Genomic DNA, 124,896 nt, shown 5'->3' with positions numbered 1-124,896 from the left:
GAATTTATACCCTTGGGCGTACCTGAGAACCTGCACATGCACCCTTATGCCAGCCTTGATGCACATAGTGTTTTCTGATTTAGTTCAATAACCTCCTCAACATTGCCAGAAATTGTGAGTTTAGTACCCTTAGCCATTTGAGAGATATTACAGATATGCAGTTTCAGCAGCTTTGATGCGCAGTGAGTCTTTAAATTTAGATCAACATCCCCTGAAACGTTCCCTGGAAGTCTAAACATAATACACTTAGCTCTTCCTGAGATACTTCACCCACACACTTTTGACAACTTGGATACACATAGTGGCTCTTGATTTAGTTCAATATCCCCTCAACATGTTCTGAAAGTTTGAGATGGATGCCCTCAGCCGTTCCTGAGATATCGCATATACGCCCTTTTGTTAAACTGCATGCAGTTAGTATCTCTAGGTTTAGTTCAATATTCCCTTCAACATACGCTCAAAGTATAGAATTAATATACTTAGCCGTTCGTAAAGTATTTCTTCCATTATAGCCCTAGAAAAGGGATCAAACCAATGTTCTCGCAGAGCTATTCTATTATCACAATTGAATCTTATTTATAGGTTATTCGAACTGGCAACAACTTACCCTAAGTGGTTAAGTAATTGTTACCGTAAGTGGTTAATTTACGTTACGCTAAGCGTAACGTTTCACACCTAACAAGTTGTTATACACTAGGATAATGTCAAAAGGTCGGAAATCCGTCATAATCATCGTCAAAAATCATCTCAAAGCAAACTATTCGAAAATTAAAAATGTGGAATGGAGATTCAAGCTCTGATCAGGGACGTAGCTCCAGCATTCTTATTGGGGGAGGGGGCAAAAGGGTCCGCATCTGGGAAGTTATGGGGCATGGGCTATAGAATAATTTTTTCTCCAAATTATTGGAGAGGACAACTACCCCCCTCCCCCCCCGAAACGACGCCACTGGCTCTGGTCAACCGTGAAAGCCTTTCAAAAAATGTTTGCTAATTTAATTTCAAAACTTATTGCTCATCAAGAAATTCTATTTTATTACTGCTAGTGACATTCGTAACAGAACAGAAATTTATGAAACATAAGATTATAAATAGAGCACGAATCTAGCCTAATTAGTGCTGCCTATGTTACGAAAACAAATTGCTCTGTAAGATTAGAATATGTACCAAAGAGTATCGGTAACTTATAAGAGTGGAAACTGGCTCTAGCGTCGAGAAAAAAAACTATCAGTCATCTAGCATTTGGCGGCACTTTGTGTTTTTTCAAGCTCTGTAATCATGTTTCTGTCAGGAACTGAGATCAAACACTTAAAACTACCCTAGTCTTACCAATTATACCAATATAATTAATTATTCCGGTTATTACGCTGAAAAAACGCTAAGTGTCGCCAAGCGCTAGATGGTAATACTTTTTTTTGTCGACGCTATAAGTTACCCATACTCTTTGACGTGTACCGTAAGCAGGGTTGTCACCAAGGCCGTATCCGGGGGGGGGGGGGGTAACCGGTGTGTACCCCCCCCCCTCCTGAAATTTCTGACTGAGTTGAAAATTAGTCTAAAAAATACCTATAAAGACAAAACCTTACCAGAAAAAAAATATGCTCCCACACTAAATCCTTTTGCATTTTGTGGGTTAACGGTTCTGATCAGCTTACGCAATTAGGTAACCGTAGGTGACCCCATGTTCACCTGACCTTGCATAATAAATTAGGTTTGATAATATGCGCTCTGATCAGCTTACACAATTAGGTTACCCCATGTTCACCTGACCTTGCATAGTAAATTAGGATTAATGGGCGCTCGAGGTGTGGTATAAGAGAGTGCAAGATTGTCAGTTCAGTTCAGTTCAATTTCGGTTTTGGCTAAGAGAAGAGCGATTTACAACATGAAGAGGAAGTGTGACATTACGTCGTTTTTCGCGCCCAAGCGGACCAGGGATGTTTCTGACAGTGGCATTAGCGGGACGTCTTTGTCGTTGTTTGCAAATGACATCGGTCGTTTTGTCAACAAATCATCCAGTCTCGATTCAAATTCTAAACGTCGTTTGCTGAAGAGCCCTTGGACTCCAGATGTCTCCTACATTTTTCCAGTATCCGAAAAACAGAAGCCAAAGTTTCAGTTAACTTGACTCGCTCGTTTCAGTTGGTTGTCATACTTTCCGTCTGAGGACGCTGCTTTTTGCAGATTTTGCGTTCTGTTCTCGTCAGAGCCAGCTGGCAAAGGCTGCCACCAGCGCTTGGGGAATCTAGTCACCAAACCATTCACGAACTGGAAGGATGCGATAGAGTGCTTCACAGCTCACCAACAAGCACAGTTTCATAGAAACTGCATCGTATCGGCTGAAAACTTCATTTCTGTCTCGGAGACAGGCAGGACAATATCGTGCACCAACTAGACCCGGCGAGGAAAGCGCAGGTTCAAGAAAATCGCCAGAAGTTGCGACCAATTGTTGAGACGGTGATATTTTGTGGGCGGCAACAACTTACCCTTCGTGGTACCAACGATTCCGGCCCCATTTAGGTCTCGGATCCAGAACCTTCTCACAATCATGGCAACTTCCGAGCACTACTGCGGCTGAGGGCGAGACACGGTGACGATGTTCTGAAGAACCACCTTCTTTCTGCGGCCGGAAATGCCACATATCTTTCTCCCATCATCCAGAAGTGTATTATCGCCGCATCCGGGGAGCTTCTTCAGCAGTCTATTGTGGAAATAGTAAACGCAAGTCCATGCTTTTCGGTGCTTGCCGATGAAACGGCGGACCTTTCGAATACCGAGCAGCTGTCTGTTTGCGTCCGCTACACTTTCAAAGGGAGCTTGTATGAGGACTTCCTTGGTTTTACCCCAGTTTCTGATTTGACTGGGCAAGGTCTGGCTTCATCAATGCTGCAATTTCTCGAAAGCCATGGTCTTAATCTGGACAAGATGGTTGGTCAGGGATATGATGGTGCAGCAGCAATGAATGGGCATCTTAGGAGTTTTCAGGCTGTTATACATGAAAAGCATCCGAAGATGCTTTACATCTAATGTAGTGCGGACAGTCTAAACATGGTCATCTATTCTTTATACTCTATTCCGGCGTTTAAGAATTTCTTCGGTGTATTGTCACAAGTCTGCAGTTTTTACCATACTTCCCCACTCAAGACAAATAATTTAAAAGAGAAGATCACCGAAATACTACCGGATTTGAAGACACATACTTTAACCGGACTCTGCGAAACAATATAGGTGGAGCGCCACGATTCAGTCGTGCGTTTTCTTGAGCTGTACCGACCAATCCTGCGATCTCTGGAAGCTCATGAAGAGAACGGACATGCAGAAACTTCTGCAAAAGCGGCGTAGTTGCTGGACACGATGGACCAGTCGCAATTTGTTGTGTGTCTCCATGTGGTCAAAGAGTTTTTCTGCCTTACGCTTCCATTGTGCAAGACTCTTCAGTCAGTTGACTGTGATTTGGAAGCTGCATGCAGGCACGTGGAAACTGTCCTTTCAAAAACAAAGGAAATGCGAGGAAATGCTTCTACTGCTTTCACGTCTATTTTCGACGAAGCTCAGCGTTTTGCCAGCGACTTAGGACTGGAGATGACTCATCCAAGGACGAGAGGTAGCCGGAGTATGCAAGCAGACGATCCAGACCTTCTCAACCACTATAGAACCTCGCTCTTTATTCCTTTCCTGGACCACTTCACTTCCCAGCTGAAACAACGATTTGTGCTTCACCAGAAACTTCCAAATCTGTTAAATCTCAGCGTCCTTTCTCCTGCCAAAATTGTTTCTGTCGATCTGAAGGCATTAAACCTGGAGTCATTGGTTGAATTGTATGGCGATATTCTTCCCGAGCCAGACTGTCTGAAGCAAGAAATTGAGCTATGACGCATCAAATGGGAGATGAGTTTGGTATTAGATAGACCTACTTGTGCAGTGTGTTTGTTTCAGGCATTCGCTACTACTCTGTGTTCAAATGAGTTTCGTCTTCTGATTGTTCTTACAACGTTATTAATTAGCTTTGCTACCCTATAAAGAAATTTCTCAACGCTCAGAAGGCTCAAAACCTGGCTGAGAAATTCAACAGGAGAAGAACGATTGAGTGGCTTAGCCCTCCTTGCAGTCCATAGGGACGTTGACATCTGCCCTGGCAAGGTCATCGACATTTTTGCAGGAAAGAAAGATCTTCGCCTGGATTTCGTTTTTATAGATATTCGCCCTTACTTTTAGCTAAAAAAAAAAACTAAAAAATATATAGACTACTTCTAGCCTACTATTTGGCTTCTTTTTGTGCAAAACAAAATAGCTTGTAGTATTTAACTTTATGTAAATACTTGTCTTGTTTTTGGGTTAATAAAAAAAAAAAAAAAAAAAAAAAAAATGCCCCTTATAGATACGAAAGTATGCCTAGTGGACGCGTCCTCGTTCGCAAGGGGCGGACTAACGGTCTCGAGCTAACGTAATGTTGCTCGAGGATGTTAGACAAAGTCCACGGAAAAAAATCGGGTAAACCCCCCCCTCTCCCTCCCCGAACAAAAATCCTGGATACGACCCTGGTTGTCACCTATAGATCGAAAGTTTAATTTTAGCACTACTTTAGCACTATTACAGTCAATTTTTGGACTAAAGCACCGAAAATCACCGTGTAGCACGCAAGTTAGGGCAATTGTAGCATTTTAGGAACTGACTGAGTGATGCGTAAATGACGTAAATGATGACGCACTTTGTTTATCATCTAGTTTAACAAGAACAAGTAAGATCCCGCTGTAACCTTCATGCTTAAACTGGTTATGGACAAACAACCACACCACTCGTGTTTAAAAAGGAATGTTAAGGGCAAGGACATTATATTGTAGCCTAGCGGTATTTTGAAAGGTGACAGCTGTAACTGTTATAAGTTTTTGCGCTAACTTCTTTAGCATTATTAAGTCATGATGTATCTGACGTATTAAAGGTCGTATCTGACATTTTAACACTTCTGAAACAACCAGAGGCGGTTTTAGGGGGACAGAGGGGGGCATTTGCCCCGGGCACAGAAATTTCAGAGACACAAAATTTGAAATAAATAATCTAACAGTTATAATCATTTTGTAATTTATTAATTTTTATTGCAATTAAGTAGAGAACGCAGTTAATAAAAGAAAATAGTAAATAAATTATTAATTAATTAATAAAATAAAAATAAATTGAAAATAAAATAATTAAATGGTAGTAATTAAAATAGTTACACTAGAATAATTAGTAATATTTAAGTAATTGAATAATTCAAATAATAAATTGAAAAATAATTAAAAAATAAATTATTAATTAATTAATAAATAAAAAAAATTTCTAAAAGTTGGCCCAAATATTTTGTGGGAAATGGGTAGGGAGTGCTAATCAAGATTTTGTCCCGGGCACAAGAGAGGCTAGAACCGCCACTGGAGACAACTTTTAAAAACCTTTTGCTAAGCTGTTCTCAAAGGGAGGATCAGTTGGGCGATGTCGATGAGAAGAATCAAAGTGTAATTGAATGCACTACTTTGTATCGTGCAAATATATCCGTGTATTTTTTTTATGTCAAACTATTTTTCTCCTTTTCTGAAGTTGTATCCTGTTTTGCTTTGTTTTATTTTATAAATGTGCGTTTTTTTCCATTTTTGGCTCTATAGTGTGAACACCACCCACCAGGGCTTGTGATACACAATTTTTTTAAAATAGATATCTTATCAAGGGTGTATCCAGAATCTTCTTTCGGGCGGGGGTATTTTTGTCGGAGTGGATTTTACAAGAAGAAACTTTTAAAAATGCATCAAAATTTGTTTATTTGCATTTTTGTTACATTTTTACGAGTCGGATAAAAAATACAGGGGAGGAGCAGACTCGACCCCCTCCCCTCCGTATACGATCTTGTATCTAATACATTTCCCTGCTGATCATCTCTTTAAGAACAGCTTAGCAAACGATTTAAAAAATTATCACAGCACTGTGAAAGTTTCAAATGCAAATCAAAGCCAGCCGAAAATTTCGGAGGGGAGAGGGGTTCAACCCCGGTCCCCACCTGGTTACAGCCTTGTATATTATACATTTCCCTACATATCCTCCCATTAAGTACAGCTTAGCAAACAAGTTTTAGAAATTGTCTCAGAATTATGAAAATGTCAAATATGTGACAATAGGTTTAGTGGCGGTCCCCACAGCCCTTTGCTTTAATTCCTCAGAAAAAGTTTTAAACCCATTTGGTAATCTCAAAATTTTTTCGGCTGTGTTTTGGAGCTACTCGACAGAAAAAAAATAACAGTTTTGCAGCACAAAATGTCCAAAATTGTGTCTCGCAATAGGCCAAGCACAATCTCTGAAAAGGAAAACAATCTCCGCTGTCTTCCTCCAAAAAATATGAAGTTCCATATTTCGTTAGATCTTCATATTTCTGTAGTTTCATGTTTTATATGTTTGTAGATCTTCGTTTTTTGGTGGCGTTACACAAGAAGTCCCCCTTCTTTCTAAGATTATGCTAATTCTTTTTTTTGAGGAGTGTTGATACTTGATATTTTATATGGAATTATCATAAATATTATGTTTTTTCATGTGTTTTCTTTTAGAGAGATTTTAATCTGTGGTTGTTAAATATCAAGTTGACATTTTCTTTTCTGGCCCGTCCCCTATATTGTCGTCGTAAGTTTCTTTACCTCCCAATTTTGGTAAAATTCACCTGTGTCAGCTGCTGTAATTGCGGTGTAGAGACTATCTGCTGAAATCCGTTTCGGCTCGTGCACAATTGTGTTATTGATATATGCTAAGAAACTATTCATCGTTTGACTTCGGAAGTTGAGAATTGTTGCTGTTTGCATCGTCAAAGATTCCAAGTTCCAGCTCCATTTTCGGTTTCGGGTTCCAGTTCCAGATTCCAGTTTTAGAAAAAAAAGTGAAGAACGTTGAAGGACAATTTACAAAAGTAAGTCATTCATTTTAAGTTCGCACGCGAGTAGGAAATCTGTTAGGAGTGTTTAGTAACGATTTTGCCTTGTTTTTACAGCTTTGACTTTAATAATTTGTTTTACGATTGCCATAAAATCGTATCGATCGAGCTATGGCGGTTTAGTAGGTTTTTTTCTGATAGTATAGGCCAGGATTGTTTTATTGAAGGCTCGAGGCTAAATATTAAGAGATATTTATTAGAACATCAGGATGATTAGATGAGGCTGGTGAAGCGGCGGACTGCGTTAGACCAAGGGACCAGGTGTTGGTAACGGATTCAGAGGATCCTGGGAAAGGAAGGTCTGAGCTCCCATGGGCAAAGAGAGAGGTAGGCGGTGGAGCACCGAACCTTGAAAAGCCTGCAGGTTTCGTGTCATGGACATTAAAAGATGACAGGGAGGAAAAGAGTTCCGTGCCGGGGAGAATAATAGACGACAGGGCGGAAAAGAGTCCCGTGCGAGGAAAAATAATAGATGACAGGGCAGAAAAGAGTTCCATGCCAGGGAAAATAATTGACAACAGGACGGAAAAGAGTTCCGTGCCAGGGAAACTTTTAGACGAAAGGGCGGAAAAGGGTTCCGTGCCAAGAAAATGAGAGAGAATGACACGGGGAGTGAGAGAGATTCGTGTCTAAAAAAAAAGTAATCTTGCGTCTTGGCTGTTAAATATTTTTGTTAAACATGAATCTCTCTCTCCCCGTGTCATTCTCTCTCATTTTCGTGGCACGGAACTCTTTTCCGCCCTGTCATCTCTTAATGTCCATGGCACGAAACCTGCAGGCTTATCGAGGTTCGGTGCTCCACCGCCTACCTCACTCTTCGCCCATGGGAGCTCAGACATTCCTTTCCCAGGATCTTCTGAACCTGTTAACAACACCTGGTCCCTCGGTCGACCGCAGTCCGCCCCTGCACCAGCCTCATCTCTCTCGACACAACGCCTCTCCACGTCAGTGCCTAATAGACTATCAGTCATCTGGTCCCTCAATCAACCGTAGTTTGCCCCTTCACCAGCCTCATCTCTCTCGACGCAACACCTAAGTACGTCAGTGCCTTATAATAAATTTCTCATCTTTCTTGACACTAGACCTCTCTAGCTCAGTGCCTTATAATAAATTCTCAATTTCTCATCATAATTTTTTAAATAGGAAACAGCAATTTCCAAATTTCGTGTTTAGATCAAAGCTTCCATTTTTTCCAAGGGTTAGTTACAGCAAATAGACAATACCAGGACATGCTTCTGTTCCTAGCATTGCGAATGTTTTCCCTGATCCTGTTGCTCCGTAGGCGAAAACAGGATTTGTACCCATCAAGAACTGTTTGAACAAGATGTTTGACATAAGCTTCAAATATTTCTAAATTTGTCGAATCTTCGCAAAACACTTTATCGAATTCAAAACTTGCATTTCTCTTCTGTTTTTGGTCAAATCCCAGAATCCATTTTGCTTTGCTCCATGAGAGTTAATTCCTTCTTCTTCTTCTTGGGGTCAACCACAAGCTGAGATGCACTAATAGGTCTGACATCAGTAGAGTAGTACATTATACTTCTAAGAGAGCTATAGGAATCACTGTGCTATTCTAAGAGAGCTATAGGAATTACCATGCTATTCTACGGGACCTATACACCTTTTCAAAGAGAGTAAGTATCCTCTCACAATGTCGTATGGATTCCACGACGCTATGTTCCTTCCCATGCTATTCTTAAGCACTATGTTTCTTCCCGTGCCATTCTACGACTTTATGTTCCTTACTGTGCTATTCTACGGGACCTCTACACCTTTTCAAAGAGAGTGAGTATCCCTAGGTTTTTGGACAATTGCCTTTAGTCAAGACTAGTTTGTTAGGAATGCGTCGCTGCTAATTAAAGAATACAATGCTACGCTCAAAATTGATTGATTGACATATGGTGTTTACCAAAAAATAACTCTAATTGCAAAAAAGGGTATAGCATTTGCGAATTGGACTCTACAAACGATATTAATTTTTCATTGAATAATAAGGATGTGAATGATCCTAATTAGTGATCGGATTGTATGAAGGTTGTAAAAAAAGGACTAAACTGATTATCAGTCAAGGTAACCCCTCGGGCTTGTTAACTCATAGCTTATTTATTATAAATTTGGAATACCATCAATCTATGAAATTGGTTAACAATGATAAAATTACAAATCAAGTAGAGAGGTGTTTATGAGTATGAACCGTCAAGGATCATAAGCACCAGGCAGGACAATATCGTGCACCAACTAGACCCGGCGAGGAAAGCGCAGGTTCAAGAAAATCGCCAGAAGTTGCGACCAATTGTTGAGACGGTGATATTTTGTGGGCGGCAACAACTTACCCTTCGTGGTACCAACGATTCCGGCCCCATTTAGGTCTCGGATCCAGAACCTTCTCACAATGATGGCAACTTCCGAGCACTACTGCGGCTGAGGGCGAGACACGGTGACGATGTTCTGAAGAACCACCTTCTTTCTGCGGCCGGAAATGCCACATATCTTTCTCCCATCATCCAGAATTGTATTATCGCCGCATCCGGGGAGCTTCTTCAGCAGTCTATTGTAGAAATAGTAAACGCAAGTCCATGCTTTTCGGTGCTTGCCGATGAAACGGCGGACGTTTCGAATACCGAGCAGCTGTCTGTTTGCGTCCGCTACACTTTCAAAGGGACCTTGCATGAGGACTTCCTTGGTTTTACCCCAGTTTCTGATTTGACTGGGCAAGGTCTGGCTTCATCAATCCTGCGATTTCTCGAAAGCCTTGGTCTTAATCTGAACAAGATGGTTGGTCAGGGATATGACGGTGCAGCAGCGATGAGTGGGCATCTTAGGGGTGTCCAGACTGTTATACGTGAAAAGTATCCGAAGGCGCTTTAGGTCCATTGTAGTGCGCAGAGTCTCAACTTGGTCATCTCTTCTGTATGCTCTATTCTGGCGTTTAAGCATTTCTTCGGTGTCTTGTCACAAGTCTGCAGTTTTTACCATACTTCCCCACTCAGGACAAAGAATTTAAAAGAGAAGATCACCGAAATACTACCGGATTTGAAGAAACATACTTTAACCGGACTCTGCGAAACAATATAGGTGGAGCGCCACGATTCAGTCGTGCGTTTTCTTGAGCTGTACCGACCAATCCTGCGATCTCTGGAAGCTCATGAAGAGAACGGACTTGCAGAAACTTCTGCAAAAGTGGCGCAGTTGCTGGACACAATGAATCAGTCGTAATTTGTTGTGTGTCTCCATGTGGTCAAAGAGCTTTTCTGCCTTACGCTGCCACTGTGCAAGACTCTTCAGTCAGTTGACTGTGATTTGGCAGCTGCATGCAGGCACGTGGAAACTGTCCTTTCAAAAAACAAAGGAAATGCGAGAAATGCTGCTACTGCTTTCACGTCTATTTTCGACGAAGCTCAGCGTTTTGCCAGCGACTTAGGGCTGGAGATGACTCGTCAAAGGACGAGAGGTGGCCGGAGTATGCAAGCAGACGATCCAGACCTTCTCAACCACTATAGAACCTCGCTCTTTATTCCTTTCCTGGACCACTTCACTTCCGAGCTGAAACAACGATTTGTGCTTTACCACAAACTTCCAAATCTGTCAAATCTCAGCGCCCTTTCTCCTGCCAAAATTGTCTCTGTCGATCTGAAGGCATTAAACCCGGATTCATTGGTTGAATTGTATGGCGATATTCTTCCCGAGCCAGACTGCCTGAAGTAAGAAATTAAACTATGACGCATCAAGTGGGAGAATGTTCTGGTATCAGAGAGGCCTACTTGTGCTGTGTCTTCACTTCAGGCATGTGACGCTACCTTTTTCCATATGTTTTTCTTCCTCTGGCTGTTCTTGTGACGTTACTTGTTAGTACTACTACTCCGGAAAGGAGTTTCTCAACGCTTAGAAGGCTCAAAACCTAACTGAGAAATTCAACAGGAGAAGAAAGATTGAGTGGCTTAGCCCTCCTTGCAGTCCATAGGGACGTTGACATCTGCCCTGACAAGGTCATCGAAATTTTTGTAGGGAAGAAAAATCGTCGCCTGGATTTCGTTTTATAGATATTCGCCCTTACTTTTAGCTAAAAAAAAAAACTAAAAAATATATAGACTACTTCTAGCATACTATTTGGATTTTTTCTGTGAAAAACAAAATATCTTTCAGTATTTAACTTTATTTAAATAATTTTCTTGTTTTTGGGTTACTAAAAAAAAAAAAAAAAAAAAAAAAAAATGCCCCTTAGATATACGAAAGTATGCCTAGTGGCCGTGTCCTCGTTCGCACGGGGCGGATTAACGGTCTCGAGCTAACGTAATGTTGCTCGAGGATGTTATACAAAGTCCACGGAAAAAAATCGGGTAAACCCCCCCCCCCCCCCCGAACAAAAATCCTGGATACGACCCTGGTTGTCACCTATAGATCGAAAGTTTAATTTTAGCACTACTTTAGCACTATTACAGTCAATTTTTGGACTAAAGCACCGAAAATCACCGTGTAGCACGCAAGTTAGGGCAATTGTAGCATTTTAGGAACTGACTGAGTGATGCGTAAATGACGTAAATGATGACGCACTTTGTTTATCATCTAGTTTAACAAGAACAAGTAAGATCCCGCTGTAACCTTCATGCTTAAACTGGTTATGGACAAACAACCACACCACTCGTGTTTAAAAAGGAATGTTAAGGGCAAGGACATTATATTGTAGCCTAGCGGTATTTTGAAAGGTGACAGCTGTAACTGTTATAAGTTTTTGCGCTAACTTCTTTAGCATTATTAAGTCATGACGTATCTGACGTATTAAAGGTCGTATCTGACATTTTAACACTTCTGAAACAACCAGAGGCGGTTTTAGGGGGACAGAGGGGGGCATTTGCCCCGGGCACAGAAATTTCAGAGACACAAAATTTGAAATAAATAATTTAACAGTTATAATCATTTTGTAATTTATTAATTTTTATTGCAATTAAGTAGAGAACGCAGTTAATAAAAGAAAATAGTAAATAAATTATTAATTAATTAATAAAATAAAAATAAATTGAAAATAAAATAATTAAATGGTAGTAATTAAAATAGTTACACTAAAATAATTAGTAATATTTAAGTAATTGAATAATTCAAATAATAAATTGAAAAATAATTAAAAAATAAATTATTAATTAATTAATAAATAAAAAAATTTTCTAAAAGTTGGCCCAAATATTTTGTGGGAAATGGGTAGGGAGTGCTAATCAAGATTTTGTCCCGGGCACAAGAGAGGCTAGAACCGCCACTGGAGACAACTTTTAAAAACCTTTTGCTAAGCTGTTCTCAAAGGGAGGATCAGTTGGGCGATGTAGATGAGAAGAATCAAAGTGTAATTGAATGCACTACTTTGTATCGTGCAAATATATCCGTGTATTTTTTTTATGTCAAACTATTTTTCTCCTTTTCTGAAGTTGTATCCTGTTTTGCTTTGTTTTATTTTATAAATGTGCGTTTTTTTCCATTTTTGGCTTTATAGTGTGAACACCACCCACCAGGGCTTGTGATACACAATTTTTTTAAAATAGATATCTTATCAAGGGTGTATCCAGGATCTTCTTTCGGGCGGGGGTATTTTTGTCGGAGTGGATTTTACAAGAAGAAACTTTTAAAAATGCATCAAAATTTGTTTATTTGCATTTTTGTTACATTTTTACGAGTCGGATAAAAAATACAGGGGAGGAGCAGACTCGACCCCCTCCCCTCCGTATACGATCTTGTATCTAATACATTTCCCTGCTGATCATCTCTTTAAGAACAGCTTAGCAAACGATTTAAAAAATTATCACAGCACTGTGAAAGTTTCAAATGCAAATCAAAGCCAGCCAAAAATTTCGGAGGGGAGAGGGGTTCAACCCCGGTCCCCACCTGGTTACAGCCTTGTATATTATACATTTCCCTACATATCCTCCCATTAAGTACAGCTTAGCAAACAAGTTTTAGAAATTGTCTCAGAATTATGAAAATGTCAAATATGTGACAATAGGTTTAGTGGCGGTCTCCACACCCCTTTGCTTTAATTCCTCAGAAAAAGTTTTAAACCCATTTGGTAATCTCAAAATTTTTTCGGCTGTGTTTTGGAGCTACTCGACAGAAAAAAAAATAACAGTTTAAAAAAAATGTACACAAATATACCTATTGTGCAATTTTGTTTAAATTAGTCCTTTTAACTTGTGCCCAACACAAAGCAAAGGTAAAAAAATGGATATTTTTTTGCCCAACACAAAGCAAACGCATACACAAATAAATTATTAATTAATTAATAAATAAATAATTTCTCTAAAATTCGGCCCAAATATTTTGTGGGAAATGGGTAGGGAGTGCTAATCAAGATTTTGTCCCGGGCGCAAGAGAGGCTAGAACCGCCACTGGAGACAACTTTTAAAAACCTTTTGCTAAGCTGTTCTCAAAGGGAGGATGAGTTGGGTGATGTAGATGAGAAGAATCAAAGTGTAATTGAATGCACTACTTTGTATCGTGCAAATATATCCGTGTATTTTTTTTATGTCAAATTATTTTTCTCCTTTTCTGAAGTTGTATCCTGTTTTGCTTTGTTTTATTTTATAAATGTGCGTTTTTTTTCCATTTTTGGCTTTATAGTGTGAACACCACCCACCAGGGCTTGTGATACACAATTTTTTTAAAATAGATATCTTATCAAGGGTGTATCCAGGATCTTCTTTCGGGCGGGGGTATTTTTGTCGGAGTGGATTTTACAAGAAGAAACTTTTAAAAATGCATCAAAATTTGTTTATTTGCATTTTTTTACATTTTTACGAGTCGGATAAAAAATACAGGGGAGGAGCAGACTTGACCCCCTTCCCTCCGTATACGATTTTGTATCTAATACATTTCCCTGCTGATCATCTCTTTAAGAACAGCTTAGCAAACGATTAAAAAAATTATCGCAGCCCTGTGAAAGTTTCAAATGCAAATCAAAGCCAGCCAAAAATTTCGGAGGGGAGAGGGGTTCAACCCCGGTCCCCACCTGGTTACAGCCTTGTATATTATACATTTCCCGGCATATCCTCCCATTGAGTACAGCTTAGCAAACAATTTTTAGAAATTGTCTCAGAATTATGAAAATGTCAAATATGTGACAATAGGTTTAGTGGCGGTCTCCACACCCCTATGCTTTAATTCCTCAGAAAAAGTTTTAAACCCATTTGGTAATCTCAAAATTTTTTCGGCTGTGTTTTGGAGCTACTCGACAGAAAAAAAATAACAGTTTTGCAGCACAAAATGTCCAAAATTGTGTCTCGCAATAGGCCAAGCACAATCTCTGAAAAGGAAAACAATCTCCGCTGTCTTCCTCCAAAAAATATGAAGTTCCATATTTCGTTAGATCTTCATATTTCTGTAGTTTCATGTTTTATATGTTTGTAGATCTTCGTTTTTTGGTGGCGTTACACAAGAAGTCCCCCTTCTTTCTAAGATTATGCTAATTCTTTTTTTTGAGGAGTGTTGATACTTGATATTTTATATGGAATTATCATAAATATTATGTTTTTTCATGTGTTTTCTTTTAGAGAGATTTTAATCTGTGGTTGTTAAATATCAAGTTGACATTTTCTTTTCTGGCCCGTCCCCTATATTGTCGTCGTAAGTTTCTTTACCTCCCAATTTTGGTAAAATTCACCTGTGTCAGCTGCTGTAATTGCGGTGTAGAGACTATCTGCTGAAATCCGTTTCGGCTCGTGCACAATTGTGTTATTGATATATGCTAAGAAACTATTCATCGTTTGACTTCGGAAGTTGAGAATTGTTGCTGTTTGCATCGTCAAAGATTCCAAGTTCCAGCTCCATTTTCGGTTTCGGGTTCCAGTTCCAGATTCCAGTTTTAGAAAAAAAAGTGAAGAACGTTGAAGGACAATTTACAAAAGTAAGTCATTCATTTTAAGTTCGCACGCGAGTAGGAAATCTGTTAGGAGTGTTTAGTAACGATTTTGCCTTGTTTTTACAGCTTTGACTTTAATAATTTGTTTTACGATTGCCATAAAATCGTATCGATCGGGCTATGGCGGTTTAGTAGGTTTTTTTCTGATAGTATAGGCCAGGATTGTTTTATTGAAGGCTCGAGGCTAAATATTAAGAGATATTTATTAGAACATCAGGATGATTAGATGAGGCTGGTGAAGCGGCGGACTGCGTTAGACCAAGGGACCAGGTGTTGGTAACGGATTCAGAGGATCCTGGGAAAGGAAGGTCTGAGCTCCCATGGGCGAAGAGAGAGGTAGGCGGTGGAGCACCGAACCTCGAAAAGCCTGCAGGTTTCGTGTCATGGACATTAAAAGATGACAGGGAGGAAAAGAGTTCCGTGCCGGGGAGAATAATAGACGACAGGGCGGAAAAGAGTCCCGTGCGAGGAAAAATAATAGATGACAGGGCAGAAAAGAGTTCCATGCCAGGGAAAATAATTGACAACAGGACGGAAAAGAGTTCCGTGCCAGGGAAACTTTTAGACGAAAGGGCGGAAAAGGGTTCCGTGCCAAGAAAATGAGAGAGAATGACACAGGGAGAGAGAGAGATTTGTGTCTAAAAAAAAGTAATCTTGCGTCTTGGCTGTTAAATATTTTTGTTAAAAATGAATCTCTCTCTCCCCGTGTCATTCGCTCTCATTTTCGTGGCACGGAACTCTTTTCCGCCCTGTCATCTCTTAATGTCCATGGCACGAAACCTGCAGGCTTATCGAGGTTCGGTGCTCCACCGCCTACCTCACTCTTCGCCCATGGGAGCTCAGACATTCCTTTCCCAGGATCTTCTGAACCTGTTAACAACACCTGGTCCCTCGGTCGACCGCAGTCCGCCCCTGCACCAGCCTCATCTCTCTCGACACAACGCCTCTCCACGTCAGTGCCTAATAGACTATCAGTCATCTGGTCCCTCAATCAACCGTAGTTTGCCCCTTCACCAGCCTCATCTCTCTCGACGCAACACCTAAGTACGTCAGTGCCTTATAATAAATTTCTCATCTTTCTTGACACTAGACCTCTCTAGCTCAGTGCCTTATAATAAATTCTCAATTTCTCATCCTAATTTTTTAAATAGGAAACAGCAATTTCCAAATTTCGTGTTTAGATCAAAGCTTCCATTTTTTCCAAGGGTTAGTTACAGCAAATAGACAATACCAGGACATGCTTCTGTTCCTAGCATTGCGAATGTTTTCCCTGATCCTGTTGCTCCGTAGGCGAAAACAGGATTTGTACCCATCAAGAACTGTTTGAACAAGATGTTTGACATAAGCTTCAAATATTTCTAAATTTGTCGAATCTTCGCAAAACACTTTATCGAATTCAAAACTTGCATTTCTCTTCTGTTTTTGGTCAAATCCCAGAATCCATTTTGCTTTGCTCCATGAGAGTTAATTCCTTCTTCTTCTTCTTGGGGTCAACCACAAGCTGAGATGCACTAATAGGTCTGACATCAGTAGAGTAGTACATTATACTTCTAAGAGAGCTATAGGAATCACTGTGCTATTCTAAGAGAGCTATAGGAATTACCATGCTATTCTACGGGACCTATACACCTTTTCAAAGAGAGTAAGTATCCCCTCACAATGTCGTATGGATTCCACGACGCTATGTTCCTTCCCATGCTATTCTTAAGCACTATGTTTCTTCCCGTGCTATTCTACGACTTTATGTTCCTTACTGTGCTATTCTACGGGACCTCTACACCTTTTCAAAGAGAGTGAGTATCCCTAGGTTTTTGGACAATTGCCTTTAGTCAAGACTAGTTTGTTAGGAATGCGTCGCTGCTAATTAAAGAATAGAATGCTATGCTCAAAATTGATTGATTGACATATGGTGTTTACCAAAAAATAACTCTAATTACAAAAAAGGGTATAGCATTTGCGAATTGGACTCTATGAACGATATTAATTTTTGATTGAATAATAGGGATGTGAATGATCCTAATTAGTGATCGGATTGTATGAAGGTTGTAAAAAAAGGACTAAACTGATTATCAGTCAAGGTAACCCCTCGGGCTTGTTAACTCATAGCTTATTTATTATAAATTTGGAATACCATCAATCTATGAAATTGGTTAACAATGATAAAATTACAAATCAAGTAGAGAGGTGTTTATGAGTATGAACAGTCAAGGATCATAAGCACCAATGACCCTAACCACCAAGGACCTCAACCCCCAAAGGTCTCCTATCAACAACCTCCAAGGGGGCCCCCTTCCCCAATTTTTTTTAAAAAAATTTTAACTGTTTTTTTAACATGATATATTTTTTCAACTTTTTTTTACATCTCTTAGAATGAGATGTAACATACTTAAAACATAATACTTAAACATAAGAAAATCACATTTAATATTTTCCAAATTCAAAATGAGAATGATATAAAAATGTTAGTCATGATCTTTACTATTTGAAAAATAATGTTCGTAGTAGCACTTTTTTTATTGGACTAAAATTTGTTTTGGACTTAGAAATTATTCAACTTTTTTTCATTTTTTTTATTTTTTAACATAGTATTTTTTTCAACCTTTTTTTACATCTCTAAATCATATCAGAAAAATAGAATGACACTTTTGATATAAATTTTAAAACATATTCTTGTGCATACCCATACTCCTATTGGTGAGAACTGATGGTTCTCATTCAGTATTTTGTCATGAAAAATAAAATATTTTTTTGAATAATTTTTTTTGGAACTCAAAATTGTTTAATTTTTTTTTACATATCTAAACAATATCAGAAGAATAGAATGAAGCTTTTGATTTAAACTTTAAAACATATTCTTGTGAATACCCATGCTCCTATTGATGAGGACTGATGGTTCTAATTCAATTTTTTTCATGAAAAACAAACTAGTTTTTTTAATTATATATTTTTAGACATCGAAATTATTCAACTTTTTTTTTAACATGGTATTTTTTCAACTTTTTTTTTACATCTCTTAGAATGACATGAAACATACTTAAAACATAAAAAATTCACTTTTAATTGGAATAAGCAAAAACCTGCCCAGACACACCGGCAAAAAGAGTGAGAGAGAGAAAAACCCATACAAATAGAGGAAATCTAAGTATCAGAGTGAATAAATTCTTTATCAATGTCTTTTTGACAGACATGTTTGATACAACTGACCAAATCTAAGTATCAGAGTGAATAAATTCCATATAAACATGCTTTGTATGATGTGATCGATAAAACAAAGAAAATCAAAGTATCGGAACGAATCAATTCTGTATCAAGATCTTTTGAAAGATATATTTTATAACACTGACAAACATTAACCGTCAAGTTGAACATATTCTTTATTAAAATTCTTTATCGATATGTTTTGTCAGATGCGTCAAATAACGTTGACAAAATCTATGTATTGGAATGAATAAATTCTTTATCATCATCCGTTCTTGGATATGTCATCATGAAAAAATTGTAAGTAAGTAAGTAACAACTCTTTCTTGAATTCACTTCTCGGATACACAATACAGAAATTTAATTCAGGAAATTATGAAAAAATTGAACAAATTCTTTATTAACATTTTTTATCGATTGAATTAGCTTTCTAGACAGACAATACATCAATTTCACAAAATCTAAGTATCAGAGTGATTAAATTCTATATCAACATCCATTTCTCGAATTAATGGGATACAATTGACAAAAGCTAAGTGTCAGAGTGAATAATTTTCTTATCAATATCTTTTGTCAGATAAAACGAATATAATTGACAAAATCTAAGTTTCAGAGTTAATACATTTTTTTATCATCATCCTTTGTCAGATACGTCGGATAAATTGACAAAATCTAAGGACTAGAGTGAATAAATGCTTTATCAACATCCTTTGTCGGATAAAATTGACAAAATATAAGTATCAGAGTGAATAAATGCTTTATCAACATCCTTTGTCGGATATCTAGGATAAAATCTAAGTATCAGAGTGAATAAATTCTATATCAACATCCCTTTCTCGGATACATGGGATAAAATTGACAAAATCTAAGTATCAGAGTGAATAATTTTTTTATCAACATCTTTTATCAGTTACAACGAATATAATTGACAAAATCTAGATATCAGAGTGAATAAATGCTTTAACAACATCCTTTATCGGATATGTTGGATAAAATTGACAAGATCTAAGTATCAGAGTGATTAAATTCTATATCAACATCCTTTTCTCGAATACATAGGATAAAATTGACAAAATCTAAGTGTTAGAGTGAATACATTTTTTTTATCTACATCCTTTGCCAGATATATCGGATAAAATTGACAAAACCTAAGTGTCAGAGTGAATAATTTTTTTTATTATCAACATTCTTTGTCAGATACATCGAATAAAATTGACAAAATGTAAATATCAGAGTGAATAAATACTTTATCAACATCCTTTATCGGATATGTCGGACAAAATTGAGAAAAGCATAGTGCAGAGTAACTAATTTTTTTTATCAAATTTTTTTGTCCGATGAAACGAAAATAACTGACACACTCTAAAAATCAGAGTGATTTAACACTTCATCAATATCCGGTGTTAAATATGGCGGATAAAATTGACGAAATGTAAGTATCAGAGTGAATAATTTTTTTTATCAACATCTTTTGTCAGATGCATCAAACTTAATTGACAGAAGCTAAGTATCAGAGTGAATAAATGCTTTATCAGCATCCGCTGTCTGGTATTTCGGATAAAATCTCAGCATCAGATTGATTAAAATCTATATAAAATCTCTTTCACGGATACATAGGATTAAATTGACAAAATCTTAGTAGCCGAGTCAATAATTTTTTTTTATCAGCAACTTTTATCAGTTACAACGAATATAATTGACAAAATCAAAATCTAAATATTATGAAAAAATTGTAAGTAAGTAAGTAACAAACTGTTTATTGAATTCACCTCTTGGATACACAATACAGAAATTTAATTCAGAAAATTATGAAAAAATTGAACAAATTCTTTATTAACATTCTTTATCGATTGAATTCGCTTCCATCTATATTCTTTGTCAGATACATCAAATAAAATTGAAAAAATATAAATATCAGAGTGAATAAATACTTTATCAGATCCTTTATCGGATATGTCGGATAAAATTGACAAAATCTAAGTATCAGAGTGATTAAAATCTAAGTATATGAGTGACTAAATTCCATATCAACATCCCTTTCTCGGATATATGGGATAAAATTGACAAAATCTAAGTATCAGAGTGAATAAATGCTTTATCAACATCATTTGTCGGGTATATCGGATAAAATTGACAAAATCTAAGCATCAGATTGATTAGATTCTATATCAACATCCATTTCTCGAATACATGGGATAAAATTGACAAAAGCTATGTGTCAGAGTGAATATTTTTTTTTAATCAACATCTTTTGTCAGATACAACAAATATAATTGACAAAATCTAAATATCAGACTGAATAAATGCTTTATCAGCATCCTTTGTCAGATATGTTGGCATAATCTAAGTGTCAGAGTGAATACATTTTTTTTATTAACATCTTTTGTCAGATACAAAGAATATAAGGGAAAAAATACAAACATTGGAGTGATTAAATGCTTTATCAGCATCCTCTGTTCGGTATTTCGGATAAAATCTCAGCATCAGAGTGATTAAATCCCATATAAGTATCTCTTTCTTGGATACCTGGGATAAAATTGACAAAATCTAAGTATCAGAGTTAATAAATGCATTTCCAGCATCCTTTGTCGGCCATATAAGATAAAATTGACAAAATCTAAGCGTCATATTGATTAAATTATATATCAGCATCCATGTCTGGAATACATGGGGTAAAATTGAAAAATCTAAGCTACAGAACGAATATATTTTCTATCAATATGCATTGTCAAATACAGCGAATTTAATTGGCAAAATCTAAGTATCAGAGTGAATAAGTACTTTATCATCCTCTTTTGTCAGATATGTTGGATAAAACTGACATAATATAAGTGTCAGAGTGAACAAATTTTTTTTTATCAACATCTTTTGTCAGATACATCAAATATATTTGACAAAATCTAAGTATCAGAGTGAATAAATGCTTTATCAGCATCCTTTGTCGGATATCTCGGATAAAATCTAAGAATCAGAGTGATTAAAATCCATATAAGCATCCCTTTCTTGGATACATGGGATAAAATTGACAAAATCTAAGTATCCGATTGAATAAATACTTTATCAACATCGTTTGTCGGATATGTCAGACAAAATTGACAAAATCTAAGCATCAGAGTGATTAAATTCTATATCAACATCCCTTTCTCGAATAAATGGAGTACAATTGACTAAATCTAAGCGTCAGAGTGAATAATTTTTTTTATCAACATCTTTTGTCAGATACAACGAATATAATTTAAAAAATCTAAATATCAGAGTGAATAAATGCTTTATGAGCATCTTTTGTCCGATATGTTGGCATAATCTAAGTGTCAGAAGGAATTAATTTTTTTTATCAACATCTTTTGTCAGATACATAAAATATAATGGACAAAAGCTAAGTATCGGAGTGAATAAATTCTTTATCAGCATCCTTTGTCTGATATTTCGGATAAAATCTAAGTATCAGAGTGATTAAATTGTATATCAGCATCCCTTTCTCGGATACCGGGGATAAAATTGACAGAATTTAAGTATCAGAGTGAATAAATGCATTATCAACATCATTTGTCGGGTATATTGGATAAAATTGACAAAATCTAAGTGTCAGATTGATTAAATTCTATATCAACATCCATTTCTGGAATGCATGGGATAAAATTTACAACAGCTACGGGTCAGAGCGAATACTACTTTTTATCAACACGTTTTATCAGATTCACTGAATATAATTGGCAAAATCTAAATATCAGAGTGAATAAATGCTTTATCAACATCCTTTGTCAGATATGTCGGATACAATTGACAAAATCTAAGTGTTAGTGTAAAAAATTTTTTTATCAACATCTTTCGTCAGATACATCAAACATAATTGACAAAATCTAAGTATCAGAGTGAATAAATGCTTTATCAGCATCCTAGGTCGGATATCTCGGATAAAATCTAAGTATCAGAGTGATTAAATTCTATATCAACATCCTTTTCTCGGATACATGGGATAAAATTGACAAAATCTAAGTATCAGAGTGAATAATTTTTTTTATTAACAACTTTTATCACTTACAACGAATATAATTGACAAAATCTAAATATGACAGTGAATAAATGCTTTATCAGCATCCTTTGTCGGATATGTCGATAAAATTGACAAAATTTAAGTGTTAGAGTGAATAAATTTTTTTTTACTAGCATCCTCTGTCAGATATATCGGATAAAATTGACAAAATCTAAGTACCAGATTGAATAAATGCTTTATCCACTTCATTTGTCAAATACGTAAGATAAAATTGACAAAATCTAAGTATCAGATTGAAAAAATGCTTCATCAACGTCCCTTTCTCGGTTACATGGGATAAAATTGACACAATCTAAATACCAGAGTGAATAAATTCATTATCAACATCCTTTGTTAGATATGTCGGATAAAATTGACAAAATATAAGTATCAGAATGATTAAATTCCATATCAACACCCCTTTCTCGGATACATAGGATAAAATCTAACTAGAAGAGTGAATAAATGCTATATCAACATCCTTTAAATGCATTATCAACATCATTTGTCGGGTATATCGGATAAAATTGAAAAAATAAAAATATCAGATTGATTAAATTCTAAATCAACACCCCTTTCTCGAAGATATGGAATAAAATTGACTAAATCTAAGTCTCAGAGTGAATAATTGTTTTTTACAAACACGCTCTGTCAGATACATCAGATAAAATTGACCAAATATAAGTATCAGATTGAATAAATGCTTTATAAATATCATTTGTCAGATAGCTCAGATAATATTGACCAAAACTACGTATTAAAGTGAAATAATTAATTATCAACATCCTTTGTCGGATACGTCGGATAAATTGACAAAATATAAGTATCAGAGTGATTAAATTCTATATCAACATCCCTTTCTCAGAACATGGGATAAAATTGACAAAATCTAAGTATCGGACGGAAAAAATGAGATATTAATATCCTTAGAATGCTTTATCAACATCATATGTCAGATACATAGAATACAATTGACAAAACATAAGTATCAGAATGAATAAATCTGTTTTCAAAGTTTTTATCGGATACATCAGATAACAAGTCATAAAATCCAAGTTCTAGTCATTTTGACTTCATGCGTCGTTACGTTGAATTTAGATTAGACCGGTTATAGATGGCAGCACACCCGAGCAGACACACAATCATAGTGAGAGAGATATGCAAAAAGTTAGGTTAATTCAGTGTCACTTAGAGTGGTGCCACTCTAAGTGAACCTGAAATATTAAATCCGATTTTTTTATGTTTTAAGTATGTTACATGTCATTCTAAGAGATGTAAAAAAAAGTTGAAAAAATATATCATGTTAAAAAAAAATTAAAAAAAAATTCTACAAAAAAAAAAGGGGGGGAGGGAGCCAAAAGTGGGAGGGGAGGGGGCCCCCTTGGAGTTTAGGGATAGGGAACCTTTGGGGGTTGAGGTTCCTGGTGGTTAGGGTCATTGGTGCTAATGATCCTTGACGGTTCGTACTCATAAACACTTCACTACTTAATTTGTAAGGATTTATAAGGGTTGTTCTGAATTTCCTTATTAAAATTATTTTCTTGCCATCTACATCTCTCTTAGTATCAACTTTATAGTATACTATAACGTTAGACTCTTTTTTAAATTGACAACACTGTTCAAACGCCCCTTGTGTATTATACAGAACACATCGAAGAAGTAAAGCTAGGTCAAGTCACAAGACCATTTTATCATTGTTAACTATTTTCATAAATTGATGGTATACCAAATTTATAACAAATTACCTATGAGTTAACAAACCCGAGGGGTTACCTTAACTGATAATCAGTTTAGCGCCTTTTTTTACCACCTTCATACAATGCAATCACTAATTAGGATCATTCATATCCCTATTATTCAATTAATATCGTTCATAGAGTCCAATTCGCAAATTCTATACCCTTTTTTGTAATTAGAGTTATTTTTTGGTAAACACCATATGTCAATCAATCAATTTTGAGCATAGCATTCTATTCTTTAATTAGCAGCGACGCATTCCTAACAAACTAGTCTTGACTAAAGCCAATTGTCCAAAAACCTAGGGATAGTCACTCTCTTTGAAAAGGTGTAGAGGTCCCGTAGAATAGCATGGTAATTCCTATAGCTCTCTTAGAATAGCACAGTGATTCCTATAGCTCTCTTAGAAGTATAATGTGCTACTCGACTGACAATTTACACCCCGCAGCCCCTGGGGAAAGGATTAGATCCACAATTTGCTCATTTTATATATATAGGATTTGCTATTGGGAAACATATGGATTTATTTGTGGGGGGGGGGGATTTTCTGCTTGAGAGTTATCAATGGGGGAATTTTTCATGACGGGGAAAGTTTTCGGAGACAGTTTCCCAGGGGAAATCTTACACAGGAAAGGGAAGGGGATTTCCTGGCATGATTTGAAAAACAGTCAGAAATTGATTAAAAAACAGGATATTTCAACTGAAAGTCAGGAGTAACATTAAAACATAAAACGAACAGAAATCATTCCGTATATTAGAGAGGCTGTTCTTTCCTCAACCCTGTCTCTTTATGCTAAAGTCTCGATTGTTGTCATAATTTTTTAAGAGAGACTGATCAAACATAAGGGTCGTTGGCTTTAGCGGGAAGAGCAAGGTTTGAGGAAGGGCCAGCCCCCTCATATATAGAATAAGTTCTGTTCATTTTAATTTTTAGTGCTACTCCTTACTTTCAGTTGAAAATAACTTATTTTATTCAATTTTATTATAAGAATTGTGTTGTTGCCCCTATCTTCAGAAAAAAATAAGCTTATATGTTAAGACAAAAACATAATTATTGCAAAGACATAAATCAAGAAACAGCGTTATTAGAGTTACGGAGGGGGGGCGACTGTAGAAGTTAGTAACGGTATTTATACCACCAATCTTAGAGCACATTCAAAAGAAGATCCAATCACAAGAATACACACAGACTATTAAAGGAGGGTTTTAGGCCGAGAGGTGAACGCAGCAAAACGAAAGTAAGCCAACGAACAATAAATTATAGTGTTGTAGGAAAGTTGAAACGTGAACATTTTTTTGATTTTTTTTTAGACATGAACAGTTTTTGGAGACATGAACATTTTTTGATTAGTTTATCAGGGATTGATTGGCTAACATTTGTAACCCTTGCGGAGAAGTAACCTAAAAGCTGAATGCGCTGGGATTCACTTTAAACTTTTGTACAGTTACCATCCAACAATAGTTTTTCCCCAAATGTTTCACCAGCGACCTTTACAGTTCAGGTACCAGTTTCCAAGTTTCATAATTCAAAATTTTTTAACTTTTTCCTCCGACTTAAAAAGGTAGTGTTCAAAAATTTCTTGGAGTAGGGAGAGGGATTAACTTCAGCTATGTGTTAATTGAATTTCAGGCTAATCCAGGCACTTTGCTTTAGAATTTGTGTAGTATTTCAAAGTGGCAGAGAGGGGCACCGATAATACAGACTGAAAATCCTTGTATGATTTCTATTCAAACAAGGCGCCATATGCCTACCTTGCTTGAAATTCTGCAGTGGGGAGTTGCAGCTCAAACATCATGATGCTCAAACAACCTTTTTACTAAACAATTGACGGGACTTAAGGCTAATGGATGACCAAATACTCCACTTTGGTTCTCTAATCATGCCGGTTGAACATTTGTGTGTAATTTTGGTTCAATTTATTTTTGTGTAATTGCGTGAATTTGATTGAATTTTGGTTCTTTTTGTGTACAAAAAAATCGCAAAGAAGAGAAAAACGAGGACAATAAAAGCCAGGTAAAAACAGAAGAAAAAAGCATGCAAATACTAATAAAATTAACTTAATCGCAAATGCGTCCTTATGACAAGCTTGGATGGATATGTTGTCTTTTTGATTCAGTTAAACCATTCATATAACATGCTTTGAAAGTTCAAACGTAACACCCCTAGCTGTTACTGTGATACTGTAAATACGCCCCTTTGACATGCGAAACACACAGTACCTTTCTATTTAGGTTTAAGTACCCTCAACTTTCCCTGAAAAATAAAAATTAATACCTTATTCTGCTTCTGAGACACTTTTTCTGTGTCATTTTGAAAACCTGGATGTATTTAAAGGCTTTTTGATTTAGTTCAATAGCAGTATCAGCAGTAGTAGGTCTAGTAACCTGAAAGTTTCAACTCAATATCCTCAGCCGTTCTTGAGTTATTTATGATACGTACTATTGACAACAAGCCTGTACATAATGTCATAAAGTTTCTATAATTTATGCCTTATTTCAATTCTTACATATTCCACCTACGCCATTTTGACAACCTGAATGCTCTTAAGCTATTTTGATTTAGCTTGATAGAAGAAAAAACAGTAGAAATATTAGTAGCCCTGAAAGTTTTAGCTTAATACCACATGGTAAGGCTGGGATATTGCTGATGCACCCTCTGATAACCCTCATATGCATAGTGATTTTGTTCAACATTCCCCTCAAAATGCCCTATAAACTTCATTTTAATTCTCTAAACTATCCCTTAGATAGTGCTGACACGCCCTTTTAACAAATTGTTTGTACATTAGTGTGTTTTGATTTAGTTCAACACCGCTCTCACCATTCCCTGAAATTTTTACTTTAATAGCCTTAGCAATAGTAGAAGTGGTTGTAGCACTACTAATAGTAAAAACATTGGGAGTAGTAGTAGTAATGGTAATAGTTGTATTAGTAGAAGTAGCAGTAGTAGTTTTTAGATAGCATCTTTTTGGTTAGTTCACTGAATTTGCCCTGACACTTTCTACTTAATACTTTAAGCCGTTTCTGATATATTACTGATACGCCCTTTTGATAACCTAAATCCACATAGTGTTTTGATTTATTCCAACACCCCCTCAACAATCCCTAAAAAATTCACCTTAACACCATTAGTGTTAGCAATAGTAGTACTAATAGCAGTAGCAGTTAGTAGTAGTAGTAGTAATAATATACATATATTGCCTTTTTACTAGTTCAACAATCCCTTGAAAATTCTCTGAAAGTTTCAACTTAATCCTCTAAGACGCTCCTTAAATATTGCTGATACGCCCTTTTGGCAAAATGCATGCATATAATGTGTTTTGATTTAGCTCAAAGTCCCCCTAAACATTCTCTGAAAGTTCACGTAATACCATTAGCCTCAGTAGTAGCAGTAATATTAGCAACAGTAGTAGCAGTAGTAGTATGCACTTGGTCCCTTTTGGTGAGTTTAACATTCCACTCAACATACCCTAAAGAAAATACTTTCCAGGAACAGTTGAAAACTAAACTTAAGAGTTTAGAATTTGATAATGTCGAAGATGGTTGGAAGAATTTTTGAAAAATAATTTGTGAAGTTGCTGAAGGTATCTTAGGGAAGAAAGCTAGAACTGCAGATAAGAATATTAGTGAAAAAGCTTTATGTTTAGTAGAAAGGAGAAAGGACATGTACAAGAATTATCTGAGTGATAGATCATATGAAAACAAAAGGAATGTAAAGAAAGTGGAGAAAGTATTAAAATATCAGCTAAGGAGGTGTGAAGTGGATGCCATGGATAAAATTGCCGAGGTTAAGGAAGATTCAGCTAGACAACGTAATAGTAAAATATTGTACTGGCATGTCAATAAATTGAGAGGGAGGAGTCAATCCGGACTTAGCCCAGTTAAAGATAGGAATGGGACCCCAATTAGCGATAAGGAAAGAACTAAAGAGAGACGGGCCGAACATTTTGAGAATTTACTTAACCGAGATAGTTGCAGGAAAAGATATAGAGGAAAATGAAAAAGTTTGTGATACCTTGGATGTGAAGGAAGATTTGTTTTGTGAGGAGGAATTAGCGACAATACTAAAAGGACTAAATAAGGCTCCAGGCGCTGATAGGGTGGTAAATGAGTTTCTTAAATATGGTTGTTCTGAGGTTAGGAATAATTTGCTGAAGATTATGAATATGATTTTTGAAAAGGGGGAGGTATCAAACGATTTTAGGAAAACCTCAGTTAAGCCACTTTATTAGAAAGGTGATAAGTGAGTGCGGTAATTATCGAGGCATTAGTCTGGTATCTGTAGGTAGTATATTATTTAGTAACATGATACTTTTTAGAGTGAGAGATGCCGTAAACAAAGTTTTAAGAGAAGAACAGTGCGGTTTTAGAAGAGGTAGAGTATGTGTCGACTAAATTTAAACTCTTAGGCTAATAATTGAGAGGTGCCTGAGTTTGCAAACACCTTTGGTCCTCAGTTTTATAGATTATGAGCAAGCGTTCGATTCTGTTGATAGAAGAGCTTTAGTAAAGGTTTTATCTTTGTGTGGTATACCACACAATTACATAAAAGAGATTAGATCTCTGTACGAAAATACAACTGCTGCGGTTAAGGTAGGAAATAAGGTTAGCAGCTGCTTTTATATTAAATCAGGAGTTAAGCAGGGTTGTGTTCTATCCCCTTTTATATTGATGGACTTTGTTTTAAGGAGCACAAGAAAGGCAATGGGAGACCACGCAATCAAATGGGGAGGTAAAAGTCTCCTGGACTTGGAATATGCTGATGATTTAAGCATCCTAGATGAAAGTGTGTTTTAGAGGTTTTGCGAGTTCAGGGTGCTAGAATTGGTTTGAAAATTAATGTTAGGAAGACTAAGTCACTAAGGCTAGGAATAAATGAAGATGAAAAGGTGACGTTGGGTAATGAAAATATTGATCAGGTGGGTAGCTTCGCTTACCTTTTGGTAGTATTATTAGTAAAGATGGTTGGAGCAGTGAAGATGTTAAAAGTAAAATAGCCAAGGCTCAGTGTGTTTTTTCACAGTTAAAAAAGTTTGGAAGAATAGGAAGATAAGTCTGCAAACCAAGATTAGAATATTAGAATCTAAAGGGATGACAGTGGTAACATATGGCTCTTAAGCATGGACGCTCCGAAAAGCAGATGAAGATTTGCTAGATGTTTTCCAGAGAAATTGCTTATGGATTGTTCTGGGTACCCGGCTGACTGATCCTATTTCAAATAATTTGCTGTACGAAAAATGTTGTTCAATACCGCTCACTAGGGCTATAATGAAAGAAAGGTTGAGGTGGCTAGGGCACGTTGTGAGGATGAAGGATGACAGATTGCCGAAGATTGTTCTTTTCGGCCAACCCTCTAGGGCAAAACGGAAGGCAGGTTGTCCCCGTCTGGGGTGGGAGGACGTCATAAAGAAAGATTTAAAGGAAATGGGAACTTCGTGGGCGGGTGTAAAAAGGGAGGCTTTGAATAGATTGGGGCGGAGGAGGAGCGTGCGTAGCTGTGTTGGCCTCAGGCGGCTTGGTGCTACGGTGAGTTGTTAGTAGTAGTAGTACCCTAAAGATTCCAACCTAACGTTCTAAGCCGTTCCTGAGATATTGTTGATACACCCTTTGACAGTCACATAGTGTGTTCTGATTTAGTTCAACATTCTCTGAAAACTTCATCTTCTTAGCCTCAGCAGTAGCAGCAGTAGTAGTATGCACATAGCGCCGTTTGTTCTTTTCAAAATTCCCCTCGACATACTCTGTAAGTACAAAATCAAAACCCTTCCTGGGATATAGCTGATGCGACCTTTTGGCAGCCTGCATGCACATAGTGTGTTTTGATTTAGTTCGAATTCCCCTCAACATTTCCGGAAAATTTCTCTTTAATACCCTTAGCCTTGTTGTAGTAGTAGTATTGATAGTAGTATTAGAAGTCGTAGCAGTAGCGTACACATATTGCCTTTCGGCCGATTGGTTGATAATCCCCCTCCTCATTCCAGAAAAGTTCCAACTTAATACCTTAAGCCATTCCTGAGATGCATCCTTCTGACAACCTGCATGTACTTAATGTGTTTTGATTTAGTTCAACACTCCCCCCAACATTCCCTCAAAGCTACACCTGAATGCCCAGGGCTTTTTTGGACACCAAGGGTCAAACACGCCCCCTTCTCGATAACAAATACTATATGTAAATAATATGTGAATCACACGGCTTACAGCTATTGTCCCAAGGGCTGTGGTGGGAGACGGAGGTTGTCACCCCCAGAGGCATAGCTTTTGGACCTTTCAACTATGCTGAATAAAATGTCTATCTGAAATAATATAATAAATCAAAAATGGGATTCTGTTCTGATCTCATTCTTTCCCAGATCGTTTTCTTCAGACGAATTCAGTCGTTGCGGCATGGCCAATAACAAAAAATTAAACATGTCTCTCAAACCGTGACTAATCAGCTTTTTTTTTACTTCAAAATTGTGTCACCTAAGTACGGGAATTTTACGAGGAAATATTTATGAGTGATTTGAAAACTTCGGTCAAATTTGTTGTCCGTAAATTATTTTCTTGCAAATCAAAGTTACTATCAAGAAGTTATTTTCTTGAAAATCCAAGTAACTATCATCGCATTTCAAAAATAGCAAAAAGTAGAATTATATTTTACAAAGTTTAATTGCAGAAAAATAATACTACAACACGTTCCACCCATAAAAAATCACAATAATCTGAGATATACGAAAAATTGAACAAGAATTTATAAATATGTGATCACAGCTAGCTCAGTTAGATAAAAAAAAAAAAAAATTACATTTTAATTTCCATACGAAGGTAATTTGCCTTGTCAATCTATGGAGTGCAAATTCACAAGAGTAGGCTACATGGAGGAGAGCTGGATGATATATTTTTTTTTCAAATTTAGGAAGGGGCATTTTCGTTGTTTTTCAATTCCAATCAATTAAAATATAAAAATAAGTTTTTAATGACAATACCAAAAACGGTTTTTTACCAAATTCAGGGGAGGAGGGGTAAAATATATAAAGAGAGGCAGCTGGTCTCCCTCAACTGGTGCTCCCGGGTTAATCACTTTCCTTTATACCAGGTCTGTAGTTCCGTATAACCTAGTTTCACAAGTCATACGTCTTTGACGTTTCCTATTCTGTATTGTTTCAGTTAAGAAGGTACATGGTATTGGCTTCAAACAGAAATCCACATAAAATCCCATTATGATGTTCTATTTTTTTTCTTTGGTACATTTACAATAATAGTATGGAGATGGTATATTTATAGCGAAAAATCATTAAGTGCTTTTATTTTTGAGATAGTTGGAAAAAAGCTGATGATTGGCAGGAAAGGCTGCACCTGTTCCACCACTCTTGGCACGCTTAAGCCAAACCACACCGTTCAACCCGTATTTTGAGCCACGCCTGGCACTTTCAGTGCTTTAAATGGTACGCTTTCACTACTTACTGTTCTCTTCAGCCATGTGTGACACGCACGTTCTGGTACTTTTGATTTTAGAAGTGAGTAGCCTCTAACATCGGCTAAAGCCTGTAGCAAAAATCAGACGAAACAATTTAAATTTTTATATCTAAGGAGAAACTAGTGTATTACCACAAAACTAAAAACTTCCCTCGAGCTAAATCACAGAGTGTACACAAAGGGTGCTACAAATATATTCATTCTTTGACATCATTTGTTTGTTTTACGAAAAAGTTAAATCACAACTGAAGGACTTAACATGACCTTATCTGAATTTCTTATAAAACAAAATATAGAAAAAGATCATATCGATTCAAAAACGAAACACTACCAAAAAAAAAAAAAAAAAAAAAAAAAAAAAAAAAAAACCTTATTCATCTTCCATGGCTAAATAGATTAAAAGATTATATCGTATATCCGTCGTATATCACAATACGACGGTGGCGAAGGTTTGTGTACAATTTACAGGGCAAATATAGGGATCCGTTTTCTTTTTTTAAATGAAGACATAAAGGTATTTTCAAAAATCTAGGGAGAAAATCTAAAAAAATCTATTTTTCTTTTTTTTAATTTTAGAACAAAAATAGTATATTTAATTTAAACGGGGAAGTTCTATTTTTGTTAGTTTTAATGGGAAAAACGGTATTTTTCAACGACAGCCCCCCTCCATTTCTGTCAATCCCCTCAACCAGAAATCATCACTTCCATATAAGACAAATCTAAATTAATCGAGAATGCATACTGTTTGAAAAAGGCTTTGCTTGACATAACTTAACAACTAAATGTGTTTCAAGTTTTGATTGTATTTATGGTCCAATTGTTTGCATAACAACTGGTTGTTGTTGTATATCAACTGGTTATTATGGTTGTTTAAGTTTTTTAAGGCATCCACGACAAAATCTTATTTGATACCAAATGGTCCACTTTTCAACTATTTATTAGAACAGAAATTTGGATATAACACCTTATGGAAAATAGCGCATATCTCAAAAGGAAATAGGATATTGATAAAACAAACTAAGCCAAATGGATAGAGCTAACTTATATTCAGAGTAATCCAAGTTTTACAAAACAACAACTCAATGTGGCATTTTGTGGCACTCAAACTAAATTAATGAGAAGAGTTTACTTAGATTCAGAGTAAATATAAATTTTACAAAACCCCCACTCAATGTGGTAGTTTTTGGTACTCAAACTAAACCAGCGGATAGACCTTAATTATATTCAGGGGACCTCTAAGTTTTACAAAAATGCCACTCAATGTGGTATTTTGTGGCAATCGAACTAAACCAACTGATAGAGCTTACTGAAATTCAGAGTAGATCTATGTTTGACAAAACTGCCACTCAATGTGGCGTTATGTGACACTCAAACTAAACCAAAGGATTGAGCTTACTTAGATTCAGAGTAGATCTAAATTTTACAAAACTGCCACTCAATGTGGCCTTTTGTGTGACACTCAAACGAAACCAGTGGAGCATGTCAGATTGGTCCAGGTCAGTGAGTACTTCTTTAACGTTTTCAGTTATTCACACGGTTATATGAGTTGTTTAAACAGAAATGAGGCAAATCAGATCCCAGACCAATGATGTCAAAAAGTAATTGAAATGCTAAAAAAAACAAAAAAAAAACAGTGGAATATCTTTAAAATCGTTCAGTTGCGGAAATTACCCGATTGTGAAGTTCGAATAATCAAGCGCAACTACCCTGAGCTTATTTGCAACAAGCGTTGAAAGGGGCCGTGTCGTCATACTTCCAGCTGCACTTTGAATTGTTTTTAGTTTTTTCGGCGCGTAAAATTTTTTTGATTAAAACGGAAGTTTAACTGCAGTCATTCTACGAACTATCAGGAAGCCTTAGAATGGAAAGTCATTCTAAGACCCATCATGAAGGGTCGTGTGCATAAATTTAAGAACATCCCATATAAGTATATACGTACACTCTGTAGGTACGTATACTTAACTGTACGTTAACTCTATAAACTCGGACAACACAGAAAAACACTGACGCGAGTACGATACATTAGGAATACAGTTTTTATTTGCTACTCTACTACGGTATGTCTACTTTACGACAGCTGTTTGACTAGTGGTCTATTCAGGATTGCCACCCATAGTGATTTATCACTATTTCTAGTGATTTTTTATATTGCCAAAACAAAAAAAATCATTAAATCAGCACATTAATCACTAAATTATTGAAGAAAATCTCTAAATCAACAACAACAAAAAAAAATATGAAAATCTAGTAATTTTCTTTTCACCGGCTGGCAACCCAAGGGATTTAATAAATTAAAGATATTTTATTTATTTTTTAAGCTATGAATTAAGGTAACAAAAGCAATAAAAAATTTTAATATTCGTTATTGAGACACACAAGGAAGTTCAATAGTTAGCATCAGCGAAAACACACAAAACTTGGGGAAGGTCAGCTCTATTGCATCCTTGACTTTTTCTTCACACACATCTTGCGACATACATTGCCTGACTTGTTTGACATAGACGTAAATCAAGGAGTTTGCAGTTGACATACGAAAATGTAAAATCGCAAAAAACTATTCCTGCACTTCTCGCGCTTGGGACTGTACAGTAAAAGAAAAAAGAATAACAAATAATCATCAAACACCCATGTAACCCCACAGTATCAAAGTAACCCCATCAGTAACCCCACAGTATCCATGTAACCCCATCAAACATCCATGCAGAAGAAGAAGGAATATTAGAGCCCTTTGTTGAAATACGGCATTGGACTTTAAAGTCCTTACCAGCGGTGCTAATCCCCATTTCATGGCTCTTCGGCCAAGAAGTGAATTGGGGGGATAGGAGTGTCATCCTATGCTTTCGCACATCCCTCCTGTTTACCTTCCCCAGGTTTCTCCAGGTACCCATTTGGAGCTCAGTTGAGTTTGGCTGAGCTGACATAGTCACGCCATTGAAGCCTGTTTCAAACCATATAACCATAATCTTGCTTTCTCCAATATCTCAAAATTTTTATAATAATAAAATTTTAATAAGAACCATACGTTTTTTTAATTACCAGTTTTTATAAGGGATAGTGTATAAAAAATCCCCCCCTCCCAGAAAAAAAAATCTGTATAGATCATGCTATTGTCTTCAAAATCTATATTATGAACTAAGCAAACAAACGTTTTCAAACATTTTCATTTAGGCTTTCATAATTTTTTTAACATAACACTAACGCAAAGATAACGTTTTAAGATAACGCTAAATGGTATTGGTATTTTTTTTCTGAACTTCTGTTCCTCTCAGCTATTTCCCATACTCTTCGAGCTATTCCAATAAGATCTACAGATGGATTTCAAAATTGAACTATTTCCAAAATATTAAATTATCAAAACACAAATGGTTTAAATACAGCCACAGTAACGCATCAAGATCAATTTTCATAGTTGATATAATCCAACAAAATATGCCAAAAATACTAAAAACTTATATTTTCTACCTGTTAGTGACGTAAGAAGTGGGGTCAGGGTCCACTGTCCCCGAAAACTCGCCAGTTTCCTTTGTTTGTCAGGTAATACGTCTGTTTTATTCTTTTTTTAGATACCCCCCCCTTGCAAATAAACTCCTTCTTATGAGCTTGGTATTGATATGATGAGTGCCCAAATGACACTAAAATATAGGCAATAACATCTCATCTATTGATACCTTTCTTTAGACCGGTAATTTCGTTACTCATAACTCTAAATACAATAACATTTTAATTAGAAATATTTTCTGATATTCTCTTTCATATATTATCTCATAATTTCACATACCTCTATTAACTGGTAATGCTTTTTAATAATTAACCAACTAAAGTACTTTTATATTTCAATTCTAAACACTCATATTCTCTTTTATCTCTTAATTTCTCGTTTTTCTCTCTACACTGGTAAGGCTGTGTAATAATTACTCAATAGTTCTACATATATTTTAATATTTTCAAATATTATCTCCTGCCCCTTAATTTCCCATTTATCTCTAGACTGCTGAGACTGTTCAATAATTGCTCAATAACTAAAAAATACCGCTATATTTTAGTTATAAATATTTCCTCGGATTGTCTCTTATCTCTTAAATTCTCGTTTCTCTCTCTAGACTACTAAAGTAGTATAACACTACTATGTTCAGATCTAAATATTGCATCAAAACTAATTACAAATGAAATATAGGTGGGAGCATCAATTGGAAGGAGGGCATATGCTCTCTTGATTTCTACCCCCGCCCCCCCCCCCACTCCATAGATTTTAAAGAAAACACTTCTTTTGTATTCTCATTGAAAAATAACTTTTTTGTCCTTTTCACTGAAAAAAAGAAACAAGATTGCCTACCTCTAAATTTTTGAAAATAGATTTATCCCCCCCCCCGCCCATATTTCCTTCAATTAACGCAACTGAACATAGACTCCATTGGCTATGCTTGAACAATAGAATGAAACCAATTAAAAGCTAATCTTATTTGATAGGGTCTTCTGAAAACTAGGAGATATTTAATAAGTTTATTTGATACACAAGGATATCATTTCCTAAAACTCTGGGCACGGTCGTATCAAGGATTTTTTTTTCGGGGGGGGGGGTTACAAAAAACTTTAGAAAGGTATTAGAATTTGTTTATATTCATCTTTGTTACGTTTTTACGAGTCTACCAAACATTTCATTGGGTTCAAATCCCCTACTCTCCCCCCTTGGATACGGGCTTCACTCCGGGTGTATTTTCAATATGCTAGAGTCATCTAATTTTTGGATAGCACAGTATTTCATGTTTTTTTTTCTGAATTGAGGGAGAGTTGTGATTCGTGTTTTGAAGCAAAATCATGAGCCGTGTCGTACAGCCGCGCACGCAAGAGTTGTTTTGTTTTATTTGGTAACTTGAATAAGAAATGCCCAGAAATGTGAGAAAATTTACAATTTCAGGCGAAATAGCTCCGACACCCCCCCTCCCCCTTCCTCCCATAAGACTCTTAAACGTCTTTTGACTTGATTTTTATTAAATTTTATTTAATGACTTTTCATTGAATGAGACTTAGTGACTTAATGAATTATTGACTTTTATTTAATGTGACCTCTGTTTAAGATTAGAGACTATTATACTTTAGAACTATCTAGTAAGCTCCAAACAAATGAAAAAAAATTAAATAAAACCAAATAAATCAATTTGTTAGAAAATAAATTAAGTGCGAAATAGTTTTGCACTAGTTAGTTTAGCACGAATTAGTTTTGGCGAAACAGGGGGTGGTGTTCAAATTTTCCATGAAGTTCTTTCCAGGGGATAATTCTAGTAAGAATTTGGCTGCTACAGAATATATCCAAGTTCTTTTTTAGGTTCTTTGGTCACTTAAAAAAAAAAAAATGTGAATTTTTTTTCTTTCTGTCTCTCTTGTAATTTTCTCTTGATCAAAGAGCAATGTTGTCATCACTGTTTTCTACATTTCAAAAGGAACTAATGGGGAATTGGAGGTACTGATAGCATTATAAAACACTTTTTAATTCATTTTCACACATTTTTTAGCATAAAGTTTAACAATTTTCAAATTCTGCGGTTTGTCCGTTTTCTAACCACCCGATTATTTCAGTTCTCTTTGCTCTCACTTGAAAATTATAAATATTTTCTACATTTAAAAAAGATCAATCTTACAATACTTATTATAAAACTTTAAAAAAGAAGACTCGATAATTAAGCGCTGTTATTTCGTAATCTAAACACAAGCTCAAAATCCGAAATTAGCATATAAATAAATGAAAAGTCACAGCTGATGGGACTACGTTGTGTAGGCTGGACTTCTACATATTGGACAAAAATGTTGTTCTCGATTTAGCCACGAAGAAATACAGTCTCTGTGATAGTGGTGGCCACAAGGAAGACCACAGAGTAAAACTTTTGCCCGATATTCTTCCAAGCAGATGGCACAGGAAGAATCTGGTATTATCCATTGAGGATGGTGGGTTAAAAAATTGCCTTCATAAATATTTTCAATATGAAATCGTCCGCAAAGCCACCGAAATATTTTTCTGGCAATTAAGCCTAGTTTTGTCATAGAACTGATTGAGGGGGGACCACTTCTTCGCCTTTGTCTTCTTTTCCAGCCTCTGTGTTTCCACACAGGTAAATATTTGATATAATCATTTGGTAAAGAAGGAGTGAGCCACAAATTGGGTAGTGTCTCTATATACTGTTCGTCAGTATCATCAGCACGTCTGGCAACAAGTCGTTCAGCTGTTTCTACCGAAACAGGCCGTGCACAGAGCAACAACACTTCCCAAACACTGATATCAGGATTGAAACTCAGCAGCTGTATCACAAATTTAAAAATATAAAATGCAGCAACTAGTATAGGAATTGGCAAAAGACCAAAATAGCTCAAGAACTTGGATGTGCTCATCGTTACTGCAGCTGGAAGGTAATCACTAATCAGAAACTGTGAATGTAAATACTGCACTTGTATCACAATTCCTGTGATTATTGACGTGATTCCCCAGAAAAGGACTAAGGTGATATTGGTCCAAAATAGCTTCAGTGACACGGATACCAAATGACGGGTAATTTTTTCGTCACGTACAATCAAAAAGTCAGCTATCCCAATGACATTTATAAGCAGGAAACTCCAGCATACATAATCGATCATGTTTTCGTCTTCTACTTTGTTTTGTATGCTATTTCCACCACTTGTCCATCTGAAAAAAAAAATTTAAGTTAATTATCAAAAAAATGCTTAGAAAACTAGTTTCATAATAAAGTTCAAAATTAAAGGATTCACGGAATCAAAGACAGAATTTCTTGAATTTTCAATACAGAATGAGGTACTTGCGTGATATATCCACTACCGCTCAAGTTGTTCTTCCATTGAGGCACTGTAAATTCGTTAGTTTCTTTCAGAAAAGACAAAGAGAAGAGACAGAACAGCTGTAAAATATATAGTTTGGGCTATATACTTGCATATTAGCGGGGTGCGGGTGCAGTATTTCGACAGTCTGAAGTCCAAGGCCGTATCCAGGGGGGGGGGGGGGGGGGGGTACCCGGTTTGACCCCCCCCCCCCGAAATTTTTGACCGAGTCAAAAATAAGTCGAAAATTAGTAAAACATAGGTAAAAATCAGTAAAATTAGTCGAAAACTGAGTCAAAAATTAGTAACCCCCCCCCCAAAAAAAAAATCCTGGATCCGCCCTTGGTGAAGTCAGAAAACAATTCTTACTTCATAATATGCAGAATAATTGCACATAACAAATTTTGCATGCAGACCCGCTTTGCTTTACCCCCCCTCCCCTAATGTGCAAATATATAGCCTAAATCTGTTTCTAAAGTACTATATTTTGATCATACTTATGTATTTTATAAGGATTAACCTAACTTCACTTTTTGAGTGGTAGTGGGTATTTCATACAAGTACCTCCAATGAACTTAAACTGCATCTCTCCAGCACTCTTTACTGATATTGGTATGCCTATGGGCCACAAACCAGTGATAAAGTTTATTTTTAGATTGTGCGAACACTGAATATACATTACTGAATTATCAACGACGGATCTATGCACATCTTCTGACGTTAGTTTGCTCCGAAATACAAATTAAGGTACTTGAGGGAATATTTATTTCTTCAGTTACATAATAAAGGTTCTAACACGTGTTTTTCAGAAAAACTTGTAATGGAAAACCTAACTATGGTAAAAGTTAGACTCAAAACGAGCAGAAATTAATATAGGTTGGGCGCAAAACCCCTATGCCTTCCCAGGCCCAGAACAAAATTTGTACTTTACTGAAAAAATACAAATGAATGTGCTGTCAGTTTAATATACATATACTGATATTTAGTAATCAAAATGTTAAAATTATTTGATTTATTAAAGTTATAAAAGTAAAAACATGTATATTTTTTCAGTAAAGGGCAAATTTTATTCTGGCCTTGGGAAGGCATAGGGGATTTGCGCCCAACTTATGTTAATTTCTGCTCGTTTTGAGCTTGACTCGGTTAATTATTGTAATTTCTGTTCGTTTTGGGTTTCATTTATTTTTCGATGCCGATTTGTGGTAGTTTCAAGCTTGGTAGATTATTTGATTTTATTTTGGCTCATTTTTTGTTTAATGAAGTTCTTTACTATTCTTTGAAAAACTTGTTTTGTGGAAAAGGTTTTTTAATTTATTTTTGTTTGTTTTATATTGAAATAGTCTTTTCAGGGAAAAAGAAAATAATACTTTAAATCTTTTCATTTTTTTAAGAATTTATAGTTTGGCCTGCTATTTGTATAACTGTTTAACTTACTTTCATACCTCCTGTAGTTGACCTGAAATGTAAAACTTGATACCATTCGTAAAAATCTGTTTACTTTTTTTTATACACTTACACTATTTTGATTTGGTTAAATTTTAAGAGCAGAAGTAGCCTCGAAAGTTTGAACATAATACCCTCAGTCGTTCTTGGGATACTGCTGATATGCCTTTTGGGTAATTAGAATTATAACTGTGCATTTTTATTTAATATTATGGCAAAATTTAGTTTTTAAAAATATGGGGAAATTGGGAGGGTGGGAGCGGAAGGGGAATTAGTTGCCCTTCAATCACTTTCGACTATTAAAAAGGGCATCAGCCCTTTCTATTTTCAATCGAGTGAGCCCCTTTCGAAGTTCCCACGACAACTCCTTCGATACGAAGTGCCCTGGTCTAAACAACAACAACAAAAAATATTACTAATCACTTTCGACTATTAAAAAGGGCACTAGTTCTTTGAATTTCCAATCGAATTAGCCCTTTTCTGAAGTTTCTACAACGTCTTCTATAAAAACCTTATATGGCCCCCAGGGCATAATTTAAAACCAATACTCTGAGGGCTGTGGCGGAGTATCCTCGTCAAAAACATATTTTCTATTTGTAAATCAACTACGCTGAACAAAATGGCTATCTCTAAATTTTTATTGGATGTGTTTGGGGGAATGCGAGGCGTGGGGGGGAGGCTAGTTACCCTCTAATCGCTTTTAACAATTAAAAAGGGCCCTAGCCATTTCAATCTACAATTAAATGAGCTTTTTTGAAGTTTCTACAACAACGCCTTCTATAAAAACATCTTATGCCCCTTGGGCATAACTTAAACCCCTTGCCCTGAGGGTTGTGGGAGAGTTTCCTCCTAAAAATATATTCTCTATCGGGAAGTCAACTACGTTGAACAAAATCACTGTATCAAATTTTTAGTTGGATTTTTTTGGGTGAAAGATGTACGTGGGTGAGGGGCTAGATTCCTTCCAATAACTTTCGACTATTAAAAAGGGAACTAGCTCTTTTAATTTCCAATCGAATGAGCCTGTTTTGAATTTTCTACGACAACGCCTTCTTATAAAAACCTTATATGCCCCCAGGGTATAACTTAAAACCCTTGCTCTGAGGGTTGTGGGGGAGTGTCCTCCTAAAAAACATATTTTCTATCTTGAAATCAACTAGCCTACGCTGAATAAAATGGCTATCTCAAATTTCTGATTGGATGTGATTGGGGGAATGATGGGCGTGGGGGGCTAGTTGCCCTTCTATCACTTTCTACTATTAAAAAGGGCACTAGCCCTTTGAATTCCCAATCGAATGAGCCTGCTTTGAAGTTTCTACGACAACGCCTTCTATAAAAACCTTATATGCCCCCAGGGCATAACTTAAAACCTTTGCCCTGAGGGTTTTTTCAAAAACATATTTTCTATCTGGAAATCAACTACGCTGAACAAAACGGCTCTCAAATTTTTATTGGATGTGTTTGGGGGGATGATGTGCGTTGGGGGGGGGGGGCTAGTTACCCTCCAATCACTTTCGTTTTCAATCGAATGAGCCTGTTTTGAAGTTTCTACGACAGCGCCTTCTATAAAAACCTTATATGCCCCCAGGGCAAAACTTAAAACGTTTGCCCTGAGGGTTGCGGGGGAGTGTCCTCCTCGAAAACATATTTTCTATCTGGAAATCAACTAGTCTACGCTAAAAAAAATGGCTATCTCAAGATTTTGATTGGATGTGTTTTGGGGAATGATGGGCGTGGGGGGGGGCGCTTTGTGCCCTCCAATCATTTTCGACTCTTAAAAAGGGCACAAGCCCTTTGAATTTCCAATACAATGAGCCTATTTTGAAGTTTCTACGACAACACCTTCTATAAAAACCTTATATGCCCCCAGGACATAACTTAAAACCCTTGCCCTGAAGGTTGTGGGGAAGTGTCGTCCTCAAAAACATATTTTTTACCTGGAAATCAACTACGTTGAACAAAATGGCTATCTCACAATTTTGATTGCATTATTTGGGGGGAAAGATGGGCATGGGGGGGGGGGCTAGTTGCCCTCCAATTACTTTTGACTATTAAAAAGAGCACTAGCCCTTTGAATTTCCAATCTAATGAGCCTGTTTTGAAGTTTCTACGACAAAGCCTTCAATAAAAACCTTATATGCCCCCAGGGCATAAATTAAAACCCTTTCCTTGAGGGTTGCGGAGGAGTGTCCTCCTCGAAAACATATTTACTATATGGAAATCAACTACGCTGAACAAAATAGCTATTTCACAATTTTGATTGGATGTGCGCTGGTGAATGATGGGCGTTGGGAGGGGGGGGCTAGTTGCCCTCCAATCCCTTTCGACTATTAAAAAGGGCACTAGCCCTTTGAATTTCCAATCGAATGAGCCTGTTTTGAAGTTTCTACGACAACACCTTCTATAAAAACCTTATATGCCCCCAGAGCATAACTTGAAACCCTTGCCCTGAGGGTTCTGGGGGAGTGTCCTCCTAAAAAAAAACATTTTCTATCAGGAAATCAACTACGCTGCACAAAGTGGCTATCTCAAAATTTCGATTGGATGTATTTAGGTGAATGATTGGCGTGAGAAGGGGGGGGGCTAGTTGCTCTCCAATCACTTTCGACCATTAAAAAGGGTACTAGAACTCGCGATTTCCAATCGAATGAGCCCCTTTTTAAGTCTCTACGACGCCCCTTCTATATGAAGTGCCCTGCTTTAAAGAAATAAAAAAAAATAAACTTTACATTGTGTCAACATTCATCTTATATGCCCTCAGGGCATAACTTAAAACCCTTGCCCCGAGGGTTGTGGGGGAGTGTCCTCCTCAAAAAGATATTTTCTATCTGAAATCAACTACGCTGAACAAAATGGTTATCTCAAAATTTTGATTTGATGTATTTGGGGGAATGATGGGCGTGGAGGGAGGGCTAGTTGCCCTCCAATCACTTTTGACTATTAAAAAGGGCACTAGCCACTCCAATTTCCAATCGAATGAGCCCTCTTCGAAGTTTCTACGACAACTCCTTTGATACGAAGTGCCCGGGTATGGAGAAAATAAAACAACCAAACACATTGTGCCCACATCGTTCTTTACTTAGGCAGCGCTAACGCGCTGCCTATGATAATGAGAGAAAGCTTGAGATGGCTAGGGCACGTTCTGCTGATGAAGGATGACATATTGCCGAAAATTGTCCTTTTCGGCCAACCGTCTAGGGCTAAACGGAAAGCAGGCCGTCCTCGTCTGGGGTAGGAGAATGTCATAAATAAAGATTTAAAGGAAATGGGAGCTTCATGGGAGAGTGTAAACAGGGATGCTTTGAATAGATTGGGATGGAGAAGAAGCGTGCGTAGCTGTGTTGGCCTCAGGGGGCTTGCTGCTGCGGTGAGTTGTTAGTAGCAGTAAGGAAAATTTAATTCTGAATATACTTAATATAAAGAGACAGCGTTTGATTTTATAGCATATGTCAGGTGAATATACAGGGTAATTTTGGGTTCCATGTCCCTCTAAAGTATCAATATTTTACATTTTCCCCCTGTGATTTCTTTAATCTTCCATATCCTTTGCCTACTTTTTTTTATTTTTTTTTAATTGTCCAAATTGCTTTGGAGACACCCCCCCTCCAACGGAAACATTATTTCACCAATTAATACTTAGTGATTTAGACTCCCCCCTCACATCAGGTCTAAGGAGTCTAGAAAAAATTCTTGACATGTAGATAGCAGAAAGCATAACACATTTCTAGCAGTAAGCAAATTTTAAGGAATTACAGTTTGAATTTATGCGGTTTTGTAAATTCATCAAATTCAAATAAAATAAAGTAAAATATCTAGTTCTAATAACGACGAAAAAATATCGAATAGTTTCCTATGTCCTACTATCTTTCCATCTATAAATAAGACCAAATAAAAATATTTAGATAACTTTTAAACTTAAAGACCCAAAAAACGAAAATTTACAAGTGTTATAAATGATAATTCGTTGGAAGAAAAAGAACTTTTTGTCCCACCACCTGAACAATTAACAATGTACAACCTAGACCATCATGTAAGACTAAACAAGTAAGGGCAGCTAAGGCAAAGGGCATTGTCATTAAATTCACAATGGGTGAAAATCAACAACCTGGACCATCAAGTGAGACAAAACCAAAAAAAACAAAATTTACAAATGTTACAAATGATAGTCCGTTTGAAGAAAAAGAAGTTTTTGTCTCACCACCCGAACAAAACTAAAATCTGGAACAAGGGCAGCGAAAGCAAAGGGCATTGACAAATTTTCTGAATTAATTATAATTAAAAATGAAGCAGAAAAGACACGCGACAATGAGAATCCATATATAGAACCCTGCCGCGTGCTAAGTGCCGGGGCTGCCGCGTACCCTGCCGCGTGCTAAGAAGCCGCCAGGCTCCCGATACTATTTGACTCAAACATCTAGGGGGCAAATTCCCCTCCCAGATCGCGGTTTGCCCCCTCCCCAACCCCAGTTGGCCACCCAGTTGAAATTTAGCTTCTTCAAAAATCTCTTCAAAACTAAGATAAACCTGCATAATTCAAGCATCCACAGAAGTTGTTTCAGACAAATTTCAATGGAGAGACTTAGCCCCGTTGTCCTTCGTATTATCTTTATGATACTCTATGGCTCATTTTTCAGTTTTAACTGTCATTCCTACTTGATTTGGGAAAATTGGCTTCAAATTTGCACCTCCCCTGGATTTTGACGTCACAATGCGCTGTCACAATGCGCTGTCACAGTACGCATTGGTTCAGGGTGGCTATGGCAACTGAGTAGCTTCAGTTGGAATAATTGATTCAGGATGTGATGCCTGACTTCATTTAGATTATCCTGTCCAAACGTGGCATTGACCCTGACGAAATAGACGAGATCTATACCAGTGCCAGAGAATTCCGCAAAGCAGTGGCCCTTCAAATGAAGAATTGCTTTGTGTTTGGTGATCCTGCTCATGAAATGTTGTTTGTATACACCTCGGCACTGGATCCGGAATTTTGGAAAGGGGGGAGGGGTTAGAGTTTTTTTCTTTGCTAATTACGACTTAAGGGGTAGAACTCAAAGTTAGTTTTGCAACTATAAAATGGGCGGGCATTTTGATGGGTTTTTTTTTTTACTCCACGTATACATGTAAATGTAAGTGAGCTTTGCAAGAAGGTAAACTGCATCCATAGTAGAGGGAGGGGGTCTCTTAACCCAGAATCCACCACTAAAACATTTTTATCGCGAGTCTTTTATATGCATCTACACTTATTGGACATTATGTACACACAGCTTTGTAGCTAAGCTTACTCGCAAAGCAGACAGAAACTGATGTGCGATAGGCTATATGCGTTATGCATGTGTTATACATGTGTTATGGAGGAACTTAAGAAGGAAAGCTTGGGCCAAAAAAAGTGGTGGCACGAATTGGGGGGGGGGGTAGCTAAAGGCATCCCCTAGATTTATTTTGTCCCCCTGAATTTTCGAAAAATACCTTTTTTCCACCAAAGTTAGTATGAAAGGTTTTTTAAAATCACTAATCACAAAAATGAGCCTACAATTACAGTATGAGTGTCCAAAGGCAAAACAAAGCAGGTATGCTATACATACTTGTGTCCTATTAAAATCGCAGAGACAGGTTGGTCTTTATCAAAGTTACAATTTAAGGATTCTTTAAATCATTAATCATAATAACGAGGATACAATTTGCAATGTGAGAGTCGAAAAGAAGAATAAAGCCATAATATTATTGCCATAATAGGTACGAGTCTCAAGCAAGCCATGCATGCTATGTATCTCTTAACGATATCCTATTTCTCACAGAGCCAGAGATCAAGGGCTTATGACCTTGTGGACCTTCTCGCTGTGGTTCTCCGTCCCTATCTTCCCTCACTTAATGATAACCACGGATCCTGTTCAAATAAGGTAGTAATAACAATATTTTCATTCTTAAAAAAAATTCATGGCATTGAACAGTAAATAGCACTCTTAGCACCTCTTATCAAATACGGTAGGTACGGACTCGTTAATGATGTTTGATTTCTACAAATCTTGACAGTGAATGAGTTCTGAGGTGCACCAATCACAAATATGAAAGTAGCCTAATACTCTAATATAATCGTCTTAAGACAAAACGGCTTCAAGTCCACCATATTTTGTGTTCAAGCATTTTAGTTTTTATACTACACGGTAAATATTATAATATAAAAGTCAAAGTCAAAATAAAGCTAGTACGCATCTCCTGTGGGGTGTTTGATTTTTCTTAAACTTAACATATTTTATTTGAAGGAGTTTTTAAGTCACTGATCACAAACATGAGACTAATATTTCGAATTTCTATCACATTTTGTGCTCAACGACTTTTGACTTTGTGTATTACATGGTAAATATCATAATATAAATCAAAGCCAAAACACGAAAAGTGTGGTACTATTTGATGTACCGACCTTTTCGAGGGGTTGCCAACTTTCAAAAATCACGAACAGGATTGGCCCCTGCCGGGGGTAAAAAGTGTATCATGCGTTGTAGGGACTATGCCAAGCGTGGTGTAAGCGTATCACATGTGGCGGAACTGTGTAGCACATGTAGCGCTCCGAGATGTATGCCAGGTGGGTTAAAGGGGGCTACCCCTTAGACCTTTTATATGGTATTTGAGTTTTATTAAACTCAGCCATGATGAAATTTTAAATGACTTATCACAAAACGATGCTATTATGATAATACGGCCATACTAAACAAATCGTAGTATTTTGGCTATTTTTTTTCACTTTAGCTCCAAATTTTCATCACATATTACAACCAAACTCAGATGGGCTAATTCACAAAAAGGACTTTTCTCCCAATTGCGTGGATAAAGATACAAGAAAAGGGTATTCTTCAAAATCTAGGTGGGTTCGTATTAATGGAAAAAAAAAACAAGGCTCCGTATTTCATAAATTGGTGTTCCTGACGGATTCCCTCAGGTCATCCTTTTGAACCAAACAACAATTCCTGAAAATTTTGAGCCAATTATTTTCCCAATATTAAGCAATCCCAACTTTCCATTATGAAAACTATCTTTAAACAGTTAACAATTCTTATTATTTCCTACCCTTGCCCTAAGGTCTGTGGGAGTCATGTTATTCCTGGAAGCATATTTACTTATTATTTTGAAGAATAGAGGTCACACTATTGAATTACAGGTAGCCTTATTATCTTCAAGTCCTAGAGCACAACATATTATTCTCCTTATTAAAACTTTACATATATTTCAAAGGTGCTTTAGAAGCAGGGTTGCCACCCTAGTGATTTATCTGCCATTTCTAGTGATTTTTTACATTGTGTAAATAAAAAATCACGAGATTATTGGCGAAAATCACTAAATCAATCAGAAATCACTAAAGTCTATGAGTTCTTATTATAGTTCAACAATTCTTATTATTTCCTACCCTTGCCCTAGGGGCTGTGGGAGTCATGTTATTCCTGGATGCATATTTATTTATTATTTTGAAGAATAGAGGTCACACTATTGAATTACAGGTAGCCTATTATCTTCAAGTCCTAGAGCACAACAAATTATTCTCCTGATTAAAAATTTACATATATTTCAAAGGTACTTTACTAGCAGGGTTGCCATCCCTAGTGATTTATCACTGTTTCTTGTGATTTTTTACGTTGCCTAAACTCAAAATCACGAGATTATTGACGAAAATCACTAAATCAATCAGAAATCACTAAAATCTAACAATTCTTATTATTTCCTACCCTTGCCCTAGGGACTGTGGGATTCATATTATTCTGGGAGGCATAATTAGTTATTATTTTGAAAAATAGAGGTCACACTATTGAATTACAGGTAGCCTTATTATCTTCAAGTCCTAGAGCACAACAAATTATTCTCCTTGTTGAAAATTTATACATATTTCAAAGGTGCTTTACAGTAGGGTTGCCACACCTAGTAATCTATCACTATTTCTAGTAATTTTTTACATTGCCTAAACAAAAAATCACGAGATTATTGACAAAAATCACTAAATCAACAAGAAAATCATTAAAATCTAGTGATTGTTTTTGTCACTGGGTGGCAACCCTGTTTACATGTGCTTAGACTAGTGTTTACTTTTCGCTAAAGTAAAAACTATTTCAAGTGCTGCTAGTACGTGTGTTGATCATCAGCCATAAGGCTTTTTCCATCAAACATTACACTAAACAGTGTTTACCTCAGTAAACACATTTACCTCAGTTAATTTATGTTTAATACATTTTTGTTAATACCAGAGTTTTTATGCTTATGCTGCAACTGGGCAAAAGCTGAATTTGTTCCCCATATTAGAAAATATTTCCTGGTTTGAAAACTGTATATAAATGTTTTTACCTTTAGGAAGGATCACCGCTAGAACCACAAATGCGCATCTACCATTAAGGATATACCCACCTACGTACCCACCATAATCTACCTACCTAGCACGCTCGTACACACTAACCATGGATGGTATATAGTAGTGTACAGAAATAAATATCTGTCAGGCTACAAATTTTGACCTAAAATGCAACATCATCATAAGTCATGGGCGGAACCAGGTTTTTTTTTCGGGGGGGGGGGGGTGTACTAATTTTTGACTTTTTCGGGGGGGGGGGGGTTACTAATTTTTTACTCAGTTTTCGACTAATTATACTGATTTTTACCTAGATTTTACTCATTTTCGACTTATTTTCGACTCGGTCAAAAATTTCGGGGGGGGGGGGGGTTAAAACCGGGTAACCCCCCCCCCCCTGGATACGGCCTTGTCATTTGTACACACAAACTCTAGCGTTGGGGAGAGGGTATGGACGGAATTTTCTATGGGGCAGCGGGGCCCTAGTTCCCAGTTGCCATTTACCCCTAGGCCCCAGTTTGCCCTTCAGACCCCTATTTGCCTCCCAGCTGAAATTTGGTTTCTTCAAAAATCCTGCAAAAGTAAGATAAACCGGCATAATTCAAGCATCCAGAGAAACGGTAAAGATTTAGTATATCTTGCCTTTATAGTACTATACGGCTCATTTGGTAAAGTTAGCTCCAACTCCCCCCCCCCTATTATCTCAGGATTTTGACGAAAATATGCCACTGGGAGAGGGGGCAAATTCAGAGAACTTTCTTTCCGAGGGAGACAAGGGTTGAAAATAGGAAGAAAAAAGACTTAGGTGGAACTGCAGTTTAGCGGCTCTTCTGAAAGAAATTTAAAAACGGAAGTGTTTTTTATGCTCTTTCCAAATACCATGGTCAAGTAACAGAGTTCTCCTTTATTTGGTATCTCGTGATATATAATACTCTCTTTTTTAACCACTTTTCTCGCATTCTTGACTCAATGAATTTTAGTGTCAATTGATTTATGGATTACAATATTGGATAAAAACCTTATTTAAAAACGTGCATAACAACGGAAAGAAATATAATGCATACTATAAAACAAGAATTTCATTGATTTACTGTTTTCTTTAAGTTTTGTATATATCTTAGGGTTCTACCTGGGACCAAATGGGGGTGGGTGCATAGTCAGAAAAACGAACTGAACATTAGGAAATAGCATAAAAAAGGAAACAAATGGAAATACTGTTTTTTCAATAGGTTTTCTTCAGAAGAGCCGCTAAACTGCATTTTACCGACTTAAAGGATCTTAAAGAAGAGTTCTTTCCTTGACAACTAACAGGTCTGGAGTCCCCCTCTCTTTGATCAAACTATGGAGGCAGTAATTTTGATCAGGGTTATCACTGAATATCGTATAATATCCCAAGATTCATTCATGAAAATCTAAAGGCAAAATAAACCCAGATATATTATGTAATATTTATACTTTATATTGCATTAAAGCAACATTCATTATAAATGCTATTCCCATGCTCAAGCCTAAAGCCCTGATTTGGATATACTCAGGGTTGCCACACCATCCGGTGATAAAAAAAACAACCCTACATTTCAGTGATTTTCTGGTTGATTTAGTGATTTGCTTCAATAAGCTAGTGATTTATGTACAAATTTAGTGACTTTTGTTTAGGCAACTTGAAAATCACTAGAAATAGTGATAAATAACTAGAGGTGGAAACCCTGAATATACTCGCTACGGTACAAAATTCAGCAGCCTGGTCTATTGGCAGTGGCAGAGGCGTAGTTAGGGTTTTTAGCGCCGCAAGTACAATGTCAGTTTATTCACCTCCCCCTTGTAGCATCACTACCACAACATAAGTAAACAAAAAGGTGCTCGGGGACAGCCACCACCCTAGCTATGCCACTGGTACTTTAAAACTGCAAGTAACATCTCATCATATTCCTTCTCTAAGAGAATTAATACTTGCTTTATATTACGAAACATATCCGTTTGCCAACAGAGTAACCAAGTCACTAAGACTAACTATGTCAAGCCGTTCTTAATTTAAGATCAAAGCTGCTGTTACGGTATAGTATGCATAGTTATAGGTCCAACGACCTGTTTATAAGAATCAGCATGCTGATCTTTATCACGTGTCATCATAACAGTGGCTTATTAATCCCTCATCACGTAGCAGGTTCCTTTCAGACTAAGTGGCTATCAGCTGATACCGCTTCATGCAACCAGAGTGACTCTTCCGACAGCAGAGGTTTCCGACATAATGTGTTACCCTATTTATCTAACTTTTCTTCGTCTTTTTGCATTTTTTCTGTTTTCTTCTATTTCGATATCTTTATTTGTTTGGTACTTGATCATTGAGACTGATTTCATTTATGTCCGGTGTTGGTTTTTCATAATTCCTTGGAGCTTTCCTCTCTGCTTGGAAAATTGTTTTTTTCAGGTGTATTTCAAAATATGTGTCTTTTGGGTCGTATCTTTTATTTCGATGTATTTTTTGTTTGTGTTCTAATAGATTTGAAAGTTACATTCTAATAACTCATTTTTCAAAAAACTGTCTATAACAATTTTTTTTTACTTTTCGTCATTTTTTAAAAACTATTTTCCTCTATTACGTATTTTCAGAAGAAATATTTTTGCTTAATTTTATAAATCGTTATTTTATTATTTATTAATTTATAAATTATTATTGTATTATTTATTATTTTATAAATTATTACTTATTTTATAAATTATTTTTATTATTTTTATCTTATCCACTTGACTATGTAGGCACGCATGTAGAATGGAGGTTTTCTGGCCCATCCCCTTCCTTTCCCAAATCAAATTGAGATTTTTATAAATTTTCTCATACTTGCTGTATGTTTTTTCCACTTATTTGTGTACTTTTGATGAACCTGCCCTCCGCCGAAAACAAAAGTTTATGTATCCCCCCCCCACACTTGTTGCAAAGCGTCTTCGTCAACATTCATTGACGAAGAATCATCAGAAGAGTTTGAGCGATTCAAAAACGTCCGCTGTAATATTATTATTTGTACAACACGCTCGCGGGTTATTAGAAAAAAAATCTCGGAGCGGGCGTTTTTTTTTTTTTTTTTTTTTTTTTAAATAATCAGAAAATCAACTGGTTGAATTTTTAGACTCAGAAACTAGAGCATTATCTTTTAGACGGACATTAACTATATAGGTCATATTTAAATTTTAGAGTTATTGGGCATTTCTCTGAAAATAATACAGGTTCTGTCATTTCCTTGTTTTTTTATTTACTCAATGCGGAAACTTCTTTCCAAGCTGATCGTATCAAATCGATGACTTCGAAAATGTTTGTCTTAGGAATCATTTTTTAGCATCAAAAGAGACCATACCTAAACAAAATATTTTTTCTACATTTTGTCTTAAATATGAAACAGTTGCGTCAATTGGTTGGAGGGGCGTTGGCCCATCCAAGATTTTCTTCCCTCCTCCAAATTAAAAAAAACTTTTATGCTATTTTCGTCGAAAATGGCATTTTCGAGTCCTTTAATTGAAAAACGACAAAATTGCCCGCCCATCCCCTAGTACTGATAAATACACCCCCCCCTAATTTCCTCGGATTGACTTCCCTGAAGGACGAGCTGGTCATTAGGCAAAAACAATTAGAAAACGAATTGGTTAAAAACCTATTTGTTTTAGGCGATAGATTATTTCGTACTTAGACAGATCATTATGCAGTTTTTAATTTACTTATCCTAAAACAAAATAATAATAACTGAGAAAATATTTATTAAAAAGTTTTTGATATAAAAGTAAAGAGCAACATTACAACTCAATACGTGCCAAGATGAACCTATATTTGAAGGCATCTACCATACCCTTCAAGCCCACACTACACAAAAGTTTAACTTATGCTCAACTGAAAGCTTAATATAATCCAACATCAATAGGCAGTCATTAATCATAAACATGTTTTTATAGACCATAGGTCAACGGCATATCCAGGATTTTGTTCGGGGGGGGGGAGTAGAAAAATAAAAAACAAACCAAAAATCTGTCTGTACTGTTTTTTGTTACGTTTTACGGCAAGGGCAAAAATTTCGGGGGGGGTCAAACCTTGCATCCTACTCCCTTGATACGGCCTTGCCATGGGCTCAAACAGGGGAACTGTACAAAAGATATGGAAGCGCAACAAAAAAATTCCTAAGAAGATTAGGTTATCGGAGGGTGTAGGGGGTTCACGGGCCCGATGATTTTCTCTTTGATTATAAGCTAAATTTGGCAACTGTCATTTCTTTTATCGCCAAGAGAATGTAATCAGTAGTCATAAATAAAACAAGCTTAGGAAAACCCAAAAGAAAAACACAAAGATGAAATTGTCTGCTTTGTGGAAATTTTGTTAATTAACATGTTTTAAAAAATGACAATTCCTAAAGTACAATGACTTTGCGGCCGTCCAATTGTTTTGGGGCGTGTGTTTAAACTCGTAACCTGCAAGAATATTTGGAAAAAATAAAGGGAAATCCAGATATATATATATATATATATATATATATATATATATATATATATATATATATATATATATATATATATATATATATATATATATATATATATTGTGGCCGTACAATTGTTTTGGGGTGTGTGTTTAAACTCGTAGCCTGCAAGGATATTTGGCAAAAATAAAGGGAAATCCAGATATATATATATATATTATATATATATATATATATATATATATATATATATATATATATATATATAATCATTTTGTTTCCTTTTGCATCTTTTTCCATTTTAAATTTCATATTCAGGTTAATCCTATTTTTAATTTCATATTCAGGGAAATTCTAAATGTTAGAGAAGCCCCCACCCCTCAGCCTCATATTTTACTTGCTCTTAAGAAAGCTCCCAATTCTCCCTTAAAAAGGGACACCCCACAAAAAGAAATTATCGGGGGGGGGGGAGTGGGATCGGAAAAAAAAGTTTTGTTCCGCCTATAATTTTAAATGTGTCATTTTCAAATGAAGGTCCAAGTCCTCCTCTATATTGATCTGGTGTACCTATCACGAAAACTGGAACCTTCAAAAAGGTTCACTAGTCTTCTCTCTTTGTAGCTGGAGTGCAACTATGCAAACGGTATAGCTGTTAGCAAGGGCTAGTCTAGGATTTTTGTTCGAGGGTAGGGGTTGCAAAAAGAACTTTTAAAACGCATCGAAAACTTTTTTCTATGCATTTTAGTTACGTTTCAACCAGTCACTAAAAATGAGTCCTGTTCAAACCAAAAATCTTCTTTTCTTTTACAACAATGAAAATTTCGAGAAAAATTTACTCATGTACTATGGTTAGAAACTATGAAAACTAAGAAATCTCCTTTTAATGACTGAACACATAGGGATTTCACTCCTTGAGGTTTCCCCCTAAATATTCGGATTTCATTTCTGAGTTAGAGATCTTAGGAAAAGCATTTATATTAAACATAGCCCTTAGAAAACATATTAAAACATATTTTTTTTTCAGACCAACGTATTTTTCGCAAGTGAATTTTGGGATATTGTCAAATTTTCAGTGCCAACCCTGCATAAACAAATGTCTTGTCTTATTGAAACTCCTCAGCATCGGCCTATTTGGCTTAGGTGGACATCAATTAATTTTTTATTGATAAAAAGAACAACTGTTTTACGCAACAAAAATGTTTTCAAAATTACTTCAACCAGCCTTTTAACCCCCTCCCCCCTCATTTATGGACAATATTCTGAACTTCAGCATCATTTGCAACTCGCGGACTGACTCGACTCTAAAATCACCGGCAAAACGAATTATTTCTTGGCATTCACGTGTCTGGGTATGAAAAGAAAACCATACCTGAATTTCTAGTAAGACTTGGTTGCTTATTAGTATGTCTCGAACCGGTTTCTAAGCTACAGATCATAGATGAAATGCAGATGAGCATAACCCCATTTATCATTGTCGTTGAGCAATAACTATTTTTGTCTTAATTTCTTAGTAAGAAATTTTTAAATTTTAGTTATATGAGTAAGAAAGGTTGAGATAGCTAGGACGCGTTCTGCGGATGAATGATGACAGGTTGCCTAGCTTCTTTCTCGACGCAGCTTGCCCAGCACACTGTTCGCTGGTACTGCCACCTCCTTCGTCTGCAGCATGATGCCCGAGCACGGGTTGTGTTCAATTTTGACCTCACCCTGCAAGGATAAAAACGTCCCAGACGACGCCCCTGCCGCTAGGTGGAGAGACAAAGCCAACAAACCCCATGCCAAAGCCCACGCCCCAGTGCAAGAAGCCGCGAGCCTGACAAGTGATAGGTCAACATGGAGGTGCCTGGTCTTATCGTTCTCTACGCCGTCGTAACAAGAGCTGTAAGTCAAGTTCGTTTCGGCCAACCATCTCGGGCCCAACGAAAAGCAGGCCATCCCGAATGGGGCGGGAGAAGATCGTAAGAAAGTATTTAAAGGAAATAGGAACTTACCGAGAGGGTGTTTAGAGGGAGGCTTTGAATAGATTGGGATGAAGGAGTGTGCGCAGTTGTGTTTGCCTCAGGTGGCTTGGTGGTGCAGTGAGCTGTTAATAGTAATATTAAGTAAATGTTAAGGTTTGATACAAAATTAAGAAATGCACACATTTTCAAAGACCTATTATATGTGTTATTCATTTTCATTTTCAATGTAGTATTTCGCTTAAAAAGGAACTTTTTCAAAATCTTCAACTTGACGGCAAATTTAAATCAAACCCAGCTAATGAGTCAAATCAAAATTCTATGGATCATCAGCTGCATTTTATAAGAAATATTAAAATATGTTTTTTTATTTTACACTAAGATTTTCCTATTGATTTTGAACAATTTCAGAATCGTCAGATTAGTTCAGATCACCTTCCCCCCCCCATCGTACCGCCATTTTTTTTGCCTCAATCACCAGGAATTAAAAATCATGTGACAAAAAAGGTTTAATTAAATAGACATTAACGCAAGTTAAGCAAACTGACCGAACATATTTAGAAACTTTTATAAATCCATCCCCAAAATCACAAGCGTTACTCACCTTTTCCTACATTCTGTCCTCCTGCGCAGATTTGGACAATTCTCCTCAACCAGCAGTTAAGTCTTCTGAAACATCCGCCTCCCCCATCCCCCTCCAAAGGCACCGAACTTTGATGAACTGGACAAACCTTCATATATCATACACTTCTATGTCCAAAGACCCTTGGAGCACGCAGAGAGGGGGGGGGTTAACATGGTAAAGATCCATAAGGATATAGTTGATAAATAAACCTACCATCCGCTACTCTAAGCATAATAATCACCTTTGTCACAAATTTCGAAGGTAAGTTTGATTAAAAGCGATTTTCTCTGATAGAAATAGCCAAAAAATCGCTTACTCTAATAAATCTCTTTGCAGGTGCCAAGGGAAAACAAATCACTTTCCAGACAAGATTCCTTTAATATTAAAAAAGACGAACCCAGAAAGTTCCTTCTTCCAGAAAGTTCTGTTCACCTGACTACTACTTTCTTTAAAAATAGAAAAAAGTTCGTTTAAAACGGAAATATTTAAATAGGGGACAGAAATTTACGAATGGAAGTAGTAATGCATCTATATATTCTGGACGTGATTGCGTAATATGTCTTACCACGGGCCAGTGACCTATTACTATGAACCCTACATGGCTTGGCAGACAGGTTTTCTAATGTGACACCCATTTTTTGTGTGTCAATCGATTAGAGAAAGCTTGGTGCTCACTCCATATGATAACTTGATTGGTCGGTTTTTTAAAAAACTTGCCAAGCTATAATGTACTCAATTAAAAAACCCGGGATACATGTTTATTTTTTTATTTTTTTTAAACTGGTATTTTTTCAATGACGCCCATAACACTTTGCAGAAACCCGTGAATGTAGGACTGAAAGTCCGTTCGTAGTATATCTGAACCCAATTACTAATCAAGTTAGTGTGACCGCCATTTTTTGATCTGGTTAGGTGGGTATAATCTGGTTTGGTTCGTTATTGTGAAAGAGTTACTCAATTTACATCTTTGTGTTAACTGGGCGATGACTTAGTCTAATTGCGTAGGTACTAAAGGAACATTGAATATTTTTTCTGATTTTGTGTTTTCGCAAGAAAATAGCTGGTCTTTAGCAAACTTAGCCATAGCTAGTTGAAACTCTGCATAAATATATTCATTTTTAATCTAATTGCGTAGGTACTAAAGGAACATTGAATATTTTTTCTGATTTTGTGTGTTTTCGCAAGAAAATAACTGATCTTTTAGCAAACTTAGCCTTAGCTAGTTGATACTCTGCATAAATATCTTCATTTTTAATCTAATTGCGTAGGTACTAAAGGAACATTGAACATTTTTTCTGATTTTGTGTGACCACCCGGCGCCCCAAAGACTCCTGAGCCTCCATTATAATACTTTTTAAGGCTTTATTATATCTTTTCAGAACAAATTATTATTTTAGGGAATTATTTCGGTAAAACAGTTAGAGACATTTTAAAAGAGGATTTTAGAAGAGGATTTGAGAGTGAAACTCTTTGGTCGTTATAATTCACAACTTCCATTTGATCAGTGTTGTGAGGTCCCTTACCACAACCCCAAAGGACTCCGATCCCCCACCCCAACCCCGAAGGAAGCCCCCGGTCCTCAAAGGTTCTCTGGGCTCCCAAAGGGCCCCCGGCGCGCCAATGGCTCCTGAGTCCCCCATTATAATACTTTTAAAGGCTTTATTATATCTTTTCAGAACAAATTATTATTTTAGGGAATTATTTCGGTGAAACAGTTAGAGACATTTTAAAGATGATTTAAAAGATGATTTTAGAAGAGGACTTGAGGGTGAAACTCTGTGGTCGTTATAATACACAAGTTCCATTTGAACAGTGTTGTGAGGTCCCTTACCACAACCCCAAGATGATTTTAGAAGAGGATTTGAGGGTGAAACTCGGTGGTCGTTATAATACACAAGTTCCATTTGAACAGTGTTGTGAGGTCCCCTACCACAACCCCAAAGGGCTCCGATCCCCCCCCACCCCAACCCCAAAGGAAGCCACCGGTCCTCAAAGGTCCTCCAAGCTCCCAAATCAACTGAAAGTAAGGAGCAACATCAAAACTTAAAAACGGACAGAAAATAGATTTTGACGTGAAAACAACTTCAACAGTGCCCAGCCCCCGGGATCAGAAATTAAATTATAAAAAAGTTTCTTCAACTGAAAGTAAGGAGCAACATCAAAACTTAAAAACGGACAGAAAATATATTTTTACGTGAAAACAACTTCAACAGTACCCAACCCCCCCACCGCGATCAGAAATTAAATTATACAAAAAAGTTTCTTCAACTGAAAGTAAGGAGCAACATCAAAACTTAAAAACGGACAGAAAATAGAGGCTGTGTGTTTTTTTTTCTGAACTTTCTGAGGGAGGAGAGGGTAACTATTTATTTTAAGAAATTAGTTTACGAGTAGAAAAATGCTTCACTACAGATAAAGCTACTGTGTTTTTTTGTTTTTTTTTTCTGAACTTTCTGACGGAGGAGGACGGGGTAACTATTTAGTTTAAGAAATTAGTTTACGAGTAGAAAAATGCTTCACGTATTTTTAAGTGAAAACAACTTTAACCGAGCCAAGCTCCCCGCGATCAGAAATTAAATTATAAAAAAAAGTTTCTTCAATTGAAAGTAAGGAGCAACATCAAAACTTAAAAACGGAAAGAAAATAGATTTTTACATGAAAACAACTTCAACCGTGCCCAACCCCCCGCGATCAGAAATTAAACTATAAAAAAGTTTCTTCACCTCTTGAATACACAATACCGAAATTTCATTCAACTTTCATGTAAGAAAAAAGTTAGCATATCAAACGTTTAGAATGTCTATTAAAACATTGGAGATGTATGAAAAGGAATTTACATACATCTATTTTCATACACATGGTATAACATTTTTATATAAACGGTTAATAATAAAAAAAATAGTTTGGGAAAAGAGAAAAAAAAAAAAACCTAAAATAATGTCTCGAAGTCATTTTAAAAACTAATATCAGTGGGCGGTTAATTTTGTGTGTGTGTGTTTAATTTTTTTTGGGTGTGTTCGTTTTTTGGTTTGTGTAATTGTGTTTGTGTGTGTGTTAGTTTGTGTGTGTGTGTGTGTGAGTGTAAGTTTTTATGTGTGTGTGTAAGTTTCTGTGTGTGTGTGTGTGTATTGTATTTGACCATAAACTCTAGTTTCCTATAAGAAAATTATGGAAAATACAATTCTATCGTTCAAATGTGAAACTTAGTTCCATTCTCTGGTTCAAATGTAGAAAAACCCGTGTCAGTAACGATTCTATTTGAACTTTCTCCAAGTTGATCAATCAAATGTTAAACTTAGGTCCATTCTCTGGTTCAAATGTAGAAAAAACCGTGTGGGTGAGTTGAAATAAAATTTTTTTTTAACAAGAAATGACTGGGAAGTGTTTTGGGGGAGATGGCTTGATTAACAGAAGGATGTATTAGTGAAGTTACACTGGAGACCGACAATTTCTTCAAAGTCAAGGCTATAAGAAAAAAAAAGTTCCGAATATTTTTGTCGGTTTGTAGCTTACGCACTAATATCAATATCAGTAATGATTCTATTTGAACTTTCTCCAAGTTGATCAAATTGGTCTCTAAATGGTTCATGATAAAAAATAGTTTGAGACAAGAAAAAAAATTAAAATAATGTCATGAAATCACTTTCAACACTCAGAGAAGTGTTTTCTTTGTGTAATTTTTTGTGTGTGTTTTTGTAAGTGTGTGTGTGTCTGTGTTTAAGTTTTTTTTTGTGTGTTTAAGTATTTCGTGTTTTTTTAATTTTTTTTTTTTTTTTGTGCGTGAGTTTTTATGTGTGTGTAAGTTTTTTTGTGTGTGTGTGTAAGTTTTTGTTTGTGTGTGTGTAAGTTTTTGTTTGTGTGTGTAAGTTTTTGTGTGTGTGTAAGTTTTTGTGTGTGTGTAAGTTTTTGTGTGTGTGTAAGTTTTTGTGGGTGTGTATATTTTTGTGTTTGTGTAGGTTTTTGTGTGTGTGTGTAAGTTTGTGTTTGTATGTAAGTTCTTATGTGTGTGTAAGTTTCTGTGTGTGTGTGTGTGTGGAGTTTTTGAATGTGTGTATTAAAAATATTTTTGTTCTATCGACCTAGTGGTACCAAAATATCCTAAGAGGGCTCATTTGACTGGAAATTAAAAGTTCTAGTGCCATTTTTAAGCGACCAAAAAGATTGGTTGGTAACTACGCCTCCTCTCACGCCTCTTTTTTCCGTAATAGAGCAGACAAAATTTGACACAACACACAAACAGAGTCATAGTGAGAGATATCCAAAAAGTTGGGTTGATCTAGGTTCACTTAGAGTGGCGCGCCCCTCTCAGTGAACCTAGATCAACCCAACTTTTTGGATATCTCTCTCACTATGACTTTGTTTGTGTGTCGTGTCAAATTTTGTCTGCTCGATTACGGAAAAAAGAGGTGTGAGAGGTGGCGTAGTTACCATCCAATATTTTTGGTCACTTAAAAATGGCACTAGAACTTTTAATTTCCAGTCAAATGAGCCCTCTTAGGATATTTTGGTACCACTAGGTTGATAGACCCAAAATATTTTGAATACACACACTCAAAAACTCACACACACAAACACAAACAGAAACTTACACACACATAAAAAATTACACACACACACACACACACACACACACAAACTAACACATACACACAAAAACTTACACAAAACAACAAACTTACACACCCAAAAAAACTTACACACACACAAAAATTAACACACACACAAAAACTAACACACACACAAAAACTAACACACACACACAAAACTTACACAGACACACACAAAAAAACTAACACACACACAAAAAAAAAATTACAAAAAAAAAAAAACTCAAAAACAAAAAAAAAAAAATATAAAACAAAAAAAAAAACTTACAAAAACAAAAAAAACTTACACACACACACACACAACTAACAAAACCCCCCACAAAAAATAAAAAAAAAAAACGAAAACACTTCTCTGAGTGTTGAAAGTGATTTCATGACATTATTTTAATTTTTTTTCTTGTCTCAAACTATTTTTTATCATGAACCATTTAGAGACCAATTTGATCAACTTGGAGAAAGTTCAAATAGAATCATTACTGATATTGATATTAGTGCGTAAGCTACAAACCGACAAAAATATTCGGAACTTTTTTTTTCTTATAGCCTTGACTTTGAATACATTGTCGCCCTCCACTATAACTTCGCTAATACATCCTTCTGTCAATCAAGCCATCTCCTCCAAAACACTTTTCAGTCATTTCTTGTTAAAAAAAATTTTTTATTTCAACTCACTCACACGGGTTTTTCTACATTTGAACCAGAGAATGGACCTAAGTTTCACATTTGATTGATCAACTTGGAGAAAGTTCAAATAGAATCGTTACTGACACGGGTTTTTCTACATTTGAACCAGAGAATGGAACTAAGTTTCACATTTGAACGATAGAATTGTATTTTCCATAATTTTCTTATAGGAAACTAGAGTTTATGGTCAAAAACCATACACACACACACACACAGAAACTTACACACGCACACATAAAAACTCACACGCACACACAAACACAAACTTATACACACACACACAAAACTTACACACACACAAAAACGTACACACACACAAAAAATTACACACACACACACACAAATTTACCCGCCCACATATATGAATTTTGAATTGATTTCAAGACATTTTTTTTGGTTTTTTTGTTTTTTTTTCTTGTCCCAAACTATTTTTTTTATTATGAAACTTTAATATAACAATGTTATCCCATGTGTCTGACAATAGATGTATGCGAATTCCTTTTCATACATCTCCAATGTTTTAATAGACATTCTAAACGTTTGATATGCTAACTATTTTCTTACATGAAAGTTGAATGAAATTTTGGTATCGTCTATTCAAGAGGCGAAGAAACTTTTTTATAGTTTAATTTCTGATCACAGGGGGCTGGGCTCGGTTGAAGTTGTTTTCACGCAAAAATCAATTTTCTTTAATTTTTTTACTTTTAATGTTGCGCCTTACTTTCACTTGAAGAAACTTGTTTTTATAATTTAATTTCTGATCGCGGGGAGCTGGGCACGGTTGAAGTTGTTTTTACGTAAAAATACGTGAAGCATTTTTCTACTCGTAAACTAATTTCTTAAACTAAATAGTTACCCCGTCCTCCTCCGTTAGAAAGTGCAGAAAAAAAAACAAAAAAACACAATAGCCTTATCTGTAGTTAATCATTTTTCTACTCGTAAACTAATTTATTAAAATAAATAGTTACCCTCTCCTCCCACAGAAAGTTCAGAAAAAAAAACACACAGCCTCTATTTTCTGTCCATTTTTAAGTTTTGATGTTGCTCCTTACTTTCACTTGAAGAAACTTTTTTTATAATTTAATTTCTGATCGCGGTGGGGGTTGGGCACTGTTGAAGTTGTTTTCACGTAAAAATCTATTTTCTGTCCGTTTTTAAGTTTTGATGTTGCTCCTTACTTTCAGTTGAAGAAACTTTTTCATAATTTAATTTCTGAGCGCGGGGGGCTGGGCACTGTTGAAGTTGTTTTCACGTACAAATCTATTTTCTGTCCGTTTTTAAGTTTTGATGTTGCTCCTTACTTTCAGTTGATTTGGGAGCTTGGAGGACCTTTGAGGACCGGTGGCTTCCTTCGGGGTTGGGGTGGGGGGGGGGGGTCGGAGCCCTTTGGGGTTGAGGTAGGGGACCTCACAACACTGTTCAAATGGAACTTGTGTATTATAAGGACCACCGAGTTTCACCCTCAAATCCTCTTCTAAAATCATCTTGGGGTTGTGGTAAGGGACCTCACAACACTGTTCAAATGGAACGTGTGTATTATAACGACCACAGAGTTTCACCCTCAAGTCCTCTTCTAAAATCATCTTTTAAATCATCTTTTAAAATGTCTCTAACTGTTTCACCGAAATAATTCCCTAAAATAATAATTTGTTCTGAAAAGATATAATAAAGCCTTTAAAAGTATTATAATGGGGAATTCAGGAGCCATTGGCGCGCCGGGGGCCCTTTGGGAGCCCAGAGAACCTTTAAGGACCGGGGGCTTCCTTCTGTGTTGGGGTGGGGGATCGGAGCCCTGTGGGGTTGTGGTAAGGGACCTCACAACACTGTTCAAATGGAAGTTGTGTATTATAACGACCAAAGAGTTTCACTCTCAAATCCTCTTCTAAAATCATCTTTTAAAATGTCTCTAACTGTTTTACCGAAATAATTCCCTAAAATAATAATTTGTTCTGAAAAGATATAATAAAGCCTTAAAAAGTATTATAATGGAGGCTTAGGAGTCTTTGGGGCACCGGGTGGTCACACAAAATCAGAAAAAATGTTCAATGTTCCATTAGTACCTACGCAATAAGATTAAAAATGAAGATATTTATGCAGAGTTTCAACTAGCTATGGCTAAGTTTGCTAAAAGATCAGTTATTTTCTTGCGAAAACACACAAAATCAGAAAAAATATTCAATGTTCCTTTAGTACCTACGCAATTAGATTAAAAATGAAGATATTTATGCAGAGTTTCAACCAGCTATGGCTAAGTTTGCTAAAGACCAGCTATTTTCTTGCGAAAACACACAAAATCAGAAAAAATATTCAATGTTCCTTTAGTACCTACGCAATTAGACTAAGTCATCGCCCAGTTAACACTAAGATGTAAATTGAGTAACCCTCTCACAATAACGAACCAAACCAGATTATACCCACCTAACCAGATCAAAAAATGGCGCTCACACTAACTTGATTAGTAATTGGATTCAGATATACTACGAACGGACTTTCAGTCCTACATTCACGGGTTTCTGCAAAGTGTTATGGGCTTCATTGAAAAAATACCAGTTTAAAAAAAAATAATAAACATGTATCCCGGGTTTTTTAATTGAGTACATTATAGCTTGGCAAGTTTTTTAAAAAACCGACCAATCAAGTTATCATATGGAGTGAGCACCAAGCTTTCTCTAATCGATTGACACACAAAAAATGGGTGTCACAATAGAAAACCTGTCTGCCAACCCATGTAGAGTTCATAGTAATAGGTCATTGGCCCGTGGCAAGACATATTACGCAATCACGTTCAGAATATATACATGCATTACTACTAATGGGAACGTAAAATTTTTATTGTTTTGCTGTCTTTATAAACTATTCCTATTTTATTTGTCAAACTAAAACATTCTCTTAACCCCCTCCCCTCATCCCTACCAGTGTACGTCCAATAATCAATCCACCTTATAGCCCCTAAGAGCAGATGTTGACCCTTTTTCTGGAAGAACTGAGGCGCGTGATTTTGCAGGAACATACATATTTAAGCGGTGCGTTTTGCGCAAGTTTCTTTGCTTTCACAATATATGATTTCGACAGTTTTATGGATTTTAGATTTAGCCTCGTGACAAAAGACTAGGTAAGCGTGGAACGTTATGCTTAGCATCAGAGCCATTCAAAAGGGGGGGGGCAACCAGGGCAGCTATCCGGGCGCAATAGCTGGGGGTTGCCCACTTTGATCAAATTTATCACTTCAATTCGACATTTTTTACTTGTATTTGAGTCGGGAGGGGAACGCTGTAATTAATTTTTTTACAGGCACCACCAGCCCTAGGAACAGCTCTACTTAAATAATGTAATTTAACCCCTTAGCATAGAAACTTACGTGCATAGTTTGAAAGTCTCTTAAGTAAGTGATCCTTATATTTCATACCATATCTAATATGACTAAAGTAGGTTATTTCTTAAATTTTTGGATTTCCTATTTGCTCCTCGTCGAATATGCCAGTGATATATACATTACTTGATTCATATCTAACTTATATTAAATAAAAAGAAATCAACTGAAAGTAAGTAAGGAGTAACATTAAAACTTAAAACGAACAGAAATTATTAAGCATATGAAGGGGATTGCCTCCTCCTCAACAACTCGCTCTTTACGCTATTTTTTTTAGTACTTTTGAAAAAAAACTTTTTACTGTTCCAATTAAACGACCATTGTGTTTCTGGAATTGTGCTTATAGAATTGGGAAAAAAGTACAAGTGTAGCGTAAAGAGCGAGGTATTGAGGAGGAGGCATCATGCCTCATAAACATGATAATTTCTGTTTGTTTTAAGTTTTAATGTTGCTCTTTACTTTCAGTTGAAAAACTTGTTGTTGTTTTTTTACTTAATTTCTGAACGTTTTTTAGATAGTCCCTGCAAACCTGGACCCACCTCCACGGAGAAATACCCTCCCAAGGATATATCCTCTAGACAATTCAATCCTGGTGAAAATTTACCCTGGACAATTATCCTTAACTACTCCACTCGTAAAATTGAGACAGATAAGAGAAAGCAAGACATATGAAAAAAATTTTGTATAGGAACTCTGGCAAATTCCCCAAGTATAGAATTTCCTCTGACAAGTTCACCCCCCAGTAATTTCCCTCAACATGGAAAGTTCCTCCCTGAAAAAAATAACAGCAGAAAATTCGTCTTCCCACCCTAAAATGTATGCATGCTTCCCAATAAGAAATACTATGCTTAAAGAATGGTCAATTTTTATAACTTAAAGATCTTTCCCTTGGGGCTGTGGGGGGTGGGTGTGTCATGTTTTATCTAAACGCATATTTATTAGATCTTTCAACTATGATGAACAAAATGGCTATCTCAAAACCTTAATCGGACGATTTTGGGGAAAAAGAGGTGGGGGAGGGGGCCTAGTTGCCCTATAATCTTTTCGGTTGCTTAAAAAGGGCACTAGAAATTTAAATTTTTGTTAGAATGAGCCATCTCACAATATTCTAGGAACAGTGGGTCCATACGATCACCCCTTGAAAAAAACAAACAAACAAATGAACACGCACCCGTAATCACTCTTCTGGCAAAAAATACAAAACTCCACATTTTTGCAGATAGAAGCTTCAAAACTCTACAACAAGGTTCTCTGATATGCTGAAGCTGATGGTAATGTTTTCATTAAGATTCTATGACTTTTAAACGGTGTTCCTTTTTTCGAAAATAAGGCAAATTTTCTCAGGCTCGTTACCTTTGATGGGTAAAACTAAAATCAATGAATTTTATATATTTGAAATCAGCATAAAAACCTGATTCTTTTGATATATCTATTGGTATTAAAATTTAGTTTTTTAGAATTTCGGTTACTATTGAGCCGGGTCGCTCATTACTTACACTTCGTTGCCACGAACTGTCTGAAAGTTGCACATTTTTCAGAGGAAAATTCAAGAAAGATTAGAAAAGCCTATATTTCATGCCCCATTTTAACAAAGCTAACGTTAGCCTTTTTTGTGTCATCGCCCAAGTTAGACAAAAAAAAATATGCCAGGTTTACTGTTTTATATTAAAAAAAAAAACTAAACATGATCAAAGTTGATTTAAAAAGAACAAAGTTTTTTCTGATGGAAGTAAATAGTAAAATTAAAACTTAAAATGAACAACAATGGTAAAGGTTAAGAATAGCAGCTCTCCAGCGCAAAAAAGAGAGACATTTTTAGATTACTAATTTTACGCTCATTTTATAGTTTGATAAATTTTTTTGACAATTCGTCCCCAGCCCCCCCCCCCTCTAATGGTCTCATATAGCCCTAGGCTGTATAAAAAGAGAGTAACCAAAAAATGACGTAATTCTTACTTTGTAATATGTAATAAGTATCATTGAATCATACCTTTTTTTTCCCATTCTTATCTTGTTTTTCAATCAGTTTTCGGCAATTATTATCTTAGTTTTTGCTGTGGTGCTCAATCCCGGTAGTATCAATTGTATATATAGATTTTTTTTTCTTAGGTTTAGATTTTATTTAATTTTAGGTTTTATAGTTTATGTTAGATTTTATTTTTGTTCTTAGCGTTGAAGACGCCTTATTTTATAGAGGCGAAATATCCGCATCGTTTTGGTTTATCTTTTGCTTCTGCTGGCCGTAGTCTCGTTTGTTTTCTTTATCTTGTAATTCTTTTTCTCTCTTTGTTTTTGTAATTAACTAATTAATTTATTGTATAACCCATAAAAATACAAGGTATGACAAAGGAGTATAACAAAAGGAAAAAAAATGAAAACAAAAGCACATACAAAAAGTAATATTTTGTATGTGCTAATTATAGTACTATTATTATTATTATTATGTTATGATCTTTCGGTTTTTTGTTGTTGTTTTTTTGTTTTTTTTTGTTATGATGGGGTGGAAGTCTCTGGGCTGAGTTGGTTATTTTGTTTTGTGTGGTTTTTACCATGTGTGCGGCATCTTACCTGGCTTGCTTTCGGCGGATTTTTTATGGTTGGCAACAGTTTGTCTCCAATATTACTGATATTTAGGTATGTGTTTTTTTCTTTTTTTCTCTACTTTTCCGGGCCATAGAGCCCTGTGGGGGGAATATGTTGTAGCGTTTTTTTCCTTTCTTCTCTTTATTGTGTTAATTATATGTGGAAGGTTTTTTTCCTTTTATTGAGTTCGTTTATTGTTTAATAAAATGAACTCTAAACTCTGGAGCAAATACGTACAAACTAAAACTCAAATAAGCCAAACAATTCGGAAAAGCAAGCCACTCAAAGGGTTGTAAGCCTCTTTAAATAAAACATACAAGTAAATATAATGTAAACATGATAATAACCCAGCAAAAAAAGGAAACTAGCATTAAAAAAAAAATTCATTCCAAAGGTGGTTCGACGGACAATCTGTAAGACTGGAAAAAAGCCTATCTGCAGCATCAAGAGGATCCGCCAAGCTGTATCTCTCCGGCAGTCTACCATTCCTAGTCCAAGGAGGGACCCGAATAAGGAACTTTAAATATAAAATGGTTCTGTATGATCTTTATCCTTTTCTTATTCATGCACACACGGAAGAATCCACTCTAGAGGACCAATATATCAAAGGCATTTGGATGACTCCCTTAGATCCTTCAAAAGATTATATTTGATTTTAAAGTATTGATTTGTCTATTATATTACATGTCTATAGGGACAATGTAATTGTATTATATTACTATTATATTATTTTTCTATAGGAGCATAGAAATCCTTACATATCTCGCAGAAAATAAATGACTGATATATAAGGGCCCCAATAGTCTTTCTCCGGCCAAATTATCGATCTAGTCTGTAACACTACCTGGACACCCTCAATTGTCTACAAAATAATAATCTAAAAATCTTAAGAAAAAGCGAATTCAAATATTTAAAAAATTATAAAGTACTATATTTTTCTAATGTAAAAACAGACTAATGTTCTTTTTATTTCCACTCTAGAAAAATCATGTATTGTTCATGTTTTCAATAAAGCGCTTGTTTTTCAAAATCCAACATTCATAGAGGAATATCATGATTTTTTTTCTTAATTTTATAGATATGTACTGTATAGGCGTCAGAGCAGTGATTTTCCTTCTTTTTAGGTTCCAACTTTGTTCCCATCAGAATAGCTTTTTTTTTAATTAATAACTGTATAAGTTTGGTTTCTTAATGATTAAGCCATAAAAAGATGTATTTTCTACATCAAATTTCCGGATGATCTGTCGTAGGTCGGCGATTATTTTTGCCTGTATAGTTTGCAGGTCACACCCCCTACCGACGGCAAGTATTTCTTTTTAGCGAAACTTCCATTATTTGATTTAGCCATGTATTGCCGTGTGTTTAATGTAAGCCGGAGTTGTCTAGGGGTTGAGCTACAAAAAACTTTCGGGAAGTTATTTTATCCAAAAAAATTTGGCTCAAGTCATTATTGAGCTTCCGATCATAATCATAATCGCATTTACCATTCTGCATTACATTAAAATAATTATAATATAATAAACAAATCACTACTTAAAAATCAAGTACAACCTTTTGAAAGATCTGAGACAGCTATGCAAATGCATTTGATATATGGGTCCTCTGAAGTGGATTCTGCCATGTGTGCATGGATAAGAAAAAGATAAAGATCATCCAGAAGCATTACAAAAACAAAGAGAGAAAAAAAATCTCAAGATAGAGAAATAAACTGGACTACGGTCAGTAGAAGGAAAAGACAAAAACTAAAACGACGCAGATATTTCTTCTATATAAAACAGGCTGTCTTAAACGCAAGAGCAAAGACAAAATCTAAAATTAAATAAGATTTAAAACTAATAAATGAAAAAAAAACTAATATCTATATATACAATTGAAGGCACACAGGGTGTCGATAATAGTCGACATTTCTGATGCCGAATCTTATTTTTCCTGGTAGCAGGTAGAAAGTCTGTCGCCGTATGACAGCCGTATTGACAGTGCCGTATGAAAAAAGTTTGACTCTTCCTCACAACTCTATTTTTTTAAACAGTAAAAAACTTTAGCATAAAGAATGAGACGTTGAAGAGGGGACAGCCCCTTTCATATACGGAATAATTTCTGTTCGTTTTAAGTTTTAATGTCGCTCCTTACTTTCAGTTAAAAACAATTTGTTTTTTTATTTAATTTTGTAATAAGCCAATATTGTTTTGTTCAAACAATCTGCTAAATTCGTACTTTACCTGGTGTAAAAATGGAAGTTTTAGCCTACTCGAAAACTAACGTATACTCTGTTTTTTTTTTTTTAACTTTTGTTTTTTCAGTATTTCTCGAAGACTTCGCTTCAAGGCCCTGAGAAATGAGGACTTTGGTACATACTTCCCGCGTTTATAAGGAACTGAACCGGCTTCTAATTTCTTAGCATCTCAATTATGTAGGGGAAAAATTTGTCCTGCATCTCTCCGTGGGTATTTTTTTCAGGTAAAAACAGGGCTATTTGTTCAAAAACCGAACGAGAAAGGCATGGTCTATGACGGGGGATTTGACTAGGGAAAAGAGAATTTGACTGGAGCTATGGAGGACAGTTTTGATGAAATACAAGGTTATTCTTGTTCGGTAAGTTTGCTGATCATGAAACATAGGTGATTTGACAATCCTGATTATGCCTCAAACTTACCGAATCACTGCCATTTTTTTATCTGTTTCTGCTTAACCTCAAGATCAAGAACTAAGAACATTAGAATGATTTCATGATGTAAAAACCGACTTTATAATAAAACCTTTTAGCTCCACATGAATCAGCAAAATCGTGATGGAAGCCGATGCGTCTAGTATTCGAAACAGGGATTACCCATTTTGTAAACACGATTGTTTGCTAAGTCGTTAACCCTGATTCCGGGTTGATTGTTAAAAGACTAAATAATATCAAGGTCAAAGTAAAACAGTGTATTGTGTTTCTATTTTGGATTATCAGTAACTCCTTTACATGGCTGTTATCAGTTATAAGTCTTGTTTTATTTAGGTATAACACCAGTGTGGTCTAACCTAAGTCTATCCCCTAAATTTTTGAGCATTTATTGATAGGTTCTTAGCGAAGGGGGAGTCCAAATTTTGATTAATTAATAACAGACGGGTTTGCTCCTATGTCTCCTGTTAAAAAAATTGCCTTTGACAATCATCCTCATACTAAGACGACCTCTAGATTATTAATTTAAAAAAAACAAAGTTATTCCAAGTGCAATAAATGGTGATATCGAACCCTAAAGTTAACAAACAATTTTATTCCACAGGCTATCTAACATATATGAACGAGACAAATAGAAACGAGTCAACAGGCGACATTTGCATATGTTTGTAGGATTACACAAAACAAGAACTTTACTGAAAGCACAAAAGCCAAGTATAAAAAACAAGAATATTGATTTAGCAGCCAAAAGTAAATACGTAGCTTCACAACAGCAAATTAACCTGTAACGCTTTTCATAGTCCTATAGGAACTGTGATATCAGTAACTTTCAGTATAGCTTATAATTAAAATTTTACAACAATTATCCGAAATTGAAATTAAAATGATCCAAAACAACACTCAATCATTGAACTGAGCTCATTTTGCAGAAGTGATGCCAAATTATACAAAATAAACAAATAAAAAAAACAATCTAAAAATGCTTTAATTTTATACTGTTAAAAGTGGCCTTTAAAGGTTTACTTTTACTGTATCAAAACTCCTATGTTGTTTTGTGTTTTCAGTAAAGCGCTAGTTTTCTGTAATCCTACAAACATAGGGAAATATCACCAGTTGATTTCTTAGTTTTATTGATATATGATAATATATCAAATTACATAGGCTGTGAAGTAATAATTTTTGGTCGTTTTAAGCTTAAACTTCGCTCTTTACTTCCCTCGGAAAAATTTTGTTTTTTTAAATTAATCTATGCTCGTTTTGATTAAAATTCAATTTTAATCAATTCAATCAATTTAATCAATTTAATTAATTTAATAATTTAATCAATTTAATCAATTTAAAATTCAAAAAACTGCAATTATCTCTTTTATTTATGGGAAGTATAAATAAATAACTCTTTTATTTTTATTATAGGCGTTTATTGGAAAGTGGGGGGACTTAAAAAAGCCCCCCTTGCGGGTAAGTCATTGTTTTGTGACTTTACATTGAGATTTAATTACGCTTGGAACTACGATGGCTGAAAGTGAAAAAATTATTTCGAATCCGTTACTTAATTGTGTAACGAGAGCACTTACAGATGGAATAAAATTGGAGTGTATCGTAAAAGCGTGGGTTGTTTTCTATACACATGAAGATGTTATAAAGGCAAAGCGAATCCTTCATACTGAGTTGAATATTACGAATCGTCTTGTGACCTACTCTAAAGATGAAGACAACATCATTGAAATATGCAAAATTCTAGTTTCAGCTGCAAAAAATAATGTGAGCATGCCAAACTTTGTCATCTTTAACCCCTTCTCGGTTTCGGTCATCGGAGATGCGGTGAATGCAACAGTTACTACCAAAATAAATGAACTCTCTCGGAAGCTTGATAATTTTTTAGCCACCCAGTCCACTCCAGCCACCAGTGTTTTCACAAGCAGTCGTAGTGCACCTGAAACGTCCAAGCCCAGAAACTCTGCCTATTCTGTTGTCTTGAAAAATCCCCCCAAGGAGCTCAATGGCCCAAATGACCAGAAAGCTTTCATAGACAGTTTCTGTAAAAATACAAATGACATTAGTGAACTTCGCAAATCTGCAAACGAATGGAAGCTTGTGGTCAGGTCGAAAGCTGCAGCAGCGAAAATCGTTGAGAAAGCGAAATCTTCCAAGCCCGATCTCAAAATCACGGTTCGAGAACCCCTGCACATAGCTGTGCTTCGAAATGTCCCTGAGGATATAAACTGTGAAGGACTAAAAAATCTAATCCCGAATAGTACGAAGACTGAACAGTGCGGAAAATCCCGTTCTTTCAAAGTGTATTTTGACACTTTCAGTGAGCTCCAACAATTTCTGAGTGTTTCGGTGATTATCGGCTACGAGCGTCTACCTGCTGATCCGTTTAAGTTCTTGCCAAGACGAAGCTATAACTGTCATAAAATCGGTCATCTCGCTTCCCAGTGTACGGCTAAACCTTTATGCTCTAGATGTGCCTCAAGTGAACATCGTTCTACGCGAGATGAACCATGCAGACAGCCGACATTCTGTTTTGAATACAAAACCGGTAGTCATACGTATTACGGTGTATAATATCTCTCAAACAGTTATCCACAAAAAAAATGGAATATGAAGCGGCTGCAGTTACATGTTTATCGTGGAATGTTCGTGGCTCGTTTACGAATAAAATTACGATCTCAGAACTAATACTTGAGCGAAATGAAGTTGTTTGTTTACAAGAACATTTCTTCACAAGCCACAGTAAAAGTATTCTTAGTTTTAACAGTTCAGTATCGGTTTATTCTGTTTCAGCGAAGCAGCTAAGTGGAAAAGGGCGACCCTCCGGTGGTATTGCCACTTTTGTTCGTTCGACTCTAAGATCTAGTGTATTTGAAGTCAATGATAATTTTCTGGCTATTCGTATTGAGGGCTGTGTTTTTATTAATGTACATTTGCCTACAAATTACCATAATGAGCGTTCGGAGCGTGCTTTTAATTATTCTAGTGATAAGCTCGGCCAGTGTATTAACTGTATTAGATTCTTAAGCCTTCAATGCATATAAGTTGGCGACTTCAATTGCGACTTGAATGAACCGCTCTTATCTAGGTCTTTACGTCCTACGTTGTTGCTTAGTATTTTTGGAGACCAGTTTAACCTCAAGTGCAAAGATTTAAATTTTACACACGTACACACCTCAATGTCCACATCAGATCTCGATCACGTCGTTGCGTCCGCAAATCTCAGGATTTCGCCTGTCAAGGTTGTGCTTGATTTTCAGCTGTCTGATCACTTACCAATACAGTTTTCATCCAAGATTCCTTGCCATAGCTCAGATACACAAACGCAAACAACTTCGAAAACACCTCCTACGTCTCGCCGTGATTGGCGTAAAATTAACCCTGTTTTATTTCAAGAAGAAGCCGCCAGAGTCCTTAGTAAGATCCGTGTCCCTTTCCATCTTCTCTCTGTATTAACTGCTCTTTCAAGGGAGGAAACACAACTATCAGTTGACTTTTATTGGGCAGAAATTGGCCATACCCTTCGCTGTGCTGAAAAAGCTGCCGTCCCTGTAAGTAGACCCCGTCATCATTCCCTTCCTGGCTGGTCTGAAAATCCAGAGTTAGTTGATACCCATTCTAAGTCTAAATTTTGGCTTCAACTTTGGGTTTCTTGTGGACAACTCCGTTGGGGGGTAGTCAATTCAATCCGCCTGCTCACAAAAAGAAAATTCGCCAAGGAGCTAAAAGCTCACAGAAAAAAGATGATTGATATCGAATCCAAACGGGCCAAAATTAATCCTTCTCTCCTTTGGCGTTTTCTGTCCTCTAAAAGCGATGAGTCTTTATCCGCATCTGCTATACCTGATTCTGAATGGTACGCATATTATGGGTCAGAATTTTCGCCTCCTGACCCAGCCCTCAACGAAAGATACGAAGCTGAGTTGGACGACTTATTAGATAGTTGTCCTCGGAGTGATTATCTTGTAACGGAGGGAGCTGTATGCAAGGCCACCTCTCACTTAAAACCAAAACAATCTTTTGGAATTGATGGTAGCAGTGAACTCCATCTAAAAAGTGGTGGGCCCGCTCTCATTAGTCATTTAACCCTCCTGATGCAGATTACCCTCATTCAGGGTATTGTCCCAACCACTTTCTCAATTGGAGATCTTATCCCAATTCCTAAAAAAGTAAAAGTTACCATGCAATGCTCCTCTTTCCGTCCAATCACGGTTGGTACCTCTCTCTGCAAGTTATTCGAACTTTTATTCGTAGATGAGTTTGAAAAACTGTGTTGCAGTCCACCAAGACAATTCGGTTTCCAACGCAGCATTGGTTGTGCGGAAGCGCTCCATGTCGTTGCATATGCACTCCTGGATGCACACGAATCAGGAGAAAGTCTAGCGATCGGGGGCTTAGACCTGCAGAGAGCGTTTGATTCATTGATTCATGCGCTTATGTTGCTAAACTCAGCTAAAAGAGGAGTGAACTCAAATATCATCCGGGCTTTCAGTGATCTTTATTCTCGCCTTCGCGTGCGACTCAAGCTCCCTCCCGATAAAGGCCTTCCGCCAGCCCCACGGTCAGCTTTGATACCAGTCCATAAAGGTGCCCGTCAGGGAGCAGTTTTATCCCCCAATTTCTTAAACAATTACATTATTGAACCTCAAGATAGCTGTCCTTCATCATGCATTCTCAGTTCCATTGACATCTCCCTAGTATGCTATGCTGATGACACGCTGAATCTCAGCCGGATGCTTAACCGTCTTTAACAAATATTCTCATGTCTGCAGTCCAATTACGAGAATGTCGGTCTGAGATTTAACTCTTAAAAGTCGAAAGTCTTGCTTTATAATTGGAAGAATGACCCTCCTACTAATATCACACTAGGTGATTGCTCAGTAAAACCAGTTAATAAAATAGTATATCTGGGACTGCCAATAGGATCCTCATTACAGCACACCTGTTCCCTCCTGATCTCACATCTTGAATGGTGAATATCCAGCTCCTATGCTTCGATCGTAGAATCCACTCTGAGCTTTAACCGTCCACTACTGGCAAGTATTTACAACGCTACCGCTCTGCCACATATATTATATGTGACCCCTTTCTGGAATTTATTGGCAAACCGTGAAAAGTCTAAAATCCGCTCTTTATTTTTCCGTTTTGCCAAGTACCTACTAAAATTGCCACCTTGGACAAAAAATAGTTTTCTGAATTTGCTCTACAACCTAGCGGACCAAATCTAGCTCTTGAGACACTTATTAGCCGGCAAAAACCAAAACCAACAATTTTACAGCATGAGGGGGCAAGTTTGCTTGTTTAATTTTACCTCCTGTTTCCTTTTTTTTTTTTTTCTCCTTTCAAAAGTTGTTGTCTTTGTTGCTATTTTCGAAGAAGTTGTTTCTTCTGTTGTAATCTTTGAGTATGTTATCTTTCAGTTTCCAGTTTTCGTACTATTTTGTATACTATTTAAGAAGTTGTTGCTTTCGTTATTATTATTTTTTTTCTGTAGTATATTATCGTTTTGTTTCCTCTTTTCGCATTTTTGTATACTCTGTCATTGTACATTTATTGTATACGACGGGTTTTCAATATATATTATTATATTATATACTGAATAATCTCTGTTCGTTTTAATATCGGTTCTTAGTTTCGGTTGAAAACTTATTTTTTTATATAATTTCTGATCACCTCCAGTCTAGGGGAGATAAGACACCTCAACCCTTATTAACGAGCTGAACTAAAAAGCCGTACAAGAATTGAAGGGAAAAATAAGGTTAGAGTGGGAAAAAAAAATTCAAAGCAGTGTCGTTTCTTTTTGTAAAAAAAAAAAAAGGAAGAAATAGATATTTAATTCTTTATTTTGAAAAATTAAATTTAGCAGCCCTTAAGAAAGTAGCTCCAGGCGAGTTGCGACGACCCAAACGTTAACTGAGCGGACAGGTTTGTGTATCGACATACTTGCGGAAAACTTTGCTAGCTCAATAGAAATGTGCCTTTAGGCTTAGGGATTTATTTGACATGTCCCTAAATAAAAAGCTACTCATTGCTCAAAAAATGAATGGGAATTCCAAAAAAAGATCATTTCTTCTGTAGGTACTATATATGATATTATAAACTAAGTTTGTTTTCATTTCAACAATTTTGGGAAGAATTACCTGAATTCTCCTAGAGATTTATTTTCATTTGTCTTTCTTCCTCCTCGGATGCACAACCTTACGTATGGAAAGAATATTATGCTGGAATTGTCAAGTAAATAATTTGAATAAGCAACTATAACAATAAGTAATCCTTCTTTTAACATTCAGCATTGAGTGGTTCCAGAACCACATGCCTACACTTCTGCAACCACTAAGTGGCAGGGGGATGGGGTCAGGGGCGTAATTTGCTATGGGGCAGAGGGGGCAACTTCCCCTCCAAGACGCAACTCCCCCTCCAAGAACTCAGTTCTCCCCCACCCCCCTCCCTGCTGAGCTTTAGTTTCTCCAAAAATGTTATCAAAACCAAGATAAGCCTGCATAGTTCAAGCATCGTTTCCACCATTCCTGAATCATTACAGATGGCAATTGTTTTTCACTATATAGTTTTTCCTAGCTTGTGCCTATTTATTTCCACGGCTTTACAGGGCAACACTCAGGGACGTACGCAGGGGGGGCCTCCAGGCCCGGTCCCCCCCCCCCCGAAATCTCACGATTTTTTTCATTTTCCCATAATTTTCTGATTTTTCTCACAGAATAATGGGTTTGAAGGATTTGGCCCCCCCGAAACAAATTGAGCCCCCCCCCCGAAACAAATTCCTGCGTACGTGCCTGGCAACACTGACAAAAATGTGGTACAACCCCATAATTTTGAAACAACCAAAAGAAAATTTTCAGAGAAATTTAGTTTTTAGTGATGAATAGACCTAAGATGGATTGAATCAAGGGACAAGAAATGTTTCATCTTTTTTCAATTCCAACATGTCTGGCAGGTTTCCACTGTGTTTTGTCGGTTATTCCAGTTCCTTAAACTTTAAAGATATTTTGACAATTTCAAACTAATGCACCGCTACTACCCAATCTGTAAACAATTAAATAAAAAACAAATTTTTTTTCAACTGAAAGTAAGAAGAAACAGCAAAACATATGATTAACAGAAATTATTAGGTATATTACGGGGTTACCCCCTCCTCAACACCTCGCGCTAAACGCTAGTTTTTTTTAGTACTTTTAAAAAAGCTTCTTATTGTTCCAATTTAACAAACCTTGTGTTTCAGGAGTCTTTCCTACAGAATTGGGACAAAATTCAAGCTTTAGCGTAAAGAGCGAGGTATTGAGGATAGGGAAACCCCTTCATATACGCAATAATTTCTGTTGGTTTTAAGTTTTAATGTTGCTCCTAACTTTCAGTTGAAAAAACTTGTTTTTTTCATTTTATTTCTGATCGTTTTTTAAATAATGCCAGGAAATCAAGCTCCGCCTCCAAGGAAAAATTTCCCTCCTCCCCACGGATATATCCTCTAGAGAGGGCAACTCAATCCTGGTGAAAATTTATCCCGAACAACTACCCTTAACATCTCCAAGCGTAAAACTGAGTCGGTAAAGAGAAAGCAAGACATAAGAAGAATTCCGTATAAGGATTCTGGCAAATTCCCCCAGTTTAAATTTCTCCTGAAAAACTTACCCCCTAGAAACTTCCCTGCAATGGAAAATTTTCCCCCTAAAAGTCACACAGAAGAGAATTCTCCCCCCCCCCCCTCACCCGAAAAATGAGTGCTTACTTCCAAAAAACACAGACATTTCTCATCGGGCTATGGGGGGATCATGTTATCTCCAAAGGCATAGTTTTGGGCCTTTAAACTATTAATTAAATAAAACAGAGTTTTACCGAGGGAAGTAAAGAGCAAAGTTGAAACTTAAAACGAACAAGAATTATTAGTTCACAGCCTATCTAACATATATCAATAAAACTAATGGAAATAAATCAGCTGGTGATATTTCCCTTATTTTTAAAAATTACAGAAAACTAGCGCTTTACTGAAAACAATATACGAGTTTTAGTACGGTAAAAGTAAAACTTTTGAGGACACTTTTTACAGTATAAAAGTGAATTATTTTTAGATTATTGCTTTATTTATTTATTATTTCATTTAATTTGGCATCACTTCTGCACAATGAGCTCAGTTAAATGATTGACTGTCGCTTTGGATCTGAAAAGGACATTTCATCATTATTTTGTAGTCAAGTTCGAAGTGTCATTACAGACTCGCTTTAGAATTTATATCACAAATTAAAATTCTCCGTTTTATAGAGAGAAATAACTGGATTTCCAGAGTTCATATTACGCTTTATATGTTCTTCATTTCGAGTAATATTAGGTGAGACCAAGATGTTACCTGATAAATCACCATTATTTTATATGATGTGTGACTTTAAACTTATTATTTTCCTGCCTAAGTTTTTGAGATAATTTAGTTGTATACTGAAAGTTACTGATATCACAGCTCCTGTAAGGTTATGAAAAGCGTTATAGATTAGTTTGCCGTTTTGAGGCTACGTATTTACTTTTGACTCCTAAATCAATATTCTTATTTTTTTATACTTGGCTTTTGTCTTTTCAGTAAAGCGCTAGTTTTCTGTAATGTTACAAACATAGGGATTTATCGCCAGTTGATTTGTTTGCATTAGTTTTATTGATATATGTTAGATAGGCTGTGATCTAATAATTTTTGTTCATTTTAAGTTTCAACTTCGATCTTTACTTCTCTCGGAAAAACTTATATATATATATATATATATATATATATATATATATATATATATATATATATATATATATATATATATATATATATATATATATATATATATATATATATATATATAGGAGCAGTACCGAGAAGCCATACAAGAATTGAAGGACAAAATAAGTTTAGAGTAGAAAAAAAAAATCAAAACACAGTGTCGTTTCTTTTTGTAAAAAAAAAAAAATTAAAAAAGAAGAAATAGATCTTTGATTCTTTGTTTAAAAAAGTAAATTTAGTAGCACTAAAGAAAGTAGCTCCAGGCGAGTAGCTACGACACATAAAGGTTAACTGAGTGGATATATATTCATGTATCGGCATACTTGCTGAAAATTTTGCTAGCTCAATAGAAATGTGCCTTTAAGCTTAGGAATTTATTTGACCTGTCCCTAAATAAAAATCCATTCATGACTCAATAATGAATGGAAACTTCTAAAAAAAGATCATTTAATGCGTACATACAATATATGGTATGATAAGCTAAGTTTGTTGTCATTTCAAAAATTTTGGGAAGAATTACCTGAATTCTACTACAGAACGGTTTTCAGGTTTGTCTTTCTTCCTCTTTGGGAGTACAATCTTACGTACGGAGAGAATACTATGTTGGAATTGTCAAGTATATAATTTTAATAAGTAAGTATAACAATAAGTAATCCTTCTTTTAATATACAACTTTGAGTTTTACATTAGATTTTTAGATTCTAATCAAATAATCTAATCTAAAGTATAACAATAACTAATACTTCTTTTAATATAAAACTTGGACTAGTTCCAGAACCACATGCCTACACTTCTCTAACCCCTAAGTGGCAAGAGGTTGGGGTCAGGGGGGGGTAATTTTCTATGGGACAGAGGGGAAAACTTCCCTCCCAGACCCCAGATTCCCCCCTCCCAGCTGAGATTTAGTTTCTCGAAAAATGTTATCAAAACCAAGATAAGCCTGCATAGTTCAAGCATCCACTGAAACTGGTCAGTTTTCTTTCAATTCAATTTTCAATTCAATTCAATTTTATTTGAATAAAAACATAACACAAACATCAATAACAATAAAGATCCTAGAAGATAACGTGTTAAGGACCAAAAAAAGAACAAAATTAAAGTAACACTGAAAAAAAAATAGAAGAATAAAACATGGGTAATTAGAGCAAATTTTTTAAAAATGGAAAAATTAAATTATATTATAAAGTTTTGTTAAATTTTTATACAACTTGCAAAAACTTGTGGCAAGTTCAACACTGGAGGGAATTTAGTACAACTTTACCTTTTTTATTTGGCTCCAAATTTGAACGCCCCCCCCCCACAATATTTTGACAAAATTATGCCATTCGTTGGGGTATGGATTTAGTGATCTACTCAGAATATCGCTGCAAACCATGAACAGGATGACCTCTATTCCCTTTTGAATGCAAATGTTTGACCAAATATCTTCCTGGGACATGCTTTACAGAATTAGTCCATCACATTTACAAAAACCATGAAATTATCTGAACATGATCGTGTAGAAGGGAAAAACCATGAGTGAAAAAAAACCACCCAAGCAGGAATCGAACACAAGACTTTCGAAGTCGAACGCTTTACCAACAGAACCACGCCTCTAATAATGTGATTTGATATATTAGTGCTTGTACCTTAATTGCACAACTTATTAAGGGGGCTTAGTGGAGGAATATACGTGAGGTGTTCTTACAAACATCCAGTTAAGTGTTTTGGACCATAATTATTACAATGATGATATCGTTTTATGCTTCCAAGCTTTTCTACTTAAGAAGTGACATCAAAAGTGCATGTTGTTTTTAGTGCTATATCACACTTACGGATGGTAGAATTGATAAACCTCAAGTAAATATGAGCGATAGCTTTCAAATTAGCCATTGAACGTTATAAAAGTTCTGGTAGCCCACTAGCCCCAGGTTTCCCACTTGAGACATGGCACCAATAGTGCCGTTTTTAGTGCCATTTGGAACTTGCTGATGGTGAAATTTATAGGAAGAACGTAAACATGAGCAATATCTTTTATATGAGGTACTAAAAATCTGTCTAGATACCTGTGATACCAATACACCAATGCCGATAAGCGTGATATCAATATACGTCCGATACCCATACAGTGTGCAGCCGTTTCCCCAGGGGCTATGGAGGGTCATATCATCAGCAAAATCAAATAAATTTGACCTTTGAACTATGTTGAACTAAATGACTATCTCAAATTTTGATTGGATGACTTTGGGGGGAGGGGGCTTTTAGGAAGGGGGAGGGGATAGTTGCCCCCCAATATTTTTGGTCACTTAAAAAGGACACTAAAAAATTCAGTTTTCCTTCGAATCAGCTATTGCACATCTCTCTATGATGTTCTGGTCACCCCCTAGCCTTGGTAAAAAAAAAAAAAAAAAAAAAAAAAAAAGAGAAATTAATTTCATTTTGATCAGCCGCCATTTTTGAGGGGTTTCAGACTTTTATTCGAAATCACCATAAATTTCTTTTCACAATAAACTTTTGCTTTTGACAAGAACTGTAATAATAGTTACCATTCCTGAATCAGTGTCAGATGGCAATTTTTTTTCACTAGGTATTTTTTTTCTAAGCGCGTTTTTTAACTTTTGCTTACTATGGGCTGTGGTTTGCTCTTTACTAGGTTGCAGCTACTGCTGTCGGCTGACCGTGTTAAAGAGTTCATAATGAATTCTCCTAACGAACTAATGAGACTTACTAACGGAACTGGGAGGGGAAGTATACGGAAGGGGTTCTTGTAAATGTCCAGTTAAGGGTTTTAGACCATAACTTTTACAATGGTACTGTCTTATACTTCCAACCTTTCCACTTAAGAAGTGACACCAAAAGTGCCGTTTTTAGTGCTATATGGCACTTATTGGTGGTAGAACTGATAAAAAGCACGTAGATATGACCAACAGCTTTCAAACGAGCCATTAAACATCTCTCTAAGAAGTTCTGGATGCCCAAAAGTCCCAGCTTTTCCACTTGAGACATGGCTCCAATAGTGCCATTTTTAGTGCCATTTGGCAATTGCAGATGGTGGAATTTATAGAGAACACGTAGATGTGAGAACGCCATTGAGAAGATGTGAGAACACCAGAAAACCCCATTTTCGAGGGGTTTCAACCTATTTTAGAAATTACCATAAATTTCTTTTTGTAATAAACTTTTACTTTTAAGGCTAACCGCAATAATAGTTACCATTAGTCTCAGATGGCAATTTTTTGTCACAGTTTTTTTTTCTAAACGCGTTTCTAACTATTGGTTTCTTTGGGCTGTGGTTCGCTCTTTACTAGGTTGCAGTTACTGCTGCAGCCATGATGCTGAACAAAATGGTTATCTCAAAATTTTGATCAGACGATTTTTAGAAATAAGGATGCATGGGAGGTGGCCAAGCTGCCCTCAAATCTTTTTGGTCGCTTAAAAAGGGCACTAGAACTTTTACTTTCAGTTTTAACGAGCTTTCTCCCGATATTCTAGGACCCACTAGGTCGGTACGATCACCCCTGGGAAAAAACGAGCAAACAAATAAACACGCATCCATGATCTTTCTTCTGGCAAAAAAAATCTACATTTTTGCAGATAGGAGATTGAAACCTCTAAAGGAGGATTCTCTGATTCACTGAATCTGATGGTGTAATTTTCATTAAGATTCTTGGACTTTTGGGGGGGTTTTCTTTTTTTCTTAAAACAGCACATTTTCTCAGACTCGTAGGCATTGATGAGTTAGACTGAACCTAATGCAACATATATTTTGAATCAGTATAATAAGCCAGTTCTTTTGATATATCTATTGGTATCAAAATTCCGTTTTTAGAGTTTCGGTTATTATGGAGCCAGGTCGCTCCTTACTTACAGTTCGTTACCACGAACTGTTTGATTAGTTAATAACCGAACTTGGTGTGAAATCACCTCAAAATATCCTTAAGTTTGAACCGTACTCTTGATGAGTTGAGCTATGCTCAACTTTCAAGCGTAGTTTTAATGATTGACTAATGTTAAGCGAACTGTAGGGCATAAATTTTCAAAATTAGAAAAGATGAAAGCTTGGAACTGCAGTGTTCTTTCTGCCCGATAAATCTGGCTAAAGGTACAGTGACATAGTGACATAGTAGACACAGTGACGCAGTAGATAATCCTTGGGGAGAAATTAGCGCTGACAGAAAGTAAAGAAAGAAAAACCTTATCATTTCAGTTTTATAGAGGTTGCCCATTTCCCAGCATTTAAGGTACATCTCAGAACGCCCCGTGTGCCGTACAGTTCTAGCATGCTTGGTACGACGTTGGTATTTTTTCCATGACCACACTGCCTTTTCTATGACGAAATAAATAAGAGTTTAATATAGGGATAGGTCCTTTTATTAGACAGTGAAAAAAAATATAAAACAAAGGCTCTAAATATTTCGATGACACAGTCGGTCATCCGTAACTTTACTGATGGTAATGACCGACTGTTTCACTGTCTAATATTTTTATAAGTCGGTCATGTCTAATGTCTAATATTTTTGTTTCATTGTCTAATAAAAGGGCTGTCATTATTTGGAACTCTTATTTATTACGCTTGGTACAGCTTCCACTGCCCTTGGCACAGTTTTTGCCATGCTTGGCGCACTTCCACCTTGCTTGGCAAATGCCACCCGGTGTACTTGATTTCTGAAACTAGGCATCCCCTCAAATTGTCTGCTTCTGTATTAAAAGTTGGATGAAAAGCAAGAAAAATTGATTTATCCAATCCTTTGATTTCACCAATTCATAGAAAAAATCAATTCAATAAAGAAGAGCCGCTACTAGAAGCAGGGACGTACGCAGGGGGGGCTCCGCCCCCCCCCCCGAAATCTCACGATTTTTTCATTTTCCCATAATTTTCTGATTTTTCTCACAGAATAATGGGTTAGAAGGATTTGGCCCCCCCCCGAAACAAATTCCTGCGTACGTGCCTGACTAGAAGGTAAAATCACTTTAGATCATTTAATTCATTCATTCACATAATTGAAAGTATAAAAATGATGAGAACAAAGAAGAAGAAGAAATTATAAAAAAAAAATACAAAAAAAAAGACTAGAATGTTCACAAGAAACCCGCTCTCAACCTGCGACTAAACTGAGGAGGAATTTTTTTTCCCGTGATTTAAATGAAGAACTGGTTCAGAGCCTCTACCACATAAAGCGCATACCATTCACAAATCTTGGCTTCCGCTACGCGAAAGCTAATCAAATGTTGAAAACGAAATGTTCTGAATTATTCCAAGAAAATTTCCCTATCTAAAAAGGCAGAAATCTATTTTAAATAGGTATTTTAGATGCATATCTACTTAAGTCTCCCAAATGTATTTTATTTTAATTTTTTACCAGTGCATTAACAGGAAGTTGTTTAACAGGAAACCCCCAAAGTTCGTCAGCCAGTAAAGAGAAATCTTTAACTCCGATAAAAAGAAACCGAACCGAATATTCCTTCATGTAGACATTTTTTTTATCGACTGAAAGTGACATCGCTACCGAAGCAAAATTTGACGCCCATTATGATCTAGCTTCAAAGGATATAAGTTGTTAAAGAGTGTTTTAATTGCTTGGCAGAATTCTTATTTTATACTATTTTTTAAGCAAAAAAGCATCTCAAAGAAGTATTATTTGGACCAGTGCCGAACAGATCTTGTTTCCCAGTGTAGAGGTATGATAGTCTTCTAATTTCTATTGGAACTGTTTTTTATGTAAAAGAGCGTCCTGTAGCACCATCATTCGGAGGGATGCCAAATAAATTCTGCTTCCCAGCTCAAAAGCTTCGACGCTTCGAAACAGGAAGTTTACACTAACTTTTGACCAATGAATGGGAATTCAAGCAACCCCATCTATTTGGAATGGACCCTAACAAAAAACTGTTTTCCGTCATAATCACCTTCATACGGTTCAACTAGGGACTAGTCCGAAAGATTATGGTTTTTCCAGCAAATGCCTGCTGCAGTACCTGTTTTCTCTTTCTTCCCTTCCCTAATAGCCAAAAGCACTGCAGCTTTTCAAAGCCCAGGATCACTTTCCGTATTGTGATCCTGGCAGATGCGTCCCATCCTAGTCCCAGAAACAGCAGTTCAGCTGGATTTTGGAAGCAAATCAATACCTGATAACCAGAACAGCTGGCAGGATTTCGAAATTCTGCTGATTGCAAAGTCTACAAGGCAGCAGGAGAGAGAACGACGAGTCCACCTTCCTGATTTTTTAGGATTATTGGGATTTTCCTAAATTATTCAAGTAATTCGACGGTTTTTGATATGAAGGAACACGGTAAAGGCTTTGGGAGAGCATGGAATCTAATGGAAAGGTAAAATTATCAATGACTTAGATTATGCAGATAATGTTAGCGTCCTAGATAAACTTCTTAGCAAAATGAATAAATTTTTGGATGTTTTGAGGGTTCAGGTGCAAGAATATGTTTGAAAATTATGTAATGGAGACTAAGTCGCTCAGACTACGAATAAAAGCATATAAAGAAGTGATGATGGGTAACTAGAAGATCGATCAATTGGATAGCTTTACTTACTTGGGTAGTACTACTAGCATTGGAAAAGAGGATGGATACAGTGAAGATGTAAGAAGTAGAATAGCCAAGTCCCAGCATGTTATTTTCACAATTGAAAACAGTCTGGAAGAATAAGAAGACAAATCTGCGAACCAAGGTTAAAATATTGGAAGCTATGTTAACGACATTGGTTAAGTATAACTGTGAAACAGGGGCGTTAGCTTTTAAGCTAGCCTTTTCTTCAAAATGGGAATGAAGGTGCATGATAACGAAGGTCCTTTAAATAAATAATTACCCCAAAATTTTGAGAATTGTCCTTTCAAGCGCTTTAAAATATAGTGGAGGTAAATCCACAAATTCTGTCACTAGTACCAGCTTAAAGTCAGCTAGTCTCCTTAACCTGCCAAGAGCTAACCTTACCTACTTAACCCCTTCCCAAGGTGAACTAGGCCTGCTTTGTGTTGACTGGATTTTGAGTTTAAATACTTGGTAATTTTGCGCAACGATTTCGTTTCCGAAGAAAAAACTTTAATAATGGGAAAAAACGATTAATACCATCCTGGTAGCGTCAATTTTGAAAATTAAGAGGGAGGGCCAAAATGGATTTTTCAAAATCTAAGAGGGAAGGGAATTTTGTTGTTTTTCAATTTTCCCAATAAAAATTGTACAAAAGACATTTTCCAATGAAAATTTGAAACAGGTATTTCACAAAATGTAGGGGGGATCTATGAAGGAACACATGCCCCTGCCCCCATTTGAAACCATTGTACCATATGGTTCCTCGTTCAACGCCCTTTCCAATTATAATGATTACTAACGTGACTCCAGTGTTCCACCCCCCCTCCTCACAGGGCCCCAGACTCAGTGCCATACGCAGAGGTCTGGCCTCGGGACCCAACCTCTCGAAATTTAAAGATTTTCAGATTTGCTTGGCATTTCTTATTTAAATCATCAAGTAATTTTTTTTATTTTCTCCTCCTAAAAAGTTCCTTTGTGCGTGCATGCCAAGGCTATATACAAAACTCTTCTGATTCAGTCAGTTTTTATTCAAATTAGCATTATCAACCAGCCAGTAATAAGAAATCAGTACAGAAAATTACACCAACCAACAAAATCATCAAAAATATATAGCTATTATAGCCTAGAGCTATATCTGACACGATTAGAGGAGGGGCTGGGATGCAATTGTCACGATAGCAACCATTATATCTCGAAAGAGTTTTGAATGAGGAGTAAATTGCTACTGTTCTTTTATTATTAGAATATTTCCTTCAAAAAAGGGGTCTTGGCAAAAGATTATTAAATTATCTTGGGTTAATTACAGTTAGGGTTAATTAATATTTAGGCTACATAGGAATTTCAGCTTTTGAGCTCTGAGAAAGCAGGTTAACAATTTACACTTTCCAGTTCTCTTTGATATTTCCTACTTATTAATGAAGAAGTAACCAGACATTGCAGTAAAATTGGAGTTGCGTTTTTTTCCCTATCTTACCACGTCAGATTTCCGCAGATTCGGCTCTTACCGATTCCCATATTCCTTAGCCCCAGCAAGTAAGTTATTTTGCCTATTCTAATGTAATTCTACCAACATTTTACTTCTAGCAAAATAAAGTTATTTGATTTCAACAGGTTATGTTTGTAGTTTATAATATAAAACCAGAATAACCGATGACTTGCCTTACCACCTACTTCCTTCTTACCACCTTATCACTTAGTCGAGTGTTTCTCAAACTTGGCGTATCAGATTTTTTCTGATAATGTACCCCTTTCTTAAATTTTCGTAGCACTGAGTACACCTTGTAAAAAAATGGATGTATTTAAATAAGAATTTCTTTTTTTTCTTCTTTTTTATTTCTTTTTCTTTCGTTGGTGCATTCACAAAACTATATTTAAGGGATATAAAATTATTAGTAATGAAATATAAATAAATGTTATATTATAATTAGCACTTATCTAGATCAATGAGAAGGTAGACATTGTTTTTGCTGAGTTGACAGTAGTCCTAATTTGGTTTTAAAGGTCTACAAGATGCGGTACCATCTCAGATGCGGTTCGATGTCCAACTGACTGCTGCTTGCACTGTGCAAGTGCATATCTCCATCGAACTTCGGTGTAACATGTAACCTTCAAAATCTTATCGTGCCCCTAGGGGTACACGTACCCCGCTTTGGGAAACTGACAGTGTGAAACACTAAAGAAATGCCTTGCCACTTACATCTTTCCCACAATGTAAACCGCCTAGTTGATTACCATATAAAGTCTGAAATATCAAAGATATGCCTTACCATGTACATTTTTCTCACGATGATTATTCCACTTAATTAATTACAATATAAAGTCTGAAAGACCGGGGGTTCGCCATACCCCTTACATCTTCTCACAGTGACCTTAGTAAATTACACTAAAATATCTGAAAGATAAAAGTAAGACACACCCATATATCTTCCTCTCAACGGCCTCTCCACTTAGTCATTTACGATATGGTCTGACAAATCAAAGATATGCCTTGGAGAATCGATGGAGAAAACAATGGATGGAGAATCATATGAATGAAAAAAAAAGTTTTTAGGAAAAAGGTAAATAAAATGTACTAGGAGAGAAAAAATTATGTATGTGAGGAATTTTAAAAGTGGAAAGCTATAGAACATCGAGTAAGAGGTAAGATAGATAGGTAGTAAAGTGAAGGAACAGTAGAGAAATAGGGACAAATTAGATTACAAATAAGCAAAGAGTCTTAGATAAAAAAAAAGAAGAAAGAAACAGGATTGATTTTTTTTTCTTTCAGGAGTACGAAAAGGAAACAATAACCGGTTTGATTCTATCCATTACGTAATGTATCACCACTTATTATTGAGAAAACGAAAAAGAAGAGGAAGCGCAAAAAGGAGGACCAAATACCACTGGTTAAAAGAAAGAAAATAAGAAGAATTTAAAATATGCATGAGAAAATAATTTTCTACCTTTTCAATATTATAGTCAATTTTTGATAAAAAAAAAACAACAACAAAAAAATCAAAGATATGCCTTACCTCCTGTATCAATCTGCTAATCCTTATAAGGAAGTCCAGTATTTACTTCAGGTGGTGAAGTAACTTTAAGCAGGCTAAGTTACAGCTTCATAGAATTTCTCGATGAATCTCATATAAAACAACTGAAAAAGAACAGTGTTGTCTCAAGGTTTTATTCTGTAAAGTGATCAACCTTTTGCTATGCAACCTTTAAACCGTGTTTAATAAGGCTGAGGTTTGTAAAGTCAATGGACTTTTTGAATAGACGAATTTCAAAATAGACGAGTACCCAATAATACTTCTAGAATTAGCCTGAATGTAATTTTCCAGGCTCCCGTCCCCTTAAAAGTTAGTAAAAATTGGTCATTTCATTAATGACAGGATAGTTAGGTACAGCTCTAAGCCCCGAGAAAGAGAGGGGAGAGGGACCTTTTCGCTGTTCAACCTTTACACTAGTTTTCCGAAATATGTGTTAAGTCAGTGAACTTCCTGAGCGCAAAATGATACTTAAAGAAATTTCAGATCCCTCCTAAAGATTTTTAAAATATAGCCACTCATTTATACAAGGAATAGTTCCGTTATTACGAATAGTTACAAGGATTACGAATAGTTACGTGTGAATCCTGAGAGGGGGAGGGGTTTAGAAGTTTTAATGTAGTAAGGAGGGTTAAAACATGAAAAGCCATTTCTAGGCACATTTTCTTTTCTGTGGGTTTTCTGAGCAATTTTGAAGGCAAGAATTCCTCCTAGACATTGTAAGTTTATTTGTAACCGAGCAATTTCCAAGTTTTTGTTTGGGAGGAAGGGGTAAATAAAAATTAATAAAACGCAACGAAAATTTGTGTACATGTAATTTGTTACTTTTGTAAGTGTGACGAAATTTTGGGGATGGGGTTAAACCCGGTAGCCTCCCTTCTCCCTGGATGCAGCCCTGTTGTACGATGTCAAATAGCATTAAGTCGTATTTCAAACTGTTTATATTAATAAACGGTTGGCAAACAGCGACCCTTACCAATAGCAACCAAAACTTCGAAATCGTTATTCTATCAATAGCATTTTGAGTTTCAACACAAATCCTAATTAATTCTGGAAACTGAAAACGGTATTCAGTTTAAAGTTATTAAATTTAAAAAAAAAATTTTTTTTACTGAAAGTTAAAAAAGAGCCGTAAAGAGCCTTGCTCTTTACGCTAAAGTTTTTTATTGTTTTGAAAAATAAAGTTGTGAGACAGAGTCAAACTATAGCATAAAGAGCGAGGCGTTGAAGAGGGGACCGCCCCTTTCATATACGGAATAATTTCTGTTCGTTTTAAGTTTTAATGTTGCTCCTTACTTTCAATAATAAAAAAAAAAATGTTTTTTTAATTTAATTTCTGAACGTTTTTGAATTAATGTAGCTTTGATTTTGGCTCATCGTACATGTATAATTAAAACGAAATTTGCATATCAATTTTACTTTTTTTGGCTAAATGACTTTCTCGAAATTTTGTTCTGACGTAACGTACGAATTAACTTACATAATGAACTTCTATATTCGTATGTTTTTATTACGTATATTAAGGAGTTCGCGCCCCTAGTCAATACATCACTCTTTACGCTAAAGTTCGAATTTGTTCGATTCACAAACCCTTGAATCACAAAGGCCGGTTAATTAGAATAGATAGCTCTTTTGAAAGTACTAAAGAAAACTTTAGCGTAAAGAGCGAGGCATTGACTAGTGACATATATGTCACTATATATATGACATATATGTCACTATATATATGACATATATGACACTCGTTCTTTAGCGCAAAGAACGAGGTATTGTATTGACATATATGTAATAATTTCTGTTCGTTTTAAGTTTTAATGTTGCTCATTACTTTCAGTTGAAAAAAATTTTTTTTTTATTTCTGATCCTTTTTGAATAATGCTGGGAAATTCGGCGCCCCCTTCATAGAAATGTCCCTTCCCCCAAGGAAACATCCTCCATGGAAAGATCCTCTGCCGTAACCCCCTCCTCCGACCACCCTCTCACCAGGAAAAATCCCTCCTGTAATCGTCTGTATACTTCCTATTAACCAATACTATATGTAAACAATGGACAAAGTTCATAACTTGCGGCCCTTCCCCCGGGACCTGTGCGGCATTAATTTATCCACAAAGACATATTTACTAGATGTTTCGACTATGCTGAACAAAATGGCTATCTCAAAATTTTGATTGGGTGACATCGGGAGAAAAATGAGCATGGAAGGGGGTCTAGTTGCCCTCCAATTATTTTCGTCACTTAAGAAGAGAACTACAATTTTTAATTTCCGTTCGAATGAGCCCTCTCGCAATATTATAGGACTGCTAGGTCGATACGATCACTCCTGAAAAAAAAAAAAAATAACACGCAACCGTGATCTTTCTTCTGGCAAAAAAATACAAAATTCCACATTTTTGCAGATAGGAGCTTGAAACGTCTATAGTGGCGTTCTCTGTGTGATTTTCATTAAAGTTCTATGACTTTTAGGGGTTGTTTCCTCCTATTTTCGAAAATAAGGCAAAGTTTCTCGGACGCATAACTTCTGATGGATAAGATTAAACTTGATTAAACTTGTATATTTGAAATCAGCATAAAAATCTGATTCTTTATATATATCTATTGGTATCAAAACTCCGTTTTTTAAAGTTTCGGTTACTATTGAGCCGGGTCGCTCCTTACTTACATTTCGTTACCACGAACTGTTTGACAAACTGAAACTATTAGAACATTTGCACAATTCAGGAAAGGGCGATTTGATCAGTTTAGATAAATTACTCCATTTTTTGTAAAAATAAAATTTTATCTCAAACCTATTAGATATAGTTTATCATTCGTAATATAACGTTTTGCAACGAAAAACATGCATAAAATTAAATTTCTAACTATGCTTAGCTCTTGGTTTGGAAATAAACGCAGTTCTTTTTCCGAATTATCCCTTTTTTCCGAATTTTGGTACAAATAGGCTATTAATATTTTGTGATAAATTTGCTTCCTTCCCAGAAATATTTTTCTGTACATCTTCGTCAAACTCTAAGTTTTTTTTTTTTGTAAGGCCATTCGATATCTTAAAAATCATTTTGCGAGCCTCAGCATTGACTTATATCCCCTTTGAGCTGATTCATAACGTTTTCCTAGCAAGCACTTTTTAGGAACTGCCCTTTCCTGAACACTAAAAGAAAATTTCACTCCGTTTAATCGAAAAGACAAATCTCACACTTTATATTGATGCATGTTTAATTAGACTTGATTTTCTCTATCTCCTGAACAAAACGGGGGAAATAAAAAGTTGTGGCCAAGATTTCCAGGAAAGTAGATACCGTTTTTTAATTTTCTGCCGTTTATTTGGATCTCTTATCCAAGCTCTAAATAGTTTATTAACTAAATAAGTTTATAGGCTAGTGTACGAGATAGAACGTTTTTTTAAGGCAGTACATGCACTCAACAAACCGAAGCTAAAACTCTGATTAGATCTATTTAGAAGTTTTTTCGCTTTATTTATTGAAAGAAGGGTTTGAAGCCAAGGGATAACCACTTAGTCACATCTTTCAGAGCAGACGAAGGAGGCCTCAAAATCAGTTGCAACATCTATTTAGGCCAAAGATTTAGAGTGAAATTGCTAGGTGAAACGGCTGCAGTGGTGTTAGTTGGGGGGGGGGGGGTTGAACTTTTCCCACCTAGATTTTAAAAAATACATTTTGATAGGTGTTATCGTTGAAAAATTGAAAAAAAAAACACGACAATTCCCCTTCTAGATTGACAAATGTATTCTCCCTCCCCAATTCCTGTGAATTGGCAACACCTGTTGGCTTCTCAGATTAGACATCGGAAGAAGCCAATTCATTGCTCGTATTTAATCTTACTAAGCAGTTTGGCGTCTGATGGATTCTTGCCTATTGTACACATATGCAGCTGTACATAATACAGCTAACCATACATACAGCTGGTAATTATCTTGCTTCAATGCTTTTGAAATATCATCAAGTAAATGATGTCTCACATTTGATATTGTTGGTGAAGAAAAAACTGCAGTGTTTTGTCAATGCATATTTTTACTACAGCTTTGATTGACGCATTAGACTACTACTACTACTGCTATTAACTCACTGCAGCACCAAGCTGCCTGAGGCCAACAAAGCTACGGACGCTCCTCCTTCATCCTAATCTATTGAAAACCCCTTCTGTACACCCTCCCACGAAGTTCCAGCTTCCCTTAAATCCTTCTGACCTACTCCTTCCCCAATTGGGGACGACCTTTTCGTTTAACCCTAGAAGGTCGGATGAAAAGGACGATATTTGGGCATCTGTCATTCTTAATCCGCAGAACGTGACCTAACCACCGCAACCTTCCTTTCATTATAGCCCTAGAAAAGGGGACAGAACCACATTTATGTACAGCTTACTGACGCATGAGAGAATCTACGAGATCTCAGTCCTTCCTGAATTCAGTACGAAGATTGTTCCTTCCTAAACCATATTCGTGCTGTCAATCTGCCATTGAAACAATTAAGTTAAAATTCAAATTTTGAATGTTACCACGTGTTCCAGACAGGTTAGGGGCCAAAGGTTCACTGTCATCAATTTATAGCACGTGCATGGATAAGATTGATACGTGCATAGATAAGATTGAACTTCCTATGTTATAATGCTAAAATAAACGCCCGAATCGGGCGTCTCTTGTGGCTAGTGTAGTAACCTTAGACCTTAGTGCCTCCAGAGGCATCTAGGGCATCCACGAAAAGTCACCAGTCATCTCGGAGGTGTCTTGCAGATAACAAGTCTTCCCATTCGGGTTGAAGGGACGCATGAACATTTCACAATTTTCTTCTGTATGAACGTCTCTGGGTGCTTCTGGGACGGCTTCGTCTTCTTGATCCTTCTCGCTTCCAAAACATGTTGGAGTTTGGCAAGTGATTACTGTCCAATTGTCCAATACTTATGACTTGCCGAAGATAACGCCACCTAAGTTGACGGATAATGCCTGTTATTAGAGGTGGCTGGACCTGTTGTATGATGGTGTCATTTCTTATCCTCTGGGTCCAGTTTACATTTAGGATTCTTCTGAGGCAAGTGTTTTCAAATGATTGTATTTTTTTTCTCTTGTTATTGATTGAGGTGCCAGGTCTCAGATCCGTAAAGCAGTACTGACAGAACATTGCTTTGGAACAGTCGTATCTTTAGCCTCAAGGAGTATTTTTGAGATTTCCAAACTCGTTTGACATGTTTAAATGCCCCGTGTGCTTGTCCTAACCTAAGTTGGACTTCTCTTGCGTTTGAGCCAGTGTTTTCGACTGTAATGCCCAGGTATCTGAACTCAACCACCTGCTGTTTTCGGTCAGCTCCACACTTAATAAAAAGAGGAGATCCACTGGTTGCCATGCTTTTTGTTTTATTTGTGTTGATTTTTAGTCCAAATTGTTCTGCTGCATCTTTAACACTATTTATAAAGGTCTGCAGTCTCAGTTTGCAAGTTTCAAGAAGGCTTATTTTGTCAGCAAAATCAAGATCTCCAAGTCTGGCTGGCTCTCCAATATCAATCCCATATCCCTTGCAATTACTTAAGATGTAGTCAACAACAAGGATGAACAGTAGGGGGGAGAGGACACATCCCTGCTTTACTCCTGTCATTATTTTAATATATCTAGTATTCCCTTCTCCAGTTTGTACACAGCATTCTGTACTTTGTAAACATGTACACAGCATTCAGCATTCTAGAAAGCGATGATTTAATGATTTTTGCCGGTATGCCGTAATGTAAAAGTGTTGTCCAGAGTGTAAAATACTCAATACCAAATTGTAAAATACCAGAGTGTAAAATACGCTTACTAGTACAGTAAGCGTGTAGAATATGGCACAATAAATGCAAAGCCCAGAAAGTAGCGTCAATCTGAGTAGTAAAGCCCCAATGCATTGAAAAGGGACAAGGAAACCTACGCCTGAGGCATGGATATGTGTGTGTATTTTCAAGTAATTGGGTTACCAGGACCATTTACCTATTACAATGAACTCTACATCGGTTGGCAGATGGATTTTCTATAATGACATTAATTTTTTTTGTGTCAGTCGATTAGAGAAAGCTTGGTGGTTAGTCAATATGATAACTTGATTAGTTAGTTTCTTAAAAAACTTACCGAGCTATAATGTACTCGATTAGAAAAACCTGATATAATGACCATAAACTGCATCCCAATTTTCATTATACTTTAAGACAATTTTTATAGTACACCATACATTTTGGACTTTTGAAAACAATGGATTTGCCAATTTTAAATGTGAGTACACTTTTCATTCTTTTATTGCCCCCAAAAAAATAAATAAAGAAAAACGTTTTACTAGTAAATTCAAATTTCAGAGGGACATAGCCCCCCTCCCCTCCAATAGTACAAAATATTTAGAATATGATGACTATATTCGATAGAAACGGCAAAGCACATTTTTTTCTCTTATTTAAATAAAATCTCTCTCCTCCATAGGTATGTTTACAAGTTTTAATTGTTTTGAAAAACAGTTTTTTATCATTCGGAAACAAGCTTTTTCCTAACATGATGTATTTTTCTGCTTTGAATGAAAAGCTTGCGTGTTACAAAGAGTGTGAGAGTTTTGGGGGGGTTAAATTTCACAGGCTCTTACTATAAACAGGATTTGTCTAGTTCCGATGTCATGGTAGATGACTCTTGGAAAAAATTAGTGTGGTAGGAGGCCTAGTTACCCTTCATTTTTTTGGAGGGGGGTTACTTAAAAAAGGACATTAGAACTTTTAATTTCCGTTCGAATGAGCCTCCAGATAGGAGCTTTTAGCTTCTATAGTAGGGTTCTCTGATGGTGTGATTTTCATTAGAGTTCTATGAGTTTTAGAGGTTGTTTTCCCCCTTTTTTCGAAAACAAGGCAAATTTTTCTCAGGCGCGTAACTTTTGACCGGTATAGCTAAACTTGATGAAACTGATATATTTGAAATCATAAGGATTCGCTCTTTACGCTAAAGTTTTTTATTGTTTAAAAAAAAAAGTTGTGAGACAAGGTCAAACTTTAGCGTAAAGAGCGAGGCGATGAGGAGTGGGGCACCCCCTTTCATATAGGGAATAATTTCTGTTCGTTTTATGTTTTAATGTCACTCCTTACTTTCAGTTTTAAAAAACTTGTTTTTTTTTCATCTAATTTCTGATCGTTTTTTATTTAATGAAGCTTTTATTTGCATAAAAATTTTACTTTTCTTTTGATAAATTGATCTCTTTACAAATTAACTTACGTAACTAACTTCTATATTCGTGTATTTTTCTTCTGGCAAAAAATAAAAAAGTTGCAGATTTTTGCAGATATGAGCTTGAAACCTATGTAATAGAGTTTTCTTATACGCTGAACCTGACGGTGTGATTTTCATTAAAATTCATTAAATTGTAGGGGGTGTTTCCCCCCACTTTAAAAAAAAAAAAAAAAAATCGGGTAAAAATTTCTCAGGCTCGTAGCCTTTGATGAGTAATACTAAACGTAATAAAATTTATATATATTTAGAATCAGCATTATAAATAAATTCTTTTGATACATTTAGTAATATCAAAATTCCGTTTTTAAAAGTTTGGATTACTATTGTGCCGTATTGCTTGTTTTTTTTATTGTTTTTTTCTATTAACTATATGTTATTAAGTATATGAGGGGGAGGGTTGTCCCCTTAGTAAAAAACAACAACTATAAGTTAAAATTATAAAAAAAAAAATTTTTGATTCATAACCCTCCTGAATCACAAAGACTATTTATAATTAGAATAGATAGATCTTTTGAAAGAACTAAAAAAAAAAATTGTAGCGTAAAGAGCGATGTATTGACTTGGGAGAGAACCCCCTCACATACATTATAATTTCTGTTTATTTTTATTTAGCAGTATGCAATTAATAATATGAGCACCCTAATGAGAAATAAACAAGAGGATGAGTAGTTCAAAACTTTAAATATTAACAATTTATCAAAAAAAATGGAAGAAGGGGAGTTGTTTTTTTTATGATAAATTTTTCCTTTTTTTAAAGGAAGAGGATACGTTCAATAACCCCCCTCTGGAAAATAAACCGAGATGGAGCGAAGCTGCATTAATGCAAGCAGCAAGACCATCAATTATCAAATATGCTGGTAGAATTACACACGATCTGGACCAGCCAACGACCACCCAACTTATAGTGCCAGAGCCCTATGACGCTAGTGTTAACTCCACGCAAGCTGGAAGGAAGTTGAAAAGATAATGGACTGCTTCTCATACTGTCTCAGCTCAGCCCACTCAAGATCTTTAGGTTGACCCCCTTCATTTTTTTCCAAGGAGTTTAGATGTAGATGCCCAGTCAGAATTTTTAAGTATATACACAATTTTTTCTTTCCCTATTTTCAAAAATAAGGTAAATTTTCTCAGGCGCATAGCTTTTGATGAGTAAAACTTAAATTTTTTTCTAAACTATTCTATAATAATTCTATTTCATTTTCTTTCATTAACCAAATTAGCAGTCTATAATGGAATGCTTATAACCCTGAAATAGCTTATCATACATTTCTAAAAAACCATACCTTGTAACTTCTCTTCTAACCTAGACGTTTTTTTAATGCAATAATCCAATATTCCTTTAAACAAACTAACTGTATGAAAACATATAATTTGCTATTTCACAGATGACAACCATTCTTAAGCTGGGGTATGTTTTGCAGTAAGATTTTGCACACATCCGCTCCTTATCAAAATCTACCATCGTTGCATTTGAATTTTAATCCGCTCGATAGCTATAATTTGAGTTTTAAGGGGGATTCTTGTGACAGGATGTGTATTTCCGATAAGATATATTAACACATAGGAAGAAGGTTTTTAATAATCTCCAATTATGTCTTCACAGTGTTGTCAAGAAACATTATTTGGGGCGAACTCATTTCATTGAAACACTTAGGGATATTTTAAAAGGTGTTTTCGAGAATGAATTTGAGGCTGTTCTATTTGAACAGTGTTTTGAAGTCCAGATATCCCAACTCGAAAGGGCATCGATCCTCCTACCTCGAAGGAAGCCCCCGGCTCCCAAGGGTCCTCACAGAGGGGGGCTCTAAAAAGGACCATCCAGCATTTTAATTGCACTTTAATTGTTGATATGGATGGAGAAAAAAAAAGTTCTTCTCTCTCTTATAACAATTATTTAGTCTAGGTCACTATGTCCACAACTTCAAACAAATCCGTTGGCAAAAGACATAGGAAAATTCGGATTGTTGAGAGAGTTACACCACCAACCGCTAAAGTATGGGATTCGTGTCCATTAACCGAAGCTGAGGAGCAAGTGTTCATACAGCATACTACGTCAGATGAACAATGGTCAAATTTCATTGAGAGTTATATTGAGGAGGGTCAAGCACTAGAATTGGACCCATATTTTGCATTTTTATTCTGAAAATTTTTGGAATAAAACCATTAGTTTTTTTTATCATTCTCTTGTTCTAACTTACCCTTCTAAGAATAAGACTACATTTTCCTGACTAAAACAATATATATATTTTTTTTTTAACATGTTCAGTTGTCATAATGAAAGACATATGGCAATGTACCTTTTTTTCTTCTTCTTCTTTCAATTGTTCAGGTGGTGGGACAATGACAATGAGAAATTTACACAGTTTATTAACTTTATAAAAATAATGGTTATTTACATAAAAAATAAAACTTCTTTTTTCTATAGATTAATGATATAGCACCACCACCGACACCATTGAGTGATGAACCAAGTGCATTTACAGGACCAATTTTGTCACCACCAGCGGAGTTCAGTGATGAAGCTACACTAGTTCTAGAGAATATGGAGTGGCATAGGGGGTTCTTTAATGATGTTTTTGGGGAAATGACTAGCCTAGATGACTTAAGCTGTGATATTGACATGCTTGAGGATCCGGAGAGGACAGAGTATCTTATGCTTATGCATTGAATAGATGTCAAGGGAGCACCTGCACCAGGCAGTCACTACGAAAGTCCATCACAGGAGAGCACAAACTGGATCACCCAATTGTCTACACACAAATCTGAATATATACGAAAGGACTACGTCAAATCACATCCCCCCAATATGATTGACGAGAGTGGGAGTGGTGTTATTGACAATTCCCTCTCACCCACCACCATTCCACTTAATGCTATAGATAGTAGTAGTAATACAACAGCAACAGTATCCCCTCTTCCGGATTTTTTTCTGTCCAACTCTGCCTTGCATCACACAGTGGTCTACAGTGCCAAATTCGGTGACCCCTTCAACTCTTTAGTGTCAGGGGATATAATAACAGATCCCCTGGCCATTACACATTCATATACTGATAAGATTCGAGCCATTCTTGAACCAAACCTGAGGGAGTGGGGGGTGGGGGTCAGTTTATCGATAATACTAAAAAAATTTTTTTTAATGAAAGTGCGGGTGAGTTATTTTCGACATACTTGCACACAGATATGTAGGCAATACACCCGCATTTGTAGAATTATGGGTAGGTTTTTCTACAGTGGACCAATCTTATTAACAGTATGGGTTAAAATTGACCCAAGGGGGGGTAGTTGATATCCTTTTTTATTTATAGAATTTTTGACTTTTAATATTGATTGGATTATAAAGGAAGTAATTTTAAGATGTGTGAGGGAGGAGAGGGCTATAGAATTAAAATACCATTAAGATTTAGAGGGGTGTCAGGGGATACAATGAATCTATTTCGATACGAGGCTGCAGTGTTTCAAGTATGCATTTTTAATTCCGACATACATACTTCTGAGCGCTAATACCACTAAGAAGAAGTTGGATAAAATGGCAGTCACTGGTAGAGAGGGTTCAAAGGACCCCAAAGTAAATTTTCATTGTTTAAATGGCCCATATCCCGTGACACTAAAAGGAATAGATATTTTTGAGTGGGCTAATGCACATTTAAAGATTGCTGTCACGGTGTTACAGTATGAAACAGAATTTGACGATGGTTAGCGTTCCGATAAGAAGGGTGTATTATTTCCAGTGCGGGCTCCTTCAATTGAATGATTACAACTTTGGGTGTGGATTATAACCCCCCCACCCACTGACGCTGTTTCATTTGGAATCTTCAATCCGATTCCGTATTTTAGTAGGTTTTTATGTGAGGGTAAAAAGGGGGGGCGTGGGGGTGTATGTTATTACTGTCCAACATGTCTCTCAAGATTTTGCTCTGATTTAAAGTTAAAGCATCACATGAAACACTGTAAACGTCATGGATACCAGGCTGTGGAGACGGTAAGTGGAAAAAGAGCAATCCTACGTTTTAAAAATTTCCAAAACACGCTCCTGCAGAGCAATAAGATCGCTTTGGACTGCGAGGCTAAGCTGACAGACGTGTGCTATCCGTCAAATTCAAATCGTGTTAAAATACATGAAGCCATAGGGGTCTCTTACGCTCACGCGCAACGAGATTCCAATAATACCATGCAAGTGCCAGATGTACTTGAGATGTTGAGTGACGGTGAAGACTGCATGCGCTCGGCATTGGTCAGTCTAATCAAAACAGCGAACGGTGCAATTTCGCGCCTTCGTTATACAAACTATCCTATGCTCCTATCACCAGATGACAAAGTGACCATTAAAAATCGTAAACTGTATTGGGTTTGCAAGGGAGAATTTGATGATGGTGTTGGGAATGGGGGGAGGAGGAAGGTGATCGACCATGATCATTTGCGGCAGGAAATTACATCGGGAGGGAGTAATTTTAGAGGGGTAGCACAGCAGTCATGCAATTTAAACGTTAGACAACAATATTTCGTACACGTTTTTATACACAATTCCAATTACGACTTAAAGTTTGTTTTTCCGGCGTTGGCCCGCATTGCCAAGGGGGTAGTTGTAGATGACGCATGGATAGATGGTTCTTTTTCATATAATATCATACCCAAATCATCGGAGAAGCTACTGCTGCTAGAATTCATGTGGAAAACAGTTGACAAGGGTAACACGTGCCTGAATAAAATCCGTTTTTTAGACTCGTTCAGCTTCTTCCCCAAATCTTTAAGTCAACTGATTCAGGTGCAGAAAAGTGAGAATTTTGATATCTTCCCCCTCCTCAAACAGCGCTTCCCCGATGATGAAATGTATGATCTATTAACGTGTAAGGGTATATATCCATATGATTATTACAACTCTGGCTCGAGGCTAGATGAAGTGTCATTACCACCCATTGAAGCTTCTTACAATTCCCTTACTGAGCGTGAGTGCACCACTAGCAACTAAGAATTTGCTAAGAGGGTTTGGGCAAACGGCGGATGTAAAAATGGGTGGGATTATTGTAAACTTTACTTGGCCAGTGACGTACTCACTCTTCTGGATATTGTGTGCAAAAATACGGATAAAATCTATGGGGAATTTGGGTTGGATTTAGGTTATTATTTTTCCACTCCCCATTTGGTGATGGACTTGATACTTAAAATCAGCAAAGAAGAAATAGGTCTGATCGCCGATGTGGATCAGCATCTGTTTGTAGAGATATCAATGAGGGGGGGGTATGTTTTTACGGGGATCGTATCATGAAAACTGATCCGAGCTGACAGCACACCGATGAAAAGTCAGACACAGTTTTTTTGGATATGAATTCTCTTTACCCATCGGCAATGGATTACTACTGTTTGCCGTCTGGCAATTATAAATGGCTTAAAAATCCCTGTGCTTCAAATTTCTCTGACATTGCCAGTGTTGAGGAGAATGGGGCACAGGGATGGTTTTTTGAAATTGACGATGAAATATCCATGGAAATCCATGACTCGGTAAAAGACTTTGTTTTTCCGTGCATAAATAGACCAGTGGGTAGGGACTCTCTGAGCCCCTACAGTTTATCTTTAGTAGAGGACGGGAGTATGCACTGGGTACCTTCAAAACAAAAACTAATTGCCGATCTCAACCCGAAACAGAATATCGTTGTTCATCATGTGCTATTGAAATGGATGGTGTCCAATGGTTTCAAGGTCACAAAGATTCATAGAGCCCTCCAATTTAATCAAAAGCCTTACATGAAAACGTTTATTTACACCTTTGTCAGTAAGCGTTCACAAGAGAAAACGAAGGTAGAAAAAGAAGTCTATAAACTCATTTTGAACTCAGCTTTCGGTAAAATGTGCGAGAGCGTACGACACAGAAGTCGATGTGACATTGTAACCAACCCCAAAGATTGTGCTCGAATCATTGCGGATCCAAACTTCACATCGTTCAGAATCAGAGACTCTAATATGGTGCTCCTACATCGCAAGAAAAGAAACATTGTATTAAATAAAAATATTGCAGGCGGAAGTGCTATAACTGAAATATCCAAGAAACTCATGTTGTCATTTTATTATAATGTATGCAAGGTACAGTGACCGATTGAGGGACAAGTTCAAGTGTACTACGGGGACACTGATTCACTCCTGTTAAAAGTCAAAACTTAAAATCTATTGAATGATTTGGAAAATGGCGAGTACATTAGCTCACGAATGGACTAAACTAACTGGGACGAATCCCTCTACCCAGAGCTAGAGAAACGCCAGGCCCCAAATCAATTGTTAATGCTAAAATCTGAAACGGGTAGCGATCTGATATCTCGTGGTGTGTTTCCTGGACCGAAGGTATACTGTGTGGAAACGCACGGCAAGGATATCAAACACGTTTGCAAGGGGGTACCTACACACTTTGTAAAAAATAATTTCGACATGAGTGTATATAGAAACTCTGTGGAACGTACTTTAGTGACAAGGGCAAAAGTCATGGCGATTCGCTCTTTACAATTTAAAAACTACCCAGTTAGAGTTGATAAAAACGCCATGTCGGCCATATCGGACAAAGTCTATGTACTTGAGGATGGTGTGAAGGTACTACCAAATGGGCATTATTTAATTTCAGACCGTGTTGAATGTACATAGTACAGAAAACAACTCGGTCTAGAAAAATTAACTTCAATTCACTAAAAAAAAAGTATAAATTGGGTGGGAGGGTTTTTTGGGTAATTAAGTGTTTTTTTTAATTCTTTTTTTTTCTTTATCACAAACAATTTTCAATGTGTGTGTGTGCACGGCAGATCATTTTTCGGCATTTACTACCGACCTCGGCCCGGGCCCGCCCCCCCGGGCCCCCGCTTCTGGTGCCCGGCGCGTCCCAGGCCTCAGCCGTCGCAGCGGCTGCCCCCGGGGGGGGGGGGGACTCCAAAATTTAAAATGTAAATAAAAGTGTATGATATTATTTCACAAGTGTTCACATTAGTACAGTAGATGTTTTATTTTTTTTATAAATAAATAAAAAATAAGTGTATTTATTTAAGTGTTTGTTTTTTTTCTATTGGCTATGTAAATGTTGTATTTTTTATTATAAATAAATTAAAAAAAAGGTGTAATTTTTTTATTTATGTTTAATGTTCTTTTTTCAATGTAGTATTTTTTTTAAAGCATTTTCACTTTTTTTATGTATATAATAAAAGAAAATATTATTCGTCTTCTTCTTCTTCTTCCAATTATTATTCTTGAACAGAGTAGTAATAGAGAAATTATTTTTGTCATCAGACAGCCATAGTCTACAGTTAGTTGTCCAGGTGAATTGTTGAAGGGAACATGTATCAATTTAAAACACCATTCAAATCGTTTCTTTGTGGGCCCTCAATGTCAGGCAAAACAACACTCTTAACTAGAATATTTAAAAATTGCGACAAAATGTTTGTAGAAAAGCCGAAAAAAATCTACTATTGCTATAGTATTTGGCAGGAGTCATATGATAAAATAAAAGCAATTGCTGCCACGACGGGGTTGGTGCAGATACAATTCATACAGGGAATTGACGTTTTCAGCATTATTGAACAAAACTCTTGGTTGATCATTGACGATCTGGCTGAATCTATTGAACAATGGTCCCAGGAAATGGTACAACTGTTCACTGTTCGTTCTCATCATGAACAGATTTCCGTTACTCTGGTTCAACACAATCTCTTTCATCAGAGCAAATGTATGCAAACACTTGCAATGAACTGCACCTACTATATCATCTGCAGAGTTGTTCGTGATTCTAGCTCGCTAATAACTCTCAATAAACAAATCTATCCAGCCGCCTCCAATTTTCTGCTCTCAGCATACAATTAGGCAACTAATAAACCCTACGGCTACATACTATTGGATGTTAATCAAAATACACCCGAGGATTTGCGTGTGGTCACATATATTTTCGACAATGAAATTACAGTATATCTCCCCGTGAACACAAAAAAGACCTATTAGTTGCTATCATGACACTGAAGAAACTACATGAAAATAGACATTTGTTTACAGTTCTAAGCACGTCAAAACCTCTGCTCAGGAAAGCAATACTCAAACACGGTATGGACAATGATTTCATTAATCTAATATCTGAACTTTGTTTTGATCAAGGGTAATGTTCAAGTGCCAGAAGTAGTCAAGCAACAGGCAAAGCAACATCGTTCCATTTTACGTACATTGGCCTCTAAAAAGAAAGGAAAGAATTTTAAAAGGAAACAACTTCTTCAGGCGGGCGGTAGCTTTTTCACACTTTTACTTCCAATAACTGCAGGACTTGTAAACAGTTTTCTCTAAAGAGAGAGAATGGCAAAACCCTATAAATTGACTCCAATAGAACTCGCTCTCTCACCCGTCGAACACTTTGAGAACAATCTGAGCAAATTCCTTGACAATTAAATATTGAGGATGATAAAAAACTGCTTTTACTTCAAGATGCACCTCGCCGACTGGAAAAACACAAGTCCTATTGCTCGAAGCCCACTTCTGCCTCTGCTGCTGATGATCCCAAAAAACCGTCATTTCCTCAGCATTGTGCTTCTGGAACACAATTGAAGAATGAGGAATTGGATTCAATTGTATTGAAAATTGGAAATCTAATGCCCCACTAATTTTGTTAAAAAAGAAAACGACTCCTAGCCTATCTCTTGGAAAGTGGTCAAGATCACATTCAAGTTGAGAGCAATGGAAAAGGGATTATAATTCAGGGCAAGAGCTATAATCTACTTGATTTAATATATGATATGTTTACAAATCGTAAAGGACTATTATCATTTGACACTCATCTATACAACTTTCTAAATACATTAAACTTCCCCAAAAGTCTTATTGGCAATAGACAAATTCTAAAAAAATTAAATGAACATGCATCATCATCATCATCATCAACAAAATTGAGATTATTAAAATATGAAGTTGAAGAAGAAGATTTTAAATCAATTTTGGAAAATACTAGCACACCACTGATAGCTAGACAAAAGCGAAGACGTATCAACTTAATGTCACTACCACTACCAACAACCAGTATACAAAAGGGTAGCAGACGTTGCACAACGTGTTTACGTTCAAAATGGTTGAAGTTCTGAAAGATGTTTATGAAAATATTGGTGAGGCGGGGAGTTTAAGTTCCCCCACAACTCTTTCCAAATTCACTGGTGTTCAGACTAAAAGTGTACAAGACTATCTACAAAATGAATCAAGTTACACTCTGCATAGAAATCATAGCCTTCGTGCCAATCAGTATCGAAAAACAAGCCTTTTACCCATTGCATATAACGCAAGAAGATCTCCTGACTCTAGATGACCTTGAAAGACGTCACAATACACCTTACAAGTACATTCTGCTTGCAATCAGTGTTTTTAGTCACTATACATATGCAATTCCATTGCAATCAAAGAGAGGTGTTGAAGTTGCTCAGGCAATTGAAAGTATTCTCCAACAGGATTCATATAAAAAAATTCAAAAGGATCGCGGTAGTGAATTTGTTAATCCCCATGTTGCAAAAGTACTAGAGAAATATAGTACACTGCTCTATCATAGTCACAGTCCTATAAGGGCTGCATTTGCCGAACGATTGATAAGAACTATTCGACTTTTAATTTCAAGATATTGTACATTAAAAAATACATCGTCTTTTATTCATGATCTTGATAAAATCATGTTGATTGATAATCAACGACCTCATCAATCATTGTCCAACTCTAGGCCAACGGAAGTTCATCTTTCAGATCATAATACAATTGACACATTTCTTAAACAGCGTTCCAATGAATCGTCGGCTGTCAAGAGGACGAAAAACAAATTCAATGTTGGTGATACTGTTCGAATTAATAGAACAACTAATGTTTCTGAAAAGGGGAATTACTTGTGGTCCACAGAACTTTTTTAAAGTGGCAAAAATCCTGGACATTAAACCTATAACTTATCGCCTGCGTGATACCAAAGATGAAGAGATTCTTGGCGGCTTTTATAACTATGAACTACAAACAGTTAAAAATGCAAGTGAAATCTATCAAATCGAAAAGATAGTAAAGACACGTACTCGCAGGGGTAAGAAACAGTTACTTGTTCGGTGGCTAGGATACAACTCTGATTTTGATTCTTGGATCGGTGTTGAAGATATTGACAATGCCCATGGATTTCTATGTGACTTTCATGTCCAACATTTCCGATCCTCTCTACAATGTCTTTAATACGACAAGTGATTTTTGGACAAAACTCTCCCCTGCCATCAAATTTGACGGTGCATATGAAGTGGCTCTTGTCGACTGTATTCTCAAAAATACCTATGACATCCTGAGAAAGGATCGTGTGTATGATATAAAAGTTATACCACTCGATTGGACTATGAAAGGGTTGAACTATGTTGACTATGAATGGGTTGAAGCACTTAAATCTAGTGAATATCCACATGCCAAATTGAAATATATTGAATATGATAATATGGGGGATTTGTGTCGTGCAATCAATAGATAAATCTCATATGGTAGGAATGGTAAATTCCATTTTAATTATTCATTGGAACATGATAGGATTTACATTATCTCACCTCTGGACATTTAGATAATTATTCTCAATGATAATTTGAGAGATGTTCTTGGCTTTAAACAGATTATGATCAATGGGTAAAAGGCTGGAACCGTTTATGCGATGAATCAAGTTAGTTTTGCTTATTATCCACCTTGTTTTGCTTCGGACTCCTGCTTATTTCTCTTTGCATCCTTTGTGGAAACATCAATAGTCGGTAATTCAAATGTCCCCCTCCTACGTGTTCTTGAACGAAAAACAACTCATGAACTTGTTCATCACTATAATATAAAGCATCTTCAGTATGTTCCTGTAAACACTTTGTATTTGGAACTCCGTCAGTTAACACTAAGAAGTGAATTGGGTGATCCTCTAGCAATAACAAAAGGCATAGCAGTGATTACATGTCATTTTCGACCCATTGTCAACGACAGTACAATCACCTAAAATGAACAATAGGAGAATTCCATTTGTCTGTCCCGCTATCGATTGTTATGTTGGTGCTTTGAGTCCACGTGAAATAGGCAATGGATTGGACTACTACAAGGGGCGTACTACAATGTCTGGCTATGGTCTTGGTAGCTGGTTTGCTAGGCTATTTCGTTCTGCAATACCACTTGCCAAACAATATCTTTTACCTGCTGCATCAAATTTTGCTACCTTCGCATTATAGGACTGGAGGGAGTGCACAGAATTTCAAAAAGAGTGTTAAGGAAAATATTAGATCTTCAGCAAGAGCTATTGGTGAGCAATTAAAATCTTGGCAAAATAGGGAGAGGTTAAAAAGGATGCTTTCGCATTCTTCACTCATCAGTATCCACCCAGGCAGGAAGCAAAGGACATCAACAAGGACTTTGAGGAAGAAAACAAGGAAGCCCGATAAGCAGAAGAAGAAGAACAAAAAGAAAAAGATTGTTAGATCAAAGAAGGATTTCTTCTCTTAAGATGACTTATCTCCCCCACAAGGAATCATATACATCAATTAGTTCCTCATTGAATCTATTCAATACTGAAAATGTTGATGTTAGTGTCAAGTTTGGCTACTATGAACAATTTCATCCCCAACAACACCTCTCGGAAAATATACACTTTCAAATATTTTCCAATGAAGACTATTTCATTGATTTGTCGTCAACATTTATTGATTTAAATGTAGTGGTGAAGAAAAAGTCAGATAATACAACTCCAAATGCCGGCGATGGTCTCTCCTATGAAAACTGTATTCTACACAACCTATTCAAACAAATTAATGTATTTATTAATGGAACATTGGTGAGCACTACCAATAATTTATCAAACTATGCAAGCTACATACAATTTATGATGATGACACCAAAGGCTTACAAGGAGTTGAGAGGACAATCATTAGGCTATGAATATCAATCAGGTGTTGATACTGACGGTGAGTTGACTACTGCAGTGACCCAGGAGTATCATCTAGTTGGAAAATTCAATCATGAGATATTCAATATATCCCAATGGTTACCCCCCAATTTCAAGATTTACATAAAGTTACAGATGGCCCCATCAAATTTCATTTTGAGAAAAACACTTCCTGCAGCACCCGATGCAAATGTCAATATCACATCGGCCATTCTCCACAGCCGAAAACAACAGGTTATGAGTTCTTTTGCATTGGCAGTAGAAAAGCTAAGAGCCGATGGCACCAACGTTAAAATTCTTGTTCCTCATACAATCACTAATAAGCATCACATTGCCAACGGCTCTCGTAGCTATAGCGATTCATCATTTATCAATGGAGAAATCCCATCAAAATTGGCTTTGGCCTTTGTGAAGAGTGGGAGTGCCGTTGGATCCTGGACTGAATCCCCCCACGTTTTAATTTTTTTTTTGGTCTATTTAGCCTTGTGTGCAAAGTGAACGGTATTCCACTGCACACTGTATCATTTGACAAAAAATCCTATAGAACTCTGTACGAGTTGACTATGCAATCCCTAGATCATGATTCTCAACTATTTGAAAATGGAATAACCGATTCAATGTTTTCAAAAAATCATGGGGTTATTGTTTTGGATTTGTCTGGCACACAGGATATGACCATACTACGAACAGGGAATGTACGTTTAGAGTGTACATTTGCCAATGCTCTGACCGAGAGTATCACGCTAATATCACTGAGCCAATTTGAAACCTATTGGGAAATCGCCCCCGACGGCATTGTTTTACTAAACCTAGCACCATGAACAGAAACCAAATAATCAACGTATTTAGTATGGATCCATACATGCTCCAGTACAAGTCCTATTGCATACCTTCGGACTACATTGAAAAAATTCCAAGTGTTAACAACACCCTAATCATTGTTAATAGCAGTCCGTCGACTTTGAAGACCGGTCAAAGGCTATGCATCTTTCAAACAGCGAAGAATATTGAATTTTTTGACCCTCTTGGTCTATCGTATAAATTCTACGCACCATACATCAGCAACTTTATCGAAAGCAGGGGGAAGATTATTATTCAAAATCAACGAAGAGTACAGGATTTAGCAACTAAGACATGTGGCTTTCATACACTACTATTTTTCATGTTCAGATGTCGTGGCTACACCTACAAGCAGTTTCTCGACATCTACGTTGACTTACCTCGATTGAACAAATTTCTAGTGTAAAATATACTTACAAGTTTATTTAATATTTATTTTTGTGCCATAAGAATAAATTTTTATAAATATTTTTGTTAATTTGTTTATGAATAAAAAAAAAATTATATACATGATAAAAACGACTTTTCTACTCTTTAGATTTCATACACTACTAGGTATTTGTCGACGAAAACTAGTGAAGGTAGATTATCTGAATTCACAGTGTACTGATCATGATGTAGTGCAATGCCAGGGTCACATTTTCTAAAGTAGAGTTTCACTTCAGTCTTGTCATATCTCTTTGTATAGTCAATGATACTATTCTCATTCATACTATAGAATTCACATGTTTCAATTTGCTTATTTGAAGCAATTTCACAAACAGTGTCCTCAAGTGTCGAATCACATTCCGTCACAGCCAAATAAAAATAAGTTGGCTTATAATCACAACACCCAGTGTCTTCACAACGATGACGTAGAAACCATATTCTTTTGTTGTTCCAGCAGTTGAATCGTTGACCCGGTTCCTCCTCCCAGAACAATCTAAAACCACGACGATACCAATCTCGTAGCAATAAACTAAAATCACGGTCAGGATTCTTTCCAATCATACCGGGATATATACTCTCCCACTGGTTACATTTATCATAATGACAATTGGAGCATAGGTGACCTCTAGGATGAGAGTCACACACCTCTTCAAGACAGGAATTACAACCTTTAATTTGTACAGCATACCCTCTATGCAATTTACACACGTTGCATAATCTACACTTTTCATCATACTCATCAATCATTGTACAATTCTCACTTGATGATAACCAACTGTCCAGCGTGTACTTACATAACGGATTTTTATGGAACGTTCGTTCATGTGTTGTCGCTTTCATCGTGATAAACAGACGGTCCAACCATCGTCAAAAAATTGTCAGAGATATAGAGAGAGAGGAGGAACTCGTCCTTGAGCACCATCTTTCTCACGAAAAAAAGTTTTAAATATCTGGTCTAATTCTCATAAGTATATCACCAGTATTATTTTGTCATGTTGCGATCAATGTATCAGTAAATTGTGTAATTACATTTGGGGCACGTCGTCGAAGCTTCATACAATAGATTAATGAGGAAGACTCAGTTTTCATTTTAACGACAATCATTTCCCGAGAAAATACCTTCCTTTGAATAGACAACTCTAGAAAATCATCATCTAGAATCAAACGTTTTTCCATAAGAACTAGATTCCTCATGATTCGCTCTTTCTCGAATCTATCCATTTTTTAGAGTCCTAACTCTCTCAGAACCAACTTCAGACTATTCATAATTTCTTTTTGTACTCTAGAAAATATACGCTAGTCTACTATAGAAAGAAAAAATTCAATTGATTTAGAAACATTTTTACTGAACATAATTACAATAATAATAATATTCACTGATGTATTTTGTTCTCATCAATATATTTCGATACGATATCTAATGCTGACCGAAGTTTATTTATATGGAGAATATTCAATTTTCTATCAAAACATAGTTGGTCCTCCTGCTTAAACTTGCTTAATAATATCACATATCTCGCATACATAATTTCCCATTCAAGGCAGAGTCTACAGCCAACGGTTTTTTCCACAGATACATTGGGCGCTCGTATATCATTGCTTCTCCTGCTGTCGGTTCTATCATTAATCTCCAATAGTGTAAATGCACCACTCATTTTTTTTCTCCACTAATAGCCTCTCAAATAAACTATTCTCTCTCTGAATTCAATTCTCCTACTAATAAGAACCACAATGAAAATTACTCATTATATCCTAATCCAACTACTAATCAAGTTAGTGTGTCCCCCACTCTCTCTCTCTGTTTGACCTCCAAAAAATGGGTGTCACATTAGAAAACTTGTCTGCCAACCCATGTAGAGTTTATAGTAATAGGTAACTGACCCTGATAACCCAATGTACCGATTAAACCACACACATATCCATGCCTCAGGCGTAGGTTTCCTTGTCCCTTTTCAATGCATTGGGGCTTTACTACTAATCTGTGCGAGCATTCGAGCGGCGGACAACTTTCTCAGAGCTGTTCAGCCTGGTGCTACCAGACGAGTAGCACTTACGCCATTTCAAAAATTTTGAAATCAGTTTATTTTTTCTTCTAATTGTATCTTAGGCAGATTTTGGCTGGCGCATTTAGCAATGCGACTTTAGTACATTACCACATATCTGATAATAATGGTTCTTTTAAAAACTTGAACTGGTCTAGCGTTGCCAACGGTATGAAGTAAACTATGCCAGTTTTCCGAGTAAAATTTTACCGTTACAGGATAATTTACACCATCTGAGCAGCAAGTATCGCAACAAGAACGAAATTTTCGATAAACTAAAACTTGAACAGATATTCGAGCCAGATAGGAACAAGTAAAACCAAATGTACGTCTGATGTGTACCAAAAAATTCCAAATGTACCGCATTGTGCCATAACCTCAAAACTATACCAAAAATTGTACCACGGGTGACAACGCTGAACTGGTTTTCAATCCCTTTTAAATTTTAAAAACAAAAAATAGGTGACATTTACTACTACGACGCATATGTAAGGGATTTACTTCGGGGGGGAGGGGGGGGGTAAGGTCACCCGGATCCCAAAAAACGGGGAAAGTGAACAAATAGCACTAAAAATTGTTTAAACGTTGACATTCGGGCAAAGGAATCTGAAACTACCCCTTTCTTCCTTGCTTATCAGCATCATTTTAGCTTTCAGAAGCATATGGAGAAGAGAAATATCAGGTTCATAAGTGAAGTATTCTTGTCCTTGTTGTAAACTAAATAAAAAATGTTTTTTTAACTGAAAGTAAGGCAATATTGAGACATAAAACGAACAGAAATTATTCTGTATATGAAAGGGGCTGTCCCCTCCTCAACGCCCCGCTCTTTACGCTAAAGTTTTTATTGCTTTAAAAAGTAGAGTTGTGACAAAGAGTCAAACTTTAGCGTAAAGGGCGAGGCGTTGGAGAGGGAACAACCCTTTTCACTTACAGAATAATTTTGTACCTTTTAAGTTTTAATGTCGCTCCTTACTTTCAGTTAAAAAAAAGCTCGTTTTTAATTTAATTTCTGAACGTTTTTGAACTAATACAGGTTCAAATTTGGTTGACCGTAGATGAAAAATTAAAATATAAATTATTCATTCCAGCAAAGTCCCCCCCCCCCGCGTGTAACGTTTCCTATAGAAGGTTCACTGATGTTAGGCTCTGTAATATCACTTAGGGGTACAAAAAGCTTCATTGGCAACACAAAAAAGCTAACAAGATAATATTTCTAAAGAGCTGAAATCATAAATACATGAAATTGGTTTATTTTTGCTGTAAAACTATAATAAAAAAAGACAAAAAGATATACTGTTATTGTTGATAATAATAAACGACTGTTTACATAATCGCACGTCTATTAAACAGTTTCAGGAAATGTCGTTACTGCAAATTCTAGAGCCATTTTCCCACTTCATAAATCAAAGAAAATGATTAGTTAGAAATTTCATTAAGTTACGTAAAGAGTAAGATATTGATTTTTTTTTTAATTTAATTTCTGATCTTTTTTAAATAATGCCGGGAAATCCAGCTTTCTCGTCCATGAAAAATTGCTTCCCCACATGGTAAATCCTTCCATGTAAAGTTCATCCCACATTAAACCCCCTCCCAACACCAGGAAAATCCCCCCGGAGAATTTCTTGTGAACGATTAATGCTGAAAATTTTTTCTTAGCCCACTTTCATTTGAAAAAGACTTATTTCTGATTGTTTTTAAAATCATGCCCGAAAATTCCTCTCAGTAGAAAATTCTTGCCACCCCCTCCCCCCGGCCCCTAGTAGAAAGGTGCTCCCGTAGAAAATTCCCTCTGAAGAATTTTTCCCGTGGAAAATCTCCCCACCTATGAAAAGATTATCTAGACAATTTTCAAGCCGGGTAAATATTTCCCCCAGACAATTCGCTTTAATATATCCATATATAAAACTGAATTGGCAAAGAGACAGTAAGACAAGTAAAAATAATTTTGTATAGGAATCCTGGAAAATATCCCCAGCACAAAATTTCTCTTGGAAAGTTCAACCCCCTGGAACTTCCCTCCCCACCGAAAATTATCCCCGTAGAAAATCCCCCTTTCAAAAAATGCACCCCCCCTCCGAAAAGTGTCTGTATACGTTCCAATAAGAAATACTATACGTAAACAATGGGCGAATTTCATGACTTACAAACCTTTCCCCAGCGGCTGTGGGGGGTTATGTTATCCTCAGACATAGTTACTGGGTTTTTCAAATGTGCTATACAGAATGGCTATCTCAGAACTTTGATCGGATAGCCTTTAGAAAAGTAGGTGGTTGGGAGGGGGGCCAGTTACCCTCCTACAGGGGCGGATCCCGAATTTTTTTAGGGGGGAGGGCGCAAAATAGGTTGATTCGACAAAAAAAATTAGGGGGGGGCACAAAAAAGGTTGATCCGATAAACTTGCGTTAGAAGCAAGTTTAATTAGACGCAAAATTGAGTTAATTAAGTAAATTACATTTTAGACTACGCTAGGGGGGTGTGCCTCCCCTGCCCCCCCCCCCTTGGATCCACCACTGCCCTAATATCTTTTTGTCACGTAAAAAGAGCATTATAACTTTTAATTTCCGTTCAAAAGAGCCCTTTCTTGATGTTCTAGGACTATTGGTTCAATGTAATCAACCCTGGGAAAAACAAACAAGCCAAAAAAAAAGAAAAAACATGCATCCGGGATCTTTCTGCGGTCTTCGTGATCTTTCTGTGGTCTTATTTTTGGCGAAATATACAAAATTCCACATTTTTTCAGATGAGAGCTCGAAACTTCTACAATAGGGTTCTCGAATACGCTGAATCTGATAGTGTGGTGTTCATGAAGATTCCTTGGCTTTTAAGGGTGCTACCCCTCTTTTCCAAAAATCAGGTACATTTTCTCAGGTTCGTAACTTTTGATGAGTAACACTAAACTTAGTGATTTGTGTATAATTGGAATCAACATAATAAGCTGATTCTTTGATATATCTATTGATATCAAAACTCCGTTTTTTAGAGTTTTGGTTAATATTGAGCCGCATTGCTCCTTACTTGCAGTTCGTTACCACGAACTGTTTGAAAAAGTGACGAAGATATATGTCATATTTGTTCAGGGAGCAATAGCTTTCAAAATTAGGGAGGAGCTTGTTTGAGTTTGTAAGGATGATCTTCGTCTATCTGTCTAACTTCAACGCAATAAAGCACATAGTTGACTTAATCATTCAGCTTAATCAATACGTTTGTCCACTTTCTTACACCTTATGTACAAACCGCAGTGCCACATGTATAGAAAAGCTCAGCCACGCGTGACACAATCCACCACGCTTGGCAAAATCCCCATTACTTTTGGCACACTTGCGTTACTTCCAACGTGACTTCTGAAAGCGGCGACCTCTCGAGCTTAATCAAAATTAAATTAAAAAAAAACTGAAAGTAAGGCGTACCATTAAAACTTAAAACGAACAGAAATTATTACGTATATGAGGGGATCACCCCTCCTCAACACCTTGCTCTTTACGCTGATGTTTTTTAGTGCTTAAAAAAAACTTTTTAGGTTATTGTTCTAATTAAACGACCCTTGTGTTTCAGGAGTCGTTCTTAAAGACCTTGCTCCTTACTTTCAGTTGAAAGTTATTTAATTTCTGATGGTTATTTAAATAATACCAGGAAATCTGGCTGGGAAAATCTGGCTGGCTCCACGGAAAAATCCCCCTCCCCACGGAATTATCCCCTAGACAATTCAATCCCGATGAAAATTTAACCCAGACAATTACTTTTAACATCTCCACGCGTAAAATTGAGACGGAAAAGAGAAAGCAAGACATATAAAAATAATTTTGCATAGGAACTATGGGAAATTCCCCTACTGCGAAATTCCCCCCCCCCGCCCTGGAAACTTCCCTCCCAATGGAAAATTCACCCTTGGAAAAACCCAACAGCAGAAAATTTGTCCTTCCACGAAAAAGAGAAAGACATATAAAAATAATTTTGTATAGGAACTGTGGCAAATTCCCCTACTGCGAAACTCCCCCCCCCTGGAAAAACCCCACAGCGGAAAATTTTTCCTGAATGCACCCCACCCCCCCCCCCCCCTGATGGTCCCAGTTATAGCCCTGGGATATATACAGACTGAAAAATAAACCACTAAAACAATGAAATTGTTACTTTATAATATGCATGTTTCTATTAATCAGATTATCATGTTTTCTTACATGCTATCCACATTTATAAATAGGGCCATATCTAGAATCATCAGGGGGGGAGGGGTTTATTGTCAGAAACGTGATTCTTACACTTGAAAAAAATCTACTGGAACCACTTTTATTTGCTAAATTTTCGGCAGTTCATGTTATTCCTTTACGAATAAAGTAAACATAGCACTCGATGCCTTTTTTAAGCTCATTAGCCTACTAATATAATAATCATTTTTATCGGAAATAAATTACCCCCACCCCTGTCTTGGAAAGGGGTTGGGTTAGGAAAATGAAACTTTCAGGGATGGGTAAGGTATGTAGGCTACATACTAAGGTATATAGTAATATAGTATTATAGGATGAAATGTGAGCCAAAACAACTAGTAATGTGCAATAATTTGCATTCCTGGCTATCTTGGAAAGGGGGTGGGTTAGGAAAATGAACATTCAGGGATAGGGGGGGGGGGGTAAAGCTTATTTCTGATGCAAATGAGAGGTAAGTTTAAACTTTACCCCCACCCCCCTAATGTGCAAATATATACCCTGAATTGGTATATATAGGGGTGGGGATAAAATTCATTTCCGACAAATATGATTATTATATTTGTAATGAGCATAAAAAAGTCAACGAGCGGTATGTTTACTTTATTCGTAAGTCAATAATATGAACTGCCGAAAAGGTAAATTTCTACCAAATCATATTATTGAGTTAGGAATAAAGTGAATACACCATTTAATGCCTTTTTTATGCTGATTACGAACGTAATAATAATTTAACTCTTAAATTAATTTGCGCCCCCCCCCCCCTATATGTGCCAATTCAGGGGTTGGTTGTAGAAACACATACCCCAAATTGGCATATATAAGGGGGAGGCTGAAATTCATTTCCGATAGAAATGGTTACTATATTCGTAATCAGCATAAAAAAAGGCATCGAGTTGTATATTCACTTTATGCGTACGTCAATAGTATGATTTGGTAGGAATTTACCGCCGAAAATTTACCTTTAACTTTATTAAGGTATGTCCTTTTGTGGTACCGCCAATTTTGAATCCTAGCCCTAACTACAACCAAAATGATATTTATTTTAATTGCATCACTAGGCAGATACGCGTTTTTTAATCGATGTAATATTAACTAAAAGAACAAAAGCACTTACTTCTTTATTTGCAAAATAAATTCCTTATTATTTTCAATCCAAAAGCGACTTGACTTTGACAGCAGTAACCTACTGACTCAGTACCTTGGGTATGATGTTCCAATGCCAATGTCGGGTATTTTTTAATTTTGTTAAACCGCGGTCACAGTAAGACCTTGAAATAGGACATTATGCAAGCGGGTTAATTCTGGCGAACAAGAAGGTGTGCAAGGAACGTGTTCAACGGCATGAGGTCTTAATTTTGAGGTTCTATCAGCTTGTAGAGTTAAATCACGCAGAAGTGTAAGCCTTTGTTTCGCATAACACCACCACCGCTTCCATTATCCAAGAGGGGTGGATCCAGGGGGTGGTTTTCGCGGTGGCCGGCGTTTACCCCCTCCCCCGGCGGATACCCCCCGGACAATACCCCCCCCCCCCGAAAATACCTCCCGAGGAAAATACCCCCGCGGAAAATACCCCTCGCGGAAAATACCCCCGGAAAATACCTTCCCCCGGAAAGTACACCCCGTGGAAAATACCCCCCCGGAAAGTACCCCCTCTCGGAAAATACCCCCGGAAAACACCCCCTCGGATAATACCCCCCCCCCAAAAAAAAATACCCCCCGTGGAGAATAAGGCTTTCCAAGTTTGAGAATTTTATTTGAGTTTTATATTTTTAATTTCCGTAGGGGGTTGGAATTTTGGTACTTGGGAATTATGCGCCACTCACTCAAGTTTACGCCGTGTAAAATTCGAGAACACCAGTTTTTTTGTTAGTTTCTTCGTTACTTTTGAAATAAATCTGCGCTATAGATTTGCACATTAGGGAGGGGAGGGGGTAAGCATAACGGGTCTGCATGCAAACTGTGTTTGGTACAATTATTCTGCATATTAGATAGATAGACAAATAAGTGTATTTTAATGCCAAATATACGGCCATGAACACAGTAAAATAACATAAATGAATATAGTGGCTGGGAGAATTTTAAATAGTTCCGAGGAGATGAAATTTTAAAAAGAAATTTTACACTGAGTGAATTTGCAAGAAATCATATACGAAATTTCTTTCTGTCTTGATTTCTCTTTGCCGTTTTAATTTTACGCTTGGGGATGTTAAGGGTAATTGTCTGAGGGTAAATCTTGACCTGGATTGAATTGTCCAGAGGTTATTTCTATGGGGAGGGGTATTTTTTGTGGGGGAGGGCATTTTTGGGGGCTTAGACACACAACCCCCAATCATTCACTATATTCATTTATGTTATTTTACTGTGTTCATGGCCGTATATTTGGCTTTAAATACAATTATTTGTCTATTTACCTAATATGCAGAATAATTGTACCAAACACATTTTGCATTCAGTAACGAAGAAACTAACAATTTCTAAAGTAACGAAGAAACTAACAAAAAAAAACGATGTGTTCTCGAATTCTACACAGCGTAAACTTGAGTGAGTGCCGCATAGTACACAAGTACCAAAATTCCATCCCCCCTATGGAAATTAAAAAATAAAACTAAAAAAAAATTCTCAAATTTGAAAGCCTTATTTTCCACGGAGGTATTTTTTGGGGGGTGGGGGAGGGGGGTATTTTGCGGGGGGTATTTTCAGCGGGGGGGGGTATTATCCGGGGGGTATTTTCCGCGGGGGGTATTTTCCGGGGGATATTCGCCACGGGGTATTTGCCTAGAACCGGTTTGGTTTTCGCAGAAGGTCCATATTTTCACTAATTACAGTGATAGATGAAAATCACCAACGATGGAGCCTAAATTTTGTTGGTGCACATCCCAAACAGTGATCAACAAAAATGGGTTTCCCAAAGCCCAGCAAAAAATAACAAAAACAAAAATAACGATGCGTAGTTTTTGCTATTTTTTGTGTATTTGGAAATATTAATTTAAGGGAAATTTTGGAATATTAAATTCTCTTTCGAGGAAATTCGATGAAACCCTAAAAACTCGAGAACAGTGGAAGCCCTGTATAATGTACAAAATATCTTGACTTCACCAAACCTCATTTAGTTTAGGCCTACTTACTAGGTATTTTGTCCCCCATCTTCTCCCCGCAAAAGTAAACATACAAAAACCATGGTTATGTGTGTTACTTAAGGGATGAATTAGGGGCTTCGGACCTATATCCCTAAAATCTTGTTTAAAATCCATCGCTGTCATGTTTTCATCGCTGTCACGCCTAAAGGCTGCATGCAACATTTTTCACTCTTCTGGGATAACTAATGACTCTAAGATTGATTAAATATATTATTTATTTATAAATAATATAAAATAATATATTATAAAATAATATAAATAATATTTGATTATTTAAATAATATTTGATTATTTATAAATATTTAATTGATTAAATATATTGATTAAATGAGCCAAAATCAAAACCTTCATTAATTCAAAAACTTTCAAAAATTAAATAAAAAAAAACAAGTTTTTTTAGTTGAAAGTAAGGAGCGACATTAAAACTTGAAACGAACAGAAATTATTTGGTACATGAAAGGGGTTGTCCCTTCCTCAACGCCTCACTTTTTACACTAAAGTTTTTCTATGTTTTTGCAGATAGGAGCTTGGAACTTCTAATTGGGTTATCTGATACGCTGAATCCGATGGTGTAACTTTCAATAATAATCAGTGGCTGTTAAGGGCTGTTTCTCCCTTTTTCAAAAATCAGGCAAATTTTCTCAGGCGCGTAAACTTTGATGGGTAAGACTAAACTTAATGAAACTTCTATATTTGAAAACAGCATAAAAATCCGATTCTTTTGCTATATCTGTTGGTATCAAAATTCCGTTTTTTAGAGTTTCGGTTGCTATTGAGCCGGGTCGCTCCTTACTTACAGTTCCTTACCACGAACTGTTTGACTACAGCGTGTTTATATTTTACACTTGTTTTTAACACTTCTGATTACTTTAACCTCCTGAACAAGCAGCAATCGGAAACAATTGTCGCTATCGCTTTTATTGGCACCAACACAATAAACGGCGCGGTTACCAATTTTTCTTTCATTGTAGGAGGACTAGCAGAGGTATCGAAAATTATTTTCCCTAAAACTTGAAAAAAGGGTGAACCTTATTCAAATATATGAAGTTCTAGCAATAATTGTAACAATTGGTAAAAGCACCCACAAGTCTTTTTGGTACTCATGCATTATATATAACACAGCTCTATAGACTGTACAAAGAAATACAAATGGAAACCCGTCAAACGTGTATTTGTAAGAGATAATGGATTGTAAGGCGTGATTTCTTATCGCGTTTACAATATTTAAACTGTTGTTTTTGGGGTTTAGAGGGGGAAGGTACCTAGGTTAGGTTATATATTTAATATATGCTATGCTTTACCCCCAACCCTCTTAAGTGCAAATATATAGCCCAAATTTGTCTAAACTATTATATCTTCATCCTATTTTATTTTATTTCATTAAAATATTCAGTTTCATTTCAGAGTTCAGTGAGGTAACACCAAAATTGAATTGGATATTATTCCTGTCTGGATTTATTTTGGTGAGGTCATAATTTATTCCAAGTGAGTTGTTGACCTGAGTTAACTTTAAGAGGATTATAAATTGGAATCTATTTTGCTTTTTCTTTGACCTGTATTTTCGATATTTATTAATTCAGTATTTTTTCTTGAATTAATATTGAGAATTTTTTAATTTGTGTGGTGATTGTGATAGCCATGAAAAGCTCTGACGAAACGCCTGACCTTGTATATTCTTCGGTTTGGAATTTTATTCAAACCAATTTACTAAACGGAATTGAGGAGGATATTATCAAAAGGCATGGTATGGAGTTTTTTGACGTGAATATAGTCAAAAAAGCTAAAAGTTTACTGTGGCAAATAAGTGCACCTGAATCGGATTGCCCAGTACGTAAGGGGAACAATGCACTTTCTAATCAGTTTAATGACATTATTTCTCTGTTAAGATCTCTTGACAGTAGCGACACTTTTGTACCTGTGTTTGTGGTAAAGCGACCTACAGAGGATGTCTCCCTGCAAATGCTTATACTTCTTTACCCTCTAAGTTTAATGAGCTACAAAAAGTGGTTGTTGAAATGTCAGGGAAACTTGACAATTATCAGTTGAATTTTCCTCAACTACCAAAACCTATCCCAGCAATTGACACGCATGCGACAATTATTGTCTCTAAAGTGCCTTCAGATCTGTCTGATCCGATTGAACGCAAAATTGTTCTCGATCAAATAGCTGGGCATTAATTACTTTGTAGCTTGAAACATGTTAATGACAGATGGTATGTCAATGATGATAAATCTGCAAATGAAGATGTTTGTACATCAGTTCAGAACTTTAGTACCGGAGCAATAGTTAAAGTACGATCCAAGCGCTTTTTTGGGATTCTCAGAGGTTTCCCATTTGATGTTGACCTTTCAGTTATTAATAGACTGCAAGGTATAATAAGTGCAAATCGATTGGGCCAGACTGTGTCAATCAAGTTTGAACTTGAAGACTCTTTCACTCAGTCCGCTTATTTCAAAGAAAGAATTAAAGTTGGATATGAATTTTTTCGAATTCACGAATTTAAGGAAATACCTAAATGCTGCTTCAAATGCCAATCATACGATCAAAGTGGTTGCACCAGCAGTGTTCCGAAATGTGCCAGATGTGCTGGGCCACATCTTTCTACTAAGGATAGTCCTTGTAGCGCTGTTCCCAAGTGTGCTAACTGTGGTAAAAATCATGCTTCTTATAGCCTGTCCTGCCCAGTATCTAAGGAACTAATGTTGCGCTCCCACTTTTTGCAATGACTTTGGAGTTTTCAATAATATCGTTTATGGTATAAAGGATAATGACTTCGTTATTGATGAGCTCTACAATTATTTTGGTTTGGTCTGTTTACAGGAGCCTCTTCTTACAGACTTTAGCATTAACGTTTTGCTTCAGAGCCTTCATCATGACGTGTTTTTTACTACTGCCAGAGCCACAAGGGGCCGCCCATCCGGTGGGCTAGCATGTGTTTTTAAGCACAATCCTAATTTGGTTTCGCCGGTGATTTTTTACTCGGATGATTTTTTTTTGGCTGTTCGTATGGGCACTATAATTTTCATTAATTCTTATCTGCTTTATGACGACCGTTCTTGCTGATCGATGGCTAGATATGCTAAAGCTTGTAACAAGTTGAAGTTTTTAGTGGAAAAAATTCTTTCTAATTCTCTAGATTATATGATCATTGGTGACTTCAATACGGATATAAATAACTCATCAGTGAGAATTGATTCATTGTTAGATTGTTTTCCACCTTATCATATTATACCCAAAACTCATCCGTATTCTTATATTCATCATTCACGCAGTAAGAGCAATGTTTATCACATTATTTGCTCACCTAGTATTACTACATCAACTGTGTGTGCACAGGCCGAATAGCAAAACTAGATCCTCTCCATATCTTACTTACTCTTATGGTGAACTTAAACTCTGTAAGTACTTGCAAAGTGCACTGGTCTTTAAACTAGTTTGAAAAAGTAATTGAAGGAGAGCTGATGTTCCTCTCTATGCGTTTACAATAGCAAGCCTACTGTCTGCTATACGAGTTCCCTATCATCTGTTTCAGAGCTTCATACAAGTGAATTGCAAAAAGGACCTGGGTTGCTATTATAACCAAATAATCAATTGTCTAAAAGATGCCGAGGCAGTTGCAGTGCCGCTGCAACGTGTTACATATGGTACGCAAAAACCCATTTGGTATTTAGATCCTAATTTAAAAACTTTGAAAAATAAAGCAAAGTTTTGATTAAAAGTCTAGAATGAATTTGATAGACCGCCTTGTGGAATTTTATCTGACCTTAAACGCAAGAGGTGAAGTGAATATAAAACATATTTTAACTCGATGCGTTATTGTGATACGAATTTTCCAATGTTAAAGAGAGAATGGCGACAAGTTATTAATTATCAGTCGATTAGAAGTGATATGCCAAGTAGTGATTGTCTTCCTGCATCTGCTTGGTATGTCCATTACTCGTCTATTTTTTCTAATGTTAATTACTATAAGCATTCTTTACATACACATTCTATTTATGCTATTTTTAAGTACCCCTCTATCTCAATATCTTTGTGTCACCATTTCTCTTTCATCTATAGTTGAAGCAATTAAGAAACTTAAATCAGATAATGTTGATAATGATGGTATATCTAGATTTCACCTTTTATTAGATTGTTCCCCCCTTATCACAGTTTATAGAATTAGCAGTATGATCATTCCCTATCTCACCCATTATAAAAACCCGGACCGAGGTGCGAGTGCTCCAGAGAACGTTTTTGCAGATATAAACATAAGCGGCATTAGATCTTTTCACGGGTAGACAAGTCAGATTTCTCTTGGACGCGAAACTTACAGTTATAATAGAAATAATCAGAAATAAGTGAAAACCCGCTATTACGAATAATGCAATTTGTAACCCTCTTGGACGCGAAACTTACAGTTATAATAGAAATAATCGGAAATAAGTGGAAACCCGCTATTACGAATAATGCACTTTGTAACCATTTCTCATTGATTGACGGAAACAGACTACCCGCTAATGCAGAAATAAGTGGGAGGAGCTTTTTTGTTCGCACCGAGAATGAAGACCAGAAATTATCTGCGATAAACTTACTGGATAATTATATAAACTGTGCCCCCTTATTGACCATATACACCTACTTCTCCAGATGTGTATGTGTACTTCTAGTGTACCGGAGGGTTTTTTGTGTGGTACTGTTTCTTCAATTTTAAAGACGGGATATTCTCCTTTAATTTGCTCTTCTTACCGACCAATTACTGTCTGTTGCACTTTTAGTAAAGTACTTGAGCATGTATTACTACCTATTGTGACTAATAATATGCTTGAGAGAGATAACCAGTTTGGATTTAAGCCCGGAGTAAGTTGTCAACACGCACATCGTGTATTATCTTCTTTGCTCCTTGAAAATTCTTCTAAGGGAAAGAGTATATATCTTTGTGCTTTAGATCTATCAAAAGTTTTTGATAGCGTATGTCTTAGTCAGCTTTTTTCTGCTCTTCGTGGTTGCGGTGTCAATCTATCGGTTATTTTGCTTCTTTGGTACTGGTACTCTAATCTTTTCTTCGGCTGAAATCTGCACCAGCTTCTGTTAATAAATTGAAAAGAGGTTCAAGGCAAGGTGGAGTTTTATCTCCGACCCTATTTAATTTATGTATTTCAGGAGCTCTAGCAAAGATATCGGCTACCTATCTCTCCAGTTTTTCTGATGTTTCATACCTGGCCTACGCTGATGATCAGCTTCTTATAAGCCGTACTAAAACTGGTTTATCTAACATGGTTTCTTGTGTTGCCACTTCTTTTTCAAACATAGGCCTTTCTCTTAATGTAGATAAATGTCAATTTCTTTCTTTTAATAACATTTCTAGTACTTCCCTTCGATGTAGTGGCTTTACTATCCCTTTCGTAGATTCTCTTTGATGGCTCGGTATTTCTATTACTAACAGTCTTCCGAGCTTGCGCCAGCGCACAGTCTCAGATATTAATATGAAAATTAAATTAGGATATGCTAAGATTGCTGCCAATAGAGTAAAATGTAACAAGCTTGTGTTGGCCAAGCTCTACCCAATTTTTTGCGACCATTCAATTGTTTCTGCTTCTAGAATTTTCCCCCATCTTAAGATAAATGAGTGTAAAAGAATGTAGATTAATTATATTAGATTATGTAAATTGTAGTTGTTTCTTCCACCATGGACCAAAAACGGGTAATTATTAATAAATTTCTTGTTCCTAATATTACTGAAAAACTGGAAGCACTACACAGAAAACTTTCAAATACTGCTTGTATCCGTTTTTTTCCGCACCAACACCTTATCAGGTTTTTTCAGTTGTAAGTTATTTTTCTTTTATTTGTTTTTCTCTCTTTGGTCAGTACATATTTTTTTAGTATTGTAAAGAGTGAGTAAAAATCAAATAATGATAACAATGATGACAACTTGTGTCCAGATTTCTGTATATTACTGTTTATTAGATTCTGCAATTTGTGAGTTTTTTTTTCTTGTTCTTTTCCCCCTCCTTTCATGGTATTTCTTTTTTGCTTTAGTTTCTTTTAAATTTTTATGTATTACTCTGTAACTGGTGATCTTTGATTTCTATATTGATTTGTGTTGCATTTTTATGTTTTTTTCCTCGTGATACTCCACGTCTTGTACCCTGTTCAGTGTGGGTTAGAAATAAATAATAATAATAATAATAATAATAATAATAATTAGCATTAACCAAACTTGAATTCTTTCGTGTGTCATATATAATGCATAAGTATCGTCTTTTTTGTTAGATGTCTAGGAAATCTAGAAGAAACAGAAATATTTGATCATATGATCTTAGAGAGATATTCACATGATCTTTATGATTTCAATGGCACATTATCCCTTAGAGATTAATATTGGTGCAAGGACAGTTCCTTTTAATTTTTGCATTTATTTTTGTTATAAAAAAAGAAAAAAAAATACCAATTCTTTAGCTGGTGCCCACGCTGCATTTTTGATTTTGTTCCAGAATAATGACTAAAGGCCATATTCTAAAAATTGTTCCAATAAGCCTCAGTCCTCCTAAAGGTTGCCACCCCTAGTGATTTATTCTACCCCTAGTGATCACCCCTATTGATCTATTTCGTCTTGTACTGCACCCCTAGTGATTCACCCCTAGTGATCTATTTCGTCTTGTACTGCAATTGTAAGTTAGTGTAAATATTTTGTGCTTGTTGATGAGTGTATTTTTATTTATTTTTTTCTTTTCTTTTTTACTCCGCTTATTTGTCTCTATTTGTAAAGCGGGCAGAAAACAAATTATCATTATTATTAAATAAGCACATAAATCACTAGATTATTGAAGAAAATCACTAAATCAACCAAAATATCCCAAAAATAAGTGTTTTTTTCTCATCAGGTGGCAACCCTGTTCAAGCTATTTTAGAATAGAATAGATTACCAGAAACTAGTTTCTATTTGTTCTTGTATCTCTATTGCATCAGATATGTATGCCGAAATTCCTTTGCAGGTAAGGATCTTACTTCAGGAGTCTTAAATGTTTTAGACCTTAAGAACAACATTATGAAACAGGAAATTAAAAGCAATATTCAGGGGTGAATCTCCAGCATTTTTATTGGGAGGGGGGGCAAGAGGGGTCAATATCTGGATAATCAAAGGGCATGGGATGTATAATATTTTTTCTCCACATTATTGGGGGGAATGCCCTCCCCCCTTGCCACCCCCAAACGTCGACCCTGGCAAAATTCTTTGCACGATACACGTACAAAATATAATACAATTTTGTGGCACCAAGAATACCTCATTTTCTACTGAAGTCCCAATCCATTATCAGATGTTGAATTGGTGGCATGTATAGCATTTTATTTCAGTAGTGGGGGGGATCCCCTCTAGTCAAGTTGATAGTCTAAAACTAAGTGTTTTTAACACTTGGTTTTAGAGGGGAAAATAAACAAATTATAAGGAAATTTTGAGTTGAGGTTCCAGAATACAAATAAGCATATGATATATAAATCATGTTTATGTGTGTTACTTCAGGGATGAATTAGGGGTTACATCGCTAAAATCTTGTTTAAGATCCAACAATTTTTGCTTCTGTTACGCCTAAGGTCGTAAGTGACATGTTTTGTAACTTCTCAGATAACTGCCGACCTTTTAGGTGACAGTAATGTGCATATGTTTTTCCCTTATATTTGACCGTTCTGATTATTTTGATCTCCTGAACAGTGGCGTAATTTCGCCAAACCTTGGGGGGGGGGGGGGGTTGACCCGTTTCTGTGGATGCTTGGATTATGCAGGCTTACATTAGCTTTGACAATATATTTGAATAAATTAAATTCAAGAGGGTGGGGGTAAACTGGAGTCTGGGTTCAGCTTCCCCCCCTGCCCCATTGTAAATTATGCCCCTGTTCCTGAACAATTAGCAAAAGCTACCAGAAACAGTTGTTACTAGTGTCATTTCTCACTAGGTGCTTGTTCGTTTCCTATAGCTTTCTTTGGCATCCCCTCAATAAACGGCATGGTTACCAATTCTTCT

The 124,896-nt window shown here is 36.3% G+C and overlaps 1 protein-coding gene across 4 annotated transcripts; it reads right to left on the bottom strand.

Annotated features, from left to right (window-relative positions):
* Positions 1-35,038: 35,038 nt before the first annotated feature.
* Positions 35,039-114,964, bottom strand: LOC148952726 (uncharacterized). Of its 4 annotated transcripts, XM_089088061.1 has the most exons (3): positions 114,871-114,964; positions 87,086-87,207; positions 35,039-37,933 (listed from the first exon to the last, which is right to left on the bottom strand). In XM_089088061.1, the coding sequence occupies exon 3, from the start codon at positions 37,882-37,884 to the stop codon at positions 37,021-37,023; it is 864 nt and encodes a 287-aa protein (XP_088944187.1). In that variant the 5' UTR covers positions 37,885-37,933; positions 87,086-87,207; positions 114,871-114,964; the 3' UTR covers positions 35,039-37,020. The 4 variants fall into 4 exon arrangements, with proteins under 4 accessions (XP_088944187.1, XP_088944184.1, XP_088944183.1 ...); XM_089088058.1 differs by lacking the exons at positions 87,086-87,207; positions 114,871-114,964 and adding an exon at positions 68,789-68,814; XM_089088057.1 differs by lacking the exons at positions 87,086-87,207; positions 114,871-114,964 and adding an exon at positions 49,806-49,933.
* Between the last annotated feature and the right edge of the window lie 9,932 nt (positions 114,965-124,896).

This window comes from Artemia sp. Qi Xiang Cuo, chromosome 4 (assembly GCF_049724085.1).
Source record: "Artemia sp. Qi Xiang Cuo chromosome 4, ASM4972408v1, whole genome shotgun sequence".
NCBI classification, from domain to species: Eukaryota; Metazoa; Arthropoda; class Branchiopoda; order Anostraca; family Artemiidae; genus Artemia; species Artemia sp. Qi Xiang Cuo.
The sequence above is the reverse complement of the archived record's forward strand: the minus strand, read 5'-3'. Positions and strand labels throughout refer to the sequence as shown.